Source organism: Grampus griseus (genome assembly GCF_964374135.1).
Source record: "Grampus griseus genome assembly, chromosome: 7".
In the NCBI taxonomy this organism is placed as follows: Eukaryota; Metazoa; Chordata; class Mammalia; order Artiodactyla; family Delphinidae; genus Grampus; species Grampus griseus.
Window position 1 is genome coordinate 102,017,718 of NC_139001.1, and position 144,179 is coordinate 102,161,896.

The window sequence follows — 144,179 nt, forward strand, 5'->3', positions numbered from 1 at the left end:
AAAAGCTCTGTCTCAAAGGTACTAGTAATGTTGGTTTTAAAACAAAAGGTTGGGGGCTTCCCTGGTGGTGCAGTGGTTGAGAGTTCACCTGCCGATGCAGGGGACATGGGTTCGTGCCCTGGTCCGGGAAGATCCCACATGCCGCGGAGCGGCTGGGCCCGTGAGCCATGGCCGCTGAGCCTGCGCATCCGGAGCCTGTGCTCCGCAACAGGAGAGGCCACAGCAGTGAGAGGCCCGCGTACCGCAAAAAAAATAAATAAATAAAATAAAAAATAAAACAAAAGGTTGTCTGGCAAAAAACAAGACAACAAGATGTGTTTATCGAAGGTCTAGTGTGTGTTAGGTTTTGTTATGTGTTCTGGGGTCCTAGAAATCAACAGGACAAACTTCTTGTCCTCATGGAATTTATATTCCAGTTGGGAGGGCAGACCCCTAAGAATCAGGTACACTTCAGATCATAATTATGCTATCAGCTCTTGTGAATTAACACATTGAATTCTCCCAACAACCCGTAGTGAAATATGTGCTACTATAATAACCTCATTTAAAAAGACACCGAGGCCTTGGACCGTAAGAACCTTGTCCAGGGTCCCACCACTGACAGTGAGTCGCAATCTTTACAGCATTTAAAATTGCTCTTACTGTCAAACAGACTTTAGAGCTTCACTAGCTATATGATTTTTGGTACCATAATTTAATTTCTCTTGCTTCTTCCTTTATGTGTAGAATGGAGATAATAAAAGTATCACAGAAGGTTTTTGTGAAAATTAAGTGTGTCGCGTGATAGAAAGCGCTTGCACAGGAGGGTTAATAAATCGTATAAGGAAAGTGGAAAGTGGAGAGAGAATAGCTGAAAACCTGCTTTAGACCAGTGGGCCTCAAAGTGTGGACCCAGGATCAGCAGCTACATCTGGGAGCTCATTAGAAATGCAGACTCTTGGCCCCCAGCTCAGGTCAAACTCTGGGGCTGGGCCCCAGCTCTCTGGGTGACTCTGATGCACGTTGAGGTTTGAGAACTAATGCATGAGACCAGTCTGAGGCGGTGGTGTTTGGGCTGTGATACGGGGGTGCTTCTCCACTAGATCCTAACTTCCTCCCCAACTACAAACTTTTATATTTTTTTCAGTTTTTTTTGAAACTCTATATTTCCTCCCTTCTCTTTTGCTGTTTCTTTACTTTTGCTTGGCTTCATGCTTAACTGAACCCTTCTCTTCACCTTCCACGACCAGATATCTTCCCTGATACCCTTCCACACCCTCAACTGCTCTCTACCTTCAGTTAGCTGGTTCTTGGCTCTCTTCATTCATTCACTCATTCATTCATTCATTCACTCATTCATTCATTCACTCACTCACTCCTTCATTCATTCACTCACTCACTCATTCGTTCATTAAAAATCATCTGGGAGAACACAAGGGCAATAATATCAAAGAACAAATGCTTTTGTAATAACAGCAGAAGAAGATAATCATGGGAGATGCATGGAAACACTAAAGAGAAATAGCGGGATCAGCTGACTAAAGATGATTGAAATGTTCTACCTCTGTTTTCTTTAAAAGCAAAACCTGACAAACCAGAAGGGAATGAACTGCTGTTCAGTCAATGTCGGGCACTTCCTGATTATTCTCTGCCGGTGCCATGGGTTTGTTGTTGTTTTTGTTCTTCTTTTGCCTCCAAGCCTTTGCTCACCCTCTTCCCCCAGCCAGCTCTGCCTCCCTCCTCCTTCACCTCCGTCAGGGAAAGTCCTTCATCTTTTAATGTCCAGGTCAAAGGCTGCCTCCCCCTCTGCTCCTTCCCATCGGAGGTGACTCCTCTCCCCCAGCAAGATCAGACACCTTTGTTTCTACTTCTAATCAGCGGTTGGCACATTTTGCTGCATTCCGGTCATGCAACAGATGGATGAAAGGTCTTCGGGCCAGGACAACATCTCAGCTGCATCTGTACCACCTCAACGTCTTGCCCTCAACAGTCAGGGCTGGGCTTCGCTGCAGATGATCACACGTGGCCTGGGGATGAGAAGGCCGTCATCGTCTCCTGCTGCACCACACACAACGACTCCAGAGGAATCAAGGAGTTGAATTCCCAAATCTATCCATAAACTTGAGAAATAGAAATAAAGGGCAGCAAAGCAACTTAACAATTGCAAAGTAAATTGCAGACATTGGTGGAGACAAGATCAATGAGGCCTAGTATATAAAGCAAATAAATTATTCAACAAAATGTAATAAAATTATAAATGTGAACACAGGAATGACAGAAAAAAGTATGTGACAACAACACAGATGAAAATCTGCTCTATAATTACACTGAAATTGATCAATAGTCATAAGGTCGGTACCCAGATTCCTGTGTAAAGTAACTAAAAGGAGATGAACGGTTTCTACACAAGAATATATAGACAATAAATCACCATGTGGAAAAATCAGGGCTTCTTTTAGCCATTGAAGAAATGCAAATTAAAACAATTAAAATAGATCATTATACACCAATTAAACTTTTTTTCTGATAAAAAAATTTATTTTGTCAAGGCTGTCAGTCTCTCTCTTGTTTCTCCAAAGCCAGGGCCAACACAACAGTCAATCCAATAAATCTCTCTAAGGTAAAGTTTGAAAATATGTAAAAAGAACAATCACACAGTTCCTACAATTCAACTCAGTTATTAGATTTGGGAGAAAATGTATCAAGGAAATAATCTCAAAGGGGCGAAAGAATTTTGCTAATTGTAATTTAAAAATCAGCAAACCGAAAAGGCCTGGCAAGTACTGTGCAGGGCCTGGAAGTCTACCTGGCTTGCAAGCTAACAAGCTACCCTGTCACTGTTTCCTAGATGCTGTCAGAAGACAGGAGACCCCCAGGTCAGAGACAGAGGACTGTATTCCTCTGGGGAAAAGCTGTAGCCAGAGCTCCAGGTTCATGTATGCCGGCTCCCCACGTTTCCCAAGTCCCACGGGGGTTACGGAAAGGGCCTGGGCTGGATCCTGCCCAGGCAGGGGTCTCTGTTACAGGAGAGGAACACTGAGCTTGGGGGGCTCACCACGGCTATAGTAATGGGAGCAAGCTTGCCTTTTGCCCAGGGGGAGAGGCTACTTCATCTTTTAAGGTGGCTGGCTGCACACACAACTCTGAGAGATGGCCTAGATAATGAGGAGCCAGGGCCTTGTAACCTTGGCCTGCCCTACATGAATGTGCAGGGGGGCTCAGGGCTCCCGGATCACCTCTCCCAATAGTGACTCATTCACTCATTCAACATATCCATTCAAATTTATTGTCACCTTCTATATGCCTTGCACTGAAATACTGTTGACACTTGAACCGTGCAGGTCCACTTATACACGGATTCTTTTCTTCTATAAATACCTACTACAGTACCGCGTGATCCGCAGTTGGTTGAATCAGCGGATGCGGAATCACAGATAGGAGGGGCTGACCATAAAGTTATAGGTAGATTTTCCACAGCGCAGCACCCCTAATCCTCGGCATCGCTCGAGGGTCAACTGTAGAGGTTAAGGATACAGCGGTGAATAAACTTCCTGCCTGAGAAGAGCTTATATAGTCGGGGAGGCAGGTATCCAAAAGGAATTCAATAACATGATGGCACTCTGTGAACTGTTGTGAAGACAAAGCGGAGAAGTGGGATAGAGCCGTCTTTAGACAGAGCGATGGACGATAGATACGATGGTCAGGGAAGGCCTGAGATGGTGACACTGGACCAGACACCAGAAGGAAGTGAATAAGCCACACGCCTACCTGAGGGAAGAGCATCCCAGGCACACCCCAAAGCCCAGAGAATGGGATGTGCTTCAAGGAACGGAAGGCCGGGCAGCTGGGGTGTGGTGAGCAGGGGAGAGTGGTCTGAGATGAGAGTAGAAAAGCCCAAAATGACTTGTAATGGAGACAATATAATTTTCTAAAATGACAAACAGACTTTTTGCATGAAACGATTTATACAGAAGAAGTCAATGAAACCCATCAGACCGAAGCCCCAGTCCAGTGAATGGAGGGCCACTTGGTGTCATGGACAAATGGGGTATGGGGGTTGGAAGAGCTAAGCCCCCCGCATCAGTCACCAGGCGACAAACCTCTCGCTGTTTCTCCATCTGCAAATAGGAAAAATGCCTAAAAAGCTTGCGGGTAAGATCAAGTGAAATAAAATGTGTGAATGTATTTTGTAGTTACAAATATTGGAGAGAGTGAAACTGTAATAACTCGATCTGCATCAAATGTCACAAGAGAATGGAATCTAAGCTTTGAATTAGAAGTTAAAAATAGTGGCAATTGGGCTTCCCTGGTGGCACAGTGGTTGAGAGTCCGCCTGCCGATGCAGGGGACACGGGTTCGCGCCCCGGTCCGGGAGGATCCCACATGCCACGGAGCGGCTGGGCCCGTGAGCCATGGCCGCTGAGCCTGCGCGTCTGGAGCCTGTGCTCTGCAACGGGAGAGGCCACAACAGTGAGAGGCCCGCGTACAGCAAAAAAAAAATAGTGGCAATTGTCATCATTTATTGAACACTTAGTCAACTATTAAACCATACTTTTACAATAATCTCCTGACAGGTGTTAATTATCCTTATTTCTAAAATGAGAAAACTGAGTCTCCGAAAGCTTAAGTTGCTCAACGTCTCTCACCTAATACATGGAACAATATAAAAAAGTGTAACTATGAAGAGAGTATATAGCAACACGAAAAATGTTAAGAGAAATCTGGAAAACAAAAAATTGACTTTAGGCATGAAAAGTGTATGTGGATAGAAGCAAAGACGGGAAAAAAAAGCATGTCCTGCATCCGACTGGGGCAAGATGAATGCTTTTACATTTTTGATATTCTTTGCTCTCGTTTGCCCAATAAAATAGGGAGAAAATTCTTGTGAAACTATTTCAGTTGCTAGTCACCATTTCCTTCTAAAGGATGGTCTTTGTCATGTCAATTTTCATCCCAAATCCAGCTTTTTCCACGATCAAGTGCAAACCCTGCTGCTTGGCATTTGCACTCTGCATGTTCATCTCCTGGTGGCTTTGCCCCAGCTACCCACACTCTGGCCAGGTCCCACCCTCCATTCATCTCATCCAACATCTAAATGCCTTCCTGACAGTTCAGTAAGCCTAAGGGCTTCTCCGACCACAGCTCCCCGCATCTCTGTGATCCCTGAACAGCACATCATTTCTGAGATTTTTTTGTCAACCACTTGACACTTACGCCTGCAAGTCCAAGTATTTTTATCTTGACTCCTCTGCCTGTTGCTCTTTATGCCCCAGGAGCGTGTCTGTGTGTGTAAGCAAGACCAGTTCCACACAGGATGCAGAAGGCAAAAGTCCTCGCTCTGTGAGTGGATGATGAAGGGAGAGTAAGGAGGACATTCTTTGTGTCCCTCCTGCAGGGTCCAGATCCCCAAAGATTGCCCCAGATGCCAGGGGTGGGATGCTCAGAGGACCAGGGAAGAAACACTTCCCTCCACTGCAGCCTAGGGAACCTTTCCAGAAAGAGCCTCTTCTGGGCGGCCCGCTCAGCCTGAGGCTGTTCCCAGGGTGTTGGTAAGAAGCCAGTGAATGACCGTCAGTCGAGCTGCCCTGACAAGAGAAGGGGCAGTCTGGGCTCTGTGTTCTTTAGGTTCTAGTCTACTCCCAGGAACAGAAGTATTGCGGCTTTAGGCTGATTTCATTTTGATTGAACTGTTTTTTAAAGTGTAAGAGACTGAAAATGGGGGCTGGGCGGCAGGTTAGGGGAATTTCACTTCTCACTGGTTTCTACCTTTGCCCAGGGGTCAACAAAATATAACCCGATCTCCACCCTGGATGTGAAGACTGGAAGACATACACTAGGGTCAGGAACTTCCGCAGCCGCAAAGGGAGGGCGGGGTGGGAATGCGGGTAGGGATGTGATGGGACGGGTTAGGGATGGCATGGCGAGGAGGTGGCGAACCCTCCCGTGTCAGAGCCTCTGCCAAACTGCCTAGAAGCTGCGTTCTTTCTGCACAGAGCCAGAGAGGGAACTTCTCACGGCAGCAGGAAGCCTCGCCCGGCAGAGGTGTGGCGAGTGAAGCGGCAGGCAGGATGGTGCCGGGTTGAAGAGCTCCCTGTTTGACATACCCAACACCTGAGTCTCCTAGTTCACCTAGGATGGGGATCCAGGAAACCAGAATCTCTCTGTCCGGTGCCTCTGTTTCCGGATGTCAAACTGTGCCCCAGGCTGTTCCCAGGGATCCGCGAAGGTGGCGGCCACGGGATTCCTAGGCGATTGTGAACCTTCTCCGCGGACTCCCGCGTTGGGGTTCTCTCCGCGCGGCGGGGGCGGGGAGACTCGGCGGGACAGTCTGAAGGCCCGGCTCCAGTCGGCGGGCTCTCCGGACCACCCGCCCCCGCGCACCCCGGGTGCAGCTCTGCTCCAGGGGCCGCCGGCTCGTGGTGGGGTCCACTCTCCAAGGCCGCCCTGCGCACGGACACCGCGTGCTCTCAGATTCCCAGCCCTACGACAGCCCGTTGCCCCCGGGAAGGCGAGGAGAGGCGGGAAGGACTGGCGCGCCCGGCGGAGCTGGACTCCTGAGGGGTCCCACTCTTTTTTTTTTTTTTTTTTTCCTCCACTGGAAAAGAGGTCCACGAGGGCTCCAAGCAGAGGCGCCAAAGGAGGGCTGCGGCACAATGAGGGACCATGGTAGGACGACCTGGACCCCTCTCTGCCGTCCCCGGGCACACAGGGCCCCCCTCCGACGCTCGCACCCTCCCTGTCCACGCTGAGCGCCAGGGGCGCGTGCGTCCCCGCCGAGGAGCCAGGATCCCGCACGCCCCGCGCCATGGAAGCAGCTAACCTCTCGGTGGCCTCCACCGGGGTCGCCCTTCGCCTGGGACCCGAAGCCTAGAGCAGCAGCCCAAGCCCCGGCGGGGTCGTCCAGTTGACCCCAGGCGGCACCGCCCTGCCTGGTCGAGAGCTGCCCTTCTCTGTCTTCACGGGGCTGGTGGTGACGCAGCTGGTGCTGCCGTTCGCGGCCACTTTCCTGTGGAACCTCCTGGTCTTCGTCACCATCCTGCGCGTCCGCGCCCTCCACCGTGTGCCGCATAACTTGGTGGCCTCGACGGCCGTGTCGGACGTGCTCGTGGCAGCGCTGGTGCATCACGCCCCTGAGTCTGGCGAGCGAGCTGTCGACCGGGCGACGGTGGCGGCTGGGCCGGAGCTTGTGCCACGTGTGGACCTCCTTCGACGTGCTGCGCTGCACCGCCAGCATCTGGAACGTGGCGGCCATCACCCTGGCCCGATACTGGACCATCACGCGCCACCTGCCGTACACGCCGCGCACCCGCCGCCGAGCCTCGGTGCTCATGATCGCGCTCACCTGGGCCCTCTCCGCGCTCATCGCCCTCGCGCCGCTGCTCTTCGGCTGGGGCGTGGCGAACGACGCTCGGCTCCAGCGCTGCTAAGCGAGCCAGGAAACCTCCTACGCCGTCTTCTCCACCTGTGGCGCCTTTTACCTGCCTCTTGGCGTGGTGCTGTCTGTCTACTGGAAGATATACAAGGCGGCCAAGCTTCGCTTCGGTCGCCGCCGCAGGGCTTTGCTGCCGTAGCCCGCCACCGTGCAGGTGAGGCGCGGGTTGAGCAATGGGGATTTGGGGAAGCGGGTCGCTGCGGGAGGAGGAAGCGTGGCGAAAGGGAGAGCTGGCGGTGGAAGTTTGCACACTTGGCGCACGCGCGAAAAGATTGGCCACCAGCGCAGCCCGAGCGGCCGGGGAGTTTGCCATCTGCTCTCCTGCAGCGCACACCGAGGGGCTCATCACCTGCGCCTGGCGCGCAGGCGAAGGGTTCGCCACCTGCGTGGCTGGTGCGCGCGGGAGAAGGGGAAGGGGGCGACATGGGCAGCGTTGCTCGGTAGCGGTGAGGGCACGTCTGATTTCGCTGCGCCCTCTGTTGCTTTTCCCCAGGAGCTATTGTGTCCGTGCGAGTCTTTAGCCGCCAACTTCCTAGTCCCGGCTAGACCAAGCGCGACTGCAGGGGGCTGGGAATACGTCCTGCAGATGAGCGAATTCCTGTGACCATGCGCCCCTTATTTAATGTCTCCACTGCGCCCTCGTCCACACCCTGCTGTCCAGAGACGATTCCCCAACCCTATCGGCCAGCTCCCTACCAAGGGGGAAGTGAGGATAAAAATGAATCCAAGTGTCACTTTGCTTTCACTGTCCCAACCCCAGTGCTATCTTTTAGTGACTTTGGAACGAGGTAGAACCGTGGGTTGAAATCCCAACTGGGGACGTTGGGGCAGTTGCTTAATCTCTGTGGGTTTTGTTTCCTCAACTTTAAATAAGTGAATTCCTACTGCATAGGGCTGTTGGTTTACTTGAGATGAAGCATGCGAAGCACCTAGCACAGTGCCTGGCAAACGGGGAATGGGGGGCAGAGCTGGCTGGAGCAAGGAGATCCACAGCGCGTTGCCTGGCAATCTACAATGGGCCCGCACATAAGCCTGGAAATGAATGAGGTGGAGGAACCTGCATTTGGCAGAACTTCTCTCCATTGTATTTAGAGTCGGGGCTTTCTGCCTTTCGGCCAGACCCTAACAGATGACAGTTCCCGCCTCACCCTGGAAGCCCCAAACTCTCCTTTTGAGTGAATGGGGGTTTCAGGCTCTCAGTCCTAGAGAGTAACAGGACTTATTGCCCCTTTCCTAATACAATATATGGACCAGGGAAAGGGGGCATGAGGGGGGAAGGAAAGAGACGGGGTAAGTTCTTCTGTTGTTAGTTTTGTTTTACTTTTGAAAGTTAACTCCGATACTTAGGTTATTCAAACGTGTGTACTTTTAAAAGCAGGCGTCTCGCCAACCCGCACGCCCTTCATTAAATGGCAGAGGAGTTTTGTAGGATAAAATAGGAATGTCAAGTGGAAAGTGTTGGTAGGGGAGAGCTTTATTCAGAATTAATGATGTCCTTTGAAAGGTCCCTCGGAAATCCTGGGGTGATCATCGCTTTTCTCTCTGCTGGCTGAGGTAGGGCTGACTTTTACTGGCTACATCAATCCAGTGCGCACCCAGAGAAATCATGGTGAAACGGATGCTAGAAAGGCTTGCCAAGCCTGAGTTGAGTGTTCATTTTTGACGGAACCCATTCAGGCAGGTGATACAAAGCAGATGTGCCTGGTCGGGAGCCTGGCCAATGGGGAGGCCACTGGCAGGGAGAAAGAGCTCTAGCAGGCGGGGCAGCGTGGTGCACTGATTTAGCCACCTGCTGGCGCCACCTGCTGGGGCGAGCCACTTCTGCACCTTGTGCTGCAAGTCTCTGCTCTAGGACACAGCATTGGTCTAAGTCAGGCTAAGAGTCCTGACTCATGTGATGCTGAGATACATCTACAGATGAGATGGGGTTCGAGAACACCTTGCTTCTTTAGGCTCCAGCAAGCTGTCACTCAAACTCCTGGGTAATGTTGCTGAGTCAGCATTTGCAAGCTTGGTGACCACAGGACACCCAGACAGAAATTTAAAATAATGTGCCGGGAGTACTCTCTCCATGCGTTCCCCCACCTGCTTTTGTCTGACCTCCGGGGAAATGAGTCAAGTTGCATTTAGGTCCTGCAAAGTGTCTTTACTGCTTTCTGTGGGTGATGGAAGTACTTAGGAAGGCAGAAGACCTCTGGTCATGAGGCTGTGCACACCCTTCATCTTTTTTCAGGATTCTGTGACTAGGTCCCAACACTAAAATAGTATCAGAAAGGGATCTGCAGCAGTGCCTCAATTTTTTAAAGTAGAGAAGGAAAGAAATGCTGACTGAGTTCCCTCTTTCAGGCACTGTACCACTTTACCTACATCCTCTTATTTAATCCTCAGCGTCCAGACAAATTGGCATTACAGTCTCTGTTCGTCAGGATAAGCTAAGATACGCTGCGTAACATAGAAGCCCCAGACTAACGGTTTATCTCACTCTCACTCAAAGTTCAGTGTGGGTCTGGCGGCCCTCTTCCTGCTCAGCTCTCCTCCAGCTGGTAACTCATGGATCCAGGCCCCTTGTCATCCTTGAGCTATGCTGTCCTGAACACGTGGCTTCCAAGGTTTCTGTGGAAGGGGAAGCAAGACCTGGAGATACAGCAACTTTTACCTGCCTTGCGCTGAAGTGCCCCTTCGGGTCACAGTCCATTGACCAGACACTGTGAAAACTTGGGGAGCCTATGGCTATTTGGTGAACACTAACCGTCTTCGCCACACAGCTCTCATTTTACAGATGGTCAAACTCAAGTGCCATAAAGTGAGTTCATCCACGACCACACGGTTATGGGGTGGAAAAGCTGAAGTTTGTCCCAGATCTAAAAGTCACTGTTCTTTTTCACCCCTTTTCCAGTATGCCATGCTCTCTCCAGGAACTTAACTTCTGGGCATTGTCACAAACATCTCACAAGCATCTAGACCTTCATGGGAGACAGGCAGTCATATCCCAGTCAAGGTGGGTCATGGGGATGTCAACTGAAAACAAAAGCACAACCTAAAAGATGAGAATTATGTTTTATTCAGTGGACTTTCTGAGGACTTAAGCCCGAAGACAACCTCTCAGGTCACTCTGAGGGACGGCTCCAAAGAGGTAAGGAAGCAGCCAGGATATATAGAAAAACCAGGTAGTTGGAACTTCAAAAGATTACTGTTAATTAAAGGAAACCTGATATCTTAAGTTTGTTTTTGTTTTTTTATAAATTTATTTATCCATCTTTGGCCATGTTGGATCCTCGTTGCTGCGCACAGGCCTTCTCCAGTTGCGACGAGTGGGGGCCACCCTTTGCCGCGGTGCATGGGCTTCTCATCGCGGTGGCTTCTCTCGTTGCGGAGTACAGGCTCTAGGCGTGTGGGCTTCAGCAGTTGTGGCACACGGGCTCAGTAGTTGTGGCTCGCGGGCTCTAGAGCACAGGTCCAGCAGCTGTGGCGCACTGGCCTAGCTGCTCCGCGGCATGTGGGATCTTCCCAGACCAGGGCTCGAACCCATGTCCCCTGCCTTGGCAGGCGATTCCTAACCACTGGGCCACCAGGGAAGCCCCAGATATCTTAAGTTAATGCATTTAGCGCTTGTCTATGTATGGGAAGATGCAAGAGTCTGGGCTCATTGAAATCAGCCCTTTGATTTGCACCTTAGCTATCTGGGGCCTGTATCCTGCTTTTCTTTGTCCTGAATCCCCTCAGGGTTCACAGTTCAGTGGCTGATGGCTCGAGGGCCACAAGGTCCTCTGTTTACTGATATGGCAGGCGACATTTTTCATGCACAGCGAGCAGGATCTCAAAACTATGCCCGTGAACACCTTTCCAGGAGAGCTGAACACAGTTGAGCCCAGAGGTACTGCCAGCTTCTCTTGGGAGACGGGATTCATTCCCACCTGCATCCTTTTTTTCAGCCTCATAGACTGAGCGTGACACATAGCGTATATTCTGCCCTCACCATGCACCTCCCATGGGTTATGACTTTCCTTCTGCCCTGTGCCTTTTACTGCTTAGAGGAAGAAAGAAGCAAAGCCAATAGAGGTGATTTGGTTGGCTTTTAAAATGTGACATCAAACATTTTGTTCTTTTTAATTATCTGATATCTGTGCACAAGTTGATACTGGGGCCATTTTTTCATTAGGTACAGTGAGGACACCACCGAGAGCCACCATACTTATAGGGGCCCGTGGAAATAGTTTAATTTTAATTTCTTTTAGAGGAAAAAATGAATATAATTGTTAAGGAATATGTAATCATGAGCCCAGCCTCGATTATATTAGTCTTTATAGTAATATGGTCATAAAATATAATTTTTAATATTTTTTTAATGGAGGAAGGACCCACAGAGGCAAGGATGCCTCGGGCTCGTGAAGGTTATAACGTGGCCCTGGTTGATACCCTTCACTCATTCACTCAATCAATAAACATGTGTTGGGAGACAGGGTGTACAGTGGTTAAGAGCATGGGGTTTAGAAGCAGGGAGGCCTGGATTTCAATTCTTTTTGTGCCACTTATTAGCACTTCAGCTAGGTGAGTTCATCTCCATCTGCATTTCCATCTGTAGGTAAACTGGAAATATTGCCATCTGCCTCTTAAAATTCTTGTGAAGAATAGATGAGATAATAGTGTATATGGAGTAACTAAAATAGTAAACCCTAAATGATAGCTGCTGTACTGTCTTCATTATTATTTTTGAAATTCTTCTTATAAATTGTAAGTAATAAACTATTATTTTATACCTCTTACCATTATAGGTGGGTTTGTTATTTATTTCTTAACAATTAGTACAAAGCTTAGCGTCTTAAGACAACAAAAACGTATGAACTCACAGTTTCCATGGGGCAGGCATTGGGAATGGCTTAGCTGGGCGGTTCTGGCACAAGGTCTCTTGTGGTTGTAACTGTGGCTTGTTTGCATGTCTGTTAGCAGGACGTCTCTACAAGGCTGCTTGAGTGTCATCACAACACGGCTGCTGGCTTCCCCTAGTCTGAGACAGTGAAGCAAGGAGGCAACTGCAGTCAGTGCCTCTTATGATCTGGTCTCAGAAGTTATATTCCATCACTTCCCTTATATTCTATTCCTTAGAAGTGAGTCACTAACCCCAGTCCATACTCAAGGGAGGGGGGATTAGGCTCCACCTTTGGGAAACATGTCAATGAACCCGTGGACATATTTTAAAACCCCTTCAAAAGGACACGCAGATGGTTCAAGGTTACTTGACTGACTTGTAGTGACCTATGCATCAGACAATGTAGTAGCCTTTGAGGTTTCATAGAAGTGGTCTCTGATCTCAGGGGATTAATTTTAGTAAGCCACAATTACAGAATTAATAATAAATTCTTATAGGTGCTTTTCTAGAAGTCTGTCCAGGGGGCAGCGATCCCAAAAGACTGATAGTGTACGTGAAAGCACTTTGGAACCTGTAAAGGTCAAAATAAATTTGTAGTATTGAGCTATAGCATTTACGATGACTTGGATCTGAATTTTAGATAATGTTATATTACAAAATATTTGGCTCTCCAACCCAGTTCTCCACATTAGTAGATTTGTGTTGCAAGCATACAGTATATAAGCCCTAAGTGACCTGAAATCTGTACAGAGCCCTCGACGTTTTTGCCACTTTTCCAATGTTTAGTTGTCATCTGTTCCTCTCCAAAGACCAGCGGCTGGTGGGCTTGTGTACAGAACCACGTGTGGGACCTGGGTTCAGTCAGAGCTCAGATATGGGAAGAGGATGGTGGAAAATCATCACCCTTGTTCTGATTCCAACTACTAAAAGAAATAGGACTGAAACACATTCCCATGCCAGACTGCAAGGTTATTTTAACTTTAGAAAAGTAAATTGCATTAATCAAGTTGTATCAGTGGTAACAATACATCTGGCTTATGGTTTGATTCTTTTAAGATTGGCACTGAGAGTTTCCAGAACTACTTAGGTGGATGAAGGAGCGTTTTCTCTATACTTTTAGAAATATCCCTGGCTTTCCCCTCTCTATAAACTTCTCCCTTGTTCTCTTACATCATTATGCTCATTCTGGCTCTTTACATCTGCTTCCATTTCTCTTTTCTCTGATTGGACTGCTGGGGAAGAGTGGAAAGGGCAGGGGAAACGAAGGGGGATGTAGATGAGCATGGTGCAGGGATCATGTGTTTTCACCAATGACCTTTAAATCCATGTAGTTCTTGGAGAAGATTGAGCTTCTCAGTGGAAGAATGACGTCAAAACTCCTTGGTCATTAACCCTTTGGTAAGTCACAGAATTCGCTGAAGACCGAACAAACCTTTGGACTTGCTGTCCAGAAAGGCATGTAGACACTTGCTTGCCCAGCGTGTCTAGGGCACTCCCTGAAGCCCATCTCTGGAGAGTGATGCTCAGCCTTTCCTCCTACTGGCTCTCCCAAGGGATGGAACCCACAGTGCAGCAGGAACTGGAACTCTCTGAGGCAGGGCCGTGGTGGTCAGGGGAGCCATGGCCCCCTAAGAGGGCAGGTCAGAACACTGAGGCTGGACAATGCGTGTGCAAAAGGCAAAATCTCCCCTCTCTCCATTACACTGTACACCTTCTGTGCAGAGACTCTCTGGCCTGGGAGTCTAGTCACCTCAGGGTAAGAGCTCTTGCCTCAACAGATGACCTTCCATTGGCCTCCACCCATAAAGGGGGGTCACTAGATCAGATGATATAAGAGCAAAAACAAATGTCGTGTAACTTTAATTAACACACTTGATTACAATTCCCCCTTCTCATCATTAACTCCAGTGGTGCCTTAGCCATTCCAGGGTGACTAACAGCCCCGCCAAATCCATGTTTTCCAAATATAAGAATAATAGTAATTGTACTTTATGTTATCATCATACCCAAAATTTTAGCAAAACTGTACTCTATGGTGTATATAATTACCCTCAAGGGAAAATTAATATTTTTCAAGCCCAGCAGTGCTCTGCTTTTATTTTTTTACAAGAAAATGTCCTTAATTTATTTTCTGGCTTCTTTTGCACAAGAGAAGCAGCTGAGAAGATTTCCTGGTCTAGTTTGTCAGACAAGGTAGACAGCTCCTGTTTACTTTGAGGGGCTATTTTGGTTAGTTATCTCTTCAAGATGCCTTTACAAATGCAGCTTGGAGCTTGGTTATCTCAGTACACCTTGGGCAGAGAGAATGGAGCTCTGGATATCCCAACTCCTGACCCTCCGAGCTCTGGTTAGAAATGGGGGATTCCAGTTACAATCCAGATTGCCTTCAACCAAAATCGGAAACGTCTCAGTGCCCTCTGCCCTCTGCCCTCTCTCAGATGTTGCAGGGCTTGATTAGTCACTAGGGTTAGTGTGTCTCCTCACACCAGCCTTGTGAAGAGCCTCACTCTACTGGGTGCCTGACCGTGCGTCACAAGGCAAACAGGCTGGTCCCAGAAGTGATTAGTAACCTTCCTTCTTTCTGCTTTCCTTTTCTAGTTCTTATTAGGTTGTTCATCTGACAACATTAGAGGTTTACATATGTTTGTGGGTACTTTCTGTGGCAGCTGGAATTTTTCTTTTCTTAATTGGGGGGGGGAAGGGACAAGGGGACATGAAGCTGGCATTTCTGAGGTCCTGCCATGTACTACTGGCTCACTGTCATCCTCCAGGAAGCCCACCATAGAGATAAGTTTCTTCATGGTTGGAGATGTGGAAATGGGGGCTCCGATTGGAATCCTGTCTAATCACTAACTTGCTCTGAGCCTTGGTTTCCTCATTCCTTCTTTGCTGGCTGCTGTTATAACTGAGTAAGTTGGTGTGTGGGACCACATGGCAAATACTAAACGACTCTCAGGAACTGTGAAGGTCTGAGATTTTAGCCTGTTTGCAAGCAAACAAGTCGGCCTACCCTAGTTTACTGGACGCTGGCAGAAGGCAGGAGACTCCCGGATCAGAGTCAAAGACCTTTATTACTCACGGTACACAGGCAGCACAAGCTTCATGTGTGCATCCGTTCCCCGTTCCTTCAAAGTTCCATGGGAGTCACATGGAGTGGCCCACTGGATTGGCATCACAAATAGTAGAGAAACTCCCAGATTAGGGAACTCAAGTCTGTATTGGCCAGGGTTGGCCAATAAGTAAACTTGCCCTTTGCTCTTAGGAAACATGAATCTTTTATGATGGGTTGCAAGTAAACCTGCCTTCTTTTCTACTGGGAGACACTATCTCTATCTTCCAAGGCTGTTTGCTCTTCAAACATCCTTGACAAGCTAGTCCAAAACAAGGGCTGTCAGTGTTTTGCTAGCAAAATGTGCAGAAATGCAAGAGACTTAGAGTTTTATCCCCCAAATATCTATTTATTCAGTAAGTGTTTATTGAGATTTTAATATAGGCCATATATTACAAGGTGCTGGGGACATTTCAGTGGACAGGACCCACGTGGTCCCTGCCCTCCTGGAGTGTTGATCGTGACACAATATTCAGAATGACGATTCAGAATCCATGCCCTGATATCAGAGTGCTTACGGGAATAGTGGGACAGAATATTTGAAATTGGGACTTGATGGGGAATTCCAGTATGTAGTCCCTATATCCACAGTAGGTGATTAATAAATCTCTGAGAATATATTGTCTGGCTGATTTGGTCCTTAATTAATTTTAGGTGGAAAAGCCTCAGACTCTATGGAGATGTTTAGGTGAATGCATCTTTTAGGTCATGCCCCCTTCCCCTTCCCTTCCCTTCCCTGGAAGAAAGAAACCACACAGGCCTGGAACCAAACAGACTGGGCAGGCACCTTTGTTCTGCTTTGCCCTGCTCGTGTGGCCTTGGCCATGACATTTGATGTCTCCAAACTTCTGTGTGTTCAGAGCACCTGTCCTTTTACAGCAGGACCAAAAAGTGGCAGGTGCTACTGGCTGTGTGCCTTCAACAGTCCGTATTTTTGCCTTCAGATTAGTGGATTCTAAGCCAGCGTCAGAGGCTTCTTAAACCTGAATGGTCAGTTTTCCCACAGCTGTGCAGAGGAAAGTCAGGGCCAAGAGGCTGAGGAGACACCCAACCAAGAGACGCTCAGGGATGGCCCCAGAGCTGGGTGCCAGAGCCCCTAGACATTTCCTAGGAAGCCGTAGATGTCCATTCTGAAAGCATCCCAAGCGCAAATGTGATCCTAAGATAGGTTCTTAGATAGATCCTAAGATAGATTCTGTGTGAAATGGAGATAATCCCTTGAAGGACTGGTGTGAGGATGAATTAAAGTCATTCGTTACAAGTGTTTAGTCTCTGTTTTACAGCAGCTTTTCTGGAGTTGTTCTTAGTGTCTTTTGGTTTACTATTGGATATTACATTTCAAGTGAAAAAAGCCAACCTTGTCAGTCTCCTAGCAAACCAGGGGGACTGCCTTTTCTTTCTACTGCCTTTTCTGTTTCTCTTCCCCCAGGATCCCTTTGAACTGAACTGACCCCATGTCTTTACTTCTGTAGCATAACAAGGATTTGGAATTGCATTAACCCAGGGAGGAACTTAAGTGCCTGGGAGGTCATTGAGGTCCCCAGAGGAATGGCTGGGAAAGTGCCCATTGATGAGCTGAGTGGGAGAAAGACAAACATCACCTGCCACTTCCTCTTGTGCTCTGATACTATTTTTCCCTCCGGAAAATGGACTGGTGTGATTCACGGGGTGATTTCAGGTGACACATTTTATCCCCCAGGCTTCCTTTGGTGGATGGTGGTGGTCTACTATGAGGGAATTGGTCAGTGTTATCTCTTCTAAAGGGGAGAGGTGACCTGCAGCTCCCATCTGTCTTGGGGGGACCAGAAACCTTGGGACGGCTCATTAAAGAGGGGGTGCCCACTGGCCCCCAGAGGGTGTGTGTTTGCCAAGACAGGCCTTTGTGAGGGGCAGAGGGATGGAGAGGAGGGAAGTGCTGGTTGGTCACCACGAGAGACCTTTTCCTTCTCTCTCTCCAAGTGGCAGCGGGAGGATGCTGGGTTTACACTAACAAAAGAAAGGACTCAACTTTGTCCATATTGCCATGATCTGTTTCAGGCTGACCTAGTGGTTTTCTGAATAAATAGAGATGAGGGTGGGGGGAAGGAGCAGAGACCAAGAATTTGAAGGTAGAGCTGAGGGTGAGGTTTGCCAGGTCAGACCACGTGGTCGCCTTCTTGGCTCCCACTGTCCTGCCCCAGGCGAGAGGAGACAGGGCTCTTCCTTCTGTGGACACTGAAGTGCCCCGTGGTTGGGTGGCTCTCCTGATGCCTGCTTCCAGTTGTGTCTGGGGGGGAAACTAGATGCAATCCTTGCCTGGGAGCCCCTTGCCTCTGAGTTTTCTCCAGCATCATGACTGGCAGCATTCCGGGAAGGAAGAGAACTGCAGGTGCAGACCATGCTGTTGAAATGTCAACTTAGCAGCTGTTTCCTGGGCACCTGTCAGGTGCCAGGTGGTGTTGCCAGGCAGGTGCTGTAAAGGAAGACCCAGGCCTGCCGTTGTTCAGCTTGGACTAGAGGAGTGCCACATATAACACCCATGATCACACACATTGCTACAAAGGAGGGGAACATGGTACCAAATCACGGGGAGACGTGATTGAGTTTAGAGGGGTGCTGACTGAAAAAAAAAAGCACAACGTAGGAGTTGTGACTTAAGTTTTATTTGGGGCAAAATGAGGACTATAGCCCGGGAGACAGCATTTCAGATAGCTCTGAGAAATCGCTCCAAAGAGGCAGGGGGGAAGGTCAGTATATATGTGATTCTGGTGAAGGTGGAGTACATGCAATTGAGCACAAAATCAGCTCTCAATTTAAAGTGAATCCCTTTAGCACAGGAGTGTATAATTTCTTGCAGTACTGATGTTTACAGGCTGCCTCTCCTGGGAACGTTGTGAGGGGCAGGCCTGGGTTTGTTTTCTTTGGGGCCCTAGTCCCAGCCCCGCCTGCCTCCATGAGTATTTTTTTTTTTAACATCTTTATTGGAATATAACTGCTTTACAATGGTGTGTTAGTTTCTGATTTATAACAAAGTGAATCAGCTATACATATACATATGTTCCCATATATCTTCCCTCTTGCGTCTCCCTCCCTCCCTATCCCACCCCTCTAGGAGGTCACAAAGCACTGAGCTGATCTCCCTGTGCTATGCGGCTGCTTCCCACTAGCTATCGATTTTACATTTGGTAGTGTACATATGTCCATGCCACTCTCTCACTTTGTCCCAGCTTACCCTTCCCCCTCCCCATATCCACAAGTCTATTCTCTAGTTGGTCTGTGTCTTTATTCCTGTCTTGCCCTTAGGTTCTTCATGACCTTTTTTATTTTTTTTCTTAGATTCCATATATATGTGTTAGTATATGGTATTTGTTTTTCTCTTTCTGACTTACTTCACTCTGTATGACAGGCTCTAGGTCCATCCACCTCACTACAAATAACTCAATTTCGTTTCTTTTTATGGCTGAGTAATATTCCATTGTATATATGTGCCACATCTTCTTTATCCATTCATCTGTTGATGGAAACTTAGGTTGCTTCCATGTCCTGGCTACTGTAAATAGAGCTGCAATGAATATTTTGGTACATGCCCCCCCCTTTTTTTTTATTTGTGGTACGCGGGCCTCTCACTGTTGTGGCCTCTCCCGTTGCGGAGCACAGGCTCCGGACGCGCAGGCTCAGCAGCCAGGGCTCACAGGTCCAGCCACTCCGCGGCATGTGGGATCTTCCCGGACCGGGGCACGAACCTGCGTCCCCTGCATTGGCAGGTGGACTCTCAACCACTGCACCACCAGGGAAGCCCGACACTTTTTGAATTATGGTTTTCTCAGGGTATATATGCCCAGTAGTGGGATGGCTGGGTCGTATGGTAGTTCTATTTTTAGTTTTTTAAGGAACCTCCATAGTGTTCTCCATAGTGGCTGTATCAATTTACGGTCACCTTATCTTTGATAAAGGAGGCAAGAATATACAGTGGAGAAAAGACAGCCTCTTCAATAAGTGGTGCTGGGAAAATGGGACAGCTACATGTAAAAGTATGAAATTAGAACACTCCCTAACACCATACACAAAAATAAACTCAAAATGGATTAAAGACCTACATGTAAGGCCAGACACTATCAAACTCTTAGAGGAAAACATAGGCAGAACACTCTATGACATAAATCACAGCAAGATCCTTTTTGATCCACCTCCTAGAGAAATGGAAATAAAAACAAACATAAACAAATGGGACCTAATGAAACTTCAAAGCTTCTGCACAGCAAAGGAAACCATAAACAAGACCAAAAGACAACCCTCAGAATGGGAGAAAATATTTGCAAATGGAGCAACTGACAAAGGATTAATCTCCAAAATTTACAAGCAGCTCATGCAGCTCAATATCAAAAAAACAAACAGCCCAATCCAAAAATGGGCAGAAGACCTAAGTAGACATTTCTCCAAAGAAAATATACAGATTCCCAACAAACACATGAAAGGATGCTCAACATCATTAATCATTAGAGAAATGCAAATCAAAACTACAATGAGATATCATCTCACACCAGCCAGAATGGCCATCATCAAAAAATCTACAAACAGTAAATCCTGGAGAGGGTGTGGAGAAGAGGGAAGCCTCCTGCACTGTTGGTGGGAATGTAAATTGATACAGCCACTATGGAGGACAGTATGGAGGTTCCATGAGTATTGAATGGTGAGTGCTGTGCACCCAACGTGCTCCCAGTTCTCGACCATGGGGACTTGGTCGCCCAGCTTAACAGGTCGTGGAATGCCTCGGCCAGCGGGGCGGGGGCTCAAGCCTGGATGTGACACCAAGGCGCCTGCTCTTCACTGTCTCCCCGTCCCCCGCTTTTTAGATCATATTATTTGACATTGTAGGGACCACCACTCTCACTCTCTGAAGAGCCTTCAGAATTTATTTTAATCTATGGTTTCAAGGACTTTTTTGCCTAATATTTACTGATGGAGTATGGGATCAATGCCTCTTGAATGAGGCTGGAGGGGAGGGCTCGGCCAAGGTTGGAGTGGCCTCATGTCGCTGTACCATCCAATGATATGTTTTATTTTTGAATTCCACTTTTCCTTTGTTCCCAGGTGAAGGAGGCCCCTCACGAGGCTGAGATGGTGTTCACGGCACGTTGCCCTGCGGTGGCCTTTCAGAATAACAGAGCCTCGTGGCTGGAGCATAACGTGAAGCGGGCGGCTGTGATGGTGGGCGTTCTCATCAGCGTGTTTGTGCTGTGCTGGATACCCTTCTTCCTGACGGAGCTCATCAGCCCCCTCTGTGCCTGCAGCCTGCCCCCCATCTGGAAAAGCATATTCCTGTGGCTTGGCTACTCCAACTCTTTCTTCAATCCCCTGATTTACACGGCATTGAAAAAGAACTACAACAATGCCTTCAGGAAACTTTTCACCAAGCAGAGATAAACCCAGGGCTTGGAGAGACGTGCAGGTAGGGTTGTGAGGAGGGAACTGGGATTTCTCCCCTTCACTGGAGACCTGGGTGGAAGCCTTCCCCACAGCTGAGTATTAATGACGTTTGGGAACCATACCACTTGGGCCTGGACTATAGGAGCAGCAGTGCCAAAGCAAATGGGTGGCAAGTGTGCAGCAATGTCCTCTTGCCGTGTATGTGGCAGACATTGCTAATTGATCTCGGCACATCTCCCCACTGAGGAGGAACTTGGCCTCAGAATCCTTTGCAGACAGCACATCAGGCAGTTACTGCAAATTGCCTAGAATTCATACAAGAGTCAAAGCTGATTTGCCCTTCCTTTATCTAATTACCATATTCCTCAGCACAGGGCCCCAGTGGCCTGTTTTGTGGCCCACTCAGGAGGCTGTCTTCTTTGTGAAACAGCCCTCCCCTCACCCTTATCCACCCAATTCAACGTATCTTTCCCAAATTCCAAGGCAGTGTATCCCAGTTTGGGTGATAAGGATCATCTGAACTTTTGTTTTCTAAAAAAATTGTCCAGTTCAACCCATATCTACTGAATCAGACTTGTAAAGAGGTCTGGTAATTTATATTTTATTAAATTCTCTAGATGATCTTTTTTTAATCAGTGAGAGACACTGCTGGACGCTTAGGCTGCTCTTTAGAGCAATTAAATTGGCATTTCTGGGGGTTAAGATCCAGGCAGTAGTGCTTTTTTTTTTTTTTTTTGGTACGCGGGCCTCTCACTGTTGTGGACTCTCCCGCTGCAGAGCACAGGCTCCGGACGCGCAGGCTCAGCTGCCATGGCTCACAGGCCCAGCCGCTCCGCGGCATGTGGGATCTTCCCGGACCAGGGCACGAACCCGTGTCCCCTGCATCGGCAGGCGGACTCCCAACCACTGCGCCACCAGGGAAGCCCGGCAGTAGTGCTTTTTAAAGCTCCCTGGGTGATTCCACTGTGCGGCCAGCTTTGGAAACCCCTGGTGAGGCCTCTCCTCTGCTCTGTACAAGGGAGAGCAGCTGTGAGAAATGTTTCCATTACTTCACCATTCTGACTTGTATACGTAATAAAGTACTTTTGAAGCATTCATTTCTGGGTTCAGAATCATTCACATGTGATTGGTCACACACACGGATACATGTTCATATGTACATACACTCACGTGTATGTCACTGAGATGGGGAAAATGTCTGTTGTGAAACTAAAACACAAACACCACCACCACCCTCTCCCCCCAAAACTGCCATAGTGAATCTTGGCCTTCCTGAAAAGATTAAATGTGGCCACATATGGAGGAATCCAAGGGCCTTGATGAGGGGGGTGCCTGGAATAAGTCATCTTGGCCAGAGTCTACCTGACTTTGGAGGTGGCTGGCTGCCCATTGATTAGGTGTTTTAATTTACACGAAACAGTTCACCCCACCATTGACTCACTTGATGTCTGAGGTATGCAGACCATCTTTCAACTTACACTATAGAGTTATCTGTACTTTGGAGCTTATCAGAATATAGGTCCACTGGGCCTTTTCCAAAATCTTTGGGACAGATAGAATCTTTTTCTAAGTTTTAGAAATGCAATATGGTGTGTAATCCATAGATTAATTAATACCCCCAGCTGGTCTGAGCCAGCAGCCTCTAATCAAACACATGGGTACTTCTGCAGTAAAATGCATGAATATTTACACTGTGAGAAAAGAACTAAAAATAACCTCACACTGGGTCAGATCAGATTTTATCATCACATGAGTTAGAAACAACCTTTATTTCCTGAGCTTTCTGTGCTTTGCTATTGAGGACCCGTATAACCTCAAGCCATCTGAAGTCCCAAACTTGCTCAGCCCTGCTGAGAGGAGAGATTCTGCAGGCAGTCTGGGAAGAGTACGTGGTCCAACCATTCCTTTGTTGCTAGAGGACGGGACATCACACGGTGCTTGGCATGGCCCCTAGGACAGCCTTCTTGGAGTCGCATTTTGGAAATATGTTCTTCTCTTTCATTGAAGGTGCTTCAAGAAATAGTCTTATGAAACTTAATCAATGCCTTTCACATAAAGCTGTAGTTGAAGTCATCTGATTACACTCTTTGTGAAGGCATGTTTTCTTATGATAATGGGAACTTTTAATTGACCATGTTTCTGTTTTTATTCTGTTCAGGAGGCAGAACCAAACTTATGGCTTAACTTTGGAATCTATATAGGAAGGGGTAACCTACTTGTGTTTGACGTTCCTAGCCAGTCTATAATCCCAATTCTTATTTAAGTTCTCCCTATTCTAGCGTTTTATGTCTTATTTATACTTTACCATCATATTCTGTGTATTTCCTACAAGCTACCTCAAATCTTCTGTGAACTGAGACGGGGAAGAAAGAAGCAGGAGATGACTGACAACCTGGATGCAGTGGAACAGGTGGGCACATCATTACTGATCAAATGGCGTCCTCAAACATCGTCACTGGTGGGTTTTAAGGGCTATATATAGCTCAAGCTTGGGGCTAGTGAGGATTTTCCCCTCTTGGTTGAAAGACACTAGGTGGTGTTAATGGTCTTCCCCCCATCATCCCTCCCCTCATAAAACACACAATCAGGAATACATTTAACAGTACTCTTTCTTGAGCACCCACCATGTGTAGCTGCTATACTCGGTTTCATATACAAATACTCGTTGAATCCTACATCTCTCCTACAAGGTAGGCACTGTCCTCATTTAATCATGTTCCAAGAGTGTGAGAAGCTTGCCTGTGGTCACACAGCACATGGTAGAACAGTACCTGGACTCAAGTCTGCCTGAATCCAAACATGGGAAAGTGAAGGGAACACAACAGCAATCTGACTGGACTCCACGTTTCAATGTTGGCTTGCATTTCGCAGCACGGGACCCATACCTGGTGTAGTGGCTCCACTTGCCTCTTTCTGGTTGGATTCCAGGCAGGAGTCTTAGAGGAAGAGTCTAGGTATGGTTGGGGGGTGGGAAGGGGAATGCAAGTTTCTGGTTTACTCTCACTATTGCATAGGATGCTTCCTCACTGTGTTCACTTGGCCCGGGCTTTGAGTTAATGCAGGATCATCATGGAAGCGTCCCAGGCAGAAGGAATCATTTCTGTCGAGTTCTTCTTGAAGGGAAGTTGTGTGCCGGCTAACTTGGTGACAATTTCTGTCGGACCTTTCAGAGTTGAACTTTTTCTTCAGTTAGTGAGGCCTTCCCTGACTACTCACTATAATTACAAAATGCTCAGTTTCTGAGACACATCCGTTGGTGACTAACCTTACGGAAGGATGGACTTGTAATTCTTTTCAATACAGAGTATCAGAAATAGAAATCTATAGACAAACTGACAGATTTACAATAAACATTGCAGGAACTCCCTTAAGCCTAATGTCTCTGTTCTGCCTCAGATCTCTCTGCCTGTAGGACATGAGGGAGAGAGGGTTGGGAGGCTGTAAGAGGAATTAATCTCTTCCTTGCTAGAATTTATTTGCTGATTAAGTTATCACTAAAGGGTCTTCATGTCCAAATCCAATTCCATAAAGTTCCAGGCCTGCAGGGTGGGTGTGGCTAACCTGACAGTTTTATTTTGTAAATTTAGTCCTGCATAAAGCGTGCTACTTTTCTCCCCTTTATCACTTTTCTCCCCTTTATCATTTTTCTCCCCTTTATCCATGTTTCTTCAGGCGAGCCTGAAGGAAATCTGGATTCTGCTCACGACTGCTGTCCTCTGTGAGCATCTCTTCCACGTGTGGGTACCAGCCCCAGAAGCCCTCTCTTCTGGCGCCTGACCTTCTCCCTCCACACTGAAGCTGGATGATATAGAGAAGTGTCTTTTAAACTCCAGGTCACAACTTGTCATGAAATCAGTGGGTGATCGTCTCAGACAGCTGTGTTCTCAGTGTCTGTACACAATCACTACAGACTCTGGGTGGCGCAGAGCAACAGGCCTTCACTCCCTGCTAAGGTGTCTGTGAGTTGCTGGGATTTCACTGATCCAGGCTGGGCTCTTCTGGGCTCAGCTTCAAGCTGTGGGTTGGTCTCCGTCTGCTCCATGTGTCTCTGAACCTTCTCGGGCCAGCAGGGCAAGTTCTTTTCCAGAGAGACGTGCAAGGGGACAAGCCCAGCACACAGCACATTCTCAAACCTTTGCTCCTCTCAAGGCTAATAACCCACAGACCAGACCGAGCCCAAAGTCAAGGGTGGGGAAGCACATTCCAGCTGCCAGGGTGCCATGACAAACGCGTCCGCTCTGGGGAGTGAAGAATGGAATCCAATCATTCAATGTTTAGCGTTGTTCAAAAGTTACGTAAGACAGGAAAAACATCAGCGTGTAGTGTGGAAAGGGTAAGCACTGTCTCATAAAACCCCTTCCAGGCATGTTTCACCTGGAGTATCAGTCACTGCTTAGCCGGACTCCCCACTTCTGTCCTTGCCCTGCCCCCCCACCCCTGCAGTCTGTAGTCAGCACAGCCGCCAGAGGGGTCTCTGCTGAAATCTTCTCAAAACCCTCCAGTGGTTTCCCACACAGGACGCCTTCCTGTCCCTCACTCACCTGCTGGGCATATGCTCGTACCTACAGCTTGACAGTTGCTACTCCCTCTGCCTGGAATTCTCTTCACACGGTATCTATCTATGTGATTCATTCCTCCACTAGTAGTGAGGTTTTGTTTATTAATATTTATTTAATGCTAAGAACACAGATATCCTAAAGAAGGGGCCGACAATTAAAGAACAGTCTGGTTTTATTTTTCTAAATAGGATTTTCATAATAAAACCACTAGTGATTCAAACCTCTAAAACACAAAAGCACACAGATCTAGAAAAATGCACAACATATTTTCTCTCTTACTGGAATTAATGTGACAACACCTAAATATTATCTTTAAGAGAGAGCAAGATTAAAATTGTGCAAAGAGACAGTACCCGTAGCTTTTAAACCATGAAACCAGTACCTGGCTTGTAATCAAATGAAAGCATGTAAAACAGTCTGCAGTTTATAGAATTCAAAGAAAATCAGGGTGACTAAAAAGTGAAAGAAAGGCAATAAGGCACAGGAGATACTCTGTAAAGCAGGATGCTCCCATGAGGTCTACTGCAAGCTTGGATGAAACCAGGAGGCTCTGAACGCCGAGAATCACTGATCAGACGGATAAAATGTGGCATCTATGACAGGCAGCAAATTACCTGGCTGTCTGGTAAAATTTCCAGAATATAAACTGAGGTGGTTTTCAGTAAAGAATGAAAAGTCGTATCCCCTGCCTACACATTATAAAACACCAGACACTTTGCTTAGTCAGCACACTGAGGCAAAACGCGATAGTGTACGTGTTACCTGTTGGTACACTTTCCCCTCAGAAGTGTACCTCTAGGAAAACCGGTTCCTTTGCCCGCTTGGGTCTATTCCCAGGGCCTGACCCAGAGCAGAAGCGCAAATATTTGTTGGTTGAATGAATGAGTGAACAGAGATTTATTTTTCTCATGTAATAAGAAATAAGGAGGCAAGTGGTCCCCACATTGGTTCGGAAGCTCGTCGTGCCTTTGGGGAGCCAGGCTCTTCCCAGCCTTTCGCTCAGGGTGCCGGATGTCCTTTGTGACGGTCTGGAAATGGCGAAGGCTGCTCCAACACCCTGCTCTTCCCCAGCCAGCTGCCGGAACAGAAGCTCTTCTCTGCGTCTCGTGCCGATCAGCAGCAGGAAGGTCTCCTCCGTACTGGCCATAACTGGGTTAGACACCCAATTACGTGCATGTCTGTAAACCAATTCTTGGCAAACAGAAACAGACTTCTCATGACTGTTTTAGGACAGCTGTCACGATTCCTCTCCTGGGGCTGGACACACTGCCACGCAGAGCTGGACAAAAGTGGTTCTGCTGGTCAGGAAAGGGATCACCCACATCAGGTTTCCACATAGGACAGGCACAGCTCCCCTTGGACCATGACTCAGAAGTCCCATCTCCATCTTTTAAAGCCCAAAAGCCAGAGGAACACGGGTTGTGCTGTGATCCTCGTGAGACGGAGGCAGCCATACAGCAGCCCTGGTCTGTCCCCAGGTCGAGCCCCGACCGCGTCCCCCTCACTGCCACCCAAACCCACTCACGTAATCAGAGCAGAGCCACTCTCACGGCTTTGTCTCCCTGGAGCTGTTCCTCCAGAAGAGGAGGGCGCCCTCTTTGCTTCGCTATTTCCCCCCAAGACCCAAGAAAAGGAGATTAACTACTTTGGGCTCAAGGACTTTCAATTCCTAAAGAAAGCAGATTTACTGAACAAGAATCTGATGTCCTGTTTCTATTTTTTAGAATAGTAAACACAGTTAAAATTTAAAAACTTTATTTTTTGAATAGATAATACATGTAGATGGTACAAAATTCAAAAGGTACAAAAGGTACAGAGTGAAAAGTCCCCCCCAGCCCTCTTCCCGGAGGCACCCAAGGCGGTCAGGTTCCCGTGGATCCCTTCAGAGGCGCTCTATCTGTACACACGCACGTACGGACATGCACAGCCACAGGCATTTTTCTCCATCCCCTTCCATTTTTTTTTCTTTTTTTTCTTTTTTTTTTAGAAACAAACACTACTAAGCGAAGAGCCTCTTTTTCCCCACTTAACCATGCATCTTAGGGAACATTCCATGGCAGTACATACAGAGTGGCTTAATATCCCATTGTATGGATTTGCCACAATTTATTTAACCATTGCCCTGTGTTGGTGTAGTTTCCAACTTTTTACTATTGCAAATAATGCTGCAGTGAAAATCCCTGTCTATAGGAAAAATCCTTAGAAGTAGCGTGGCTGGCCCGAAAGATCTGTGCATTTGCACTTTTGATAGAAATTGTCTGACTACCCTCCACGGGGTTGTACTGTTCATACTTCTGTATCCAGAATGCTGTATCCCGGGGCTGCTTCCCACTTCTTGGTTGCACGTGGCTCAGTCGTTTCAACCAGACAAGTTACCTTTACGCAGGGTTTACTTTGAGCCAAAACAGACTCATAAGCTGATCACTGACAGTAATGTGCTTCCTTTCTTCCCCCTTCCCCCCATCTACATGGGGAGAAAATACTTCTGTAAAACATAATTCCTTTGAAAGGCCTGAAACCTCTCACACCTTTCTCATCCCAGCCATCGAGGTTAGAGTGTAACAAAGACTCTGGGATCCTCCAAAGCTGCTGAATGAAATTGCCTCCTTGTTCTCAAGCTAAGCATAAAATACATGAAAGGTCCAATCTAAACTTTGCTAATGCGGGGACGCAGAGCTGCAGTTTGGAGAAGCTGTTTTATCCAGCCAGAATTTCCTGCTCATCCACTCCAGCCAGATGCTGAGGAGACGGCGGGGAACGATACAGGCGAGGTGCCTGCGTTTGCTGCTCTTACACACCAGAGGGGAGGGCAGGCAACACACGTCGCAAAAGACTACGTGAGAGTCCAACAGGGACGGGTGCCATTGAGACAGCGCAGGGGAGAGGGCAGTGTGTGGTCAGGGCTGCAGGCTGACGCTGAGGGGTCTGTATGAGCAGCGGGGGGGTCTGGGAAAGCCCTTGCCCACGATCTGGGAGGGAGGGCGGTCCAGGCAGAGGCAGAGCAGGTGTGAGCCCGGCACTTTTGAGGAACTGACGTAAGGCTGACGCGGAGAACCCGTCGTGGTCCCCACGCTGTCAAAGAGGCGGCAGACCAGACACTGAATCTCCCCTAATGTTTTTACATATTTATTGTGAGAACAGGGGAGACCATAACATTATTTTTTAGTAGCATTGTCAGCCTATCACCATGTGCTGTGAGAGGGAATGCTGTGGGCTGGCGGAAAAGGACCAAGAGAGGGCCTGGGGACTCTGAAGACGCATCACACAAGGCCCCTCTCCCGGCCAGCGCTCAGCCACCCGGACAGAAAGCGGGCCCTCACCCTACGGGGGCTCTTCACCGTCCGGCTCTGCGGCAAGTCGTGCTTTCCTTGAGGCCAACACTGGCCACGAGCGACTCATAAAGCACCTCCTTCCTCAGAGTGTGTTCTAAGCCAGGGATCCCCGACCCCCGGGGTGGTACCGGTCCGAGGCCAGTCAGGAACCGGGCCGCACATAGGAGGCGAGCGGCGGCGGGCAGAGCTTCATCTGCTGCCCCCCTGTCGCTCGCATCACCGCCTGAACCACCCTCCCGCCGCCTTCTGTGGAAAAACTGTTTTCCAGGAAACCGGGCCCTGGTGCCAAAAAGGCTGGGGACCGTCCACTAACTGCAGCTCAGGCTCCGCCTAGTAACCGTCAGCACGCGTTGCTAAAAGGCCCACTGCCCCCTCACACTGATCACCTGTCACCTGCAGAGAGGGCAACACAAGGCCATGCTGAGGCGACAGAGATCAGGGTGGCACAGGTGCGCAGGCCACAGCTGACGGCCCACGGTGCCCTCGGGCAGGGCTGCGTTGGTCACTACAGATGCGATCGGGGCTGTCAACCTGACAGCCTGAGGCCTTCCCCGTCCCCTGCGCCCGGTTTCAGGAGGCCCGGAGCTGTGGGGTTCGTCAGCGAGGGGATCCTCAGCCTGGGAAAGGCCTCCTGTCTTCTGGCTCTGCTGCCGGCCCAGTGGACACCGGTAGGACCCGGCTCTCCACAGAACATGGGCAATGAACCCACCCCCAATTAAAACCACACCATGCGGACTCTAAGAGAGCTCAGGCCTGACGAATTTGGGCTGTGCCCTCCCTGTTAAAAAGGGAGACAGGCCCCTGGCTTGTAACCTCAGCGCCTCCCTCGGGGGTGATCAGCTGAGCCCAGTGACCCAGGAGCCTGAATCCACGCCAAGGACAGCGACAAATACGTCCCCAGACGCCTCGCGATCGTCTAGCACGTCCCGCTCACAGCAGCTCTGATTTCCGTTTAAACCCAAGCAGCCCCGTGTACTCCCTGAGGGGCAAGTGGGATGGAGGGGAGCCCCAGCCCACAGGCTCCCCGAGAATCCCAGGGCACCTGCCGTCAGCAAGCTCACTGCTCTGACTGAGCAGGGACAACGGACCGCTCCCTGGGGAAACCCTGTCCCTCCCGGAGCACAGGTTTCCTAAAAGTAACTTATTTTTTAGCTCCAGAAAAGCCTGTGGGCTTAGCAGAACAGCCAGCCGTACTCTGTGGGCACACAGAAGGACACAGTCCTGGGAGGGCCCCCTGAGGGGCTTCTGAAATGAAAAGGGCCTCGGGGCACCTCCTCAGCCTCTGAGGCCTAACCGTAAAGCACATTTTCTGTCCTCATTACTCACAAGGGCAGCATCCGCCCTGTGGCTTATCTGTGGCAAACAGAATTCTCAAGACGGACTTCTGTAGTTTAATTCAAAATGTGCTCAAGGAGCAGAAATTGATTTATTATGTCTTAGGCCTTGTAGATTAAAACATGGGAAAAGATATCTACTGATACCTCCCTACACCAAAACCAAACCGAACGAAACTCCTTAGAAACAGCCCAAAGTAAACGCCCCTACTTTTAGAAGAATTATCGGCTGCTTCGGGTTAGTCATGCCCTTCCTTCCCCTGTCATCTAGAAGAAGGACCACCACAGCCTCCGATATTACCTGTTCCTCTTCCCTACCACCTGTGGATAATACACGAATAATCTAATTGCTCAAAAGTTGTTAGTTAGGGAATGGGTCCACGAGCTTCTCAGCATGATAACCAAGATGTTTCTCTGAACCCGAAATAGTTTCCAGTCAAACTGTCGTCTCCTTCCCCTGCCCTCGGAGCGCCACCTGCTCTTTGGCAGTCACTTGCTTCAACTTCATTGAGTCCTTTCAAAACCCACAAAGGACCAGGGCTCAGGGCAAGTGGAGAAGCGCATGGCCCAGGAACGGTGCCCTTATCACTCGGGCACCGGGAGTAGCCTTCTCACGGGGTGGGCCTCGCTGGGAGGACACAGAAGCCAAGGGCTGTTAGTCCAGCAAGAGACTGTTAAAGTCTGTACGCCATCAGCCCCGCTTAACGTATACATTAGGGAACTAAAAATGAGCACGGTGTCCCTGTGGCTGCACTGAGCGCCCTCCTTGCATGTCTGAGCTTTTATGTTTTATGGCCCAAACCTGCTGACTGGTACGTGTGCAAGGCTCGTGTGGAATGACGTGCAAGCCTCATGCTGGGTTCACTGACCCCAAGCTGCCAGGTTCCCCAGGGCTGGGGCAGGAGAAGTTCTGTGTGGATGGACTGCTACTTCCAGAGGAGAAACCTGAACCCTCCACCTTCCCTTCAAGCCCCTGCAAAGACAGGTCCCAGCCCACCTTTCCAGACTGGTCTCTAAAGCCTCCTGCAAAGACTGGCTGCTCACTCCTCTCCCCACGAGCATGCCTTGTACTCTCCCCACACCCTCTTGTACTTTATCCAAAATGGCCTTCCCACCAATCTCTGCTATTAAATTGCTATTCCCCCTTCAGATCCAGCCCAGACCCAGCCTGCTCCACGAAGCCCTCTGGATCTCCGCACACCTCGCCGCTCTTCCTGCTGGGACGCCCTCTGGCACCTGCTCACGGCCGGTCCCTCTGCCACTTACACGTTGGCCTGGATGGCAGTGGCGGGAGAGCCCATCTCCAGGCCCAGCCCTGACCCGTGCAGAGCGGACGGCACGTGATGTGCTCTTGGCGAGGGGGATGCACCGGACCACCCACAGGGTGGCTGGGACTCACAGGACAACAGGGCGAGGTGAGGTGTCATTCTTACTTACATATCCTCAAGCTGAGGCCCCTGCTTCCGATTTCTGGTGAGATGAACTTGAGCGGAGCGTGAGGGTGAAGCCAGGGCAGGTGCTGAGCTTTCTTTCTAGTTGCTACACCATCAAGCCTGCTGGCTGGCACCCGAGGGGACGGGAACAAAAGGCACCACGGGCAAGTGAAAGGCCCGAGTGAGCAACACTCACCTGGGCTGGTCATTCAGCTAAAAGCCTTGTTTGCTAAGAAAAAAAAAAAAATCCCAGTGGTCCAGCTCTGGGGCCACTCGCTGGGAGCCTGGCTGCTGGGTCTCTGCCACCCTGCTCTCGCCCTCAGTGCCTCCTTCTCAGCAGCTGCTCAATTAACATCACTTTATTCAGAGTCCAGACAAACATGGTACCTTCATATGCACAATGTCACTGGAGAAATAAGGGCTGAATCGACACAGAGAACAAATACTGCCCACATTTCTTCAGCGGAGGATGGGTGTCATCCAAGCCACAGTGGTTGCCTCATCTGATTCCATCGACAACAGTGGAAGCAGATAGGAGAAAGGGAATAGCCAGGGTGTCGAGATCATCACACCTGCATCTTTGCTGCAGCGTTCAGAACCATTTCACCATCTTGTAGTTGATACACGGCATTTAGAAAAAGACATCAATGACGTACGATGTCGCCTGGGAATTTTCAGGAGGGCTTGGCTTTCACCTTGGACAGCAGCACCTCGTTCTTGCGGCCCTCCTGGAGGGGAAGCAGAGAGAGAGAGCAGAGAGGTGGGGACCGCGTCGGCACCCGCATGAGGCTCAGACGGCCTCTGCGTCCTTTCCCATCCCGCAGGGAGCCCTGTGGACCATGGACCAGCCTCCTTGCATGCTGCCACCATCATGGCGGAGCTTCCTGGCCACACGCTGACCTTCAAGGCCCCAACGGCTACAAAGACGACTGGTTTCTGGACTGTGAGAATGAGGATAGGAGAGGATTAGGCACTGTCATTCCAAAAGACTTCAAGAAGTCTCTAAAATCCCAAGGGACAGAAGCAGAAAGCAGATACTTATGTGACCCCTCCAGTGAGGAAGGGGGAAAGTCCTCGGAGACCACGGCCTAAGGAGTTATAAGAGGCAGCCCCAGTCCACACAGCAGGCAGGGCACGTAGAAAAGCTCTTAGCCCGGCAAGAGTGAAGGTTAAGAACACCCTTGGCTTTACGAGAGAAACTCACAGAAGACAGAGGGAAAGAGACGTGTCAAGGGACACCTCCCCCTCAAAGTGAGCTGAAGGAAACCCATCACTGTGTGTGCTGAGGGGTCACTGGGGCCTCCCCCGCGTGGGGAGTCTGGCGTCCAGGGTGCAAGGCCACTGCTGCATCGTTTCATATCCCCTTCTTCCAAAGCTTATCACTGTGTGTCCTCCTTCCCCCCTGTTCGTAGTGGCCTTGACATCTCAGGGTACCTCCATCTGCTAGCACACCATCTCCACACCTTCCCCGGGCCACGTCACGAGGAGCCCTGTTTAGAGGGAGAGGTGAATGCAGAAGGGGGAAGGGCCTGGAGGGGTCGAGCTCGAGGGTGCAGGCCCGGCGTGTGGCTAGGCCTCCAGTTGCCATGCTTGGCTGGAGATCCACTTAGTGTGGAAGAAGAATTTTCTGTCACCCATGGCCCCTCTGCATCCAAGCCCCCTAAAGTCAATGTTTCCATCTCCCTGGGTCCGGCCAGGTGCTCCCGCTTCTCTGGAGGCCCTTTGGTCTTTCTGGCTGCAAGGACCCTGGTTCACCTGTAGGGTTTCTGCGTATCTTCCACTCAGAGCTGGGGAGGCTCTGGGCTGGGTGGGGGTGAAGCTGAATTGTTTTACCAGAAGCAAGATACTCTGACATTTTTTAAGCACGTGTTTTTGGAGGCGTAGAGAGTTAATTTTTCCTGGGGATGGGAAAAAAAAGGTGGTGAAATAAGTAACATGTGTTGTGTTAGAAAAGTTGAGAAGAAAGTTTTCTTATTTAAAAAGAGTTACTGAGATTTGCTTGGGCGAAAAAACCTCCAGCCAAAAAAAAAGGGCGGGGGGAGAGGGAGGGGTAAAGACAGACCAAGACGGGCAGAGTCAGGCTATCATATTGTGACACTACTTTCTCTACTTCTGTGTGTTTTTCAAAATTTCCATAATAAAAAGATAAAACAATAAAACAGTGAATAAATAACTTTTGTTACCCACCTCACCTTCTGAATAGAGAAAAAAAAAAAAAAACCCTAAAAACCAAAACAAACAACTCGTAAGCATCAAAACACTGCTGTGGCAGAGTTCCACCCGGGGTGATTTTGGTCATCATACCACACTGAGATGATGCTGGAAGTTCTCAGTAAAAACATCCTTGGCTGTCACCTGGTACGTGAGCACTGACTACCTTTCATGGAATCTCCTCGGAGCCTTTCGGGACTACAGAATGATACTGTCGGTCTGTTCAAAGCAAATACAGAAAGGGCCCTTTAGGTGTTTCTTTCTATAAGAAAAGGGAAGATGTCTCCTCCCTCCTGCTTCTTTCCTGCTGAAGACGGTATGGGGCTCGCTAGGTGCCAGACATCCTGAGCTCCGGTCACCGGAGATTACGTGCCCAGAGCCAGCGTCATAAAGATGTATGGCTGGCATTCGTCAGAGCCAGGCTAGAATCTGAATCTTGGTTTGGTGACCTTGTGACAGACTGTGCTTTGGGAAACACAATCAGTTGGTGTAATGATGCAATTAAGGTGATTCCAGAGTATGTGTTTTCTCCTGGCGGACTTGTTATTAGTAACAAGTCCAAGAACAAGCAAGCCAATGGGATTTTAGAGACAACCCGACGTTGCCAGTCAAAAAAGGCCTTGGTCTCAGAGGAGGCTGGATCAGGCACGGAGCCCATAGGCGTCAAGGGGCTCAGTTAATATGGAGTCAACTAAACCATAAAGGGACGACGGCGGTGGTCAAAGGCCATGTTCTGGCTAACGCCCTGCTCTGCATGAAGAGCCATTACTGCCCAGGACGGTGCTGGACACCAGGATGCAGTGAGAACTCAGACCTGGGGAGCAGTAACCCAAGCAGGTCGAGGAGAGGCAAATAAAGGAGGCAGACAGAGGGTTCTGGGAGGAGAGTCCATCCTGGGATGAGAGTCTGACTTTTCGAACTGTGTTTCTTCCACAGATGAGATCTCACCTGACACTGCAATACGTAAAAGAACAGAATTCCTCTACCTGGAGGAATGGGGTGGAAACTGGGGAGCAGCAGGCAAGCCTCAACACCTGTGATGGCCCCAAGCTACCTCAGGGGATCTTGAAAAAAAAGATTAAGATTTGGGAATGCTAACCTGTGGTTGTTAATTTTAAATTTTTGCCAAGTAAAATGATAAAAAAAAAAAGGAATGTATACTGTCACTATCATTTTATAAGAGAGAGCAATTTTAACATCAAAAAACAAGGGGACATGCAATTTTTTAAAAAGGTGAGTCCTTTAAGTGAAATACACTTAGCTATCTGAGGAACATATATCATATTCCCCCTGCCCCCTTTTTTCCAACTTGTTTTGGACTGAAGAAAACTGAGGCCAGCACCTGGTCCAGTCTGGGGTCTTCTCGGGCTCTGAGGGACCCACCCTCAGTCTCTGACTGAGAGTAACGGTGCCGAAGAGGCGGGAACGTGGAAACCTCCAGCTTAACGCATCTGAGGGAACCTTCCCTTCGGAGCAGAGATCACCCCAAGCCTTCAGCCTGAGAGCCTGCAGTGCAACAGTGAGCTTTTCTATGTCACTTTTATTTGCTTTGATTCTGACAGCTTATACTGATCCTCCTCAGCTCATTTGCTTTCTGTTCCTGCTGTCAAAAGGGCAGTGCTGGCGTTCACGCAACGTGTGAAATGTAGTTCTCCTCTGGGCCTTTTCTCCTTGTGCGTTATTTGCGAACAAGGAGCTCAGATGGGGCGCAGCGGGTCCCTACTTGTTCCCTGTCAGCTCACTCACTGGTCCTTCAGCTCCAACTGCTGCCGGCCACAGGGGCCCCCGGACCCGGAGAACCTCGCCTGGCCACTCTGCCCGAGGCCAGGTCCTTCTCGTTGGAGAGAGGCCTTCCCCGACCACACCCTCTACATTAGTCCCCGCCAAGGCAATGGCTGGAAGTACTTCTTATTTGTTACTACTTGTTTATGAGGGTCTGTTTCCTAGCTTGCTATCTGTCTCCCCCAACACAATGCAAGCTCCCGGACACAGGGACCCAGTCTGTTTTACGACCTGATGTATCTATCCCAGGGCCGTGGCAGGAGCTGGAAGAAAGAACATTTATTGAAAGGACGAGAGAATCTGAAATGCCTACGGTTGTGGTTCTCAAAAGTTAAGTTACAAAAAAGGGAAGGAGAAGTAGAGAAGAAAAAGACAAGGAAGGGAGAGAGAAGAGCCTCAAAACAGGTAAGGACCAAATTACTGGTATGGACAGATTGTATTTTTTATTCCACTGACCACACCCCAGGATACAACTACCTTTAGCCGCCCCCTGTATTTTCAGCAATCTCTAAATTCACTAAAGCCACATGGATTTACATTAGAAAGGGGGAAAAATTCCGGAAAATAAAGCTGATGAGACAGATCTTGGCAAGCAAAAGGATAGTCTCCTTTCTGGAAATTTTCTTAAAAGGGCACGTTTCCTTCTGGAATGATGGAGAATAATCCTGCCCAAATGCAGGGAGAAAAGACAGGGGCAAACAAAGTTCGCCTGCGTGTGTGGGTGTGACAGGTGCCAGACACAGACTAGATGCTCTCCTCTCTCGTCTGACCCAACAGGGATGAAGTCCCTCCCCACCTGCACAGCTGGCGAGTGGCAGGATTTGAATCCAAGCCTGCCACACTCAAATTCACTCACCTCCCATGTGGCTTCTCAAGGTCCCTCCCCAGTCTAAGATTGGGAGGAGGGGAAACGCTAGACCTGAACCCACAGCAAACACTGTTTCCAGGTGGGCTGATGAGGCCATTTTACTTGTGAGTTTAATGTGGTTACTGAGTGTTAGGAAATTGAAGTGACGTTTCTTAGAATGTCCAGTTAGAGCCTCAAGGTGGGCCACAGAACAACGCAATCGTGACGCACGCTTCACTGTCACATCCACTGCCAACCTGCTATCTCCCATTTCAGACCAGTGGAAAAACAAAGCAATGCTCTGGTTTGCAAAGGCTCATCTGGGGGTGAACACAATCTCGCCCAGCCTTACATGCCAGCCCAGCCCTCCTCTTACCTCCTTGAACTCTTTCACAGTCTTAAAGTACAGCCTCTGTTTTTCTAACAGCTCCAAGTACTGGTCGTTCAACTGGTCTCTTCTCATTTTGTTCTCTTGCTTCTTCTTCTCCATCTGTTGAAACATTTTGGGAAATGGTGATAAAAGGCATGTTCTGACCAAGGGCGGCTGGCAACGTCCAAAAGGCAACTATTACTAACATTTTCATGGATTTCCTTCCTGTAGTTTCCTTCTATGCATCCTTTTTGAGGTTGGTTTATTTATTTGCATAATATTGCACAGAGACACTATAATGTTTCAGCAATTCTCCTATCACTGGGCATTAACTGTTTCCTTTACAGTAAGCCCCCTATATACGAACCTTCAAGTTGTGCACTTTCAAAGATGAGAACGTGCGTTTGCGTGTCCAATCACGTAAGTTAGTTCACGCGTCCGGCGTACACTGTCACGTGTGTGCATCCTCTACAAGTGGTTGTGCTTTTGTGTACTTTACTGTACAGGACTGTATAGAATACAGTATCTTTATTTCAAGCCCAGGATGTCTGGAAGCAAGCGTAAAAGCAGCGGTGATGTAGCTGGTACTGTACTGTACTTTTCAAGGTACTGTACTGTAAGATTAAAAATGTTTTCTTTATTTTTTTGTGTTTGTTTTTTACGTATTATTTGTGTGAAAAGTATTATAAACCTATTACAGTACAGTACTGTAGAACTGATTGTGTTAGTTGGGTACCTAGGCCGACTCTGTTGGACTTAAGAACAAATTGGACTTACGATTGCGCTCTCGGAACGGAATTCGTTCGTAGGGGACTTCCTGTCATGAGTCTTTGTGCGTGTGAATATAAACGATTTCACAAGAAACAGGTAGGCAGTCCCCTCTTTATTCAGCAACTCTTCCATGGACACCCAGTCTATTACTTGCACTCACTGCTCGTCTGTTCCGTGCACACCCTTCACCTGCCAGTTCCGGGGAAACCTGAGCTCTGGGGTACACACGCTCCCCTGCCACCTCTATCTGAGCGGGACCCATCATGACACCTAGATACGGAGGGCTGTGATTTTGTTTCTTTTAAATAAACACAATAAAAGACATCCATCCAAATGAGCATTGTTCTGCAGAGCAGACTTACTCCATTCAAGTGCCAGTCATTATTCAAACCCTACCTGGAACCCTTGTTGAGAACTGCTTTTGGAGTCAACAGAATGAATTCACTTAAAACAAACAGTTCTTGGGTGCCTGCTACAGATCAGGTGCTGTTGTCAGCCACCAGCAGGACAGACACGAGAGGAGAGAGCCCTCCCTGCCCTGGGACCTGACCATCCTTCTGGTGCCCGGCCACCTCGCGGGCGCGACGGGCACAAGGGCTGCCTCCTTCGCTGGCCAGCACTGAGGTGCCTTCGCCATGAAGCCTGGGGGAGGATGGAGAGAATGAAGGGGTCAGGCCCATTTCTCTCCCCAAGAATGCACCCGACAGTCAACAAAGGGGAAGCCGAAGGGGAAAAAACCCCAGTAACTTCCTGTTGTTCTTTACTATGAGCAAAAGCATCTCCCTGAGGACAAGCATGGCAGCTGGAAAGGTCCCCGCATTGAGGTTGGGTTGTTATAGGCCTGTGGTTGGCCAGGCTCTCTGCCCCCCACTTCCCTCGTGCCCCAGATCATCAAGAAGGGACTCCACTCCCTCCTGCAAGAGAGCCTGTCCGCCCTGGGTAAGGATCCACGCACGTGGACAGGTGCTGCCTCATCTTTGCCCTCATTTTTGAGGTTGAATAGTCTTGTCACCAGTGACACATTTTTTCTTTTTTTTGCTCTTGACATGATTTTACTGACGTCCTTAATAGGAAGATGAATATTTTGCTACAGGGAAAGGGGGTATGGTGAGCTTTTGCCCGCAGTTCATCTCTGGTGAGATGGGATTACAGGCAGCTTGAATGAGTGGATTTTTAGGACAGGTCCTACAGGCAATCCTTCCTTTCATGTGTTTACACTCTGGTTGCCCTCATCGGACCACTTTGCCCCAGGATTGTGAGAGGAGATGCCCTAAGTCCCCAGAAGGTTTCACTGCCGTGCCCGAGGACCAGGTGTGTGATACGTTTTAAAAACACGACCAAAAGCAAGAGACATTGGAAGCACTAGTTAGGATTTGTCTGGCTATGGTAGTGGGAGGCTGTGGCTGCGTGCCCGGCTTTCAGACCATCAGCAAGTCTTCTTTCCTACCGACAAAGTGTGCCCGTGCAGAGCCACAGAGCGTGGAAATCCCCACGCTGCGCCCCGTCTGGAAGATTCTCTGCAAAGCTATCTCTGGAGCACCCACACCCCTCTTCAGTTCCTCTCTTTTCTCTTCTGACTTCTGAGGCTCAATATCCTCTCACTTTAGCAGAGTTCAGCAATTACTTGCACTTTTTACAGGGGGTTCCTGGAAACTAAAATGCTCTTAAGCTGCTAAGGAATGAATCCCTAATGGTAGAATGTCAGGAACCAAAGAGCCAGTGAGGATGTGTTTCTGGGCAAGAGAGAAGGCCTGCTGGTGAAAGTTTCCTCATCTGTGAAGTGGGGGGAACCCCACTCACTTAAGAGGGCTTTAGGAGGATTAGCACAGTGCTTGCCACATGGTAGGTGTTCCGTCCACAGAGCTGTTGCTAAGAGCAGCCTCTGAACGACCAGTGCGGGCAGACCGTGGAGCTAGCCTGCCCACTGCAGGGTCAGAGGCCTGGTGGGACCCCTTGCAGAGACACTGAAGATGTGTCTTCAGAATTGAGAGCACGTTCCCAGGACAAACAGAAGAGGCCTGCTTTCCCCAGGGCCTTCTCCATCACCAGTGAAACCCTGGCCGCATTACAGAAAGGAAACCATCTGACCTTCATTCGACTTTGCTTAATTCCTTCTACGATCTGTTCCATCTGACGTAAAAACTGGTCCCGGGAAGCAGGGGAGGCCATGGCTCTGAAAGAAAGACCAACAGAGGTATGACCAGCAAACAGGACTCTCAGAAAAGGGGAGGCACCGAGGGGTCAGCCCTGTACCCGGATAATGCCCCAAGAGGCAAGCAGGCATTTGCAAGGCAGGATGGACCCGTGGGGCCCCCGAGATCCCAGGCAGCCCAAGATTCTAAACTCTGAGGAAGGCATGAACATTAGCCTGGTCTTGTAACTGAATAGTAATCTTTTTTTCCCACTCTCCCTATAGTTTTCTTACTAATACATATTTTCTTAAATAAAATAAAACGTGACTAAAATTAACAATTTTATTTTTAAAATTTTGAACGATGGCAGGTTCTGCTTAAGAAACGAATTTCACTTAGTTTTTAAAAATCTGCAGGTTTAGAGGCACTGCTCGAGACTGAGAGACATTTTCTGAGATTTTCCTAAAACCAGGCTGGGAAACCTGGCCCTGTTTCCAGGAATAGCAGCTAAAGAAGCGATGCCCTAAAACTTGCCCCTTCACCTCCAGTTCTGCAGAGGAAATGACACCAGAAGGATCAGAGCACACGGATACAAGAATGAGAATTCTTCCAAAGGACAGGCTGAGAGAAAGCAGAATTGGCCACAAAAACACTCAAACCTCAGCTTCTCTCAATGATCAGGGGATAAAGATGAAGGAACCATTTTCAGAAATGTCGCAAGGTTGTTAAGTCACTAACTGAATCTGAATATTAAATGGGGCTGTGAGGATTTTTGTTTGTTTTTAGTTAGAAATGAAACTTAAAGTCTACAACTTGTTATCCATTAAGATCTTAGTTGCTGGTCACCTGCCAGGGGACAGCAGAGACCTGTGCTGGAAGGAGAGGAAGCCTGGTGGACGGAGAGCCAGCCTGGGGCTGCCCGGATGGCGGGCAGGCCGATGGCCATGCTTGAGGGCTGGTATGATTTGGCTGCAGATGGGCCTTGCCATCCAACTTTTGGAGAACATATTTACACCTGAACAAAGTAGTTTAGAGTATGCACATGACTTAAAAGCCAAAATCTACCACAGATTTGAAAAGTATTTAAAAAAATCATATAGATTATTTCATTATTTAAATTTTATTTTATCTTATTCTATTTTTTGGCCACGCCACACGGCTTGTGGGATCTTAGTTCCCCGACCAGGGACTGAAGCTGGGCCCTCGGCAGTGAAAGCACAGGGTCCTAACCACTGGACCGCCAGGGAATTCCCTCGTTATCTAAATTTTAAAGCATCTCTATGTGCTCAAAAACAAATGTTATTAATCTCATCCTAGCAGGACAAAAGTAATCTATGAAGAAATCATAGTAGTTAGGCATAGTCAAATTATTTGAAAGTTCACCTTTTCCCTAAGCTATTCCTTGGTGTTTTTTAAAATTCACTGTATCGTTAAGTTTTCGCAAGAACTCAAGCTCTGCGTAAACCAAGGCTCATCCGCATGTAGCAGCAGGGGTGAAAGCGTAAGTAAGAATCCCACCCTGAGCGCTGGGCCTTGCTCGATCGGGCAGAGGCGAGCCAACAGAAGCGCAGGGCACACAAGCCACCGATGGGAGGAGGGCTGAGAGCACTTACTGTGAGAAGTTCTCATGAACTGAGTTCAGCAGGCTAATCTGGGGAGGAAAGAAGAACAAAAACACAAAGCAAAGGCTGACAGACGCCTGTGCTGACCCCAGCCACCGCAAGCTTGCCACGTGTCTCTGGAGGCTGCTTCTGAGATGAACACACCTTGTTCGCACAGATGAAAGTAACATGAAAAAAAAGAGCAACGTGTTCTCACCTCCGGAGTTCCCCCAGAGCGTCTGTCTACCTTCCCACAGCCATGACCACAGGAATGACGGAACCCAACGCCCAGCTGGGAAGCCTAAGCCAATATTAGGGCTCTTAGGGCTGTACCACAGCCCTTTCGATCTCACCAAACACTGCCCTTTATTTTCAGGGCCATCAGCTCAGCAGAGGGTCAGTGGGCGTGGAGGGTGAGAACACCGTGGCCGTTCTACTCCTTCCCACAAAGTCTCTGCCAATGCGGCCAGCTGCCAGGCGGCCCTAAGAGCCTCCACGGGGGTGCGCCCTTCAAGGCCCCTGTGCCCTAGAAACGCCATAGCCTGCACCTAGGACTCTCTACCTGTCCTGGCGACCATCCAGGGCAGGCCTGTGAGTCTGGAGTCTAGAAACCTAGGTCCTCTTTCTGGCTCTGTCACTGACTTGGCTTGTGAGCTCAGGACTGAGCATTTACTATATTTGGACTCAGGGTCACACTCTGTAAAACGGAGATGATATTCTTGTCCTTATGGCTCCACAGGCATGTTGAAAGCTAAAGTATCACAGGTATAAATAGACCTGAGATAAAACGTACAGTTTATCCAAATGCAAACTTCTAACCGCATTAGTATGGCTTGGAATTTAAATAGCCCCACCCCCCTGCATACTCCTCGTTCTTAAAAGAATGCAACAACTTTAAACACTGCTGATGAAGGAAGGTCAGTGGGCTTCCAGGCTTCCTCAGGAGGGGCTGCCCGTCTTCCCTCACCAGGCAGGAAGAACCCAAGGCCAGGGTGTGCAGCAGAGCTACCCCCAGGGCTGACGTAAATCCCCCAAACGCGTTTATCAGATGCCTGTTCTGTGCCCATTACTGTGTACGGCCCGGGATACCGAGAAAACAGAACCCAACCCCTCCTCGAGGAGTGCATCTCGGAGGAGAGAGATCGATCTGGTTTGACTGACAATAGGCAGTAAAGGACAGTACTCACTGATGCCTCCATTTGGGTCCAGGTAAAAGGCACGTCTGTTAATACTGTTCCTAGTAGACTGGTAATTAGTGCAGGTTGCAGGATGATGATAAAATAAAAATAGGTTCTGTCACCCTCAAGGGGAGGGGGAGGCAGGAGCTAATACGTATCACCACATGCGAGGGACTTCACAGGCACTGCCTCGGCCTGTCTCCGTCACTGCAGTTCTCTCCGTTTTACAGGTGAGGAAGACAAAACCGCACTAAAACCCAAACCCCTGTGAGTCCAGGGTGCCTGCTGACGCCACCACACTGTGCTGCCGCTGGGAAGACAGCGCTGCTTTTTCCTGAACACAGCTGCACACCTGCCCCAATCGTCTGCCTTCCATCGAGGGCCCTGACCACCAGGGGATCTGGCCTGAGTCGGAGTAACATGGAGGGGCCGCCCCGGTCACCCCTTCCACTCCCGCTTTCGTTCTCACAGTTCTTTTAGTTCACGCCTGTCTGCCGCGGATGATTAAACCGCCATTGCCCCCTGTCAACCCTGACAGCCCCCCCTCCCCATTTCCTTTAGCTGGCTCTTTCCTTCCCCTAAAACTCACACTAAAGTCTCAGCAGCTGCAGGCCCTCCTCCTTTTGCACCTCTCGAGCTTCCAGGATGTTTCTTTTTATGACGTCGTCGCTCACGAGGCGCCACACAACTGCTGCCCACCCTGCACCGTGGGCACTTTCTGACCCTGTAGTCGGTGCTGGGCACACGGCAGGTGCTCTTCCCACTTCAGCCGAAGGCATCCCGACAGCAGGTTCGCGCAAACTTCCCGGGCGGACAGCACTGGTAGCTGCTCACCTGATTATGTTTCTTCTTTCTACAAAGGCTCTTACCTCTTTTTCCAAATAAACCTTCTTGTCATCCAGGGTGTTATATAAAGTGAAAAATTGCTTGGTTTCTTTGTGCACTGCTGAAACTGCAAATGCAAAGAAATCAGCAGGTGAGTGAGAAAATGTATCAAAACAATCCTGAGTACCCTCTCCCCGCGGAGGCGCTGCAGGACTCGGACCTGCCAGTGCCGTCTGTGCGGAAGCCCCACGGGGCACAAAGGCCGGTGTAGGGCTGCTGCAGGCCGACGGCACGTGCGTGGCAGCCGTGACGGGCCCGCCGACACGAGGAGCCAGCAGAAGCTCCCTGTCGGCGTGCGGGACGCGGGTTTCTCCGAAGTCCTCCAGGTGAGGGGTCCCGGGAGGAAGGCAGAGGGACGAAGCAGCCCCATGCCAGCTCTTCCTGTCTGTGTGGCTCCCTCCCTTCCCACGCTCCTCAGGGGCAGGAGCCACAGCCGGCTCGCTTTTGTAAACCCCGTGCTTAGGGAGAAAGATTTAACTTAAGGCAGAAACTATTTTCTGCTGAGAAACTGCATTGACACCTGCCGCTGATCATCTGGGTCAAACGTGAGGACCGCATAGAACGTCAGGGTGGTGAGGTAAGACGTGAAAGGAAGCGTGCGTCTGGACGCATGTTCTGAGCAGGGACAGTGCTCCGGCTTGAACCAGGAAGGAGGGTTGAGACGCCAACGTCTCAAGGGAAAATCTGGGGTATATTCTGAAAGAAGACTTGGAGTTTTCCAAGTGGGAACTGTAGGGCACTGGCCTCCTGGGCCTGGGACCAGCTCACAGGGGTGAGGGGCACAGGGACTGCAGGGGGGCCAGCTGGCCCAGACGAGGCAGTAGTTAGGATTCTGAAGACTGTCCATCCAGTTAGGGGGAGCTATTAAATGTCAAGGCTTTTAAAGCAAGAGTGTAAAATGATCAAATTTTGTGTGAGAAAGATCCCTCAGGCAGGAGTGCAGACAAGGGGTTAGACTCTGGGCAGTGATGAGAAGGTGGCTACAGCAGAGAAGACAGGGGGGTCTAACTTGGCTTGACAGCGATCCCAGTGGCCGAGGGGAAAGACGGAGGGGGAGGCAAATTCAGTCTTATATGTGTTGAGTTTGAGGTACCCGGGACACAAGCAAGAGTGGGAGCCTAAGGAAGGGGTGATGGTCCAGGATCTGTTTACAGAGGATGTGAGCTGGGCCTTGAAGGATTTTGTCTAACAGAATGAAGAAGGGGTCCCAGGCGCAGGTTAACAGAAGTCAAGGCCTAGGATGTCAAAGTGCATGGTGTAGTCAGAGGCAGCGTGTGCACTGAGGAGGGCAGAGTGGGGACTGCGGGCAGGAATCGGGACCTTCAGGCAGGCCACCTAGACTGGGGAGGGTCCTGGGCAGAATTAGGAGAGAGGCTTTCTTCAGTGGGTCTAGGAAGCGCCTGAGGATTTGTCACTGGAGAGAAGTGATATGACTGGATGGGTGGATGACAGACTCAGAAGGGGCTGCAGACCAGCTAAGGCTCACTGGGCTGAGCTATGATGCCAGAGATAACAGATATGGCAGCAGCGCTGGGAAGAGAAAGGCAACGACAGCTCTGAGTGTCACTCTGAGCCTGGCGAGATGTGCTCATTGATTTAGGCTGAGGGAGACCCAGTCCTGCATCCCTGGGTGAACGTGATGCTGTTAAAGGCAAGGACCACACGAGCAAGAAGGTCTGCAGAGGAGAAGAACAATGAGCGAAGGCTGATCTAGAGATGCCGGGGTCGCGAGGTTCCGTGTGACGCTGGAAAGTGGAGCGCGATGACTGACAGGGATGAGGGTGGGCTAGAGGCATCACTCTAAGAGCTCAATCAACTTAAGCTATCTGTCCAGGGAGAGGGCAGTCAGAGCTCCATGGTGTTTCTCTTGGGCTTCTGGGCTATGTGAAGTGAGTGGGCCTGACGATGAGCTGGGGGCCTTCCCAGGGGTGGCTTTCATGGACGGTGCCACCACGCTGAAGTGGGACAGAACCCCGCGCCTCCTGCCCCCCCACCCCCCACCGCCGCAGAGTCAGCCTCGGGAGCTTGTGTGTGGTCGATGCACCTACTCTGGCGGTAGAGTTCGATAAATCTCTTCTGATACTGTATTAGCTCGGCTCTGCTGGGCACTTCGTCAATCCTGCGATGCAAAATTGCTATTTCTCGGTTTCTTCGAGCCTAGATGCAAAAGGGGAGGGGGAGACAACACTGTTTGGTGAAAGGCCTTACGTGTCCTCTGGGGAGGCAAAACACTGCTGCCACCCACCCTGTGCCCACACCCACCCTGGAAGGCAGGCACCCGACGTGGCTGCGGCCTGAGGTGCGCGTCTCAGACCCTGACTCCCCCGGCAACACAGGGCGAAGGCGTCAAAATAATGGATCGGAGGGAGGATTCTGAACAGGAGGGCATGTGTGGATGGTGCCCCTGGCCAGCCCACCAGGCCCCCAAGGACTCCAGAGCAGCTGATTCCCAGCGTCAGGCAGGGACCAGGAAACAGAAGTGCTTCCCAGATGACAAGGGATGCTGCCCTGCTGCCTCCATGCACATCCCAAATCCCTTAGCGTGTTTGAAAAGCTCCTACAGTTTCCTCCTAAAGCAGCTTTCTGGCACTTCCCCCCTCCTGTGAAACGAACTGGGCTCTTCTAGCCGAACTGCTCCAGGTGCATCTGGGGAGGCAGGGCTGTGCGTGGCGCAGGGGAGACCTCGGGCTCCGAGGTGGGCGGCTTCCCCGAGGGGCAGCGCTGAAGAGGGCCACCCAGCTCCCACCACAGGTTCACGGTCTCAGCGCTGCCCTTCTGCTGTGCCTCTCTGTCCTCCCCCTCTCTGGCCCACTTTATCACAGTGGCAGACGGGGACCTCTAATTCATTAGGACGCAAAAACCCCTCCAGGCGCAAAACCCACTATCAACTGTCGTGATCAAACCAAAATAGTGCCTGCTGCTCTGGCTCTGGCTCCTATACTTTCTCAGGAATCTAAAGATAAAATCATTCACTCTTTTCACTGTATCTTTAACCTCTCCTTTTCTACTGGCTTCTTCTCATCGGCATTTAAATATGTTCAAGTCCCTCATCCTTAGAAAGGCCCTGCCTTAAACCCTGATCATCTTTCAGCTTCCATCTTTCTCCTCCCTTTAACAGCACAACTTCCCGAGAGCAACGTACCCCAGTGCCTCTGACCCCTCCGCTCCCCTCGGTCACCCTTCAACCCACTGCCGCGGGCTGCTCCCAACACCCACTGGCACCGCTCTCGCCAAGGTCACCACAGACCTTCTCTCTGCACCTATGGAAATTCTCAGCTTCCAGCTTTCCTGACTTCTGGCAACACTGACCCTTCTCTCCCCTGAGCTCTCTGTTCAGCTGCCACGAGACCTTGGGCTCCTGTCTTCCCTGGGCCTCCGGCTGCCTGCTTGGTCTCAACCCTCATTGGTGGAATCCTTCTTTCCCTCTTCTCAGCCTGTATTTTCACATCCTAGGTTACCACCTATACAGCGCTGACCCCCAGATCTCCAGCCCAGACTATTCCTACTGGGGTGAGTACCCCAACCTTTAAAAGCCCTAAACAGATCTCATTAACACTTCTATTCACACTCCCATCCCCTTCAGCCCTATCCTTTCTCCTTTAGGCTTTTGCTCAATGAATAACACAAGGATGCACACTATTGCCCAAGTCAGAGATTCCCCCACCAACCTCGACTCCACTTCTCCTCTAACCCATCCCCAGTTCCATGGATAAAGCTGCTCAGCCTCTCACCTGCCGGTTTATTTCTGTCCATTTTCACTGACCCAGCCCTGGCTCAGGCTTCAGCAGGCTTAGGGTTCTACTGCACCTTCCCTCTAGCCAGCATGTATGACTGACCCCCAGGTCTCCAGCCTGTAGTATGCAATTCGCATATAAGCCCCCTTGTACTTTGATGCATATGGACATATCTTGGTTCTCAAAGAGCCAGCCGGCTCCCAGAAGATACAGCATCCCATTTACTATTCCTGGGATCTAATGCAACACTGAATACACAGTAAGCACACAGTCAAAAAGTTTCCAAGTATGCAGCTGTCCTGTCCTGATTTTATTTAATTCTGTGTCTCTTTAAGATTGGTACAGTGTCCTTGTATCAGGACAAATTTGACTCCCTGGAATTTAGCCCAACAACTCAGCAAAACAAGCACGGGCCAGAGAAAGGAAAAAGAGGGTCCCATTGGCCCCTGCAGCCCCTTGGCCGCTCCCCCCCAGAACCTGGCCTTCCTTTCCCAGAGAACAGAGAGAAGGCCAGGGCCAAAGTGCAACACAAGTTAACGCTTGGCTTTTGAATGTGCATGAGCCAGAATCCGGCAATGTAAAAGATTGTATAACGTAATTTTGATCTATGTGAATTTAGAGCCAACTTTAAAACTCCCCATATTTGATGGCCTTCTCACAAACCCCTAAGGTTATCAACTAAGACAGCTAAAGTGGGCACTTAATTTAGGGGAAAGGTACTAGACAAGAACACAATATTTTTAAATCTACCTTATCCTCCCCCCGCCACATTTTTTTAAACAGCTATGAGATATAATTCACAGGCCATACATTTCACCCAAAGTATACAATTCAATGGTTTTTAGTATACTCACAGAGTTGTACGACCATCACCACTACCTAAAATTGCAGAACTTTTTCATCACCCCAAAAGAAACCCGTACCAATCAGCAGTCACTCCCATGTCTCCCCACCCCTTACCCCCACCATTAGGCAGCATTAATGCACTTTCTGTCTCTACAGGTTTGCCTCTTCTGGACATTTTAACAATTTTTTGTAGTTTGCAGAGTACAAGTTTTACAATTCTTTTGTTAAATATATTCCTAAGTATTCTGTTCTACTGTAAATAAAATTTTCTTAATTAAAAAAACAAAAAGGGCTTCCCTGGTGGCGCAGTGGTTGAGAGTCCGCCTGCCGATGCAGGGGACACGGGTTCGTGCCCCGGTCTGGGAAGATCCCACATGCCGCGGAGCGGCTGGGCCCGTGAGTCATGGCCGCTGAGCCTGCGCGTCCGGAGCTTGTGCTCCGCAACGGGAGAGGCCACAACAGTGAGAGGCCCGCGTACCGCAAAAAAAAAAAAAAAAAAAAGTACTGGACAAGAACATTAGACCTCTAACCTTCGCTCCAGCACTTACAAGCTGCTTGTACTTCACAGATGTGAGTCAATTTGTTCACATAGAAGATGAGGCTAATAGCTACTTTCCACCCACCTCAAATCAAACGAGACGATGGTGAAACAACATACCAATGTGAGGTGTTATAACCAACATAATCCGTTGAGTTACACTCCAGATAGGAGAGCGAACAGCAGCTTTCCCGAGCCTCCCCAGCTCTTAGATGCTGAGGCTTTCTACCTCTGCTATAGGCACGCAAGCCTAGTGAGAGGCATTTACTGGCTCTTGTTTTCACTCACCTGTAGTAAACGGATCTTGTAAAGCTTCTCTTTCTCCATATTGTACCGTCTGTCTAGGTCTTCCTGAAATTGGAAAGAAACACAATTATCTGGGAAGAGGAAATTTTCATGTTTTGATGAAATCTTTTGAAGTTGGACAGTTTTTATATATCTCCCTCATCCTGAGGCTCCAAATTCCTTTTTTCAAATGGCCGAGTTCAGGGTCGGGTCCTAAGTCCCGGGAGACCCTTGACACTCTTTCACATCACTTTATGACAACTCTTCCTTCTTCCGGGACCCAGGCTGCATCCAGGGTTCTTAAGTGAAGTATCCCTCAAGTCCACGTGCCCTTTCCTCCCGCACCAAAAAAGATCCATGAGGAGGAGAAGACAACCGTGACTTAAAGAGCCTGTTGTTCTCTGTCTCTGTGTTTGGAGGTGATGATGGCTTGCTTCCTGCATTTCTGTTTAGACCTGCACTATCCAATATGATAGCCAACAGCCACAAGCGGCTATTTAAATTTACGGTAACTAAAACTTAAAAATACTCAGTTTCTCAACTTCCCTAGCCACGTTTCAAGTGTTCAGTAGCCACATGTAGCTAGTGGCTACCACACTGGACAGCAGAGACAGAGAACATTTCCACCACTGCAGAAAGGCCCTTTGGACAGAGTTGAATTAAAAGAGAGAAACTAGCCCCTCGCTGAACCCAATGGGGTAAAAGACAGGGCTGGATGGGTTGCTGAACTGGGGAAAGCTACAGTAGTGTCAGAGGTGCCCCTTCCCCACTGTGTGCGTAAACACACACACACACACACACACACACACACAACCAGCTCCTCCATGGGGCTCAGCTGCAGGCAAACCTCAACAGCCTTCACCATGGGAGGCCAGAGGTTCACTCTCTAGGAGCCTCTGAGGGCACGAAGGGAAGAGAAGCCCTAAAGGAGGAGAATGTTAGAGGCTTTCCTGTTTCTCTCTTCCTTCTCTTCTTCCTTTTCTATTCCTTTCTCCTAGAAGCACCTGTTTAACTCAGAACAGGGGTCCGCAAACTACAGCCCAGCAGCTAAATCCCACAGCCCTTGGGTCAATTTCGCCTCTGTGCCTAGTTTTGTAAATAAAGTTTTACTGGAATGTAGCCATGTCCTTTCACTTATCTATAGACTACCACGACCACGGTGGAGCTGGCCCACAAAGGTGACAATATTTACTACCCAGCCCTTTACAGGCTGCTGACCCTGGAACACAGTCCCCCCGGAGAGAGCTCTCTCCCTATGCACTGCTCGCCCCTTGGAGCCTAGGCTGTGACGGGCATGTGTGGACCACACAGGCCTGTCCCCTTCCCGGCTCAGATGCCAGGGTGGGGACGGCATGCCTTGTGCCAGGTGCCGGCCGTCAGGGCCGTCCCCGGGAGGTCCTGCTCCACACATGGGGCGGATGCACGAGATGGAGCCACGCCCTGAGAGCCCGAAGACAAGGAGGTGGCCGCAGACAGGACGAAAAGACGCGTGAGAAGCTGCCACACCAGCAGAGGACAGCGGCGGTCCTGAGAATGAACAGGTACTTACGTTGTGCGTCATGGCAGGGGTTAGGGCACCGTGCTGCTCTCCCCCGGAGAGGGTCTGCAATAAGGAAAAGTTAAAAAAAAAAGAAAAAAAAGAAAAAAATGCTTCTCAGGAAAGGGATGGGACAGAAAAGCTGAGGGTCCAGATGTGGGGGGGGGGGATGGGCAGACCACGTCTGAACAGGGCACAGCCTGCACACGAGCCCCAGATTTTAAATTGTTCTTACATACCTGTCAGCCACACACTAACAAGCTAAACTCTAACTGTCTTTGAATGTGAGTCAATCCCTCTAACAAAGTGTGACTGCTAAGAAGAGAAACGCCATCCTGAAGGTCTGTGATTTGTGCAAACCCAGAGGCTGCTGAGCGCACGTGAGCCTCCGAGCTCAAAGTCTTAGAAACAACTGGAAAGGCTGGATGTGGGTGGGTGGTCCCAGGACACCACCCACTGCACGGCCACACTCTGCTATCCCCGTGCCAGTCTTCACGGCTGTGGCTGGAGTGGCACAACCCATCATGACAGGGAGGTGGCACCTCTGAGGCCCATCTCCCCGCAGCCCTGGTGGAAAGCATCTGGACTCATGCTGGCTGCTTGGACAAGTCCCCTCCCCTCTCTGAGCCCCAAGTTCCCCATTTCCCCAAGAGAGAGGGTGCAGTCGATGGGGTCCAAAGCCACACCCAGCTCTCACATCTTAAGCACAGGGAGCCTCAGCAAACAAGCCTTGAATAGAGTGTGAGAAGGGACAAACCACAGTGATCCCTACAATCTAACTTGGTGAGAGAAACAGACTTATTTTTCTGTCCTTGTCCACACTAGCTCCTTGGAAGGTCAAGGTGTCTGTTCCGACAGCCAGTGGGCCGTGTTCCTGAGCCCGGGATGCTCCCGGGCTGCCAGAGCTCTGACCTCACATCCCGTGCTGCTCTCTGCTGCCTTCCTGTGTCCCCGGGCAGGAGTGCAGGGTGAAATGAGCAAACTGGCACAGAATTTACAGGCAAATGGGACGAGTGGGAACAGAGCTCAGGGGGCTCCTGCAAACACCCTGTCCCTAACAGAGGGGGCAGCCGGGCTTGTGACCCGTTAATTCTTATCTGGAGTTGCTGCTAGCCACACCTATGGGTGCTTTAACCCATAGAAGGAAGACAAAGGACAGGGACAAATATTGAAGAAAACTATTTGAGAAATGTGTGTTCAGAGGACCAGGCTGAGGGAAGTCTGGTCTTTTTCGGCACCAGACTCTTCGCTGTTGAGTCCTCTAGAAATCCTTTCACGGTGGAAGTCACACAGCCCCAGCAGACTGGAGCAGTTCTCCACAGCCCGTACCTTTTCATCTCTGCCTGGAGCCCTCTCAGCCTTCAGGTTTTCAATTTCCTGCTGCAGCCGGGCCATCTCCTCCTTTAAAAGTAACATGAACATTTGCAAGATTTGGACAGGCTAGTAATCGGAGGCAATTATTTACCTTGATCTAGAGTCTTTTTTTCACTTTTCGTGAGTTTACGTGGAGTCAGAAAGTCCATTAGGCAGTAGCTCCCCAGATCCCTCCCTGATTTTCAGCCTGGGAAGGTTAACTCAGGAGGATACAGGCAGCTGTACCTCAGTCAGAAGGGGCCTTTCTTCCTAAAGGGCAGGCGAGGCTTGCAGTAACCCCTGGGACACGGAATGAACGAGTGGCTTAGAGCCCAGTCCAAGCCTCCTTCTTGGTGCCGACCCTTCCCCACCTTTCCTGGGACCTTGCGGCCCGGAGCCCTGCCTCACCAAGGCACTCCTCCCCTGCCACACGGCCCTGCGCAAGTCAGACCAGCTTCCGGATGGCTCTGGCGCTACCGGACCACGAGGTCTCACGTGGCAGAACACGCAACATACAGACACGCCAGGTTTTCAGGGCGGCCCTGGTCTCCTAAGATGCTATGCCTTTCGCACTTTGTAAGACTTTTCTTTTCAGTACATTTGGAAATTAGAAAACATCGTTTGTTAGACTGTGCTCTCGGTCTGGGGGTCTGGCACACCTGAGTCACTTGCGGGGTCCTCAGAGGGCACCTACCATAGTCCTCTACTCCTCTCACACACTGCCACGTACCCGCCTGGTGAGCCTGTTTTTCCGACCGCACCTGGACAGGACCCTCGGCAGCGCGAGAGAGGGAAAGCAGGAGGTTTTACAAGAATCTTGTTTAACATCTGCCAACACCAAGCCACACTTACTCGACAATGTGCTTTAAACTCCTGTTCCTGACTTTTCAGATTTTCATTCATGGCTACAAGGGCTCTCAAGTTCTGCAGGATGCTGAAAAGAAAAGACCAAAAAATGACTGACTTGAAACAAACTATTATGATTTTATGAATCACGGGGAAAACCGAGACCCCAGATAAAAAGGGATTTCTTTCTTAATTTCCTTGTCTCTCCCAAGAGTGTCTAATGGGCTTCCCACAAATGGTTATGACCACCCTTTAAATGACATTATTATTCATTTATAAGCTGAGTCCATCGGGCCACATCCAAACAAACACTACAGAATTCAGCATTAAAATGTCAGCTGCAGAAACAACAAGGAGTTTTAAGATTACTGTATATTTTTAATGATACTGATTACTTAACAGACTCAGAGCACAGACAGTATCGTAATTTTAATATTTTTCATTTCCCTTCTGAAAGGAAACGAGTTTTAAGGTCATTAAAAGCACTAATTTGAAATTTAAAATGTCAAGTATCTAATAGTACTTTGCTCCACTTCATGAAAAGAGGGTTTCTAATCATAAAGCCAAGTAATCTGTAGGTACTTCTTGGCTAAAAATGTCCACCAAACCCAGAACTGCTCAATCTGTGCCTGAAGCAGGTATTACTTCATGATTTCACTCAAGTGAGTGACACTTGGGAGATTTCACCACCCACACAGTTTGGTGCTAAAACGGTCAAATGTGAGTGATTATATTTAATTTAAATGGTCTAAATACAATTAATTGAAAAATAAAACAAAACACAAAAACCCAGCAGCTGTGTCTTGGTCAAAAAAGACTGTACCTTCACTCCCAAAGGACAGGGCTAAAATGTGTGCTGTTAAAACCTGGTAACCATGGTTGACTCTAAGGGAGGGGGGCAAGGGCGGGAGGAGACTTTTCGGCACACGTCCTTTTGAACCTTGAATGTATTACTTAGTTTTTAAAAACAGAAAAACAAAACACAAAACGAGCTGTTCCTGACCCCAGGGGGAACTGGGGGGCGGGGAAGAGGAGGCTAACTCAGAACCCCCTGGGCAACAGTCACGGCCCAGATCAGCGGTGGAGTAACTGAGCGGCACGGGGCCAGCAGCAATGACCCCCAGCTCCTCAGCCCGGTGCTCAAACCACCAGAGAGCTTCACGGAGAGAATAAGCACATGCTGAACCCTCTTACCTTGGGTCAGCTTTGGCTTCTACCTTCTCAAGGGCGGCCTGTTCCTTGTCCAGTTTCTCACCGTAATTCTTGAGCTGCGGGAGACAAGGAGGCACGTTGTGGGGACAGGAGACGTCCTCTCCTTCCCGGCTCACACCTGCACCCCTTTCCTGACAGCCCACTGGATTTGGCTGTATGTTGAGAAAATAGGTGGACGAGAGGAAGACGATGGGGGTGGAGGGACAGCATGGAAAGGTCAAAACCAGACCCTTCTTGACACATTCTGTTGGTAAATGAGACCTTAAAGGCAATACCTTTAAATCACAGCAGCAAATGGGTGGAAAGCCAAAAGTAATGCTGACAGCAGGTGTCTTTCAGGAGGAAGAGGTAAATAACAACAGTGGCTGTGAGAGACAGACCTGGGTTTCAATTTCAGGATACCACTATCATGGCTGCTTGACAGGGGCAGGGTTAAATCTCCCATCTTGAAAAATTCCACTTTCTCTTTCTGAGTCAGACAGTTGGGGGATTTTAAAAAAGAAATTTTAAAGAAATTCAGATTTTAATTTTTAAGGTGTGCAGATCTATCCCACAATAGAATACTAAGCTGCTATTAAAAAAAGAAAGAATAAACAGCTCTTTTATGATGATCTCTAACATCTACTGTTGGTTGAAGAAAACAACATATAAAACCATGATTCCAATGTGCTTCCAATGTGTGTAAAGGAATGTACACATCGGATGTACACAGGTATAAAAGAACCTACATGTTATTTGTACATGCATGAAAATTTTCTGAAAAGATTCACAAGAGACTGGTTACCCTCTGGAGAGAGTAGCTGTTTGCTTGGGTTACAGGGGGAGCACCCTTCATACTTCTTGAATTTTGAACCATGTGAATGGGTTACCCATTAAAAAAAAACAAGTTAAAGAAGTTCTAAGAGTTCCAGCTGAAAATGGAAGACCAAACACAAGCTGCAGCGAGCTCCTCTTGCCTCAAGTCCAGGCGATTCTGCTGGATCACAGGAGGTGGGTACCTCGGGGACAAGGAAGATGGCAGCAGACAGGAAGGGCCTGTGGAGGACTGCCGTGTGGACCCAGAGGACGCAGGAAGGCCTGGGGTGCAGGGCTGGGGTCTGTATCAGGATGAGCCAGCGGGCTACGCAGTGAAGCCTGGCTCCCTTAACCCAAGGGCTGGCGCATGGGTCCCAGAGGCAGGGCAGCCCCCAGAGAGCTGGCAACACTCGGCAGCAGACACAGTGCCCCAGCCCCGAACAACAGGTACCACTGGCTGATCCCACCAAATAGTGGGACCCAACCTTCCAGAATAGTCACTGCACCAAATGGACACAGAACCCATACAGTTGGTCACAGAAAATTTCAGAATCAACAGTAAGCACACCATGAAGAATTATCAATTCTTTTATATATATCAATTATATATAATATATATAATAATAAAAAATTATATATATATAATAATATATCAATTATATATTCAGATATAACCATAAAAAATGTTTCAATTCAACAAATGAATTCTGATCTGAAGGAATAGTTTATAGATCAAGAAAAACTTCAGACACAGTTAATGCCCTCAGAGAGGCAGGAGAGGATACTGCATATTAAAAACAGAATTAACCTCTCACGTACAAAATCAAAGCTGTGATTGCTGAAATTGCAAGCGCACAGGCTAGAACCTGGGGGCCTCCGCTAACGCAGGGGCCTGCGGCAGCCCCCAACCCCCGGCCACACGTCAGGGCTCCCGTCTGTCCTCTGCCTTCCGTGCTCTGCTTCACTTTGCCTAAGTTTACTGGGAAGGCAGATCTTCCCTGTTTTCCAGTGCTACTAGGTTATCCTGCAAGGCAGGTTTTGCTGAACAGGTAAAACCTGGGCACACTGGCATGAAAGGGCTCAGAGTGCTCATTCTGCCCAGTCCTTGCCTTGAACAGATGAGAAGACTGAGGCCCAAAGGCAAAGCTCATTACTGATTCAGGTTCACAGTGTTCAGGATTCTGACCAAATCTGTCTTCTCTATAAGCTGTTCAGCACTAGGTTTTGGAGAGCCTCCCGTTTTTCTAGATGGGAATTAGTTTGACTGCCCTCCTGGACAGCAAGCTCGCTAAGAGGTCAGTGGTGCCGGACTGTTAGCAGTGGAATCTGAACGGCCCCTCTGCTTTAGTTTCTCCAGCTGCAGAACAGGGATATCAACAGTGTGTTGCCAGGGTTGTTATGAAGATTCAATGACTAATACAAATGATGTGCCCAGAGCACACCCAGCACACTGTAATGTTAGCTGTTACTATTATGTGAGGACAGGAAGACTATCTCCTACTATTGACTTAACTCATACCTTCCACCTTTCTAGCACATGTACAGGGTTCAAAAAATATCTGATTTAGTGTTTAATACCAAAAGTGACTTGATAACCATTCTGGATTTATATCCTAAGACAGTTAAGTGTTTAGGGAAATTGATATGAAGATGTTTTGCCTTTAATCTCTTCCAGATTGTTATAGAAAGATGGATCCATGACTTGGCAAACTTCAAGCCAGGGACTGTGTAGCATGAAAAGTAGGACAGCTGCAGGGGTTCCACCCCAGGAGTTTGCCATCTAATCCAGAAGGAATGGAGTCACAGAACAGTGTAAAGAAAGCTGATGTGTCCAAATGCAACACAGGCACCTTTAGAAAGAATTTTTAAAAAATTCCTCTAATTGTCATCTTGCGTCTGCCCTTTTCAAACATTCTGACAATAACTGAAGCCACCAGTCCAGGTCAGAATTACAAAGCTTTGTCAGGTTTATAGCAAAGCAGTGAACTAAGTGCTGCATACTGCTGGATAAGTGACAATTTTAAATGGGCAAATTTCATGCGAAATTAAAAAAAAAAAAAAAGGGACTGCCTTGGCTTCAGAGATGCCTTTGAAGGCCAGTCCCGCTTCCACATGGTCCAGAAAGCACTAGGTGGGGCCCTCGCAGCGAGGCCCTTGTAAAGTACAGCTGTAGCCCGAGCACGAAAATCACAATGGGGAGAGCTCTTCAGACCTGGGTGAGGATTCACTTTCCGTGGAAAGAGGGACAGAAGTAAAAAGAACTAAATTCCTCGCATGACAGAGCTAGTACCACAAATGTTTGTTTTCCTCGCCTGGCTTCTGAGGCAGTCGCCAGTGGGAGGTAAGTATGCTGTGATGCTGATGGAGGACCGCACAGTCACCATCTGGGTCAGGACACGGACCACAAGGTCAAACAGACCCACAGCCCCTCTTCCATTCCGCCTAGGAGATCACCGGCAATTGTGAACAACGAATTATACCCTCTGTAGTCGTGTCATCTCACAAAAAGAAACCTCCTCTCTCTCACGGAATCCAGTGTTCTGGAGCAGAGGCCCTTTGCCGTGAATGACCCACCGTGTTCTTCAACGTGGCCGCCCTGCCTGTCTGTCAGGCCCACTGTCCTCAGGAAGCTTCCCGGACCCTTGCAGCCCACAGCGACCTCTCCCACCCAGACTCTGATGGTTTAGAACACGGCAGTGTGGATAAACTTATGGCTCGAGTCATGCGCTACCATGTGATTGTCCTTTGTCCCCAGATGGACCTGAGCCCTGAGAAGGGGATGGTGACCCCTCCACACGGACTGATGATGCAGGCATCCCATCAGTGTTGCAGGTCAAACGATTACCAACAAGACCCATGGAGGAAGGAAACCTGCTCACCTCTGTCAGTGTTTTCTTTTTTTCCTCATATCTGGCTTGTAGGTTGGTACGACTTGCCTGCAGCTGTAAACGAAAGATAAAAGACATCTGTTCTCATTTGAGCCTCACAATGGCACAGATTTGGGAGGTATCCACATTTCACAGATGAGAAAATGGAAGCTCAGAAAGATTTAAACTAAACAAATATAGACGTTTTTGACTCAATTAGCACCAACTACATGTCAGGTGATATACTAGGTTTCCTGCGTAAATTCTAACAGTGAATCCTTACTACATTCAATGGACGAAGACATTACCCTTATTTAACATAGGAGGAAATAAAGACTCAGAGGGGTTAAGTTACTTTACTAAAGTTTCGTAGCTGATAACTGATAAGGACTGGGTTCAAATTCAGGTCTGACTTCTTTGTATGGCTACAATCACTTCAGTTAACAAACAGAGAGATGGAAGGAGGAGTAAAAGAAGGAGAAGGAATAAAGCACATGGTCCATGTATCCCGTTCACAGGATACAAACTGCATTGCTGCACTCAAGAATCTAGCATAGAATTTGACTGGATGGCAGACAATGCCAGATAGAAGAAAGGATTCAGGACTTCAACATGCGGAGAAAGAAAATGAACTACCTTTACTGCTCCAAGTTATACAATCGTAAACTTACATCTCAAAAATGTCATTTCCCTTTTCCTTACAAAAAAGGTATATCTTGTGCTGTCTATGAACTTAGATATCTGAAAACATTCCATTCAAAGCTCAAAGCGTTTGTACATTTCTACTTTTGAAAAGGGGATGTGGTAGAAAACCACAGTTAGACTCATCAGACACTTTGGTTGTTACTGGTGTACAAATTAACAATGAGAAATTGTATTTTGTATCTCAACGATTATTTCAAAATAACTCAGCCCATTAAAAAAAATTATTTATTTATTTATTTATTGGCTGTGCCGTGTGGCTTGGGAGATCTTAGTTCCTCGAACCAGGAATTGAACCCGGGCCCCAGCAGTGAGAGCATGGAGTCCTAACCATTGGACCACCAGGGAATTCCCAACTCAGTCCATCTTTGAACCTGTAAGCAACCTATTAAGAATTATGTCACCTTCAAAAATCATTACTCTTGGGCTTCCCTGGTGGCGCGGTGGTTGAGAGTCCGCCTGCCGATGCAGGGGACACGGGTTCGTGCCCCGGTCCGGGAAGATCCCACATGCCGCGGAGCGGCTGGGCCCGTGAGCCATGCCCGCTAAGCCTGCGCGTCCGGAGCCTGGGCTCCACAACAGGAGAGGCCACAACAGTGAGAGGCCCGCGTACCGCAAAAAAAAAAAAAAAAAAAAATCATTACTCTTAAACTGTGCTTCTAGTTACCAGTCTCCACAACTGATGAATTTCCAGCCAGGCCTCTCAGGAAGTCACCTCAAGCAGAGGGCAGGAGAGAGAGAGGAGGGAAGCAGGGGGCTCTGGCTTCTTGCTTTTCAAAGTGTGCCAGCTGTGCAATGAGGACTGTTATTAACCTGTCTGTGTCACTAGTAGATGAGGGCATTTCTGGAGAAAGTTTGTTTTTCTCTTGAAATTCTAATGACTTAACTCTTGAAGCACCAGGAAGAGTTCCTGCTATTTTCGTACCTGCTTCACCCACCTTCCTGCCCCCCTCTCTCCCCTGCACCCACCCACCCATCTGACATTTACCCAAGGCTCTGCTCAGATGAGGTGTGCAGTGGAAGGCAAAGAGCACGGCACAGTCCTTTCCCTCAAGGAGCCGAACCAGTAAACTGGGGATTAAAGTATAAGAAGAGCTGGGCCAAAGATGGGCCCCGGGGAGGCCAAGGAAAGAGTCCGCTTGCTCATGAAGGAAGGAGTCACCGACAAAGACACACGGGCGCTGGATCCTGACAGGGAAGACACCTCTTCTCTTTAACTAATCACAGATCTGCCCAGCTTTTCTCTAACAGGGGCTGTCCCAATAGCTTAGCTAAGTTTTTGTCTTGCTGGAGTCCTCCGTGATTCTCCCATCTCCATCTTCTTCTTCATCATTAACCCCGAGACTTACCCCCCAAACTTCAGCTGCTAGTTAACACTTCTTTCTGGATTCCTCTTTCTTCAACCTCGGGTTTCTTGTCCGCTATCTACTAGCTGCCTTCCTGCTCTCTGCCTCTGGCAGCATATTCCCCTACTGGACCATGTTCTTTATTCCTCCTCCTTCTTTTACTCCTCCTCCCATCTCTCTGTTGGGCTAAGGCTCTCTCCGTGGTTCTCAACACCAAGGCCGCAGGAGAATCCTGGTCACTTTCTACCCTCATGGCCTTGTAGGAGAGGTTCTTGGATTTAAAGAGTTTGGATTTTCTCATATACTATTGGTAGAAGTATCAATTAGTAAAACAATTGGTGAATAATTTGACAGTTTCTAGAAAAACTGAAAATGCATATTTTTTTGATCCAGCAATTCCACTTCTTAAAATCCGTTTTACAGAAATATTTACATATCTGCACAAAGATGACTGTACAAAGACGTGCATGGTAGCATAAGTTTACAACTGGGAAAAAATCCCTGGGGAAGAAACCTCATAAATAGAGGACAGGTGAAATAAACTACAGTACATATATACTGTGTATATATACTACGTTCTTTCATCAGAAAGAATGAGGTAGATCTATAGGTTCCAGTCTTGGTTCCACTGCTAATAAGCTGTGTGACCACAGGCAAAACTGCTTCACTTCTGTGTCTCAGGTTCTTCATTTGTAAAATGAGGGTAATAATAGTACCTCCTTCACAAGGATGTTGTGTGAACTGAATGAGTTAATTTTTTAAATAATTAATTAATTTTTGGCTACGGTGGACCTTTGTTTCTGTGCATGGGCTTTCTCTAGTTGTGGTGAGAGGGGCTACTCTTTGTTGCTGTGCACGGGCTTCTCATTGCGGTGGTTTCTCTTGCTGCGGAGCACAGGCTCTAGGCATGCAGCCTTCAGTAGTTGCGGTGCGCGGGCTCAGTAGTTGTGGCCTTAGGGCTCTAGAGCACAGGCTCAGCAGTTGTGGCGCACGGGCTTAGTTGCTCCGCGGCATGTGGGATCTTCCCGGACCAGGGCTCGAACCTGTGTCCCCCTGCACTGGCAGGTGGATCCTTAACCACTGTGCCACCAGGGAAGTCCCTGAATGAGTTAATTTTGAAAAGCACTTTGTAATTACTCTAAAAGAAAGTCCTTATTAGACATTACTATTACTGACAGAGAGATATCTGTGATAAAATAAGTGAAAAACAAACTCAATTTTTATAACCAGACAACCCCCTCTCCCCAGGTGAATGAGCATATGTAAGAGCTTGCAAAGCCTAGGAAACAGCGGGTTGCTCTAGGGAATGGGACTGGTTGAGAGTACAAGGGGATTCCCATTTTTAACTTCATACAGTTCTATACTATTTTGTTTATTTACAGTGAGCTTGTATTATCCCTATAATTTAAATTTAATGAGCTGAAGCATTTAAATTTATAAAGACAGAAAAAAATGATGTATTTGTCTAGAGTATGTCCCCTCATCACTACCTTCAGACCCCTGAGAGCAGAGATCGTAACTTGTTCTTCTTTCACCACCATGGCCTAGTTCAGCGCCCAGCACAGCGGTGCTCAGCTAACCTTTGTGAATTAATAAATGCTCTTCTTGCCCTGTGATCTTCTAGAACAGAGGTTGGCAAATATTCTCTATAAAGTGCCAGACAGTAAATACTTCAGGCTCTGTAGGTCTCAATTCTGCCACTGGAGCTTGAAAACAGCCACAAAACATATGTAAACAAATGAGTGTGCATGTATTCCAATAAAACTATTTACAGAAACAGGTGGCGGCTGGACTGCCCTAGGGCCTGCGAGTGTCGACCCCTGTTCTAGAATCTCCTTTGACCATTCTGACATGGAGATCTTAACGCCTTCCCCAGTGTCTCTCTTCTTGAAGAATGGTTTTATTTTACTTGAATAAAATTATGAAAAGAAAACACTAACCTCTTCCAGTTGTTTGGTCTTCTGCAGAATCTGCTTGTTCAAGGAAATGACTTTATGATGATGTAGTTGGGAGGTTCCTAATTTTTCTGGACTTTCTTCAGCTGATAGCTCAGACTGCTGTGGGAAACAGATGGAAGACCCAAAGGATTTAATTAGCCCGCCCCAGTGCATTAAGACAGCCCTGTCCCTGCTCAGTCTGGGCAGAACACCACTGGGCAGCCGGTCACAACCAAGCCAGTGGGGCCCCGGGGTCCAGTGCAAACCCAATTCAGAGAAGAAGATTTTGACCCAATGACCAAAAGCCCGATCAAGAGCGTCTACGTTCCTGGCAGAGTGAACAGCATGTGCAGAAGCACAGGGATATATAACTGTGGTTAGGTTGATATCACATAAGCAATAGGTTCTCATCAAAGGGTCTCAAATAGAGGAATAACATGGTCATCTTAGTATCTTCATTAAGACCATTCTGCAGTTATTAAGAATGATGAATTGATTCACTTTCATCAAAGTATTATAAATATATGGTTAAAAAGTTTAACCATTCGGAAGCACTTACAACGAAAAGAAACAGTCTCTCTCTCACCTTCTTCTCCCCATCCATGGGCCCATTTCTCAATTCTATTCCTCTGGTGTTCACGGAGGATAGATTTGAGAGAGGCGAGAGTTGCTGAGAGAGGCCAGGAGGAAGGTCCTGAAATTGTGTAAATGGTGAGGGGATGGAGAAGAAGGGCTGGACAGGACGTAGAGATTGTCAGGACGGTAAGTGAGCAAGGGAGAGATCTCCGGTTGGGGTGATAAGGTGAACGTCTCAACGTTACCAAGAAACCGTGCGAAGAAGGGGGCAGCTTGGTGCAGATACTGAAAACAAACCCTTGCCTCAAGACCCCAGAGAGGGAAGTCCCAGGAACAAGAAACGAGAAGTTTGACCCTATTCCAATAGGCATCTTTAAAACACTTCTTGGGTGATCACAGAATAGACAGCTTCACTGACCAGCCAATGAACACCCATTATAACCACATTGCCTTCTTTACTGGAAGTACCCCAGTTCCAAGCTAATCTCTGATTTTTAAGCCCAAGCACAACGAAACTGTACGAATATCTGATTTTCCCTGCATGTTTTAACAGTGATCACGAGTTTCAAAGTTTTGGAAGATTTACCTCTGGTGGAAAGAGACAGAAAAGCGAGAAGGAGAAGAAACTGGATGGTACAGTCACCACTTATCTTGGTTAAGGATTTCCCTGAATAAGTCAGAGGCACTATTAATAGAGGATAAGTTTTTTGCTGCTTAATGACTCTGGAGGTGGGAGTCAACCAGCAGGATATGGCTGCATAAAATGGCAGGAAACATCATTTTCTATCTTGTGAGCTGCTAGGCCATAAAGGAGAACTAGACATTACAAAACAGCTAGCTTTGAAACCTGGGATCTGTGGAAAATGTCGACTAACACATTCCAGCTTATCTGAATTTCTTCAAATCGGAGTTAACTTTTAAAATGCAATTAACTTTGGGCACATCAAGATATTTACAACCTGTAGTCAAGGGAAGGAGAACTGTTCCCGAAGATTATTTGAGAGCATAAAAAAAGGGGGAAAAGGAAAGAGCACTCCCTCTTGATTTTCAGATCACTTGTCAGAAACATAATTATAATTGACTAATTATATCTCCTCCACTTTGACTATATCATCCTGAACTATGTTATCAATTTGGCCACTTTTGTCTGTTATATATTTAGTAGCTTTCTTCTTATAGTTCATTTCAGATTTGGGTTTTAACATCCAGCTTAGATTCCTTGATACTGATTTCCAAAATGTCACTGGCATATCCTCAGAGCATTCTGCTTTACTAGCAGAATTACATAAACCCTCCATCTCATGATTCATTGATGTCTGAAATGGAATTAATTCCCCAATCATAGGAACTACCCCATGTGGTATGTCTCTATGTTTGATGTCAGGATTATCTTGAGTGCCCTGACCTCCTCTGGCTGTCTCTCTGGCTTTGGATCAGGTCAAGCTGTGGGCAAGCAGGCTCCAGGGGATTCATGTCTCGGTCACCTCCCAGGGAGACTTCCTCCGGTCTGTGGGGGTGAGGGGTGGGCACATACTCATTCAGTGCTGTCCTGCACCTTTGGCAGGAGTTGGATGATGTCTCCAACTCTTAGCATGACTTCCTGCTGAGAAACTGCTTTTATGGCCAAGGTCCCAAAAGAATGAAAACTGCATTTCCCACCCAGCTTCCACACCCTCTTATCAGTGTACCTGTCAACATGCACAGCTTTGTTTAAGACTATGACCTTTGACTTCACTTCCAAGAACCCTTCTTGCAGGAAAACCAGTAGCTAGCTTGCAACCTGGAAAGAGGACTTCCAGGCTAGCTGGCTATTCCTCCCCCCTGCCCCTGCCTCTCTCTCAATTTAAATTTTTAGCCACATGGTCCCTTAAGATCCTTTCAGGGGGGTCTTTGAGGTCAAAATCCTTTTCATAATGATACTAGGATATGATTTTTTTTCACTCATTCTCTCATGATTGTACAGTGAAATTTTCCACCTGTTATATGACATGTGATGGTATCACTGCTCTGATGTTAATATGTAATGCATTTATCATTGTTATTTGTAAATGAATTAATATGTAAGTTTTTAGGACCTCCTCAGTGATTTTTAAGGGTTCTTATAGGGTCCTGAAACTAAAAATTTTGAGAACCATTACTTTAAGGGGCTGGCTCTCTTGGGAATCTACTCACTGACTGGGGCAGCCTCATTAACCCTGACTCCAGCCAATGCAGTGGGCCCACCCACGAACCTGAGAGGGGAAGCGCTTTCTGATTCCACCCTCACTAGACAGCTGCTTCAACCAACCAGAGAGAAAATACTTGTAGTGCTCCGAAAGGATGCTCAAGTCTCCATACAAACTTACTATTACATCTCTGTTATGACAGTGTATGTCCCAAGCAAACATGGGCTTTCAAAATCCTTTCTCTTGCTGCTAGGTGGCAATTCTCACTGCTCTGTGCAGTCCCTTAAACTTGCATCTGCAAAGCATTAATGTACACGTCAGGTTATTAAGTGCCATTTCCACATCTGACATTTCTCCAGTGCAATTAAAATGAATAATATGCACATGAACAGGCCCACAGTACATATAAATTTGTGAATTCCTCCATGTGCCTGAGTCCAGAGATGGCGCTACGCAAACTGCTTTATTTAACGGGAAGTTATTTTTGTAACAGAAAAAAATCATTTATTCCAGAGCTGCACTGAAGAGAGTTCTTAACCTAGTCAACGGGAAGCTGATTGCTCTATATTTCAAACACACTTTTTATTAAGTCATCGAAATTTTTCATTTCTTTCAAATACCCTCCTCAAAGCCAAAAGAACTAGACCAAAGAAGGCAGAAACAGGTCTTTGAAACAGTACGGCTCATCTGACATTGTGTCCACTGACAGTCACAGTGGGAAGAAAACTAAAGATCACCAAGTTGGATCTTAAAGGATGAAACAAAGTTGGACAGATGGAGAAAGGAGAACGGGCTTTACAGAAAATCCTCGACAGAAAAAAATTAAGTCCCTGGGGTGTATTAACTGATTTTTACTTGAAAAGCCCAACATCTCTCAAAGAATGCCAACCATCTATAAATATTGCATTGTGTTTACATTAGAGCAGGGGCTAAAGTGCCAATCTAATTTTGTTCAACAATTTCAGATAAAGAACGTGCTTTCAGAACCACAGGGTGGATTAAGATGACTTCTAGTGCAGATTCAATGTTTTCTAATAATTGACAGATGTTTGCAATTTCTATTCTTAGGGGAACCAGATATAAATGTCACTCGATAATATTAGTCCAGTTCAAAATAGTAAATTCCTAAGAGAAACAAAAAAATGATTACTTTAGCTAAAACTATATACTTTCATAATGAAATAGACCCAAAAGGTTATCTACATATCAACCTTCCTAATACAGGAATCTTTCCTATGTCATCCCTCTCCCATTCCCCCACTAAAATGTGGCTACTAAGCTGTCAATAATAAAAGACCCTTATCTCATGAGGATGCCACAAGTTCTCCAGACTGAATAGATGAACTTCAGTTTCTGGACCTTGACAAATCCTCCCACTGAAAACAAGTAAACAGACAATATAAAATATTTATTTTTTTAATCTTAAAAAAAAATCTATGCACTAGCAAGAATGTAAGAAATCCTAAAAGGCCAAAAAGTTAGTAAAAGTGGGAATCCAAGAGGTAGGTGTACCCATGGAGGCTGGCTTTTTACTTGAGTGTTTGCCAAAACCAGTTGATCTCAGGCTTTGATTTTTATAATTCAACAACTGCTTTGCATAATCCTTGACACAGATGTAGGAGGAAAAGAAAGAATCTGCCATGAGGTTCTGTGACAACAGATTTGCCCTTGTGCAGTTCTATAATCGAAATGTACACACTACCTGGATGGTCCAAAAAACCTACAAGCCAAGACTATGTGTACAATGGGCCTGAGCTGGGGTGTGCCCAAACGCGTGTAAGAGCAAAAGACAATCCCCTCTGGAAGAACAGAGCTTCAACTCTAGGTCTCAAAGAACTTCTACAGATAAATTTCCAAGCAGTATGAACGGACAGTCAAAAATCAAAAGCACACACGAAGTCAAAGCATCATGAGAAAAAGCTGGCAGAAACGAACAGCAGAAATGGACCTGCAAACTCACACACACGTACCCGCTCCTCCCGGAAGCCACAGAGACAAACTGCAATCACTCTTGTGTAACGGTCCAACTTTTCTAACAAAGAGGCATCCACAGCTCTGCCTTCTCTCCTTTTCATAATAAGATGTCAGCTCCTTTCACCATCTTGGCTATCCCCTGGACATACCGTAGCTCATAACCCTTTTCGAGCATTCCCAATGGAATCTGAGCACTGCAGACAGGATGGGATCATTCACTTTCCCTGATCTACACTCTGCTCCCATTAACGAAACCAGATACGTAAATGTGCTTTTCAGTACTCTTGACTCTCACTAACGAAGTCCCATGAATTTCAAAGACCCATATTCACGTAAACTTGCTGGGTCTAATGCACAGCTCTGGGTCCCAAGGTGACCAATACAGTCTATCTGCCCAGAATGCAGCTAAGATTTAGGAGGTGTGAACAAAATCCAAAACCTCCCACTTTTACCCATGAACTAATGTCAGGTCGGACGGCATCCTCATCAAATCCTGAACTGGTATGACTGATTTTTCTAAAATAAAATAGTTCACGCTTACCTTCCTTAAAAAATGAATTTATTTGTTTGGGCTTAACATTTCAGTCTAAGATATTTTTGAATGTGGATTCTATTCTCCAATCTATTAGCCACCTTTTCTACTCTAGCTTTAAATGATGTTTAAATTTGACGAAGCTAATTCCTATGTCTTTATCCAAATTGATAAAGACCCTGAAAGGTATAGGTTATGCTGTGTGACTTGAGACAATCCCACCAGGTCAACAACTCGTTAGCTTGTATCATTCTCTTCGCTGTTAGTTTCTGTGTTACGTAACTCAGAATTTAGGAAATCTTGGAGCAGTCTGGAGACACAAACATATTAGCATATTCTCTCTAGATATACAGGGTTCCTTCATCTCCGAATTCTGATTGTTTTAAATCTCTCTCCCCACCTTCCTTTGTTTCATCAGCTAACCTTTACTGGGGCACAGTGTTAGGCACTGGAAACGTGGAAAAAGACACAGAGCTCACGGTCTAGTCAGGTGACACCCGCTCATCCATAAAGGTGCTATACCCACCACATTCTCCCCAAGCCTTCATCGTGACAAAGCAAGAGAGAGTTCTGAAAGCTCTTCTCGTTCCTCCTTCTTCCTCCCTTCCTTTTCTCCTCCCTTCAACAAATGTTTATGAAAACCCCATTACGTTAGGCACAGGGCATGCACAATGCTCCCAGCCCTGGCTGACAGCACATATTCTAGTCCTGGGAGACAGAGACAAATGAAATAGTGCCTTGTGAGCAGTGCTACGAAGGAGACGACACGAGCAGATCCACACATCAGAGAAAAGCCTTAGGAAGGAGAGGCACCGGCAACTACGGGCGAGCGTTATTATGTGCCAGGCAACAGGAACAGAGATGAAAGATGAAATCTTGGCCCTCCAGAAGTTTACAGATCTGGAATATGACCTGTCTAACACCTGTGACCTTAAGTGAAAAAGTGGAGCCTAGAAAGAAGGGGCTTAAAAATCCTCCCCGACCTCGCCACCCCACCACCCCCCGAATCCCAACCTGGGTTTTTCTATCTGCGAGAGGGCACCTCCTCCCCTGTACTGCCCTCCTTCCCCAACCCTAGGTGCTAATGCTGCTAGAAGAAGAGTTTTTCGGGTGGGGTCAGGTGATGAGATTAGAATCATTCATACCTGAGCTTATTAGAAATCACACCGGTTCCAGCTCAGCTCAGGAAAGATTCTCTAACGAAAAGTCAGGGTCTCCTAGTTCCTAAGCACCCCATGACCTTCTGATGCAGGCAAGGTCCCTGTGCTGGACAGGAAAGTTTCCAAAACCTATTGAGAAAAAGAATTTCCTCCACAAATAAGTCCCCTGATGACCCCAAATGCATCTCACCTTAAAATAAGATCAAGATGTTGACAGTCTTCTGGCTAGGATATTCCACTCTGGAGAGCTGGATGAGAATATTTTAATGTGGCATTTTCCAGTGATATGAAAAGCCACTCACATACCCCAAACAGAAAATCCCACAGTTTTTAGTAGCTTAGGCGTGACTGTGTGTGAGTGCTTGGGCTGCGTCAGTTTTTTACTTATTTCTGTGGTTAGTTCCCAACGTGACCTGGCTTCTTCACCCCACGCAGCCCCACTGGGCAGTCAGACAGTGGGAGAGTCTAAAGAGGCTTGGCCACTGCAAAGCCTGGGAGGCAGACACTAAAGATGGCCAAGGAGGCCATCCCTGCTGCCCCCTGAGGACACTCCACCCTGCCACAGAGACAGGTTTCAAAGTCAGACAGTCCTGTATGCAAACCTGGAACTTATTAGCTACATGGTAGTACACAAGCTACTTAACGCCTCTGATGACCATCCCATCTACAAAACAGATATAATATCACATGCTTACGTACTAAGCAGCAACACTGCCAGGCGCTTGGTGAGGCTCCGAGGTTACAGAGGAGAAGAGTAAAGTGTGGTCCACGCACACATAAACAGGTAGCTTCAATTGCACACAAGCAAGTATCAACATACGGATGGAGGAAGGCAGAGGGTTATAAGCAAGGAGGCAGCATGCTCTTTTGAAAACTAAATGAGATAGTGGTACAAAAAGTACCTGGAAAGGAGATCGATCAAAATGGTGGAGTAGAAGTGGAACTCACCCCTCCCATGAACACATCCAAAACACACCTACAGGCGGAACAGTTCTCACCGAAAACTAACCGGAAAATGGCAGAAAGGCTCCTGTACAACCAAGGCTGTAAGAAAGATCCACACGGAATCGGGCGGGAAGGGAAGAAAAGCAATCGGGTCAGGTCCCCTGGGAAGGGATCAGAGGAAAAGGGAGATCACATGGGCGGAGATCCACCCTGCGGAGTGAGCAGTTCAAGCCGCGTGTTGGGCTCCCCGTTCCCGGGGTCCAGCACCAGGAAGACGAGCCCCTCAAGCTGACTGGAGCACCAGTGGGACGGACAAACAGGAGGGCTGTGGGAAGCCTGGACTCCGCTCGAGAGAAGCATGTCTGCGGTGGCTTGCTCTCGGGGCAGGGTGGAGGGCGGACGGAGGACTGCTCCAGTGGCTGCCTCGTTTCCCACCCTGGCATGTGCCCCAGCCTGAGGCAAGTGAACACCCTAGCCCAGCTTACTTGACATCGTAGCTCCACGGTGGACTGGGGAGAGAGCTCGGCCACTGCTGGCACTCGCTCAGCCAGGGCATCAGAAGCAGCCCTGCGCTCTGACGGCACCTGGACTCCACAGTCCACACCCCGAGAGAGACTGAGAGCCCACATGGGCCCCATCTGCCCTGTGGCATGGCTCCACAACAGGGCGGAGAAGGCAGGGGCTGGGGGCAGGGGCTGGCTGTGAGGGACAAAGAAGACGTGGCCCCGAGGTTGCGTCTGAGCAGGATGGCAGCAGCCACTGTGGTGCTTGCACAGGCGGCATAGGGAGGCAGCCCTGACCTCTGTCTGTGGCTGGGTCACCACAGCCCGTGCCCCATCATGAACCGAGAGCCCACACAGGTCCCATCTCACTCCAGCACTGCTCCCCCATCTGGGGAAAGGGGCCCAGTGCTGAGAAAGGGGAGAGCATACACTTAGAGGGAACAGAGCCGGCTTGGAGCCAAACCTCAGGGCTTCTGCTACAGCAGCTGGGGATCTGCCCCTGCCCCTGCCCCTGCCCCTGATAGGGCAGTAATGGCCACAGAGCAGAGGGGAAGCCTGAGCTCACAGCTGGCTCCAGCTTTAGCCCCTCCATCTACAGCCCCACCTTCTACCAAGGTGAGAGCTGCCAGCACACCCTGAGGAAAGATGTGACTTGCTTTGAGGTCAAATCCAGCTCTCCCACCAAAGGCAGGAGGCAGATGTAGTCTGTACAGGGACACTCCCACATAAGGACACCCTTCAGGACTGTAACAGATAACTACTGTTTCACGTAAGTTCATAGAGGCAGAGAAAGTTAAGCAAAATGAGAAGGCAGAGGAACTGGTCTCAACTGAAAGAGCAAGAGAAACCCCTGAAAAAATAAATAATGAAAGAGAAGTAAACAAATTACCAGATAAAGAATTCAAAGCATTAGTAATAAAAATGCTAACTGAATTAGGGGAAAGGATAGATGAACACAGTGAGAATTTTAACAAGGAAATAGAAAATATAAAAAAGAACCAGTCAGAAGTGAAAAATACAGTAACAAATGAAAAACACTATAAGGAATTAATAGCAGACTAAGTGATACAGAAGGACGCATAAGTGATCTGGAAGATAGAATTATGGAAGTCACCCACTGGGAAGAGCAAAAAGAAAAAAACAAATATGAAAAAATGAGAACAGTTCAAAAGATCTCTGAGATAACACCAGGCATGACCAACATTCACACTGTAGGGGTCCCAGTAGGAGAAGGGAGCCAAAAATATATTTGATGAAATTATGGTTGAAAAATTCCCAAACTTGAAGAAGGAAACAGATATTAAGGTATAGGAAGCACAGAGGGTCCCAACCAAGATGAACTCAATCAGACCCATGCCAAGACATATCATAATTAAAATGGCAAAAGGTAAAAACAAAGAGAGAATTCTAAAGGCAGCAAGAGAAAAACAGAGTCATATACAAGGCTATCAGCTGATTTTTCTGCAGAAACTTTGCAGGATAGAGGGAGTGGCAGGATATACTCAAAATGCTGAGAGGGAAAAACCTGCAACCCAGGATACTCTACCCAGCAAGTTTATCATTTAGAATTGAAGGAGAAATAAAGAACTTCTCAGATAAGCAAAAACTAAGAGAGTTCATCAATGCTAAACCTACCCTAAATGAAATGTTAAAGGGTCTTCTCTAAGTGGAAAAGAAAAGGCTATATAACAAGAAGTAAGAATCTATAGAAAAGGAAAAATCCAAATAGGAAAGGCCTCAATGAGGGCTGAGGATCAACCACTTAAGTAAGCTAGTACAAAGATTAAAGACAAAAAACTGGAAAAGCAACTCTGACTACAATAAATGGTGAAGGGATAGACCTGAAGCTGTAAAATGTGACATCAAAACCACAAATCATGGGGGAGGGGAGTAAAAAAATGCAGATCTTTTAGAATGTGTTTGGACTTAAACGACTATCAGTCTACCACAAGTATCAACAGATACAGTTATAAGCCGAGATACATGAACCCCATGGTAACCACACATCAAAAACCAGCAATAGATACACAAAAACTAGAAGGAAACACAAACATACTACTAAAGAACCACAAGGGAAGAAACAAGAAGAAGAAGAAATGAACAGAGAAGAACTATAAAAACAATAGGAAAATAAGTAATAAAACAGAAATAAGTACATACCTATCAATAATTAATTTAAATATCCATGGACTAAATGTTCCAATCAAAAGACATAGGGTAGATGACTGGATTAAAAAAAAAATGACCCATTTATACACTGTTTACAAGAGACTCACTTCAGAGCTAAAGACATATACAGACTGAAAATGACGGGATGGAGAAAGATATTTTATGCAAATGGAAATGACAAGAAAGTAGGTGTAACAATACTCGTATCAGACAAAATAGACTTTAAAACAAAGTCTATAACAAAAGACAAAGAAGGGCACTATATAATGATCAAGGGGTCAATCCAAGGAGAGGACATTTTACTTGTTACCATATATGCATGCACCCAATACAGGAGCACCTAAAAGTATAAAGCAAACATTAACAGACATAAATGAAGAAACTGACAATAATACAATAATAGTAGGGGACTTTAGCACCCCACTTACATCAATGGACAGATCACCCATAAGGCAACAGTGGTCTTAAATGATACAATCGACCAGCTGGATTTAATAGATATCTACAGGACACTCCATTTCAAAACAGTAGAATACATGTTCTTTTCAAGTACAACAACTTTAAGAGGACAGAAATTATATCAAGCATTTTCTCCCCAACCATAACAGTATGAAACTAGAAATCAATTACAGTGAGAAAAATAGGAAAAGCACAAATACGTGGAGACTAAACAACATGCTACTAAAAAACCAATAATAAAATCAAAGAGAAAATCAGAAAATACCTCAAGACAAATGAAAATGGAAACACAACTTTAAAAAATCTATGGGATGCAGCAAAAGCAGCTCTAAAAGGGAAGTTTATAGTGATACAGGTCTTCTAGAAGAAACCAGAAAAACCTCAAATAAACAACCTAACCTAACATCTAAAGGAATTAGAGAAAGAAGAACAAAGTCTCAAGTCAGCAGAAGGAAGGAAATAGTAAAGATAAGACAGGAAATAGAGACCAAAACAATGGAAAAAAATTCATGAACCTAACGGCTGTCTTTTTTTTTTGAAAAGATAAATAAAATTGATAAAGCCTTAGCCAGGTTCACCAAGAAGAAAAAAGAAAGAGGACCCAAATAAACAAAACAAGAAATGAAAGAGAAGAAATAACAAATGATGCCACAGATATACAAAAATCATAAGAGAATGCTATGAACAGTTCTATGCCAACAAATTGGAAAACTCAGAAGAAACAGACAAGTTTCTAGAAACATATAGCCTGCCAAAACTGAGTCAAGAATAAACAGATAATTTGACAGATTACTAGACGTGAAACAGAATAAAAAAAAAAACTCCCTGCAAAGAAAAGTCCAGGACCAGATGGCTTCACTGGGAAATTCTACCAAACATACAAAGAACTTATACCTATCCTTCCCAAACTATTCTGAAAAACCCCCAAATTCATTCTATGAGGCCATCATTACCTGGATACCAAAACCAGACAAAGACACTACAAAAGAAGAAAATTACATGTCTTTGATAAATGTAGATGCAAAAATCCTCAGTGAAACACTAGGAAACTGAATCCAACAACACATACAAAGAATCATACACCATGCTCAAGTGGGATTTATTCCAGGATTTCAAGGGTGGTCCAATATTTGCAAATCAGTCAATGTTATAGACCACATTAACAAAAGGAAAGATAAAAATCACATGATCATAGATGCAGAGAAAGCATTTGACAAAATTCAACATCCATTCATGATTAAAACTCTCAAAGTGGGTATAAAGGGAATATATCTCAACATAATAAAGGCCATTTACGATAAACCCACAGCTAACATCATACTCAATGGGAAAAAGCTGAAAGCCTTTCCCCTAAAATCAGGAACAAGAGAAGAATGACCGCTCTTACCACTTCTATTTAACATAGTATTGGAAGTCCTAACCACAGCAATCAGACAAGAAACGAAGGAAGAAAGGAAGAAAGAAAGAAAGAAAGAAAGAAAGACATCCAATTGGAAGGGAAGATGTAAAACCGTTACTATTTGCAGATGACATGGCACTATATAAAGAAAATCCTAAAGTCTCCACCAAAAAAACTATTAGAAGTAATAAATGAATTCAGTAAGGTTGAAGGATACAAGATTAATACACAGAAATCTGTTGCATTTCTATATACTTATAATGAACTATCAGAAAGAGAAAGTTAAAAACAAAATCTCATTTAAAATTGTGTCAAAAAAAAATACCTAGGACTAAACTTAACCAAGGAGGTGAAAGAACTATATTCTGAAAATTATAAAACACTGATAAAGGAAATTGAAGATAATTCAAAGATATGGAAAGATATCCTGTGCTCTTGGATTGGAAGAATTAATATTATTAAAATGGCCATACTACCCAAAGCAATCTACAGATTTAATGAAATCCCTGTCAAAATACCCATGACACTTTCCACAGAACTAGAACAAATAATCCTAAAATTTATATGGAACCACAAAAGACTCCAAATTGCCAAAACACTCTTGAGAAAAATGAACAAAGCTGGAGGTATCATGCTCCCTAACTTCAGACTATGCTACAAAGCTACAGAAATCAAAAACAGCATGGTTCTGGCACAAAAACAGACACGTAGATCAATGCAACAGAATAGAAAGCCCAGAAATGAATCCACACACCCATGATCAATTCATCTATGACAAAGAAGGCAAGAATATACAATGGAGAAAAGACAGTCTCTTCAACAAGTGATGCTGGGAAAACTGGACAGCTACATGTAAAAGAATGAGATTAGAACATTTCCCAACACCATATGCAAAAACAAACTCGAAATGAATTAAAGACCTAAATGTAAGACCTGAAACCATGAAACTCCTGGAAGAGAAAATAGGCAGGACACTCTTCGACATAAATTGTAGCCATATTTTTTGGATCTGTCTCCTAAGGCAAAAAAATAAATAAAAGCAAAAATAAACAAATGGGACCTAATTACACTTAAAAGCGTTTGCATAGCAAAGGAAACCACTGACAAAATGAAAAGACAGCTGTTGGAGTGGAAGAAAATATTTGCAAATGATATTACCAATAAGGGGTTAGTATTCAAAATATAGAAACAGCTCATACAACTCAATACCAAAAAAACAAACAACCCAATTAAAAAGTGGGCAGAAGATCTGAACAGACATTTTCCAAAGAAGACGTACAGATGACTAACAGGCAAACGAAAAGATGTTCAACATCGCTAATTATTAGAGAAATGCAAATCAAAACCACAATGAGCTATCACACATCTGTCAGAATGGCTATCATCAAAAAGTCTGCAAATAACACATTTCAATTAGGATGTGGAGAAAAGGGAACCCTTGTACACTACTGATGGGAATGTAAATTGATACAGCCACTATGGAAAACAGTATGGAGGTTCCTCAAAAGCCTGAAAATAGAACTACCATATAATCCAGTAATTCCACTCATAGGTATATATCAAAAAAACCCAAAAATGCTAATTCAAAAAGATACATGCACCCCAATGTTCACAGCAGCATTATTTATACAATAGCCAAGATGTGGAAGCAACCCGAGTGTCCATAAACAGATGAAGATGTGGTGTATACACACACACACACACACACACACACACACACACACATAAAATAAAATTCTGCCATCTGCAAAAACATGGATGGACCTAGAGAGTATTATGCTCAGTGAAATAAGACAGAAAGACAAATACTGTATGTTATCACTTATATATAGAATCTATAAAAAAACAAATGCACAGATATAGAAAACAAACTGGTGGTTACCAGTAGGGAGAGGGGTTGGGGGAGGGACAAGATAGGGGTATGGGATTAAGAGATACAAAATACTATGTATAAGATAAATAAGCAACAAGGATACATTGTAGAGCACAGGGAAATACAGCCATTATTTTGTAATAACTTTAAACAGAGTATAGTCTATAAAATACTGAATCACTATGCTGTACACCCAAAAGTAATGTAATGTTGTAAATCAACTATACTTTAATAAAATTTTCTTTTTTTAAAGTACCTGGCACTGAGAAGGCACTCAGGGTAGATTCTTCTGATTCCCCAAGACAGATCTGTGCCTCTAGATGTACAAAATGTTTTCAGATCCTGTCTCAGGGAGATGTTGACCAAGAATGATTTAGTCGCAGATGAGTCAAAATGGTGTACAGTTGATTAACATGTGGCATTGAGGAGAGTCCCTTCCTGCCTTTCTAGGCACCCTGCACCTTCCCTGGCCCAGCCTTGCCTGGCTCAGCTTCCTTTCCTTCCTTCTGCGATAGTACAGTGGAAGTATTTGGGGGACAGTCAAGCTTTTAGTTTTCTGCAAATCACAGTACTAGATTCTTCTTCCCTGCAAAAATGAATGCTACGATGCAGTGAGCATGTTGGACAGTAACACCACGAAGCACAGTGGTGCCTCACCAAGTACGTTCTGGGAAGAGTGTCATCCTCTGGAAACAAAGGGAGATGGTGCTCCCTGGCCAGAGCTTGCTGACACTCATGAATTATATATCTGGAAGCTTATTCACATTCCTCTTCCCTGCTTTACAGGAACCATATTAAACTGAGTTATGTATCTCAGGGACTTGCTCTGAAAAACATGGATTACGTACCATGTTACACTGTTGTAAGAACCTGTGAACTTTACAAATGAAAGAGAAGCCTGCACATGTTTTTTACTTCATTTTTATTTCTCAGTGCCTGTCGACTTTCCAACCACTCGCACCAGGCAGGCTGTTTGATTCATTCCCTAGTCACAAAATCACTTTCACACTTTCATCCTCTCCAAATTATTGCGTCCCTTTTCTTCACTAAGCAAAAAATCCATCCTGATCTCAGCCTAATTTGGGTTTCTTTCAAGTGCCACCAAAGGCTTTCCTCCTGAGCATTCCTCAATCCCATCTCTACTTTCAAGGGTTTCATTACTGAGGCCAGGAAGGTAGGGGCATGGATTTTTAGATGGATTGCCAGTGCCCTGTTTCAGCCCGATGTATGGCAGTAAGATTAAAGAGAAAAACAAATACGCTGTGGTGGGCAGCTCTAACAGAGCCCCACAGCCTCTGCAAACGCGGTGGGATGCATGTAACTGCATGTACATAATTATGTCACATAAAACTGTAATGTCTGTCTTGTGGGGAGGTGCTTCCTTTGCTGGCTTTGATGAAATAAGTGATGTTGGTGAGGCCCACCTGGCAAGGAATGGAGGGCAGCCTCCAGCTGACTGCCAGAACTGCTGACCTCAGCCAACGGGTGTCAAGGAACTGAATGCTGCCAACAACCATGTGAACTTGGAAGTGGATCCTTCTCCAGTCAAGCCTCAGATGAGACCGCAGGCCAGGTCAGCACCTTCACTGTAATCTTGTAAGAGTCTGAAACAAAGGACCCTGCTACACTGTGCCAACCACCGACCCACAGAAAGTGCAATAATAAACTATGCTATTTTAGGCCACCGCATTTATGTAATATCCCTGTGTAGCAAGACATAACTAAATTCAGAGAAAGAGAAAAGCAGCCCCTGACATTGAGAGCTAATCTGGTACTCTCAGCAAGGCCTTGATGTTGCTGGGAGCTGGCCTGCACTCATACTAGGCTTCGGTGTTAAATATAAATAATTCCAGAGAACAGCAACATCAGACACGCACAAGCATCGACCACTCTGTAATCATGTTTGTTCATGAACATTGTTCTAATCCCCCAAATGATCAAACATCCCCCTATACCAGCTAACATGGGCATACAGCTTCAACCTTGATTCACTGCCCTTGTCTCATAGATTTCTTTAGATACTATTCACCGAATTGCCCCTCCTTAAGGCATACAGCACAGAGCAAAGCTCTACTTTCTTGAAGCTTCCCCCAAATCCCCTAAAACAAGTCTGAATCCCGTAAGTCTTTTCTGATACCTCCTTACTGAGATGCTGCATCATTCCCCATTGGTGTGTGGTCTCCCTCACTACAACCAGCAATAAACCCAACTTGTTCAACTATGGGTATGTTCCTAGTGGTCTTTGGCTGGAGGATACTGACAAGACTATAGCAAACAAATAAAGCAAATAACAAAAACAAAAAAGCAAACATGATTTTACCATGGAACTTGAATAAAAATAGAAGTTTAAACCGATAAAGCAAGAAAATACATAGTTTAAATTAGATCTAAAATACAAAGATATAACAAAGTATCTCCAAATGAGTATAAAGAAATTATTTGATAAATGATATGAAGTGGATAGGAGCAGGAAAACTAGGATGAATGTACACTTAGACTAAATAAAAATGAACTCTACACAGGTTAAAGGATTAAACATAATAAAAAATGAGCTGAAATGTAATGGATTACTTTATCAGATCCATGTGAAAACTATTCTGAAGACTGGAAACATGCAAAATGTTTAGAATTTGATGTGACCAAAAAAAAAAAAAGCAAATTGTACAAATGCAAATAAAGCCTACCAGTAGGTGCATGGCTATAACGTGCCAGGAACTGTTTTAGGCATTTTGTTCACATTTCATTTAATCTTCACAACGCCGTGCCAGGAAAGTTATATGATTCCCATTTTATAGATGAAGATACTAGAGCAAAGAAGTTAAATAAACTGCCCAAGGTCACAGAGCTAGGAAGTTGAGGAGACAGGCGTGAACCAAGATAGGACTCCAATGTTGTGTTTGTAACTACACTGTTCTACCTCTTCTAGACACACATGATGATTGCAACTAGGTGTTACCATGGATATCTGGGGACAAACACTGGATTAAATATGCAAATGTGAGATAACTGTGATACGGGAACAGGATTAAAGGCAATTTAATTTTAAAAATACTTGTCTTTAATGCTATATATTTAATGCAAATAACACAGACAATCAAGCAATGAACTGGTGAACTCCAATTCTCCATGAGAAGTTTTAATTATATACGTCCTTGGAAAAAGACCTGTCCAAAACTACTATCTCACTCTTTTCTGGAAGAACAGAACAGATGCAGAGAAGCAAGAATACAGAATGCAGCCATCGGATCACTGTACAAGGGTGAGGTAGGGAACGCTCAGGGGATAGAGGTCCAGCAGGAATTGCTGAGCTGATGGGGAAGGCAGGTAAGCTTCAAGACTGGCAAGCAAGGACAGGTATACTAAGGAAGGTCTGCCTACTTGCTTCCCCTCTTATCATCTGAGCTCCTATCTGCTTGCAGTGGGCAAGTATGAAGATAAAAATCAGAGTCCCTGTAGGAACAGCAGTGAGTGCCCCATCCATTTGTCTTTTGGTAAAAACTGGATTCAGCAATGCCATGTGGCGACCTAAGGGCAGGTACAGACTCACCCTCTTGCCATCCAGGTGTGTGTGCTGACTGCAAACCAAGATAACTTCTTCTTAGGGCAGTGAATTAATCACTCTTTCCACAACTATGTCTTCAAGTCTTTTGATTTTACTGGTACTTTTAGGACGACCTAAATCTTTTTCCGGTCAAATCTCAGATGACACTTTGACAACTGTCACCTTTTCTAGGTGGTAAATTAAAATACAGGATACTCTGGATTCTATGAAAGTTGGATTAGAAAACCCATGTTAAGAAGCATTGATTTGGAGGGCGGGGAAAACAATAGAACTCCATTCCCCAGACATTCTATGCCATTTTTAAAAAGCTGGTTTATAACATTACATGAATTTATGTGTACAACACTTTATTTCGACTTCTGAAAGTGTGTTCACCAACAAAAGTTGTTTCCATCCATCACCGTACTGTTGACTCCCTTTACCCATTTCGCCCTCCCTCCACCTTCCTCCCCTCTGGTAACCACTACTCTGTACCATTTTACTCAGCCTTACTCAGAAGGCCCCTCACTTGGTGGGAGGTGACCACCCGCTGTGTTTACAGCAGATTATAGCTACCAGGTTACAGGTGACACCTGTTCCCCAACTACATCATCTGTGCAACTGCTTCAGAAGAATATTGCTCAGAGGGTCAGGGCAGAGCTAATTTGTCGTCAAGCCTTTTGAGACAGGGAAAGCAAAGCTGGATGCTTCAACAGACATCAACGTTTTAGTGGGGCAGCCTGAGTAGGGCTGGGGAAGGAAGGACGTGAAACAATGTCCTGTAAATCTGATTTTACTGATACTACGTTTCAGCCAGACCAGAATCAGTTATGTGCAAAATGATTAATCACTGTCTCCCTGAAATATTCAAGGTCCTGCTGCCTATTCTTAGGATGGAAAAATATCTAACGCTGAAATACGACCTTCAGGCTTTTGTTCGTTCTATACCCTTTTAATAAAGCAGAACACAAAATTTTGCCTTGGGCTTGGCTGACTTATGGGGTTTATCTGCTAAGTGGCAAAGTTTCATCCCTCAGCCCCATCACCAAACTGAGCCCAAGTTATAAGGAGCCTGGTAGAGAAGGAAAAATGCGGGTGCTGCACCTAACCCATCCATTTATCAGATGCAATAATTGCTCGGAGAGACAGGTTTTCTCTTTATATTTATAGAAAAATAGGCACTGCAGAAGAAAATGAATTCAGCTAACGGGCAAACACGGATGACTCTGCATGGTGTATGCTTTTGACAAACGTGGCTGATGAATTACAACTTGCCTCCCTCACTGCTGGGAGGGGTTAGGGAAGCAGGAGAAGTCCTTGGGGCATTATCTGAGGCAAAGGCTCCAGCTGGGTCCCCACATACCTTCTCTGCATACTCAGACACAATCTGCTTGATCTCGGCAGAGCAGAGGCCCACGATCTGGCCCACGGAGCTAGCGGTCAGACGGCTCTGCAATCACAGGGAGGGTGTGTTCTCAAGGCCGTGCACTGTCTTTCACACAACTGGAAACCCTGAACACTATTAAAGTAAAATAGATAATATTCCCAGGGGGAAAAAATAATTTGGCTTTTGCTCATGGGTTCGGAAACACGGAAGGGAGAAAACGAGCTTCAGGGCACAGGTTAAGTCACCTCCCTCCTCCTGAGTCACTCAGCAGGCTGTGTTAGATTCTCCTCCAACCCTGGGTATCCTGGAAAATCATTCCAGGGATTTTACTGCTGAGGATCACTAAAAAGAGCCTGAAGGGAACTTGGCAGGCATAGGACTCAGAGGAAAAAAGTACAAATGGGAGAGGAAAAGGGATCTCAGAATTCCTGAACTACCTCTTGACTGCCACAGGCCCTTCCTGCCCTAAAAAGGAATTCTCCTTTCAAAGCACTTGGTTAAAACTTTTAACACAGGTCATGAGCTCTGGGAAGAATGAATATAAATTTAGTACCCTATCATCTACCTAGATGGTGTAGGAGGGAAACAAGGGCTCCTTTGGCATGGGACGCCACACGCAGTTATGGAGAGGCAGGGCTGAACCACAGCTCTCCTGCGGGGGCCCTGTGATGCCATCCCAGCTGGGACATCCTGTCTTCACATGGGTCCTTCAAATCTCCCTCCTAGAGGTTCCCATGGACGGCAACACCGTGCATGTATAAAAGGTTTCCAAAAGAAAGATCCCAAGAAAACGGGAAGCAGGGTGCTGAAACGAGAGGGCCCTGAAGGTGGACACTTGGAAGAGGCCCCCTCGTAGCAGAGCCCAGGTGGTGCCGGGCCTCCACCTCCACACCACGCCCACCCACATGACCATGCCTGCCTCACCTCCTCACGTGCCATGGCAGTCATCTTGGTCATCAGGGACTGAATACGCTGCTAAAAGAAGAACGGGGAGAGGTAGCAGTGAGCAGGTCTGACCACACAAGACTTAAGCAGGGTGTTGCAATAGGTCTTCGCAGTGGAATCCAAGGGCTATTTCAGCCGGTCTCGTTTTACGGTGAGCCTCATGAGAGGTGATGAAAGGAAGCTGAAAAGGGCGCGAAAGGCCAGCAGCCAACAGCAGCTGGCTGTGAGAGGCAGCTGGCCATCCTGGAGAGCTGCGGATGAAAGTGAGATTTCCCCCAAAGACTCAGGCGGAAACCTCAGGGGCTACGTGGACCACTCACCTCTTCAGCAGCCTGAAGCTCGTCTTCCTCGAGGGCGTCGGCCTTCTCTGCAGCTAACAGCCCTGTGGGAAGTGCCATTTTCTTGTCCTCTGCCTGGAAGGGAAGGTGGGAAAACAGCTGAGCGCTGCAGTGGGAGATTCAGTAGAGAAAGGACAACACTGCAAAGGACAGTGAGTCTGTGAAAGAAAACACACAGATCTGGACAAGTCACCCAGTCTCGGGGAAAGAGAGCGAGGTTCAGAGACCGGGGCTTCCACTACAACCACAGCCCAAGCAGCTGGAGCCTCGGGTCTCACCCAACGCCCGCCTCCATTTCTGAACTGTTCGCCGACGCAATTCCTATCAGGTCATACACCTTTGCCAGACTTACCCTTACACTTTGCTTGGGTCTTCCCCTACTTTAGTTCCTGCTAAGAGCAGATCGCTGCCTTAAGATCACTGCCTGTTGTTCAACAGAGACCCATTAGTGGGATATGAAAGTAATTTAGCAGGTATGATTGGCATCTAAATAAATTAAATAAAAATAACAACACAACACATCCAAGTGCACTACAGGTAGTAAAGGGTTATGTACTGCTTTGTGAAACTTTTGTTTTTGGGGTTGTATCTGCAGGTGTGTGTGTGTGTGTGTGTGTGTGTGTGTGTGTGTGTGTGTGTGTACTGAAACATGATGAAAAACAGAGTTCTTACTGCCAAGAGTGGTCAGCAAAGTTTGAAAACCACTGGCCTAAAGAATAAGACTCTAAACTGCTTGCCCTGGTGATCAAGCTCCAGGCTATGGACCCAGCTCAAGCTCTAAACGTACCGCACCACACTCAGGACACCTGGAGTAACGGCTGTTCCCCAAACCTGGGCTGCAAGTCTAGGGTTCTTGGTTTTAGCTCCATCTTTGCCATTCACCAGCTGGCAACCTCAGGCTTACCTTCTCTGGATACTGGGGTCTTCTAGGGTTGAATGAGAGGACTGCTCTCAGATACCCTTCTGAGACCATCCCAGTTCTGAGATGAATTTCTATAACAAGCCTATGACTGACCCTGGGGCATGGCCTGAGCGCCTGCATATATCTACAGGGGATAAGACTTCCAGTTCAAATGTGCCATCTCACATGAGAATGATAAGGCAAGGCCAATGCAAATAATATTTCATGGGCATCTCACGATTTTTCCAATCATAACCAAACTGCCTTATTTCAGAATATAGTCATATACACATTCTTTTCAGACTTAAAATTACATATTACACATACACAGCAAATTCTTATACACTAGACGCCACATGACACTCAAATCCAGAAAAAAAACCTTGCTTTGGAGGAAACGGCTGTTTGGTTGAGTGAAAACACAAATGTGGAAGAAATAATAAGAAAACCAAAAAAGAAGATGTCATAATGAATGCATAAATGACTGTTAATGAGAATCATAATAATGATGATCGTTAACGCTTAGTAGATGTGCACTGTGGGTTGGATGATTCCACATCCTTTATATTTTAATCTTCACAACAACGTTGTGAGGTAGTACAATTTCTGCCCCCATTTCACAGATGCTGTGAACTAAGGCACAACAAAGTATACTGATCAAAGTCACACAGTGAAGGGGAAGAGCTAGGATTTGAAACCAGCCAGTCTGGCTTTAGAACATATGCTCCAAGTCACTGTCAGTGCCCTCCAAGGACTGAGACAATGGCCACAGAAAGCAGAGGGAGGCCGGGGTCAGGGAAGGCTTCCTGGAAGGACTGAGGAATGGGGGATCTGGGCAGAGGAGGGGTGGCAGGAGAACAGCAGGCAGAGTGGTGTCTCATTCAAGAAAATCTGGGGGTCAGGAAGGGAATGAGGGAAGAGGTTTTACTAGAGCTCAAGCTGTGGACTCTCGTTTTTAAGAGGCCGCTGGCCACTTTAGTTAGCATGTTATTATTGAGAAGGCAGTGGGTAAGAGCACAGGCTTTGATGTCACACAGATGTGGGTTCAGATTCTTATTAGGGCACTTTAGGAGCTGTGTGATCTTAGACCAATCACTGAGCCTCTCTGAACCTCAGCTTTCTGCCCTGAAAAACAGAAATAAGTATCTTCCTCACAGAGCTGTTCAGAGGAATCAGTGAAAAAAATACATGTAGAGCCCTGAACAAAGGGCCTGAACACAGGAAAGGTTTGGCACTATAAGATTTATATGCCTGCCCTGCGGCTGACAATTAAGAACCATGAATGAGTACTGATACATATAAAAAAATACATGAATGAAGAGAAATCCTTGATACTCTTTTAGGAACTTATAAAACCCCATCTTGACTTTCCGTTTTTTCCACACCAGGTTGTCTTAGTACAGGGCCAGCCTGTAACGTGCTCTCTCTCACCGCCATCAGCCTGCTGACACCTGTGTAGGGCCTCTCTCATCAGATGAGGAGTGCTAAGGGCTCTGGGAGTGGACTTCATCTCTACAGTTTTAGAGTTATTACAGGCCGTCTGTTTGACCCTGGTGTCATGACTTCCAATCACCCTTCACTTCCAGTCCCATGATGAGGTGTTGCCTCAGCTCCGCAGCCTGCACGGGCAACAGACTGGGGATGCCACGAGGGAGATTCAGGGGCCAAAGGCTGCTGGCACATCCCCGCTGCCCGGGGTTGCCCAAGGACCAGGGCCCTGCTGTCCCACCCCTGCTGGGAGCCTGTCCGCGTGGGACAGAGGCAAAGGGAAGTAGCACTTGCGTCTCTCAAACATTCTCTCCCATTAGCCAAGCTTTTCTTACCTTCTCTGCTTTGCTCTGGCGGCTAAATCCATACCTCCTGCAAGCCACAAAAGAGGGGAGTTCAGTTACTATTAAAAAAATCAATTTGATCACAGGCATTTTAGTTGGATTTTTATATGAAAAGCACCACAAAGAATTTAGGCTATTTGGTGACTGGAGAACATGTTTCAAGTGCCTAAACCAAAAACATATCCCACTGTTTCTGAATAAAGGGCCCGCCGTTCTATTTGCCATATAAATACTATAAATGGGAACTCTCCCTGCAGAGTGCAACGTTCTCTTTAAGTGCGATTATTACTCTTTGAATCAGGAACTGTATCTCAGATCCACGGTTTAAGCTAAAAGCCTTAAAAATATCTGTATGATATGTGCATGTGTTGGCTCAAGCTAAACATGCTCTCTAAATGACTACTTTCATAACCTCATGTCCAGCCCATTTTTTATTCTCAAACACAATCCAAGCATGACGCCGATAATGTTGTGTGCTCACTTCACGCCAAGTTTAAATTCAAAGATGCGCACAAATGCACTTTAGTTTACATTAACTTTTCAGATTCTAATTAATATCTATTTTTTATTTTATTTATTTATTTTTTTGCGTTACGCGGGCCCTCTCACTGTTGTGGCCTCTCCCGTTGCGGAGCACAGGTTCCGGACGCGCAGGCTCAGCGGCCATGGCTCATGGGCCCAGCTGCTCCGCGGCATGTGGGATCTTCCCGGACTGGCGGACTCTCAACCACTGCGCCACAATTGGAAGCCCAATATCTATTTTTTAAAGCAATGCAAAAACCATTCGACCTAGAACAAAAACCGTAATGCAAAACACCCAAACTCACTTACCTTTAAATAGTTTTTAAAGAAATAAAATCACATGCAACCATTTAAGAAAAACAAATTAAGGGCTCCTGCTCTGCCCTCACCCTGCTTGCTGCATCGTGTGCTGGCCTCTGACCTGGTCTCGGGCCTCCACGCCCCCTCTTCCTTCCCCATCCCTTATTCAACCACCTGCTAGCCTGGCCCACATCTGTCACTGGCAGGGATCACCTGCTTTTGTGGGCACTGTCACTAGGGCCTCCCTTCCACGGCCCCGCCTAACAACCGCTGAGCTTCACTCACCGCCAGCAGGTCACCTTCCCCACTCCTGTGCATCGGCCCCTGAGCAGAGCTCTGCACACTGTGTTATTCTCCTGGCTCCTCCTACTTTCCTAATCACTCCTCACACCTCAGCTCCAAAGCCACCTCTTCTTTGAAGTGTTCCCAGACTTTGCTTTGGATGGTTTTAGTCATTTCCAAAAGTCAGTTCCACTTTCAATCTGAAAATCTCCATCTGGGACCAGTGCTTTGCCTGCCATGTGATGAGTGTGAAGGGAAACTCACTTGGGCACAGGATTTCTTAGAACTCTGTGACAAATCACAGGCTTAGTTTACAGTTGAGTCTGGTAGAAAGTCAGGACAATGGGTTTAGCTAGAGTCTTCACTCTGGTACCAGCAAACTGTGTAACATGGGGGAAATTGCTTCACTTCTCTGAGCTTTGTACCACTGATATGGGATTGCAAACATGATCCCAAGCCCTGTTGAAACAGCTTCCATAGGATTTCTATAAATTACCACTGACGGTACGGGAGGGCCGGAAGGAGATACAAACTACAGGCTGGGTAGTTTGGGTTGGAAACTTTTCAGTTGCTCAAACATTCTGCCCTGGCTGATCCATCCCTCTGCCTGTACATGTTCCCCCTACTTCCTGGACAGAAATCATGCCCAACTGCCTGTTTGCCTGTCTGCATCCTTCTCCAAGAAAATGGAGAAATCAAGAAGCCAAAAGTATCACCCGACCTTGCAACAGGTTGTCTTATAACTGGAGAGACCAAAAGTCATTGCCGGTTACACTGTGCGCATCCTCTAGGCACAGATCTACAGGCCCAAAGTGCAGCAGACTGAAGTTATGTGTTGAGTATCCACCCAAATCCTGTACAGGACCTTATGGCAGATTCAGTGAACTGGCTTAGTCAACATCTAGCATCTTACTATACCGTGGAGGCAGGAGAACAAACAACTATTTTCCATACTCTCTTGCACCTGGGGCTCTGAATACTACTTAGGTTCCATCAATGAGATGCATTTGCTGGAGTTCTGAATGTGTACCAGGTAGAGAAGGAGACAGCAAAAGCACAAAGGATTCACTGCACTGGTGCGGATCACAGTAGCAGTAACCTGGTTCTGGGGCCAGAAGCTGTCACGGTGGTTTTCTGATTTTGGCAAAGTGGGTGGTTTCTTTGTCAGTAGCTGCAGTACCAGCTTCCCAACTCCACAGGCTGTTCACTAGCTTCCTGATGACGGAGGCAGAAGCTGCATCCCAGGCAGCCCAGATCTAATGTGACACTTGGGAAGTGACCCTGCTCAGCCTACATCACATCTCTTAACTCCTCCCATCCACCCCTGCAATCAATCCTTTCTGCTGAAACTAGTGGGAAGGTTTTGTGTCCTGAACCGGGAAGCGCTGACCAACAGAGGGTCTCTCTGAAGCTTCCCACTCCTAGAAGGGTCCTTGCACCCTGGGTATTCTTTTGTTTCCCAGGCCTTCAGTCTGTGGAGACCTTCAGGGCAGAAGACATACCCTCAGGCAGACAGGCCTTATCTAAGGCCCAGGAACTTTACAGATTTTCCAAATAAAGCAGTAAACAGCTAAATCTGAGTATTTCAATTCCCAGGTCCCAGCTACTTCTCCTTAAAGACAGAGGCTCTGGGAAGATTTTTCTGACCACCCAAAACTAGGTTAGGTCCACACAGATATGCACTTCTGTGTTGACACCCACGGAGTCCAATAATTATGTGTTATGTGCAATCTGTCTGTTGAGCCCTGGAGGGGAGGAAATTTGCTTTATTCACTTTTTTTTTTTTTTTTTGGCAGTACACGGCCTTCTTATTGTTGTGGCCTCTCCCGTTGCAGAGCACAGGCTTTGGACGCGCAGGCTTAGTGGCCATGGCTGGCTCAGGGGCCCAGCCGCTCCGCGGCATGTGGGATCTTCCCGGACCAGGGCACGAACCCGTGTCCCCTGCATCGGCAGGCGGACTCTCAACCACTGCGCCACCAGGGAAGCCCCATTCACTTTTTTTTTCTTTACATTTTTTAAATTGAGGTGTAATTCATACAACATAAAATTCACCATTTTAAAATGTATACTTCAGTGGGTTTTAGTGTATTCACTATTTTGTGCAACCACCACTACTGTCTAATTCTAGAATAGTTCCATCACCCAAAGAGCTCCACACCTAATATACATAAATAGCAGTTAGTCCAATTTTCCCTATCCCCTTCCCCTGGCAACCACTAATCTACTTTCCGTCTCTGTGGATTTGCCTATTCTGAACATTTCATATAAATGGAGTCATACAACATGTGGCCTTTTGTGCCTGGATTCTTTCAGTTAGCGTGCTTTCAAAGTTCATCAATATTATAGCATGAATCAGTACTTAATGCCTTTTCATGACTCAATAGTATCCCTTTGTATGAAAAAACCACATTTTGTCCATTCAGCAGCTGATGGACATCTGGTTCGTTTCCACTTTTTGGTGACTGTGAATAGTGCTGCTATGAATATTCACTTTTGTATCCCCGGTGTCTAGTGCAGTGCCTGGCACATAGTAAGTACTTGATTAACGTTTGCTGAATGAAGAAGAGTCCTGCTGACTCTTGTAAAGGTTTCCTTCTCCATGTGACAGAGTGGCAACTCTTCCATGACAAAAAAGAGCTGTCCTCAGCTGCCTATCAACGCCTGCCTCATTTGCTCACTGGTCCCACATCTCTGGGAGACTCTTCCGTGCTGTTTGAGTTTCACCAGGAGAACATGATACCCTTTTGCCTATCATCCTCACGAAGAGCAGGGAGATGCTTCAACTTATTTCTACTACAAACACATTTACTTCTCTTTCATCCTTCCTAGAGCATCCTTTCATGCTGTATCCTACAACCTACCTTTCCTCTTGCCCTGTCAGCTGGGCCCTTTCCTCTCGAGCACTAGCCTGATATGCAGTGTCACGTGCTTCAGTGTGCTCCTGGATTTCCCGTTGTTAGCTCTGACCCACCAACCCGGCTGACGTCTACACCGTCAACACCAACAGAGATCCAACCCTCTCACCACCCAGTCACTTCCTCACACTCCAGACCCAGGACTCGGTCTTTATCATCAAGGATGTACATCTTCTAGAACTTTAAATCAGTGTTCACATACCCAAGTTATTCCGGACATACTTAAACATATTCCAATAACTAAAGCATGTAATAAAAAAAATTTAAATTTAACTTAACTGTTAAAATTCTGTTCCTGAGCCATACTAGTCACATTGTAAGTGCTCAACAGTCACACGTGGCTACTGGCTACCATACTGCACAGCACAGTTCTAGAAAACAAACTAACTTTCTCCCCTAGGGCAAAGTAAGACAGATATCAAATCATCTGGGATCCAGAACAAATCAGGGGCATAAAAAAGCCCTAAATACTAAGGACTGTGGATTCTGTTCTTTGTTCAGTCAACGAGCATTTACTAAATACTCTATGAGCATGTCATGGGCCTTCAGAGGGGACACAGGTTGGGAGAGACGTGTCATGTGCACTTAAAATGCATTTCCCCACAGTGACAGTTTCATAGTGTGGTTAGTTGTTTAAGTTTAGCTCTCAAAAGTTGATTGGACCCATAATATAATTGAAATACTATAAAGATACAATTGTGTTTAAGTCTAAAATTGAAACTATGAGTCTTGTTTTCCCAACAACATAACATTTAAACAAATATATCCAACATGTTTTTAACAAGACACACAGTCCGTAAGGTCCTCAGCATAGTTGGCCAGGCTCAAAGTCTAGCCTTATTTGAGCAACTGAAAGTCAAAAAAGGGAGAAGAAACTGGGATGCGGGCCTCAAAGCCAGATGCTCTGTGGGCTTAGGCTGATGACTGACCTCTAACCCCGAAGAAGAAACACTGTTTTCCGACCTTCTTATTGTAGGAGTCAAAATATTTTCCCTCTTGTCAAGAGGCGAGATGAAGAGGAAAACAGAAACACTGACAACAGATGAGGGATTAGGATTCCTAGGTGGGGATGAGCAATTAAGGGGTGCCACAACAGTGAGGGGGAGGCGGGGAGGGGTGGAGTGAGTCCCCGAGGCAGCAGGCGCCCAGCCTTGCCGGATTAGGAAGGAAAGGGAAGAGGGTAAGGTTTCTCATAAAGGAGCTGGAGGGAGGGCTAGAGCTGGGGGTAAGGAGAACATAGGGATGAGGAGAACTGAAAGGAGGGGCTCAGGTGAGGCTCCTCATCTGAATCTAAAGGTCACATTTAAGGGCATCTGAGAACTGAAAACTGCTGCTGCTCAGGATGATGGTGATGAAGATGATGGTGGTGATGGTGATAGTGATGAAGAGGAAGATGATGGTGATGATAATGATGATGATGGTGATGATGATGATTGTGATTATGGTGATGATAGTGATAGTGATGATGATGGTGTTGGTGGTGATGATTATGGTGATGACAGTGATGGTGATGATGGTGTTGGTGGTGATGATGATTATGGTGATGATAGTGATGGTGATGATGATGGTGTTGGTGGTGATGATGATGGTGTTGGTGGTGATGATGATGGTGTTGGTGGTGATAATGATTATGGTGATGATAGTGATGGTGATGATGGTGTTGGTGGTGATGATGATGGTGTTGGTGGTGATGATGATTATGGTGATGATAGTGATGGTGATGATGATGGTGTTGGTAGTGATGATGATGGTGTTGGTGGTGATGATGATGTTGGTGGTGATGATGGTGTTGGTGGTGGTGGTGATGAGAATGATGATGGTGGTGATGATGATGATTGTGATTATGGTGATGATGATGGTGGTGGTGGTGGTGGTGACAGCACCTAACAGTTGACATTTCCTTTTTCTACATGAGACAAACTGTTCAAAGTCCTTCATAAAGACATTGTTATGTAATCCTCATCAAATGGGAAAGATCTCAAGCAGTGGAGAGTATTGACTTAAAACCCTAAGGGAGGAGTAAGAGAGACAGAAAGGAGGTGAGCAGCCTGCCCAAGGAAGGGGAATAAAAGGACACTTCTTGGGGCTATAAGTTTTATCCCATTTGCTCTGTCAGCTGTAATAACCACTCTCTGGTTGTTCAGTCTCAGATCAAACAACCAACGCTGGGCCTGTCTTCCTAAAATCAAGAACCAAACTCTCACCAGAGGCTCAAACAACATTTGTAGATAATAATGATGACATGTTTTTGGAGTCCAGCAAACCTGAGTTCAAGTCCCACTTTGAGGCTTTTACTAGTTCTTAATAGTTAGCAGTTGACCTTGGGCAGGTTATTTTTTAACCTTTCTGAATGCTGTCTTCATCATTCTCAAAATGGGGAATGAGCTGAATAAACCATCAGAATTCTCCACCTTCACAAACTCACCCTCTCCTTACCAGAAAAGCTTAAAAAAAAAAAAAAAAAAAAAAAGGCAAAATAACCCCATCTCCTAAAAAGCAAACAAAAATGGCTTCATCAAACACCCACCCCAGGCTCAGAAATCAGGAGTCAGCATGATCCCACCAATAAGCACTAAGGCTAGTTCTGAGATACATACTGGATATTGGAAAAAATGGAGGTATGAACAATACAAACTACCAAAAACCACACTTCCCTAAGTCTTCTCTGGCTCCGGAACACGTGACACTCCCAGAGGCTGCCTCTCCAGCTCTGGCTCGCCCGGACCAGCGCAGTCTCGTGTGCCCGCCTGCAGCTGAGGGGTAGCTAGAGAGCCCCCCTCACAGTGTCCAAGGCGTGCAACTCGTCCAGCGGCACGGGACCTCACGCCCGAAGGGCCCCGCATTTGGCTGCTGCCGCTGTCATGAAATCCTTAATGATTAATCATTATTCATGATTCTCAGGGGCCTAACGTGCCCTGCATTTTCATTTTACACTGATTGGGCCCTGCAAATTATGTCGCTGGTCTGGAGGTGCCTGACTCAGAAGCAGCTCAATTCGCAGCAACAGCTGGTGAGCTGTGGGGCAGCCCTCACGCTCAGGTCAGGGCCAGAACTAACAACTTCCTTTGAATGAAACGGACTAGCTTTCATTCTCAGGAAGAAAGGATCTGAGCCCGCATTACTCTCTCAAAAACAGACAAATGAACAAACAAACAAAAAGCGGCAACTGCAATTCCATGTGAGAGGTGGCATAAGTAAGGCAATTAAGCCTTAATTTCCTTCTGGCTGTCTCCAGTACCCTAGAGGGAGAAGCCATCAGATGCTCACTTGGAGATGCTAGTGGCAGTGCTGTTACTTCCAGCCCCCCAGTGCGGGCTGGGTTATGAGCAGGGCAGCACACAGCAATCACTCCGAGCAGAGGGGGAGGAAGCACAGGAGACATACTCACATCAAGGAATCAGTGACCCTAAATAGAAAATTCAGGACACAAAGGAAGGTTAATACCCAGAGCCAAGCAAAAGATTCAACGAGGAGAAGCATTTCCGTGTGTGTGTGTGTGTGTGTGTGTGTGTGTGTGTGTGTGTGTGTGTGTGTGTGTGTGTGTTAGAGACGTTTTTAAGAAGTGACAAAACTACTTCTAAATTCTTCATTTTCCTGGTCAGGACAATTCTTCACAGGGAACCAAAACGATTAGACTCTGACACAAAGTAAAACTGCCGTAACTGCCTTCAATTCTTAGTTTACCTGAAGATGTAAACATATGGCAGGGGCATGAAGGGCAGCCCACCTGGGCCTCTGTGAACACCCCACGCTTCCCAGCTCCCCGAGGAGGGCAGAGCCGGGGATGGAGGCTTGCTGAGGAACTTCAAAGATCAGGCCTCTACTACCACCAGAGAAGCTACCCACAGAAACTGAGCTAATTCCACACCAGGGAGAAAAGTCCCCGGTGCTGGCAATCACAGGCTCAAACCCGTAGACTCAGTCAGGTGAAAACCAACCAAGTTCACCCCAGTGAAGCGATTTAAATTAGCTTTTCTTTGCAATGGTTTTATCAAATAGACACTTCAGACTGGGCCGCCTTCGTTACCTGCCATATTCCAAAAGCGTCGTGTGGACCCGTGATTCTTCATCCAGCAGCTCCTCTGCTCCCCGCTGGCGTCTGTACTTCCGACGGGGCTTGTAAGCATCCTGAGAAGTGGATGGGGAGGCCGGGAGTTACTAAGCGTGAGGAGGCTGGTCCAGCCTGCCAGGGGCGGGAGTCCTTTCCCATGGCAGTGAGTATACAGCTCCCCTTCAGGAGGACAGCTGGCACATGGCGACTGCCTTCAAGGGGTCTGCCCCTTTGATTTTTATACTGGAGCAAATATTTCCACCCAATCTATTGCTTGTCAACTTTGTTTAATCTTCTTGGGTTTTTTGTCCAATTTAATATTTCATGCAATCAAACTTATCAATCAACTTACTTCCTAACCCAGGGACTGTAAAAAAAAAAAAAAGCTCTTGTATGTTATTTTTATAGATTATATTTAGCCTTTTAATCTATTCAGAATTTTTTTGGGGGGGTATAGTGAAAGGTAGGTATCTATAGATATATGTTTTTCTCTGAATGGAAAATTAAGAATCCCAACATCATCAGTTTAATAGTCTATCCTTTCCTTGATTTAAAATGACAACTATATACATATATATAAAACATGTACCAATATTACCCTCTTCAATTCCTCTTGCTTTATGAGTCTTTATCCTGTCTCCACTGTTCTTTTTCAAATTTCCTGGCTATTCTTACACATTTTCTCTTCCAAATGAATTCTAGCATCAGCTTGTCAAGTTCATTATGAAAAACTGTTGAGCTTTGACTAGAATCACACCAAATTTATACATTACTTGGGACGAACTGACATCTCTATAATACTGAATCTTGCCTTGAAAAGCAAGATTTATCTCTCTATTCAAATCCTTTTTATTCTTGAATACAATTTTCCAGAAAACAATACAAATTTTCCAGTCACTACATATCCAGACCTTTCTACCACCCAGAGACATAAACTGTGCAACAATCATAGATATACATGTTAACCTAGAATGTTTAAAAAAAAAATTCTCTCATGGCATAGAAATCTCCATTACCAGAAAAGGAAAGCAAATACAAACGCTTCACAGATATATATCTCTTTACAAAAGTGTTTTGAGGTTTATCCTTAAAAAACTTATAAAAACACAAAATGCACTTTAAACTTTCAATGACTTTTTAAAATTATTAGAGTATTATTTAGTTATAAATGTAGAAACACAGACCTCTTTTGTGTAGGACACATTCTGAAACTGCATATATATATATATATATATAAAATTTCCTAAACACAAAGTACACGGCACGTAGTAGGTGCTCAATTAATGTAGGTCTTCACCCACAGATGACCTGGTTTGTCATTCTACCCCAAATGAATGTCCTTCTTGACTGCCAAACTGGCATCAAACAATACCTTAATAATATTTGCTCAGGACTCTGGGTGCAAACAGGCAGCTGTTTGTGCAAGGTATTCCAGTTTGTCCCTGGATCTTTCCTTCTCCACTAAAGGAGTTCACCACACCTAATCTCTACCTGGACATCACCAGGACAAGCACACTATCAGGTTTCTCTAGACAGTGGTATTTTAATGCTAATTAGAATTGTTCCCCTCTTGATAATTCTTGTTAACTTTATTATTATCTCACTTTTTGTTACGGAAAGTTTCAAACATACAGAAAAACATCCTTTCTGTAACATATATAATCTCAACAATTTTGTGGAAAAGGAATGAAACAGGTGCTGGGATGGCCCTGGACGGTTGTTCTTGTAACTCACTGCCGCAAATATTCCTAGGTTGCTGCTGGTGCCTACATGAATAGGAAGCTCTAAGTAACACAAAACAGATTTACGGGGAAATGAAAAACATAATAGACCCATAGGACGTCAGTTACTGTGTACGATTTAATTTCCACGGAGCTCTACCATTACAGCAGCACTATATGACTGAGCTTAACTGCTGCTTTCCTTAGTTACCATTCATAGAGTCAACGACCCCAGACAGGAAACTGGAGTTTAAAGAAGGACTGACTCCAAAACAATAGCATACTGAAACCGACAGCCACAAGGACCTTTTATTCTGCCAAACAATGACAAATGTTGGCCTTCGTGTAATTATCCTTATACTTTAAAGCACGCCACATACATCACACCTTTTACATTTTATAACTACACCATGAGGTAGAAGCAGGGCAGATGCCATTACCTCCCCCTTGCTACTAAAGAAGCAGAGATTAAATAATTCGCCTCTCAGTTACGGTGGGCACCCCCTTCAGGAAATACCCAGCGGGCAGCAAGACAGCCACAGCAGCCACTGCCCTCCAGAGCTCCAGGGGACCGGACCACACCCAACTCAGCAGGAAGCACATCTCAGTCTCCTAGGGCTCACCCGGCAGCCCAAACCCAAACCCTACTCTAACGGACACACCTCCGCCCACCAGCCCCTGAACAAACGCTGCCTTCCACCCAGAGGGGCTCCGCTGATGTTCCCATCAGCAAGTGCAGGGCCCTGACACACCCCAGAAGAAAGTCATTATAACTGAGACAAATCAGGTTGTTTTCTTCATTCTCACATGAATAAAACAACAACCACAACCACAAAAATGAAGCCCTGGGAACTGAGTGAGGGAATGATGAGAGACGGATGGCAATCATGTCTATGGGTAGGAAAGTTAGCTGGGGAGGTAGGGTTTTCTCCAGACTCCCCTAAACTTTGTTCTTCCTCTATTCTCTTTTACGTGAGCTCTGCTGTGCAGGCCTGTCTTCTGTTCTTTTTTATTTTCGGTACGCGGGCCTCTCACTGCTGCGGCCTCTCCCGTTGCGGAGCACAGCCTCTGGACGCGCAGGCTCAGCGGCCATGGCTCACGGGCCCAGCCGCTCTGCGGCATGTGGGATCCTCCCGGACCGGGGCACGAACCCGTGTCCCCTGCATCGGCAGGCGGACTCTCAACCACTGCGCCTCCAGGGAAGCCCCTGTCTTCTGTTGTTTGAGGTCCGGCACAAGTCCCACCTCAGGTCCCCTTGAGTTTGTACCAAACAGTGTAACTTGGTGGGTAAGAATGAGGTCACTGTTTTGTATACATGAGCCAAGATGGCTTCTGTATATCGACTCCTAGCTTTACTTCTTCACAGCAGGCTGAGACCCACAGCTCAAAACCCTCCAGCGCCAACCTCAAACTTTTCACAGACCCAGTTGTTTAAAAGATGGCCCCACTAAGCAGAGTCTAGCGGTTTACAGCCTGCCCACGTTGCATGCTCTGCAAAGCCGCATCTGACATTTGCAAACCACAGATACGATAAGCCCCATGGCTATAAAGACCCCAGGCTGCAGCTGCCCTTCAGATTTCTCTAACCTGCCCCGGCCGAGGCTCCCTCGTTTCCTTGCCTCCCCTTCTGAACGGTGGCCCCGGCGCCTAGGCCTCGGGATGGCCTGCGCACTGACAGCCTCCCCACCCTTCAGGCAAACCTGTCAAAGCATCGCCCAGAGACACTGTGTGTGCTACTGCTAACCCCCCGTCACATCTTTTCCCTTGATGAGTCCCGAAATCCCTTGAATCCCTTACAGCTGCAATGCTCCTGCTCTCACCTCATACCCTAGAATGCGGTCTGGCACACAGTGAGTGCTCAATTACTATTATGGAATGAATATATATGGAGTCAGACAGACAGGGTTTTAACCCGTGCCCCATTACTACCTCTCTGATTTGGGGCAAACTACTTTAACCTCTGAGGTTTTCCATCTGTAAAATAGGTATATGGAGAGAGTCGTAAGGATTAGCCAATCTACTTAACGTTATCTGATACACATTAAGGGCTAAGATATACATACATGCGTATATTTGCTATTATTGATAAAATGTACTAATATATTTTTTTTTACTTATGTTGCCATGTTTACATTTCATGTCCTGGAAAGAAAGGCCCTCCTCACAGCGTTTCCTATGGAAGAACACAGTGGAGTCGTAGTTTTAAATGACCTGGTCTCTTAGGGGACCAATAAGAAGTCTTTTTTTTTTTTCCCTCTGTCCCCTCTGTTCTCATACAAAATTCTAAACATTACCAAGAAATGCTCAACAAATAGTAAGCAAATGTATCTTTGGGGGCTTTGGGTAAAATTTCATGGCTACTCTTTACTCAAGGTTGAGAGGGAGTAAAAGACCTCACTGCACAGGTCAGATACTTCATGAATGTGGAAGGCTGACAGTTCAGAAAGGGAGGAAGTAGACTGTACCACAGCACATTAGGTGAGACAAATGAGCGATTACGATTACGATGCGAGAGTGGAAGGGTAAGGGGAGGCCTGTCCTGGGCAATAGTTTCATTTTCTTATGTCCTTTGAAAATACCACCTCCCATCAAGCAGGCCTTCTACAAAGCGGCCGCCTATTCCGTAAAAAGGAGATATGGAGACGTCAAGAAAAGAACACATCTCAAAGGAGAAGCAGAAGTACTGGGAATAATCCCCAGGATGAAGAAAAATGAGGCCAAGACAAAAAGAGAGAACACTGGAAGGTGGTGAGCTCAGAAGTTAAAAGTTCACACAACAGCCTTTCTGCCAGGCAATCTTGGCAAGAGGTACTAACAGGTTGAGGCATAACCTCTGAACCAACTCCACTTCATGGAATGTAACCCAAGTAAATAATTAAAGATAAAAGAAAAAATTTAGCTATGGGGATGTCCTACATAATAGCCAAAACAAAACAAAACAAAACCAAAAAAAACCCCAAAAGAACAAACTAAGCTAGTTAAGTTAGTACCACACAATGCGTAATGTACAGCCACTGAAAATGCTATGGAGGTATATTTATTGGCATGGAAATATATCCTTGATTATACTGTTGAGCAGAATAACCACACAACAAAACAGAATATATAGTATCACGTCATTTTTTGTGATCTCTAATTTTCTATATTGATATCTATAACTATATATTTCCTACTTGGAATAACAGTGGTTATCCCTGGCTGGTGGTATCGTGGGTGATTTAGTCTTTGTACTTTCTCTCCATTGCCTAATTTTTCATTATTACCACAGTAGTAGTTTGAAAGAAAAATAACCTTTTGTAAAACAAAAAATCATGCATCGAAAAAATAGATGAGCTACATAACCAAGGATGAATGCAAAAAACTGGAACAGTCCTACAAAGATGGCGAAAGACAAGACAAGCTTATATTCTTATAAGCTAAAACTTTTTGAAAAATATTAAAATGTTTAATATTTATTTTTAAAAAGACACATAAGCAAGAGTAAGTAAAGTCTGCTTGTTGAGGCACAGTGATAACTTGTTAATAGATGGAAGAAAAAGACAACAGGACAGTCTCCACGTGGCACCCATTCTCCAGCTGGACAAATGGTCTTCAAACGGGCAAAGGCAGAGTAGATGCCCTCACAAGGGCAGAGCACCCAACCGCTCTGCATGCATTTGAGTCTCTGGGACCCTGATAAATAACACCCCAGGGTCCTGAAATCAGTCAGAAACATTAGGGCCAAATCAGTGTCAGGGATGTGCAGGAAATCAGAGACCAGGTGAAGAGTGAGAAAACTAGAGACACACCAACACCTTGTGTCTGAGGAGCCAGATGTCAAATGAAAACCTGGCTGCCTCTTCTCAGCTCTGCAACTGTGTACGGAATTTATTAACCTTTCTGAGTTTCAACTTCCTGATTTATAAAATGGAAATGTAACGCATAAGTCCTTGAGTGTTGATGAGTACATGAGATAATGCTTGTAAAACGCCTCATTAGATGTCAAGCACATAGAAGGCACTCAGTCAGTACCCGGCAGCTACATGCATATTTTATAAAAGGCTGGCTCTAGAAACCCGGCACTGTATGTAAGAGCGAATTTTAATCCTTAATTTACCATTCAGAGTTTAAATTTGGGATTCTACATTTGTCAGTAAGGGGTAGGTAAGAAACAGTGATGAGACATCTGAAGGGCAGAACTGGAGAGAGGCTGGAAGGAGAAGAAAACATTCTTGAGAAACTAAGACTTGCCAAGAGCCCCACCCTGGTCACCCAGGAAAGACTTTATTCCCTTTACGAGGGGAGGGACTCCCCTTGGAGAGAGTGACAGCAAACAAACCCCAGCAAGCTGTTTCATGTCTTACACTGACTCACAAGAAGAAGACAAGAAGGAGCCCTGGAGTCCCTGACAAGCTCCTGGGACCCTCACTCCAAGGCCGCAAGCAAGCGTGTGCAGCAGTGGTGGGTGGGAAGGACGGAAGTTAATGGCAACAGAGCTCAGCTCAGAAACCTAAGAAGACAGCATCTAGAAATGGGGGAGTATTCTCAGTAGACAGAGAAAGTAGAAAACAAACAAACAAAACCCAAAGGCCAGCTCTGGCCATCCATAAAAATTTTTTTATCATTCCTGTTGCAAATGTATTGACAGTCAACGGAGAAGTAAGTTCGCACATAAAAGAAGGAAATAAACTAAGCAATTTGAACTATTATCAGAGACCTACAATTTTTTTTTCCATTTTCCTTTATCTTTTTATTATTTTCTAATGAGCTGCAAACAGCATTTTATCTAGCATTTTATTGCATCCTGGCTCCATCATCACCAATGTGACCTAGGGCAACCTACATAACCGATCTGTGCCTTAGTTTCCTCACCTGTCAAAAAAAAAAAATACTATTACTTCATAGGGTTGTGGTGAGCACTAGATAAGTTATATATAAATGCTTAGAACAATGTTTGGGCCCTATATATTTGTCACTGTCATTATCTCCCTAAATTCCATTAAGAATTTAAGTCATATTGCCAAGCAGAAGACGATTATCTTTAAAAACTCCATTACAAATGAGAAGAAGAAATAATGTGTCTCTAGAGGCCTGAAATGTTGAATAGGTAAAGAGACATCAGGCCCAGTTTGATCAACAGCTACACTGGCCTTTTATTCTTGGTGATACAGCCAAAAAATGCAATGTTTCTTACTCTCTACCCAGGGCTCCAAGTGAGATTTGCACATGAAGATATTCAATTAAACATTAAATATTTTTTACACTATTGATTCTATGTATAAAATAGATAACTAATGAGAACCTATTGTATAGCACAGGGAACTCTACTCAGTGCTCTGCAGTGACCTAAATGGGAAGGAAATCCAAAAAAAGAGGGGATATATGTATACGTATAGCTGATTCACTCTGCTGTACAGCAGAAACTAACACCACGTTGTAAAGCAACTATACTCCAATGAAATAAAATAAAATAAAACAACATGCTGAAAATATCAAAAAAAAAAGAATTGGATTTTATAAGATTTGATACAGTAATATATGCCTGTAGTTATAATTTTGGAAAAATAAACTTCCTACAGCTTCTTAATTAAAAACAATTAAATAGTTTTTACGTTATTGTTTTTGCATAGGTAATACACAGACTTAGTATAAAATCCAAGTAGTACAGAGTTTATAGGGAAAAGAGAATTTCCCTTCCTCTCCTGCCACTGGCTCCCCAGCTCCCTGTATCAGAGGGAGAAATGAAAGCATTTCTTTTCACTTCTTTTAAATGAAGCATCATTTAAAACAAGGGAAAGCAACAGCACATCCAACCAATTGGTTATTATTTGTCATGAAAATGCGATTAGGAGGAACCTTTAACAGCATACAAGACTCTATATTGGTAAGTGGAAAAAAAAAACTACAAAATTACATTCAAAGTATAATTCTAATTCACTATAAGAATACACATTAAAAACACAGAAGAAATATGTCCAAACATCAAAAGTGGCTGCTTCTGTGTTGTTAGATTAAGGTTGATTTTCTTCCTCTCACCTATCAATCTTTTTAAAGAAAACTTTAAAGATGTTCTAAACTGAACATCTACCTCACAACCAGGAAAAAAAATTACTTGCTGTTCTATCATGTCCTCTTGGTATTATTATTTAATAGTGCCACCAAATCTGAAAACGGCACCTGGCTTCAGAGTATAACTATGTTAAAGGTTTTCCAGTTCTCCCATTTCCAAAATGGCACTGTGGAAAAGATACAAATTACAACCATAAACTGACAAAGGCTCTTCTGTTTTAAATGAGCATTTCACGTCTTTCATCATCAAACTACTGTTATTCTTTTCACAGTAATCACCTGGGGAGACCACACATTTATTCTTAAAAGTAAAAAAAAAAAAAAAAAAAAAATGCAGAATAACTCTAGACATTATTTTCTAAAGAAAGTGAATTTACACCCAGGCATTGCGGCTCCATTCCCATCAGCTCAAGTAGGAAGGCTGAGGGGTGAAGGCTGACAAGGTCCTGCTGGGCTCTGGCCCAGAGTGTTTTGAAAAGGCCCAAAGCTCTCCTCTGGCCCTTGTACTGGGGAAGTGGGCACATGAGTGCAGACCCTGTGGTTAAGATACACTGTGCTTGGGGACAAAGGCCATCCCAGAGTTTCCCACACAAAGCTCAGACGCTACTCTGCCTCTCTGAAGGCGTCATGGTGGTGGTCACCTCAATGCATCAGCTCTAGTTCGTCATCTGCTCTTTGGAGCTATGTGAAGTTTACAGCTGCCGCTGGCACAAATGAGGAAGGGCTTCGGGTCTGGAAAACTGGAAGTAAGGGAAACAGGGCAGTGGTTGTGGCACGTTCTACCCTGAACGCTGGCATCGGGTACCGGGCACGCACGGCAGGCAGGGCCTCCCTCACATGTGCACCTGAGATCAGCTCCTGGGCAACCCGGCAGATAGAAACCTCGGGAGGCAGGGGCTTTTGTGATTTACCTCAAAGGGCTACTTGGAGGCTACGACCCTACGTTCTTCCCTTACAGAAGAACTCGGGCAGGGAACTCACCGAGAGGTCAACAACTGTCTTGATGGCCTTTTCTTTTCTCTTGACGAAGTCATCATCCTGCCAGACAAGAAGACACAGGGATGAAACAAATCTTCCTGCGTAAAGACTGAAACTCAACTGGACTGCTCAGCAGTCCGTCTTATAAACTGACTTCTCATCACAACTTTGCCTGAAGAAGTCTCAATTTTCGAACAAATTGGAATATATCCTGCATGGGAAAAAGCTAGGGCCTCTGCCGATGGCTGCAAAACAGATCCCTATAGCCGGTGAGAAAAAGGGGGGACCACAGAGTGTAGTGGTGAAGACAAGCGTTTTCACTTCAAATCCGTATGAGCTCTGAAACCTCAGCAAGTTACCTAACCGCTAAGCCTTAGCTTTTCCACCTGCAAAACGGGGATGATACCGCCTATCTCAGGGAACAGTCATGAGGATCAAAAAATAGAAGGCATGTGACGTGCCGGGACTGGAATACAGTATCTGACAGTGACCAGCTAGTACTGTTGTTGTGATTACTATTCAGCTGTTACTATAGGTGTGTCCCAAGCAGGTGGGCTCTCAAAAACCTTTATATGACTATACAAAAATACACTCTTGTAATGCTCTTATAATTTAACAAAAGGTCCAGATCCAGTACGAAAATTGAGAGACAAGGACAAAACTGTAGGGCTTGACACTCATGCCCATTTAAACAGGCAATTCTAATGAACCAGGAGGCCCAGTTTCAGGGGTGATCAGGTGGGGGCAGGGAGGCCACGCAGGTGGGTGGGAGGGCAGGGGAGCCTGAGCGTACTCTGCGCCTTCCCAGGGGTCCCTCACTGTGCACTCAGGTTCACAACTGGGCTAGAAAAGAACACTGACCTCAGGGAGACTGTAGGTTTTCTGGAACTGGGAAATGGAGTAGGAACGGATGTAGTCGCCCATCTCTTCTTTTGTTTCTATAGCTCGCTTCACCAGCCACTGGGGAAGAAAGTGAGGAACCGTGAGCCGACGGGGATGAAACACACTGTGGTAAAGGCCAGCTCAGAGACGGCACAGGTCCTGCGCCCGAATCACAGAACGTGAACTGCCCAGGCGGCGAATAACCACCAACACGTACTGCCCGCAGGAAAAGCAGCCGCTGGGTGTCTGGCTGCTGAGATCCAGGGGGACCTGACCTGACAGCCGCGCAGGAGCCTTCGGGCCTCGCTTCATGTGCCCGGGCCTCAGTTTCCCTCTCTGCTAAAGAGGAGGTGAGAGTATCAGTTCCCTTCACGTCACAGAGCAACTGTGGGAGCAAATGAAACACAAGTACTAGACAGCTCTGTAAACACCTGGAGCCCGACGCAAACAGAGCTGTCCCCCAAACCTCCCTGCGCCTAGTGGCAGATCTTACTGGAGCTCTCTCCTTCCCGTGCTGCTTGCACCACAGACCAGAGGGAGGGAAGGGAACCAGTGAGAATGCCTAGTGTAACCCTCGTGTGATAGGTGGGAAAAAATCCCCCCGATATTCAGACTTGAGACCAGGGGTACCGAGTACAAGCCCTAGGCTTCAGGTTAGCTCGGCACCCACAGCAGAGCTCTCGAATCCACCCAACGCTATAAGGTAATTGGCACTGGCCGCGTTTTACAGAATCGGAAGCTCGGAGAGACGACGTGATCCGCCCACCGACCCACAGCCAGCAGCCACACAGCTGCCGGCCACATCAGGACACCGTGCGTCTGGGCTTCACGCCACGTGTCCTGGGTCGACCGGGTCGATACGCACAAGAAGCCGCTCCTCATGCCCGCTGACTTACAACTCGAGGGAACTGAAACACACACGTGCACACACCCACGCCCCACAGGCTGCGGGAGGCCCAGGTGCTCTGCGGGTGAGAATGCAAAGTGCAAAAAGAGCCTTTGCTTCTCCTCCTGACTCTTCATTCATTCCCGTTATTACTAAAGAACTTTATGGAGGAATGCCATTCTCTCTCCAGAGAGAGCTACTACATCTCAGAAGCAGTTTCTGGACAGGAGCTGTGCTTCCCCGGGGTGGGGCCACACGTGGCAAGGTTCAGATACATGCACATGGCACAGGGCTCCTGCGGGGACGGCAGGAACGTGCGCTCAGGGAGGGCGGCCAGCTCAAGTAAAGGACACACTTAGGAAGCAGCTTCCCAGGACAGCAGTGGCTGCAAATAATTCTATGAGGAGTATTCTTTTGTTGCTAGTATCTTCCATTTGTTCCCATCATTCCACTCCACCCCACCTCCAAACAATGACCTCAGGCACTGACTAAAATCCAGAAGGGCAGGGGCAGAAAGTCGGAGGGCATTCGGGGCTACTCCAGCCCCTCACCTGTACCCCAGCACCGGCCCTGGACATCTAAGGAGGCTGAGTCACTGTTCAACTCAATTTCTCTCTGCTTTGCTTTGCATCGGGAGATCCAGTTTCTGGCCTTTCATTGTTGTTGCCTTTTCAGATGTGCCTCTGTTAATTAGATCGACACTGAGTTGTAACTTGGCTGGATCCTGGAGAACATGCTCAGATGAGGAAGGCAAAGCCCGTTGATTCAAAGGATTCAAAGGATTCCTTAGAGACTCGACCGCTGTGTTTTGGAGTTCCCAGCATGAAGGGCTGCTGAGGGAACCTCTAGGACAGCTGAGCTCTGCCATAAGCCCCTAGCATTTGAGAAAAATACCTACCCTCACAGGATTCATGTGCCCCACATGGGAGAAAAAGACGTGACCTGGAACTACCAGTAGCCGGAAGTTAGCTCTTCTTTCCTCCTGGTTGCATTCAGAGAGTGTCACCACAGCTGTGCTAAACAGCGCGAACAAGGGTGGTGGGCCTCTAGTCCCACACAAGACAACCAGTGGTTCCCAGTGGCTGGTCCACGATTGCTCTTTCACTGGTGTCTGGCAAAACAGAAAACTACAGGCATGTGGCGAGTTTTTCATAAGGCTACATGTATTCCATTTGAAGGACTGTCCTTTATTCTGAGAGTGAGAGTTAAATGGCCTTTCTTTTAGGATGGTAAAGAAAGCAAAGTAATTGTTGCCTTTAAAAACGTCCCTTCTTGCCAAAATACAGGTTGCAACCGCAGGTCAACCTCTACGTGCACTTCAAAATTTTACAGATCCACGAAATTAAGATATGGGGTAACTATTGAGAGAGGCTCTCACATCCAGACAGGAAGCCCTCCGACATTCCGCTCACAACACAAACATTAGATACTCAAAATGCCCAAACCAACTGTAGACAATCACTTCCCTTTCATCCCCTTCTCATATATGGACTAGAGTTTGGGTCCTCAAAGTTCTAGCAGAGTTTTGAGTAAGGTCTAGTCACTAGAGATCCAGGCTTCAGGGGAAAGGGCGACAACTTCACAGTATGATGGGGTTGGAGGCTTCTGTAAGCATCTACAGAGACTCCCTACTTCTTACTTTCACAAAATGATTGGGTACCATCCATCCCCTAACAGACAAACAAGTCAAATCCTGAGTTCAAGTCCTAGCCTCAAGTTTACAAATTTCAGTTATAAATGTCAACGTATTTGATTTGCAGTCTAGTGCAGGGGAAGAGTCCCAATAGCAGTTAACAACAACAGAGACAACTATATAACACTTACAGAGCACTCACTGAAAGGTGCCAGCCCTTCAATCAAGTGCTTTACACATAATAACTTACTCAGCTTCCATCCCACCAGGTAGGTACTATTATTATTTCTACTTCTCAGGTAAGAAGTTTAGTCATCTGCCCAAGATCACACAGCTGGAAAGTGGCAGAGCCAAGATGTGAACCCGGGAAGTCTCCAGAGTCCAGGCTCTTCACTGCTACGCTACATAATCTGAACAGAATCACAAAACCCCTCCTGCAGGGGCTGTGCGGCTTTCCTCGGGGTGGCTGCATGGTGGTGGAGGGGAAAGTACAGGCTTAAAGACAAGGAGTTGAGAGGAATCTGCCTCTCCGCTCACTAGTTCTCTGCCCTTAAGCAAACTGATTATCGTTTCCGAGTCTCCCTTTCCTCAGATGTAAGACAGGCATTACAATAGATGCTTCAAAGAACTCTATTAGGATCCGAGGCAAAGTACTGTCCACCCAGCAGGCAACTAAGTTAAGTCCCTTTGCTCCTCTTCTTTCTGTGGTGCCTGGAGGAGGGGCTGAGACACGAGAACTGCACAGAATACAGGGACTTGTACAGCATGGCCACTTAATCACAGGGCCTTGGGGAAAAAGTCGGGGTGGAGATAAGTCTCCTGTTAGAAATTTAGTCCTTTGTTAGGACTGAATGCCTACAAAGTGCCAGACATTCCAAGAGGTGCCGGAGACACGAGAGCAAGCAGGAAAGCCATGGTACCTGCCCTCAGGAAGCTTACAGTCTGATGGGAGAGAGGTACAAATAACCGAACATTGAATGGACACGGTCACAAACTGCAGTGAGGAAGCTTCCTGTGAGGGTAGGGAATATGCCGTATAAGAGGATATAGCAAAGGAACCTGCTCTAGATCTGGCAGTCAGGGGAAGCTTTCTTGAGAAGGCTTGATGGAACTGAGATCTGGAAGATAAAGGTAAGGAGAGAAGGGAAGACCTTCCCACCCTGAAAGGCCCCGTGACAGGAGGAAGCACAGTGTGTATGAGGAAATTTGAAAGAAAGTCAGAGGGGCTAGAATAGAAAGAATAAAGAAAAGCAAAGAATAAATTGAGGCTGGAGAGGTCAAAGGGGACCAGCACATGGGGTGCGATGGGGGGGCTATGGGCTTCCATCTTTACCAGAAGGGCAATGAAAAGCTACTAATGGAAACATTCAAAGACCAGAACAGGTGACGGTGTGAAACTAGGGTAGACTGAGTACTGGCAACGTTCTGAGGAGTGTCATCGTGTTCTGCTGCCACCAAATCCATACCACACCCATCAGATCCAGGATCTAGGCCAGACGGCCCAAGAGCCAGACCCGTTACAGGAATTCCAGTGTTTGGAGGGCAAGAAACCCCACAGATGCTCTTACCTGGACAACAGGAAATATGTGAATAAAATCCATCCCCTGGATCTGGTGGGGCTCCAGCTGGTGTGGACATTTCATTCTTGGCAGGACGGAGACAATTTTTTCTGACAGAGCTCTGCTCAGAGAAAAACAACAAGCCAAGAGTGAGGACACACCAAGTGGCTCTTAAGACATCTCTCAAGTCTGGCTGCGACCCAGAGGGATCTGAGGTTTCGCAATACCAGACCATGACCATTTTTCTCCTGATGGCAAATTGAGAAAAATAAGCACAGCTGAGGCTTGTGTGTGTGTAAGGACACAAAACTACCTTCATCCTTAATTCTAAGGTCGTGCTCGTCCTACTTTTTTTTTTTTTTTTTTTTGCGGTACGCGGGCCTCTCACTGTTGTGGCCTCTCGCGTTGCGGAGCACAGGCTCCGGGTGCGCAGGCTCAGCGGCCATGGCTCATGGGCCCAGCTGCCCCGCGGCATGTGGGATCTTCCCGGACCGGGGCACGAACCCGTGTCCCCTGAATCGGCAGGCGGACGCTCAACCACTGCGCCACCAGCGAAGACCTCGTCCTACTTTTTATATTAAAATATTTTGTTTCTTGAAGTTATGGCGATGTTTTTAACATCCTTACATGGTAAAATAAAAAGTTATTAGTGTTGCATATTCTTTTACATTTCACTTAACTGCCCTACTTTTTCCAAGTCTGGAAACCATTAGGTTAAACATTAAAAAAATTGTTCTAAATATCATTTAAGCAACAAATAATTACCAGACTCTGTGCCAGGTGCCAAGAATATTAAGACAAAACATGAGGCCTCATGCTCAAACAAACAAACAAAAAAATGAAGTTCTCTACTCCAATACAAAATATTTTTGAAATAAAAAATAGCCTTTGGGGGCTTCCCTGGTGGTGCAGTGGTGGAGAGTCTGCCTGCCGATGCAGGGGACACGGGTTCGTGCCCCGGTCCGGGAAGATCCCCCATGCCGTGGAGTGGCTGGGCCCATGAGCCATGGCCGCTGAGCCTGCGCGTCCGGAGCCTGTCTCCGCGACGGGAGAGGCCACAGCAGTGTGAGACCTGCGTACTGCAAAAAAAAAAAAAGTAGCCTTTAATTTTTTTTGATACTCTAAAATTAATCTTAGGTTTGGAGGACCCATACGCCCTCACTCTTCCTTCCAGAGAGAAGGTGCTTTCCACTTCTCACGAGGGACACTTGATCTGTCTCCTACACCTTGCTCAGCCTTCTCTTGAAGTGGCTGGAGGAAGAGAGCAGGAGTCAGGCTCCTTGAGGCCCAGACCATCGCCTGCCTCAGTCAGGAGCTGAGCACCCGCCCCGCTGGACGCACAGCTCAGCCCTGGCCTGGGTGGGGCAGTTTAATGGCAGGAGTGATAGAGGGAGTTGTGTGCAAGTTCACTTCACCACAGATTTAAATCTTCTCTAACCAGCTGCTACTTGATCTCCAACTGTCTGGTTCCTATTTCTTATACCTTAATCGGATCACATTCAAAAGGAGAGAACAGAGGTTATTTAACGGGTCCGCTAACCCCCAAAGCCATGGTACAAAGCCCAGGAAGCCTGAAAAACAAGTCACAAGCGGTGGCCTTGTGAGGCCATGTGGAGAAATGGGAGCTCTGGCTCAGCCTATGGATAGTTTAGGTTACACCCCATCTAAGACACTAAAAAAAAAAAAAAAAATCGTAGCTAGTTACAGCAGCTACTGTGGCCTCATCTCCAAGTGTCAGACTTTTCTCTAATAGATGAAGGCCCTGCTGAACAAGGTCACCAGGTTCTTATTAGATGCTTCAAATGCAGTAAGTTTGGGGTCTATCTATCAAAAGTATTTCTTGTTCAAAGAAATCTTGTATACTTTTGTCTTTCTGCAGTTCCATAATCCTTCTCAGGGGACAGACACCCTTAAGACCGACATCTAACTCAGGCCTGGATGAGTACTTACCTTACCTATGGTCCCTTTAGTATGTCTCATGCCCTCACTCTTGGTAGGAACCAAGGTAGCAATCTAGGGACAGAAGCCAAACAGCTCCCAGAGAATGATCCCATGATCCCTGGAGAACATGCTACAAAACCATGTTTATGTCTACAGTAGCTTTACAAGGTGGGACCAAGGTTAAAACTGCCGAGTGGAAACAGTCCCAGTCCCAGCTCCACTGATATCAAGTCCAATATGTTAAGAGAAAAAATTTGGAGAGGGAACACTGATCCCTGCTGCACACATTCACGGAAGGAAGGACTACCCACCTCCCAGGAGAGAAGTACACGGGAGGACATTTTCACTGCAAACAGAAGGGGTGTGTGTGTAATTTATCCAAAAGGTCCGAGACGGGGAAGGAAAGTGTCATCTGACTCCCAGCAGCCCCTGCAGGCCCTCCTTTCTGAGCAGCCCGTTCCTAGGACACATGCATCTTCTCTGCCACGAGGTACATGTCCTGCCCCAGTTGAGAAGCCTCTGGTCGTCCAACTCTTCCTGGGGCCCAAATGGGACAGTTTAGTAGGAAGGATTGGCAAACCCATTTGGCGACATAGCTAAGGCTCTCTCTCTGATAAGCTTTACTTTTTAATGTGATTTCCATAAGATGCCCATTCCTTGTTCCTTAATTTCTTTTCAACCTGTGAGGGGAAGAGGTGGATGCCTAATTGGCCCTGCTCCCCAGACTCTAAGCTTAGCAAATGAAGATGGTCCCCAGCTCCGGCTTTGCGTCCTTGCTCAGGGCAGGTCTTCACTAGGCATTCACATCTTGGCTCGGCAGGAGGAGAGCACCCTCTAGTGGCTACAGATCTGTGGGTCTGTGTAGGGTTACTGGTTGCCTGCAACCGGTCAGCAGCTTCCAAATCACCATCCAGCCAACCCTCTACCTTCAGACAAGGTTCTCCCTGGCCACTCCTCAGAGACGGCCCACTCTCCCAGTTCATAAGGGCCCTGAGGGAAGGACGCCCAGGGTCATCTCAGGGTTTACAACCCTCTTAAACCCGCTTCCCAAAAACGACTGCCAAGTCTGCAGTGGGGGTGGGGACCGCAGGGAAAGAGGCCGGCTGAGGGGGCAGGAGTCAGGAAGGCTTCTTGCGGAAACCTACCAGCCCCCATTCGGCTTCTCCCTGGAGCTCAGAGGAGATCCTCTGACTTGCTGAAAATCAGGGAACACGACAGTCTCAGAGGTCACCAGATGGGCTTCCTAATCTAAGATTCCTCATCTAACAAGCCCACGTTTCATTACAGGTGACTGGCTTGACTCCTTAGCTTTCTGAGTGTTCAGTGCACTGTTTCCTCCTCCACTGCAAACAGTGTGAAAGAGAGTGAATTAAACCAGGGTCTAAACTCCAAGTTCCATCACCTACCACGGAACTTCTGGCAAGCCACCAGGTCCCACTGGTCCAATGATCCCATCATAAAACAAGGGGTAATCCCCCTGTCCTGCCTGTTCAAGGGTTGCTGTGAAGGTAAAATAATAAAATGCATGTGTAAGTGCTCTGCACACAGGTGGCTAGTAAATATGTGCTATAGAAATGAAGCCAGTTATAAGCCTAAAATCTCATTTATGGATCTCAGAACATAGCACTCTGTGGTAATGGGGTTTTAGGACAGGCTGGGGATAGAGGGTCGAAGCTCATGGAACCCACAAGAAAGAAGGCTCAAGAAGGAGGACAAGGTCCCAACGGAGCCTGGAAGATAACTGTGCCCTGTACACAGGCAAGTGTGCTCCTCAGGGGTGCTGCTGGCCCCCCCTCACAGCAGCTGGGGTGTGCGGAGGCACTGCAAACACACGGCGGTATTAGTCTGATCTGCAAGTAACCAGAAGCTTTGTGGGGGGGGCCCAAACACAGAACATATTCCAAAACCAAACAGAAAAGATTTTTGGATAATTCAGGGCCCTATGGCCATGCCATTTCTCCTGCAGATAAGAAAAGACCCAACTGTCTGATGCACTGCTAGGAGTCTGCTGGGTCTTTACAAGTTAACCCTTGTCAACAGCTTTGCCTTCAATTGTAGTTCATGGCTGTGCACTTAAAAGCTACAAATCAAATACTTACCAGGGAACACAATACGCCCTCAATCCCTTATCCAAACCCTTTAGGAGCAGAGGTGTTTCAGAAGTCAGAATTCTTTAGATGTTTGTACCTTAGTATACCTAAGGGGCATATACTGTGTATTAGGTAAGACCCAGTGAAATCTAGAGCAGCATCCTATAATCAAAGAAATGAATATTTCTGCAGTAAAACATATGAATATTCATATAAATGGGATCAGTAAAGACTATAAATAACCTTAAGTCAGTTCAGGTCATGTGTTGCTTCCAAATAAGTTTTGTATCGGCACTTGAAAGAAGAAAAACCCATTTTCAGTGTTCTTTAGATATCAGAAACACAGATAAGGGATTGAGAATCGTAGCCCAGAAGGAATGCAATGGAAAGATATCCCAGAACATGAGGGGTGCCACAGGTGGAAGAAGCAATCAGCTCAAACTGGAACAGAAAGAGGCTTCAACCAAGAGCGTACTCAAGAAGACAGTGAATGCATGTTAGTCGACAGACTGATTAAGAAGCTGGCTGATCTTCATTACAGGTGAAACTACGTGCTTCTCTGTCATCAAGGAAAAAAAAAGGCAATCAGAAATGCAAGGGAAAAAAGCCGTATAAACATGAAGCAAATTGCAGTGTGCTTGATTCTCAATGACTTGCACAGACCATCTCCACCTGCTCGGGCCAAATACTTCCGAATCACCCTCAGCTCCTCTCTTACGCTCCAAATCCAATGTCATGAAATCCTGTTGGTTCTACCTTCAGAATAGATCCAGAATGCCACCACTGCTAGTCCACTGTTCAGGGCACCATCATCTCCTGGGAGGATTACTATAATACACTAAAGAATCTCCCTGATTCCCCTTAATTCGGTAATCGGACCAGGGTTCCTTCTTAAACACATAACAGATTATGTTCCTCCTCCGCTCAAAACCCTCCAAGGACTTGCCATCTCACACAGAGTAAACCCCAAGTCCTTACTCTGACCCACAAGGCACCGCACCTGATCTGTCCCCATGACCTCTCTGTGCTGACGTCCTCTGCTCCCCACTCCGCCCTCCACTGCAGGCAAGCTTCTGCTTGGGGCCTTCACGGTGGCAGTTCCCTTTGCCTGGAACCCTCGTCCCTCAAGTCTTAGCTCTAATATCACCCTCTCAACGAGGCCTACATTAACTGAAAACAGCTGCCTCCTGCCCTACGTCCCTCCTCATACCCCTTCCCAGCTTTAATTTTTTTCATAGCACATATTATTTCTATATATAATTTAGTTATTGATTAAATTAGTTTTTGGTCTGTCTCCCCCAATAGACTATAAGCTCCATGAGGGCAGGACATTTTTCATTAATGTATCCAGAACAATGCCTGACTGTTCAGTAAATGTAGGAGTTTGATATTTACTGAGTCTATGAATAAATGAAAACAGATCGCTTTTGACTATGATACATTGAATATTCTCCTTTAAACAGCACGATTATGGTCCAAAAGATTACAGTTCCTTCTTTCTGACCCCATCACAATTCTCAGTTCTTATTGTAAATCCTGTTTATAGATTTGCTTTTAGAATTTACCTGTAGATAAAGCACGGACAATTTAACTGCTACTACGTAAGAGACTATAAATATTATATGCTAAACATTATAAAAGTGATGTCATGAGGGTACATGGAGGCTGAAGGATAGAAGGAAAGATAGAGATACTAAAATGTTTACTCAGTTAGGACCTAGGAGAAACCACCTTATGTTAATGGGTCAAGAAACAGAAGCTTAAGTAGATTCAAATTATGCAAGGGATCATAGAAAAACCAGAAAACAATTAAAAGAGTGGAAGATGGAAGACAAAGGGGATGTAGTGAGTGGTACAGGTGAGCCAACTGCCTCCTCTCATTAGACTTGAATGAAACAGACTGTATACATTGTTGGAGATGTATTAGTGACCACTCTGAAGAATCTAAAACCTGGACAGCCAAGGATGACTGTTTCCAGGGAATAAAACTGGGGTGTAAAATGGGAAGGAGGAGAGACATCAGCTGTATGTTTTGCTCCCTTTGGTAGTATTTGAATTTTTTTTTTTTTAATCTTCAAGTATGTAACACCTAAATAAAAACAAACAAAAGAACAAGAATACCATCTACCTCTGGATTGAGCTGGACCGACAGGGAGCAGAGCCACATGCCTGGACTCCATCGTACCCTCCCAGTGGAGGACTTTTCACTGCGGGTCGCTGGACATGATGCCACAGCCCCACACAGGTGTTAGGACACAGAGCCCACTACTCATGGCCGGGCACCGATGACAGTATCTCTGTGTCAAACAGCATGTCCTCCTTAACAAGGAGCCAAGAGACGCCTTTTGGTCTTAGTGTTAAGAATTTTGGTGATTCACAGGGACCTATTTTTCTTCTACTGTATGGAAACTGTATATTGGGTAATTTAGCATGTTTTTTTCTTTTTTTCGCAGTCAAATCTGTGTCCCACCCTTGGAAAAACAGGGCCTTTACGGCCCCTCACAGGTGTGTCCCTTATCCTCAACTCTGCCTTTTGTTTCCTTTTTTTTTCCTGCTTTGCTTCACTTTTCCAGTATTACTGCTCCCCATGCGTGTTTGTAAACTATCTTTAATCCATTTAGGGGAGGATAAGCCTTCAGAAAAATGAGGAAGTCAGTCACAGAATCATACAGATCTGAGATCACAAACCCTCCTTCCTACAGAAAAGAGAACTAAGGTTTGTCCAAGGTCACACGGCTGCCCAGGGCAGGGCTGAGCAGAACTGGGGATCCCAATGGTCTCATGAAATCACCAAGCCCCTGCTGAGCTACGGACGACCAGCCAGGGCACCCTCCCGTGACACCTCCAGCGAGGAGCCCAGGCTGCCTTCTCTCGATGGCAGGCAAAGTGGGGCTCTGCCTTACCCAGAGGCAACGGGGAGGGAAAGAGTCCCCTTCTCCCACCTATTCAACTTCCATCCACATTCACTGCCTTTGGAAAGAGATACGTGAGCAGTCGACAGAAACTGCGATCAAGGAAAAGCATCAGAAATAGCCTATATAACATCAGAATAACATTAGGTGACTCTCACATGTTAGCTGTGTGACCTTGGCTTCTTTCAGCCTATAGGTAAACCGTCTAACACAACTTCTGGCACGGAGCACACGCTCAAGAGTTAGCTCTTTTCTCCCCCTTCAGCCTCTTCCATGGAAAGCCGGGTAACTTACATTTTCTGACCTATTGTCGAGTTCTCCTGAAAGAGCAAATCAACATCCACATCAAAGTTGCAAGTGGTGATGCACCAGGTCATTCCTCCTACCACCTGGAAGACACAAAAAGATACCTATTTTCTCTTCCTAGTTTGGGACGAGGGGAAGAAGTGGAAGGTAGATAAAATATAAATCGTTTTTATATACAAAACTGGGTACCCTCAGAGAGATAATACGTGTCCTGACTCCATCCACTACAATTCACCTCAACAGCACTGCTGAACACTGTAAAGCTTTCTGCAAAGACGGGAACAGTCTGTATCTGCACTGTTTAGTACACTGCTGCTAGCCACGTGCAGTTACTGAGCACTTGACTCATGGCCGGTGGACTGAGAAGCTGACTTCTATTACTAAACGGACCTATGATGCATAGATCCTCTTTGTACTGATGGGACAGACATTCACTCTCAGCTGGGTGAAGTCTTAGTCCAATTATAGACGAGTGCCAGACTGCAGAGAAATGATGTATTTTACGGACCAGATATGTGGGTAACAAGGGTGACATTCTGTGACTCATTACTTAATTTCCATACAGCTCATTTTTTTCTACTACCTAAAGGAGATGAGAAACCTTGCTCTAGTTTTGTCAGGGGATTTCTCGGAGATGCAGATGAGACTAAGGCTACAAATCCATTCTGAAACAAAACATTTTTAGACACAGCCTGATGTTAGAAAAGAACAACAGTGAATCTTATCCCTGGCTATGCTGTAGACTCATGTGAGATGCATAATAAAAAACAGATTCCAGTGCCCAGCCCAGACCTAACAAACCAGAATTTCAATGGCTGAGGCCTAGATATCTGTATCACAAAAGAATCTGTGATGTGCAGCCAGGGCCATGGCCCACTGGAGGACTCAACGCTTTCTTCCACCAGGAAGCTTTCCCGGCCTGCCCCAACTGATCTGAATGCTTCATTTCTGTGCATAGTTCACTGTGGCATTTACCGAATTGTGCCCTTTAGTCTATGCACGATGTTTTACTGGCCTCTCTCCCCTACTCTTTAGAAGTCAGGCTCTTTGGGTAGAAGGCCTTTGTTCTTATCCTTGTGCCCTCAACACCTACTACTATGCCTTGTGCATAAGAACTGTTCAAGGTTCTGCTGAATTAAATGACTTCATCCCATAGTGATTTCTTCCTCCTCTAAATCCCGCGTTTACCACCCACAGAATACCTGGCAATGGTCTGTGAGTGCCCCGACTTGGGATAGCTCCCTATTACCTCAAATTATTTTATCTTACATAAACTTTATCTCCCCACCCAAGCTTTCAGTTCCTTGAAAGAAGGAACTATTTATTTTGCTTATCTGTATAGCTCAAAGCTTCGTGCACAGAAAGGACTTCAAGGTGTAGTTACGGATACATGATTATTTTCTTTTAATAGGAAATTTGAACACTTCCATAATGAATCTGAATCCAGGAGAAATGGCAACAAGGACGTAGAGAAAGTAAAAACACAACCTCTTCCTCCTTTCCACGGTAAACCATGCCGTCCTGACAAAAACTAGCCTAACGCTTAGAAAGACTTTGTCTTACCTTGTCAAAAGGTGACAAGCCTTTAATTCTTGCCCTGAAATACCCAGCTGCCACCAACAGCTCCAGAATCTCAGTCAACTTGACGTTTTGTTCTTCATCTTCTCTTGTTTCTACCTAAAACGAAAGCAAAAGGCTGGTAAAAGCTACCTTGGATAAAGGAACACCAGGTATATTTCCGATGCCACAATCTCATTGCCAAGGAGCAGGTGACATTGGCTGTATCAGGGCATTCATGCCAGAGCGTGGGGACACAGTGCTGCCAGAGTCGCACAGAACAGGGTCCCTGGTCCTAACCTGCTGTTAATCGTCTTAGGTGGGGGGGGGAGGCGAGAAGACGCGCACAGGTGGTATGGACAGTTCATCAGGTGTGAAGGAATCCAGGGAAAGGAAGCTTCCAGCACATTACCACCCTGTTCTCTAACATGTGACTCGTATGGCAGGCTTCTCGACTGGATTATAAACTCCTTTCAGACGGAACAGGTAGTTTGTTTTGTTTAAGTTTATACTCATCTTGGTCCTAGAAGTTACTGACAAGAGGGGCAAGAACAAAGAATTCAAACATGTGTCTCCATCTGCACTTTGATCTCTACAGCAAATATAAGGAAGGCTTTCAACCCAGATATATTACGGGCAGATTACTACCACATAACAGGATTGCCTTAAAAATAAAAAATTCACTTAATACATTTAAATGAGGATTTTATTTAAATGATTTTAATTAATATCCTACCTTTGCTCTCAGGTTGTTTATCTACAAGTTCAATATATCTAAATATTCCAGTACTTTTGCCTCCATTTACTTTCCTGAACTGTACCTTTCCTGACTTCCATTATTGCAGAAAATAAAAAACTACTACCTCTCTACAGAAAACAATGCCAAGGTACCCTGGTTTAAATCCTCATACCCACCTCTGACTACTCCCTTACCCAACAATGCCTGCTAAATCTTCCTTAACTACGCAGCTCACATTGATCCTCCCTTCCCTTTTCTTTGCACATTATGCCAGGACTATGGCAACTGCCTCTCAATCTTCCTTCCCCGTTAATTTGTCTTGCTCATTCCTTCCGAAATCACAGCTTTCTCATCATCCCTCTTCAGCTCGGCCCCCAGCCCTCATCATTAAGGCATCACTCACTGTCTATCAGATAAATTCCAAACGTCTTGGTTTGGCATTCAGATCTTGGGCTGCAACCTATCTTTTCAGCTTCATCCTTTACCTCCTGCCAAAACAATACAGACATGGCTGTGGCCAAGCTAAACAAGCCCTGTTCACTCTCATTCCTTCACGGCTCTCCTGATATTCTCTAACCACCCAGACACCACCTTCAACCCCTAGCTCCTATTCAGTGTCAACCCTACAGCCTAAAGTGGTCACTCCTCTGCATTTCTATTTTATTTATAGTCTGTCATTCATACAATTATCAACCTCTCCTGAGTGAGATGTCTGGTGTTAATGGACACGCCAGTCTCTCCAAATAGACTATTAGCTGGTTCAGGGGAGGACCCATATATTCCATATATTATCCACCTACGTTTACTCCTCTGTTCTGAACAGCATTAGGCCCCAAGAACACACTTGTTAAGTATGGAATGACATGCTCAAACATTACATAAAGTGCAGGACCTAAGCCAGTCTCGTATTAACAAAATGTTTTCATAGTCGTGACACTGATAATGGAAATTCAAGTTTATTTTAAAGGACAAACTGCCAGGAGAAGGCGCACACATGTAGGGCTTCCCTGGTGGCGCGGTGGTTGAGAGTCCGCCTGCCGATGCAGGGGACACGAGTTCGTGCCCCGGTCCGGGAAGATCCCACATGCCGCGGAGCAGCTGGGCCCGTGAGCCATGGCCACTGAGCCTGTGCGTCCGGAGCCTGTGCTCCGCAATGGGAGAGGCCACAGCAGTGAGAGGCCCGTGTACCGCAAAAAAAAAAAAAAAAAAAAAAGAAGGAGCACACAGCTGGACATGGAACTATTCACGTGACTGTTTAATCTCTTGCAGTGTGTGGTGATGGAAGAGACAGCCTTGCAACACTGCTCAGTTTACTTCCCTCTCAAAGGACCCTGGTCTGGCCTATCAAAGATTCTGAAGGTTAGCATTCACTAATTCCTAGGAGACATGCAAAAGTAAATATTAATTATTCACACATTCTCTTCCTTGGCAAAATATCTGTGATGGTTGAGAACCATCTACAAGTCAAGAGACACAAAGAGAAGAGAAAATAAAGAATAGTTATGGTTCATAAAAATAGTATAGAAAAGGAAAATGGATGGTGTAAGTATTTTCTTAAAACTCCCGGGATGTAAAACAGGAACCCTTCATTCGTTCAATCATTTATCATGAAAACGCTTCCAAGAAGACGACAAGACATCTGGGGAAGGGCATCCCTGCCTCAGCCTGCACCTAATGAGCACCCACTGCCCACACCATGGCAGGTGCCTGGCCCATGCTTCCCATCCATTCCACGAATGGAGAAGTGTACTTTTGCAATGCACCCTGCGAAGTAACGTTTTAGCACGAGACAATGAATGGAGAATGTTAATAGGACTCCAAATTCAATTCACAGATTAACACTAAAACAAAATGCAAAAGAGTCACTGGCTAACGTGCAGGGAATGAAAGAATATCCTCTCTTTAAGCCATAAAAAGTCACCAGGCTGGGTAATACATCCCATTGTTAAAACTAAAATTCTGATAAAGATGAATGCTGTGAGCTCTTAAACCAGGCACAGTAAATTATCAGTTATCTGATACTGGAGTTCACATAAGCTGGAAGGCAGGGCCACGTCTAACTATATCTCTATCCTTCACATACATACAATAAAGGGCTTACAAAACTGAATTTAATGAATTAACCGGACTAGTGACAGCTTAATGACATATTCATATGTACTGGTCTTTGAACGAAGTGATAATAATTGGATTATTATATTCACGCTGTTTTCCTCCCAATTGCCAGGAACTTGGAAAAGTGACAAATTAGACCCAGTCTCCTGACAGTGAAGGGTTAAACAAAGGACAAACAGGGGCAAGTTGCTTTTTATTTTAGAAAGACTCTACTGGTAGTACAGTGGGACAATGAAAACGTCAGAAAACTTGCTAGGTTTTCTGGAGATAACAAAATGGATTTGCATTCTGGGAGCACACACTGACAGCTTAAGTCTGTCCTTCCATTAGTACACCTCCAGCTTTTATGCACAGAACAGTGATCCCTCAATTAGTGGTACTAGTGGGATTTAAGAACTAAGGATGCGGGGAGAGGGGAAAAGAAGCAAGATTGGCCACAGGCAGCTAAGTGTGAAGGGACCACGCACCATGTCAAGGAATCAGTCCCTCTGACAAATGCCTGCTTCAGAACCCTAGAAAGGGGACAGAGGTGCAGCGTGGATTCCATTTCTTTCAGGAATCTAGTAAACTAGACTAGCTTTTGAGCAAATCAATTGGAATAGAGGACAGATGCAAACCACCTATGCAAACCACCTATCTAAGTGATATTTGCAGCCAAAAGGAAATGCACTTTTCCTCTCCTTCCAGGTAATGTGTATGTAAATACAGAAACCGTTGATCATCCTGTCCCTCAGGACCAAGTGAGTACTTAATAACAAACACCTCCCTTCTGGAGAAGCAGCGACGGTTTCCGCCCGGCCACTCGCACGGCTTCCAAACTTCCTCCCAACGGCCCGGCGGGGCGTGGGGACAAACGCAGGGCGGCATTCCCTCCCGATACCAAGGCGGCGGGTGCCGGCCGCCAGGACCCCGTGGGCCCGGGGAGGTGGCGGCCGGCGCCACAAGGTCACCGCCCTTTGCACAACCCGAGCCCGGACCGTCCCAGCGCGCGTCTCGTGACTACTGGGCGCAGCGCCCCCTGTCCTCGAGGCGAGCCGAGTGGCGCCGGGGATCGCGGGACACTGCCGGGGGAAGCCGGAGAGGTGGGACCCCAGGCCCCGCGGGGCCTGGTGCTGCGTCGGCGCAGGTATTGGGCTGGGAAGGTTCCCTCCGTCCCGGGAGACCCGGCACCGGCTGAAGTTTGTCCCCGCCCACGCCCACACTTGCTCGGCCCCCAGCGGACAGGGCCGGTGCTCCCGGCGGCGGACACACCTGAGAGAGGGGGCGGGGCGCCCTAATCGCAGCCGGCCCCGTGGGCTTGGCCCTCTTTCGGAAACCCGGACGTGTCAGGGCGGGAGGGGGGTTCCTTACCTCCGGGAGACCCTGGCCTTCCGGCCCCTTGGGCAACCCCATGATCTCGTCGGACTGCCGTGCAGCGGCAGCAAAGCCCGCGGAGCGTCCGGAGGAAGCTGTCCCCAGCCCCGAAGCTGCTACCGGGGTGGAGTGCAAAGCGGTAACTTCCTCCCGCCGCCGCCGCTGCCGCCGCCGCCGCCGCCGCCGGCCGGGAGCTCCCTAGCCCGGCGGAGCATGCGCGTTGGGGCGGGAGCGCTGCGCGACTGCGCCTGCGCGAGGGCCCGTCCGGGAGAGGTCCGGACTCGATCTGGAGCGTGAGCTGCAGTCCAGGCCGGCTGCCGAGTTCCAGGTTCTGCGGAGCTTCGCGCCGGGGCTCTGCATTTTCCTCGAGGTGCTTTATAAAAGGAATTATTCTTCTATCTTGGGGAAATTTTGCATCCTGGGTCCCGTCTCTGCTTCTCACGGGCATCAGATGCCCCAAGTGGGTTCGGTCCTCTCCGCGAGCTGGACTTCGGAAGCCCGCTTGCTTCCGGGTCAAGGCTTGAGCACTGATGAGCTTGGCGATTCAGACCCGGCTCGTTGTGGCTCAGAATCGGGGTGTCCCATGATTAACGCGCACTTGGGCAAACTTCTTGATATACGGACCAGGGAACCGAGTACCCAAAGAAGGATTCTTCAGGTCGCTGCCTCCCCAGTGTCCGAGCCAGTGCAGCGTGTTCCCCGGGAACTCACCCCCACCATCTCCAGTTTCGGGTTCTTCCTGAGGAGAAGGTCATCTCTGAGAACGCGACTCCGGTATTGACGTCATTTTAGCTACATCATTTACCTGAAGCACCCGTTGTCTGTTCCAGAGGATGGCAACTATGTAAAGGAGTGGTGTCCCTAGCCACAAGCCCCTCGCACCCGCTCCATAATGGGCTTCTCCAGCCGTTTTTGTTTAAGCGATGAAGAAAGAGGTGACATGTGAAAACTTTTCTGTAGGGAAGATCCTTCCCTCTGTGAGTATGTAGGGTGGGGCGGGGGGAGGGGGCAGAGCGAGGAGTGTGAGGCTATGAGCCCCTTGAGATCAAAGAGGTTGTGTGTGTTTTCCTCTCTGCATCCCCAGTATCTTAAAAAGTAGGTACTCAGTTAATGTTTGTCCTTGAAGAAATTCTTTGTGCCTTTTGTACTCCTCCTCGAGTTTATCCTGACAGAACAGAGATTACTCTGGAACCAGAGTATACAAATTGTTGGAAGCATCCTAAGAATGACCATTTCCTTCTAAAATGTAGTTGGTAAATATTGCTAACAGTATTTAGCAGTAATTTGAATATGCAAATTAAGGTGCTATGAGAACTCTCTTGACTGTGTTGTGTGATATTTTGCTCTCACCCATTGTGAAGCCAGTGAAACTCAGTGTCTAAGGTGCCCACACTCGTAACTTCCCAGATGTGTTATCTTTGTAATCTTAAAATTGTCCTTCCCTGAGATGGTATAGGATGAGGGGAACTAAAGGTGGATAATTTGTAGCCATTGTTGAATGACCAGACAGGTGTTGATGCCTAGGGAACGGGTAGCACAATCTCACATAGCAGCAAGCCTAAATAGCTGTATTTAAAGTACCTTGGGGAATAGGGCCTGGAGAATAATAGGACTCAGGTAGGCCACACTGGACTTCCCTGTTGTAAATGACTTTGCAATGTTTTAAATAAACATGAGCAGCTATCTTTCCCAGTAAGAAACCATCCTGTCTGTGTAGGGTGACAGTAGCAGAGTCAGGGTGGCAGCATGCCTTTTTTTTTTTTTTAAAGATCCAGCAGGGGGTCTTCCCTGGTGGCGCAGTGCTTAAGAATCCTCCTGCCAATGTAGGGGACACGTATTCGAGCCCTGGTCTGGGAAGATCCCACATGCCACAGAACAACTAAGCCTGTGCACCACAACTACTGAGCCTACGCTCTAGAGCCTGCAAGCCACAACTCCTCAGCCTGCGCACCACAACTACTGAAGTCCATGCACCTAGAGCCTGTGCTCCACAACAAGAGAAGCCACTGCAATGAAAAGCCTACACATTACAACGAAGAGTAGCCCCTGCTCGCCACAACTAGAAAAATCCCGTGCGCAGCAATGAAGACCCAACACAGCCAAAAATAAAATAAAAAATAAATAAGTAAATTTGTATTAAAAAAAAAACAATCCAGCAAAATAGCCATGGCAACAATCAAGAAAGCTTGAGTAGGACCCCAGTGTTCATTGCAGCACTATTTACAATAGCCAGGACATGGAAGCAACCTTAATGTCCAACAGAAGAATGGATAAAGAAGATGTGGTACATATATACAATGGAATATTACTCAGCCATAAAAAGGAATGAAATCGTGCAATTTGCAGAGATGTGGATGGACCTAGAGACTGTCATACAGAGTGAAGTAAGTCAGAAAGAGAAAAATATACCATAATATCACTTATATGTGGAATCTAGAAAAATGATACAGGTGAACTTATTTGTGAAGCAGAAATAGAGACACAGAGGTAAGGAACAGACGTATGGATACCAGGGGAGGTGGGATGAATTGGGAGATTGGAAGTGACATATATACACTACTATGTATAAAGTAGATAACTAATGAGAGCCTACTGTATACCACACAGAACTCTACTCAGTGCTCTGTGGTAACCTAAATGGGAAGGAAATCCAAAAAAGAGCAGATATATGTATACGTATGGCTGATTCACTTTTCTGCACAGCAGAAACTAACACAACATTGTAAAGCAACTATACCCCAATAAAAAATAATAAAAAAAGAAAAAAGAAAAAGAAAGCTTGAGTAGGGACTTCCCTGGTGGTCCAGTGGTTAAGAATCCACCTCCCAATGCAGGGGACGCAGGTTCGATCGCTGGTCAGGGGACTAAGATCCCATATGCCATGGGGCAACTAAGCCCCTGTGCCAAAACTACTGAGCCCACACGCCACTACGGAGCCCACGTGCTCTGGAGCCCATGCACCACAACTAGAGAGAACCCTGCGCACTGCAACAAAGAGCCCGTGCATCGCAACAAAGATCCCACGTGCCACAACTAAGACCCAATACAGCCAAAAATAAATAAATAAATAAATAAAATAAACATGAAAAAAAGAAAGAGCATCTCATCACAAGAAAAACAATTAAAAAAAAAAAAAAGAAAGAAAGTTTTAGTAGCCCAAACCTTCTCTAAGGTTTGCCTTAAAGAAGACCTCAAACAGATAATATCAGAAGAGGAGGTTTGTGAGGGCTCAGATAAATGCATCTCTCCCCTTCTTCTGGCTCAGGGTACCCATACACACATTTTATCTCCCTAGTGGGGTATTTGGGGATTAAGGATCAGTCTGTCCCTCCTCTGCACATCCAGTACGGAGATGTGTGATGGTCTTCTAAGTGCAAGATTCTCGGGAACTCCACAGATGCTTTCCTTTTCCAGATAAAAAGTTGCTACAGTAAAGAGCTTCCTGTTAGGATCACCTTTATCCTGGGTGACAGTTTTACAAAGACTCAGTCATTCTGTCCTCATGTTTCTCCCAGCTCTTTCACTCCAGGGCTCTTACTGTAACCAAGAAGGGGAATTGTGAAGTCTTGAAGCAGGAAGTTAGATGGCAACTGTGGGTGTTTAGAAAAGTAGAGTGACACAATTTAGGGCACATAGCATGTTATTGGCAGTGCTTGGACTAGAGCCCCAAATTTCTGGTTCACAGTGTCCTTTTATCCTTCCATCATCCATCCATCCATCCAACAAATACTCCTGAGTTCCTTTACGTCAGTGGCTCAAACTAGGCTGCACCTTGGAATCACCAAGGGGGTTTTAAAAGGTACCAGTGCCTTGAATTCTAGCCCCAGAGATTCTGGTTTAATTGATCTGGAAAGAAGCATGAATACTGAATTTTTTCCCTTGGAATATATTGTTTATATATAAAACAATACAGGTATATGTACGTGGGCAACACAGTAGTAACTACAGTGACTACATTATTATTGTTTCTTTATCAATTACAGTGGCATACAAAATTTAAGATTCCTAAACAAACTAAGAGTCTTTAAGTTAAATGAGTTCTTCCTGAAAATTCTTAGTTGTATGCTGATCTATTCTCATGCAGTAAAGTTTTACAACACACTACCCTGTATTTAGCATGTCACATTTCTGTAGTAAAAAATAGAGGCACAGATGATACAAGCAAACCTAACCCTCCTCTGCTTCTGGACACAACCCAGCACACACACACACACGGAAACACACACACTTGGATGAGCTCTTCTAGTGCATTTTCCCAAACGTGGTAGTTTTATTAAAGAATTCCAACAATTTCCATAATTTTCACAACCACACTCTATTCACTACATTACAAAGGACTTGACGAGGATCCAGCTACACAGCAATGAATAAATGCTTGAGAACATCTCTTACATTCTGTATCTCCTGCAGAAAATGATATCTAACATTTTCTTGGTAAAATGATTGGGGAGGCAAGTGGATTTTTAAAGCTTTACAGGTGATTTTGATGAGCGGCCAATTTGACAACCACTCTCTCTGTGCCAAAGACTCGTTCCTGGTGCTGGAGATACTGCAGTTAGCAAACCAGACAAGATGATGACAGAAATTAAACATGTAAATTAATAAGATAGTATTGGAGTTTAAGAAAAAAAAATGTCATGAAGAACCTAGGGGTAAGACAGGAATAAAGACACAGACCTACTAGAGAATGGACTTGAGGATACGGGGAGGGGGAAGGATAAGCTGTGACAAAGTGAGAGTGGCATGGACATATATACACTACCAAACGTAAAATAGGTAGCTAGTGGGAAGCAGCCGCATAGCACAGGGAGATCAGTTCGGTGCTTTGTGACCACCTAGACGGGTGGGATAGGGAGGGTGGGAGGGAGGGAGATGCAAGAGGGAAGAGATATGGGAACATATGTATATGTATAACTGATGCACTTTGTTATAAAGCAGAAACTAACATACCATTGTAAAGCAATTATACTCCAATAAAGATGTAACAAAAAAAGATAGTATTGGATACAAATAAGTGTTCTTCACGAAAAAGAAACTGTGTAATGTGATAGGGAATATTTGGAGTCAGAGGCTCTTTTAGATCTGTCATCATGTACATCTTTTCGATGAAGGGGGCAGTATAGGGCTTTCAGGTGCCATTTGAAGGGAGACCCAAATCTTAAGAAGGTGCCATGGGAAGATCTCCTTCCAGGCAGAAGGAGCATCTAGGGTGTTCTGGACAACTTCTCTTTGCCCCTCCAGACCCACTCTTACCCCTCTCGCCTTGCTTGCCGCTATACAAAGCTGGCCAGTAAGGGTCCATCAGCAGGACTTGGGGTACGGGTGCCTAGGATGTGAGGATCTGGAGTGTCTATCCTGGGGTGGCAAGTTCTGGGGTGTGGGACCTGGAAAGTAGGGTATCAATAGTAATTTGGCAAACTGTATCAAGAACTTACAACATATCCTTGGACGTGATACTTCCATTCTTAGGACTTAGGCACAAAGATCTTCATCATGATGTTATTTATGAGAGGAAAACCTGGAAACTATGTAAATAGCCCATGAAAAGGGAATGGGTAAATACATCAGAGTATGTCCTTTTGGTGCAACATCATGTTGCCTGTAAAAAACGTTCACTGCAGCAGGCCAGGAAAGAAAAGGGTAAGAGATGAGGCTATATAAATATTAGCAATGTCTGCCTGTCAAAAACTCATTAAAACATTTAAAAGGCAAACTGGAAAACTATTCATTACCAGTGGCAAGAGTTCTTGCAAATGAGGAAGAAAAGTTTAATGGAAAAATGAGCCAAAGACTTGAATAGGGAATTACTCAAAGGAATTGTCACTGTATATATGAAAAATATTCTCAGCCTCACGTGAGTTATAACCTTTGCACGGAAGACATAATTAATGTTTTGAGGACATTGAACTAATGCCATAACACTCCTTCATCATTAAGGTTTTGCAAGGGTTTTGGAGGGCAATTTGGTAAAGTTAATTTGTTACCAAATATCCATTGAGTGCCTACTGTGTGCCAGGCAGGGAGAAGGGTTCTCAGTGGGGTTGGAAGTTGTGATTCAGCACCCAAGGGGCATATGCAGTTTTCACAGTGACTGAGAGTCATTACCAACAATTTAGCACCCAGCCATTGTGGATGTCAAGTTTCCTGTATTGAATTTGAGTCATAAGAATTGCTTTGGCTGGACAAAGTGAGAGAGTGACATGGACATATATACACTACCAAACGTAAAATAGATAGCTAGTGGGAAGCAGCCTCATAGCACAGGGAGATCAGCTCAGTGCTTTGTGACCACCTAGATGGGTGGGAGGGAGGGAGATGCAAGAGGGAAGAGATGTGGGAACATATGTATATGTATAACTGATTCACTTTGTTATAAAGCAGAAACTAACACACTGTTGTAAAGCAATTATACTCCAATAAAGATGTAAAAAAAAAAAAAGAAAAAATCAAGTAATGTTTTGAAAATTGAAAAAAAAAAAAGAATTGCTTTGGCTGGAGGAATGAGGGAAGATACGAGACTGTGCCAGTTCTGGGTGGGGGTGCTAAGAGCCCTTCTGTTCATTCCAACCGTTATGAGAACGCACCCACGCAGCCACGGCTCCCTCTGCCTGGGTCCCTCCATGAGAAACAGAGAAGGGAGAAGACCTGAGACCCAGCCCCATGAGTGGGGTATCAGTGTGAGCACTGAGATTTGGCGGTTGTTTGCTGACATCGTCATCACAGCGTAGTCTGACTAATGCACCACACAAGGGAGAATTGTCTCTCCAGATGCCAGAAGCACCCCCAAACCTCTGACGGAAAAACACTGGGTACAGTAAGTGAACAAAATGGAGCTGTGAGATGAACGTGCACAGAAAAATAATACATCAAAATAATACAACAAAAATAATACAGACGAATACAAAATAATACGACGAAAAGTAATCACATCAAAGCTACGTGACTGCGGGTGAAATACGTGCCATTCATGGCAGGTTGAAAGGTGGGATGAGAAGGCAGAGAAGGACGAATGGCTTTGAGTGGGAAGTCAGTGAGCTTTTCTCCAGGGATATCCATTTAAGAGCTGGGGTGGAGTAAGAGACACCGCAGGGGAAAGCGTTTGGGGCTGAGGGATGTGCGCGGGCAGAGCAGAGGGTACCTGGGTGAGCCTGAGGGACTGGACTTCAGAGAGGGGGAGGGGGAGGGGGAGGGGCCCCGCCCACGCAGGGCCTTGAGAGCCCCACCCCGCCGCCCAAGGTGTTCGGATTTCACCTAAGCACAAGGACAGCGATCAGAGAGCTTGAAGAAAAAGTATTTCATAAGCACGTTTGTCTTGGCCCTGGAGTCAGTTCAGCCCTCGGTTCACAGAAATGGACTTTGGGTTTCAAATATCCCCCAGTGACAAGATTGCTCATGTAAAACTCCTACTACTGTTCATGTTATGGGGACTCAGTTAACAGCAACAGCCTAAACCCAGCCCTTACACCGTAGGGAAACGGTAGGGGAGGAAACAATTGACTCAGGAAATGTATTTCTAAATAAAGTGCGTTTATGTAACGTTATCCAAGGAACCACAGTTCCATCAAGTTTCTGTGTGAAGCTAAATGAAAAAGGTGCAAAATTACTTTAGAAGAGAGACCAAAAAATGATGTTTTCCTGGATCAGTAGGAGAGACTTCTTAAATAGTCTTAAATAAAGACATTATGCTTTCATTATCTTTCATTATCTTTCATTATCTTGAAATCAAATAAAATGGAAATAATTTACTAGTAAGATTTACAATTATGTTGTAGATTTCTGAAATGTTCTCCTAAGACCCTTCCCGTTTCTTGGCAAAGACAAATGATTGCTGCAGTGTTTCTGGATTATTTGATTGGATTTGTTAAAACAACAAAACTGCTCTATTTACTCTACCTGCAAACAATGACATGGAAGTCGTCAGCTTATAAGATTCACATTTAAATAATCTAAAACTAGAAAAACATCATCCTAAAAATTTTAATTCTAACAGGCCTCTTTTTGAAACCCTTACTTAATAGCAATAAAAGTAAGAGAAAAAGAAATCAGAATTAAATTAGTAGAGAGAGAAAAAATCATCTTGTTGCAGTTCTGGATCCTCAAAATTGGACTCATCACAAGGTGGGATCAACTTGGAAGGTAAGTCACTTCTGTTCTCAGGCTGTGTGGATAGAGGGCTGAATCCAGTGCTGCGGGTAGTGACATTTCTTGTTGAGAGTAGAGGATGTGATGGACCGGCAAAGACCCTCAACAGAGAAAACGCCTGGGGAGTTTCCTCCTCACTTTCCAGCTGCAGGACAGAGGATCCTCTTTTCAAGAACTACACATGTGGACAAGGAGGTGTGCAGGAGATTGTTCATGGCAAGCTTTTTTTTTTTTTTTGCGGTACGCGGGCCTCTCACTGTTGTGGCCTCTCCCGTCGCGGAGCACAGGCTTCAGACGTTCAGGCTCAGCGGCCATGGCTCACGGGCCCAGCTGCTCTGCGGCATGTGGGACCTTCCAGGACCGGGACACGAACCCATGCCCCCTGCATTGGCAGGCGTACTCTCAACCACTGCGCCACCAGGGAAGCCCATGGCAAGCATTTTTTGAGATAGAAAAATACAATGACCTAAATATTCATCAAACGAAGGATGGATATATATAATATATATATATATATATATATATTTATATATATATATATATATAATTTGGGATATCTCCCTGGTTTAATATCCAGGGCTGAAAATGAACTAGAGTTATGTGTTTGAAGATGGATAATTGTGAAACATATAAAGTTGAATTTTTAAGAAAAGCAACATTCATAAGGATTTGCTAAGTTTACACACATTCAAAATAATATTAGTCAATGCTTCTGGATACATAAATATGTAGTAAAAGTGTGAAAGCCTGCCTGGGAATTATGCTCATGACTGTGATTCTCTCGGGGTCGGGGGAGATGGAGCAGAGAAAGGAGTGGGAAGGAGGGTCAGAGATCATCTATTCTATCTGTAATGTTTTATTTCTTGGGGAAAGAAGATCTAAGGCAAATATGATATAATGTCAATATTTGATAAAGGTAGGTAATAAATACATGGGCAATTTTATTATTCTTATTTTCTGCATATTTTAACTATTTGTAGTAAAATATATTAAAGATGAAATAAAGAAAAACTTTAAAGTGAATTAGCGGCAAGAAAGGGGACAGAGGGTGTAGACTCCTCTGTGGAGAAGCTTGGTTATGAATTGAAGGAAAGAAATAAGATGGTTAGGGGTACGTGATTGATGGAGACTTTGTTTCTTTGGCTTTTTTAAGAGACAGCAGAGACTGGAATATCTTTTATTAAATTGCAGGGAGGAAGCCAGATGAGAAAAAAAAAAGTTGAAAATACAGACTTGAACCTTAGTGCCTTAGCTCTTGCAAATCTCCCTAAAAAGTGCATGTTTTTCTCCCCGTTAGATTGTCAGCTCCTCAAGGAAGGACAAGGGCTGTGTGTTTTCTGTTTATCTTAATGCCCAGAGCCTGCCTCGAACAAGTGCACCGTGGATGGATGGATGGATGATGGATGGATGGGTGGATGGATGAAAAGATGTAGGCCAGGTGTGCAATATTAGCATAACGTGTGCATCAGAATGGCCACCAGGTGGCAGATGTGACAGTGATTATCCTTTCGGAGAAAAGAGTTCAGATGGACCACAGTTATAACTGTACTCTTGAGTAAGCTTATGTAAGTGAAATACACCCAATATTTATATGGGAATTTGGGACTGTCTTATCATCTATTGATTTCTCATTTCAAATATCAGTAGGTCAACTTAGTCATTCTTGGAAAAAGAGCTCTTGGTGTAAAAAAATGCAGTTGCATTGATTTGTGGTTAAAAAAGGGACTAGACTAGACACATGTGTCCATCTTCTTTCTGTCCTGGTATCCAGATAGTATGAGAGTAAAAGTATGATTCCACAAGGACAAAAAGAATGGAAGAGGAAACCAAAAAAAGCTATTATAACCAGTTCAGTAAATGGGTTATACTCGATAAGCTGCAAACAGGAAGAAACCTGGTTTTCCTCCCACCCATCTTCTTTAAAGTTGCTCTGTTAGAGTTCCTTTCCCCCCCATCTGGATCAGATCTTGTGCAGATTCTAAGGCTCTTATGGGCACTTTGGGAGGCTAAAATCGTCTCCTTGTCAGGTATTAAAAAGTCCAGTCTAATCTAATCTTCAGTCTTTCATCCACTTCATACCTTCTCCCCCTTCCTAGCTTGAATCTGACCTGGAATTCTGCAAAATGGAAGCAGGGGTTCATGGACTATTCTTTTTTTTTTTTTTTTTTTTTTTTTTTATGCGGTACGCGGGCCTCTCACTGTTGTGGCCTCTTCCGCTGCAGAGCACAGGCTCCGGACGCGCAGGCTCAGTGGCCATGGCTCACAGGCCCAGCCGCTCCACGGCATGTGGGATCTTCCCAGACCCGGGCACGAACCCATGTCCCCTGCATCGGCAGGCGGACTCTCAACCACTGTGCCACCAGGGGAGCCCCATGGACTATTCTTTTATTGCTCTCACCCCACTTCTTCCCACATTCACTAACTGATGCTTCAGCCCCTCCCAGTGTCATGCCCAAGGGGAACCAGAATTAGAAGAGGAAAATTGTATTTGATTGGGCTGTTATGCCTGTCACTGATGCCTCTGTGTGACAGGTGCCCCAAGCTGATCCCTTCTGGTGAGCATGCTGTTGTAGTATTTTTTTGCTAACTGTCTCGTGGGACTTGTGAACTTGCTCTGTTCTCCCCACACTTCACTGGGGGAAACACCATGCTGCTGACATCTCATGCAGTTCCCTCTATTCTCCTTCCATGTGCTCCTGAAGAAAGCTCATTCTGCTAGTACATAACTGTTAGGTGGGGGGTCCTCTCAAGCTCACTCTCACCTTCCTGGTTTTCCACTTAGTTCCTGGAACTCGTGGATCTCCATCCAATCCAACTATGAAAGTTTATAGACTATTCCCACTCTAGTCTCTTCTTTGTTCTACACAGGTAATACCAGGTAGCCTCAGGTGATTAGAAGGCACTAATCTCTCCACCCCCCACCCATCAGACACCCTAAGTCCAGAGAACATGGGTCTAGTTCACCCCCAAAGCACTCTCTTCCCACACTTTGCCCGACTGCCCAGGTTGCAGCATAGAGCAGGCCTACAGGTGTCTGCAGCTCAGCAGAAGCTGGCTGGGGCCCAAGACGTTAGTCTCTATCCATGGCAGAGAATCCCAGAGTCTTGAGTGTGTGTTGAGAAGCTTCCCTTTGCTGGGCCTGAGGGGTAGAGACAAGCATCAGCTTAAAATGTTTCCACTCCCACGTATAATTATTTTAAAAAATCTTGACTCACTTTGAAGAATCTCCAGCCTTTCTTTTTCCCTCCCTCCCTCCTTCCCTCCTTCCTTCCTTCCTTCCTTCCTTCCTCTCTCTCTCTCTCTCTGTCTCTCTCCCTCCCTCCCTCCTTTCCTCTTTCTTGCTTTCTCTTCATATATGCATAGAGGTGGAAGGTAGGCTAAGGGCACAGGACCTGTTTCACGATCTCATAGTGAGTCTTATATGAATGGTCTAGCATCTTTCTTTGGAATATGGGGGTACATTACATTCTAGGTTTTAAACCTCAGCCAAAACCCCAATTTTTTTTAAAAAAACCTCACTTCACAGCCTTGTATGCTGTACTTATACAATTACAATTATAGATATTTACTAATTATAATTAATAATAATTCACATATGAAAGGGAGCCCTTGGAAATTAAAAAAAGATAGCTGATTAAAAATCAATAGAAGAGTTGTAAGATAGAGCAAAGGAAATGTCCAGGAGGTCAGACATCATAATAGAAGACAGTAGGGGAGGCGATTTTCAAAGATATAATAAAAGAGTGTCCAGATTAGAAAGACCCTCCAAATGCCATGCATAACGAATGGAAAAGTGATTCACACCAAAGCACAGTATAATGACATTTCACAACACTAGTGATGAAGAGAAGATGCCAAGATTTTACAGAGAAAAAGACCAGGTCACAGAGAAATGAGAATTAGAATGGCATGATTTTGCAACAGTAGCACTGGAAGCTAGAACAAAATGGAGCGACACATTCAAAATTCTAATGAAAAATTATTTTTAACCTAGAATTCTGTACTCCAGTAAGATTTTAATCAACCAGGGGAATAGAATAAACATAAACATGCAAAATGTACTTGCTAGTCACCTGTGACGTCCATTCTTCCTTGCTTCCTTTGTAGCAGAACCTGTTTGGTGTAAAAATATGCTCAGTTGGGGCTTCCCTGGTGGCGCAGTGGTTGAGAGTCCGCCTGCCGATGCAGGGGACACGGGTTCGTGCCCTGGTCCGGGAAGATCCCACATGCCGGAGCGGCTGTGCCCGTAAGCCATGGCTGCTGAGCCTGTGCATCCGGAGCCTGTGCTCCGCAACGGGAGAGGCCACAACAGTGAGAGGCTCGCGTACCATAAAAAAAAAAAAAAAAAAAAAAAAAAAAAATATGCTCAGTTAAATTTCTAACTAACCTTGAAACCTTCCTCTGCCTGAAGACAATAAGTTTCCTCTTTGATCAAAGCTGATGACTTAATGTGTTTTGTTGGTGTCTGTATTCCCAATGCCCAGTGGAGTAGGTTTTCAATGACAGGTTTTTTAAATGAATAAATGAGCCAAACAGTGAAGAGATATCATCCTCCTCTATCACCTTCCAAGATTTGCCCACCCTCCTTTAAGACGTCAGCATTTAATTCATAGTTTATTTTCCTCACCATCTTTGGCTCACAACCTCCATCATTTCAATGCCCACAATATCCTTCCAACCTCAGACCTCACTGTGCCTTGACTTTTAAAGGGATGAACTAGATTATTCCCCGATTCTGTTCCTTGCATCTGTATTTTCATCTCCCAAAATTTTTTATTGCCTCTCGGCAGAACAATTACAATACCTTCCAGCACTCTTTCATCCCATGACACTGCCATCTGATTTATCATGTGAACAATGCAGCCCCCTGATATAAAAACCCATTTATTAGAAATCGTCTGAGGAGTTTGTTTTCCCTTCACAATCTCGTTCCAACATGTCCTCCTCTCCTAACCTCCCACAGCCACCCTAGATTTCTCACCTCTTCTCAGAACCCGCCTGGAATCATCCTAGTTCTTTGCAATTGTTTATACTGTTCCCTCTGCCTGGAACTGAACTTGCATTCCCTCCAGCCCCCAGTGCTTCATCTCAGCCAATTAAAAATGTACCCATTGTCCTAGGACCTGTTCCAATGCCCCTGTCTCCCATGAAGCATCCCCCAATGATTCAAGCAGAATTAATCCCTGAAGCCTCTATGACTGCAAAACACTTTGCTCTTATGTCTATTACAACATTTATTAGGACAGTTAATAGTATACATGGCTACCTGCCCGTGGACACTCATTGAGGATGCTCCATTTCTGTGATACTCCAAGACGTAGCTGTATGCATTGTATGTGCCTAGCACATAGTACATACCAAAAGTTGTTAGATGAACTGAATTGACGTTCAAGGAGCTATCTCTGACTGTGATTTAAGTCTAGTGGCTTGTGGAAATGGGCAAGAGCAATGCATATCTCCTCCCTTAGGGACACTGCCTCATAATTATTTTAAAAGTTTTCTATTTTATCAGAGCCTAAGAAACTGCTCCTTTTCAAATCTCCACCAAAGTATTATTTTCCTAATTAATTATTGCAGAAGGATAACTATTGCATAAATCAATTCTCAACTTAGTTTGATCGTGACCACTAATGAACTAGATTGGAGATCAGAAGCCCCAAAGAGAATGTTTTCAGATGAATAGTATATTTTATTTGTCAGCAGTCCTCAGCCTCAATTTATGGTGAAATTAACTGAAAGTGGATTGCATATAATTGTCAGCTCATTGTCAGTCTGCCTTTCCAAGGCCGGGAGAAGATAGAATGACGAAAGGTAATTTCGTTTTTCTTCATAATTGCTTCTGGATGATACCAGAGCCTTTGAAAGAGAATGTGAGGCTCTGCATTTTGAAAATTGCAAAGAAAAAGCAAAGCTTGGGTTGAATACCAAAAATTCTGAATATGTCAGCTATAGCAGAATTAACATTTATATATATATATATATATATATATATATATATATACTTTTGCAATCTGTTCCACTAAAATTGTCTACAACAGATAACATGATTTTGGACTTGAGATATGAAAAACATTATCTTATGTGTCATCAGTGATAGGATGGGAATTTGAGTCCAGTTAGCTTTATGGTAATTTTTGAAAAGGGTTAAAGAGCAATCAACTTTCTTTCAAATGATATAAAGAGTTGGTGGAAGTTTTTTAGGTACTTCAAATTATCAGGGAAGAGAATAGTCTACAGCCGATGCAGATGAATGAGCATCCAAAGAACAAATGCAGTGGCTTCCCTGGTGGCACAGTGGTTGAGAATCTGCCTGCTAATGTAGGGGACACGGGTTCAAGCCCTGGTCTGGGAGGATCCCACATGCCACGGAGCAACTAGGCCCGTGAGCCACAACTACTGAGCCTGCGCATCTGGAGCCTGTGCTCCGCAACAAGAGAGGCCGCGATAGCGAGAGGCCCGCGCACCGCGATGAAGAGTGGCCCCCACTTGCCACACTAGAGAAAGCCCTCGCACAGAAACGAAGACCCAACACAGCAAAAATAAATTAATTAATTAATAAACTCCTACCCCCAACATCTAAAAAAAAAGAACAAATGCAGAAGATGAGCAGATAATGTTGAAGAAAGAATTAGACCTTGATGCAAGACAAAAATAAAATAGCAACTTCAGTTTTCTGTCATTTATTTATATTTATTCTAAAAATGAATTAAGATAAAGGAGGCTCTTGCTTGTTGTAATGAATCAATCACTAATTAGTAAGGAGTGCCAAAGCACTGTGCTGTCAGACTTCAGATCACCATTTCCCGCAGTGTGTTTCATCGAGTAATACCTTGACTTGTTCAACTTGTTCACCCCACGAAAGGGCTCCATGGGTCAAATAAGTTTAGAAATGTGGTGTATTGTGTCCCACCCCACCCCGCCTTAGAAAGTCACACCTGGAGGAATCTTGCCATAGAAGAACTGTGTGCTTTGTGTATTTCACAAATGTATTTGACTACAGATACCAATTGATGCCTCATGGAACACTGGTGTTCCCATGGAAGCCTGCCTGGGCAATGGTGCACTCTGAGGACCGTGCCGGCTGGTGATGCAAGAGGGTCTTGATCCGTACATTTAGGTGGAATCCACCCTAAACGCTCTATCTGGGAGAGGCGTGCATGCACGATCCTGTATGTATGTCAGAGACTTACGCAGCGGGACTGTTGTCTTGTAAAGAATGGGCAGGAAAAGTGGAAGAGAAGTTATATTAAATGAGGGGGGTCTCTATGAAATGAGGGGATTCCCCCTAAATGCAAACTGAACAATAAAGTATTGCTATAAAGAGATCCTCAGTTGTCAACTCAGCCAGTAGAAAAAGTACCTGAATTGGACATCCACTGTTTTCTAAGTAATCTATGATGTGCCTCTCCTTGCAAGCCCCTCGATAGGTCCCAGAGCTGAGTGCAACACCTTAACACGGGCTGCAAGTAGCGGCCGGCTCTGGCCCAAGCCAGTCTGCTCATGCTTGCCTCACACACTCCCTCTTGTGGCTCTAGCCTCCCTGGCGCCCTTTCCCATCTTCCAGAGGTCAAGCTGTTCTCCCCTCAGCACCTCCCGCAGGTTCACCTCTGTGAACCCCTCTTTTCTACTTCTGACTTCCTTGGGAAAGCCATCCTGGACCCCACCCCCCAGATCAGATCAGGTGCCCTTGTAGGACACTAGTTTTTCTTGGTAGCACTTATTGCAAATGATTAACTCTATATAGGGACATTTGTTAACATTGTATTGGGGTATAACATACACCCAACGAACCGGCCAATCTTGAAGAATTTTTACATATGTCTAAATCCAAGGAGCCACCACCCAGGTTAAGCACAAAACATTTCTAACATCCCAGAAGGCTGTGCTCTCCTCTCCCATAAATGATTCTCTTTTTTAGCTTTTATCACCGTAGGCTAGTTTTCCTATTCTTGAACTTCTTACAGATGCTCCCCATTGTGGCTGTAAGAGGCACCCAGATGGGCATGTGTAATAGTATTTTATTTTACTAGCATTTTGTAGCATTTCACTGTATGTATGTCCCACCGTTTATTTATTCTGAATATTTTTGACCCTCTTCCCCTCTTTACTGTAAACTTCATGAAGCTGCAGAGTGTGTGCCTGTGATGTGACTGGAATGTCCTTAGGCTTAGGACTGTGCTTGGCGAAGAGAGGGAACCCAGACATTTTGTCGAAAAACGGAGTGTTTTTGTTGTTATCGCTGTTTTGTTAATCCTTTTAAAAAGCTAACACAATTCTCTCATTTTATGGATGGAAGCTTTAAAACCTGAAACATAAAGAAGTGAAGCTAAAGTTAAAACAAATTCTCAAATCCAACCATATACAGTTATGCAGCTGCACACCAGGAAATGTCTCAGATGGCCAGCAAACCACCAGAAGTAGGAAGAGGCAAGGAGAGATTCCCCTACAGGTTCCAAAGGGAGCATGGCCCTGCTGACACCTTGACTTGGACTCCTAGCCTCCAGAGCTGTGAGACAATGAACTTCTGTTACTTTAAGCCACCTCACTTTTCATACTTTGTTATGGCAGCCCTAGGAAACCAATACAGAGCGTAGGAAGAAGGAAAACCACAGGTCTCCCCCCTACCCTACTGGCTGATGACACCTTTGTGGCGCCCTTGAGAACGCATCTCTCAGATCTCCCACTGCAGTGAGTGCAGTTTGCTAGTGGCTCTGGTCCATCATTGCGCTGACCTCAGGGCCACGCTTTCCTGCTCCAGGGACTGAGCCCAGGAGGGGTACTTGGGACTCTTCTAGGCAGCTTTGACTCGAGGACTTCTTCCTTCATCTCCCTAACCTCCTCTGTAAGCTGGGAAAGGGGGTGGGGTGTCTGCGATGGGGCCTCTGGCCACCTCAACCTTAGTGATGCAGGTAACCTACCAGAGAAGCTGGAGCATTTCGCCAAAGAGCTGTGTACGTGTATGACCGAGAATTCGGAGAAGCTGGAGGCGATCTGTGGGGCTGAAGATCTGTGGGGTTGCAGGCGCTGCCCTGCAGCAGGGTGAGCCAGCAGATCAGTGACAGCATGTGGGGGCTGCAGTGGTGCCTCGTTCAGAGTATAACGGAGGCTGCTTGCCTTTTCTTCTTTCCAGACTTCACACTTACCCCTCTTCTCACCCTACCCCAGAAGCACACAGGGAAGGGGATTCTGCTAAGTGTAGTTCCTATCTAGCTAAAGTGCCCCAGTACAAACCACCACTGTTCGTACTCTGCGTTGTGCCTGGAGAGCTCTTTCAGTGTCTTGGTTGGGGCATACACACCTGACTACTGGCGTCCCGGTAAAAGACAGGAGATAGGTGGGGGCTTGAGCTGTGAGCCACACTAATCCCTTCGTTTGGGGCACAGAGCCTCATCCATGACCTCTCTCTGCTAGGGGTTCCAGGGTTTCATTGTCTCCAGAGATTAATTCTCTGGTTTCTTGTGGGAATCAGGGAATCAGTGACCCAGCTATAAATGACAGAAGAAATTAGGGACAATTGCTCTGGTAGAGGCTTCAAACAACCTTCCTGTATCAGCCTGGAGCCTAACTCCTGCTCTCCAAGCTGCCAGGTGCCTCAGCCCTGTGGTTTTCAGGGTTCCCGGGGGTAAATCACTCCCCACCATTAACCCAAGTGGGCTCGGAGAGGGTCTCTCTTCCTCTCTTTTATGAAGCCAGATACTAGCTCTCTGTCTGTTTTCCCACTCCCGAAATGTCATCACATTTCTCATCTGTAGTCATCAAATTTCATCCACTGTGGTCTCTCTTGCGTTCATTGTTTTTGCAGGTTAAGGTTTAAGCTGTTTTTTTTTTCTTCCCATTTTAGTTGTGTCTCAGGAGAAAGTAAGTGGTCATCAATATGTGGATCCAACCTACCAATTTTGACACAACGTTTTTCCATTTACTCTTTTCTTTTTTTTTTGCGTTACGCGGGCCTCTCACTGCTGTGGCCTCTCCCGTTGCGGAGCACAGGCTCCGGACGCGCAGGCTCAGCGGCCATAGCTCACGGGCCCAGCCGCTCCATGGCATGTGGGATCTTCCTGGACCGGGGCACGAACCCACATCCCCTGCACCTGCAGGCGGACTCTCAACCACTGCGCCACCAGGGAAGCCCTCCATTCACTCTTTAACCCCCAGCCCCCTGGCCTTGTTTCCCACCATCCAAGGAACTCCTGGTGGGAGTCTCCACTGTCCTAATTGCTAGGTCCCTAGACTCTGCAATCTTCATCTGGATTAAATTGTCTTACTTGGCCTTGCGCATACCTGTTTTTTTTACTCCTGCCTGGTGGACATTTTCTCCTGTAATGAGTCTCTTGAAAACTCCCCTATCGCTCCCCCAGTCTCCTTTGCTCGCTTCTTTTCCTTTGCTCTCTCCTTACATGAGCTTCCTTAGAGCTTCATCTTTGGACCTCTTTCCCTGCACTCGCATCATGTTTCAATGATCGTGTGTATGTGATGATTCTCAAATCTATATCTTCATTTGTCTTAGGTGAGGACTCCTTGTTGCAAGAGACAGAAACCTGATTCAAACTTGCCTAAGAATAAAAGGGGAATTTATTAGCTCATTCATATAACTGGAGACTCAACCAAGATGCTCAAAGCTGTACACACATGGGGACTTGTCTCTCTCTGCGTCTCTTAGCTCTGCTTTCCTCTGTGTTGACCTCGGTCTCCCACAGTCCTCTCTACATGGTGACAGTTTGGCCACTGGATGCTCCATCATTTCATGGTTTACTTGTCTCAAGATCCCAGAGAAAGAGGGTGTCTCTTTCCCCACAGCTGGACCGTGGCCCTTGTGAATCATGGGGCTTTGCCAGACCTGCCTATGTGTCCTTCTCTGGGCCTGGTGCAGGGGCTGAATGGGATGGCTGTGGCCTAGGAAAGAAGTGGGTCCCTGAAGAAAGGGAGGGCTGGGGAAGGAGTAGAGAGGGGAAATGAGATACTGCATTCGTTTCGACAATTTGAATGAGGAGATCTGGCTTCAGGAATCAGGGCTGTCATTCTGGATCTTCAGGGTTTTGGTCCCTTGTATTTACAGTGAGGAGGTTGTACTTCTAAGGCCTTCTAGTTGCCATCATCTTTATTTTTATTCTACGAATAATTGACATAAAGCAGAACCTTTTGGCAATGCCTCTGAGTGCCATCTGAGGGGCAGCAGAGCATGGCAGCTCAGAGCACGAGCTCTGGACTTGGATTGCCTGGGTTCTTCATGTGTCCATCATCTCGGCAACGGCTTCGTGGGTGTGTGACCTGTGCAGTCTCGCAGGACACCACGTGCAGGGAGCCTCAGCCTTGGTTTAACACTCTGCTGTCATTCTCTTGGAAATCTTGATAGTTTCATCTTTGACCTTATGTTTTGTAAGTGAAGTTGCACCAGACATTGGAGCCTGCCTGTGGGTAGAGGAGATGAGAGCGTGTGGGTGTCCGCTGTTCCCTGCCAGCTCATCCCCTTAGAGAGTTCACAGTGCCTCATAAGCACATAGCTCTGGTGGACCCACCTACGTGGGAGTTCAGTGAGACTCCCAGTGTGACAAGGTAAGTGTGTGGTCTATGACTGACTTTCCCTTTGAACCAGAACTTGCTTTGAACGTGGAAAGAAGGCAGTGATGGTCTAAGAAACACAAATGACAGGGAGCCCTACCACATCCTTTCTTATATTATTCCTCTGTATTAGCCAAACACTTACACTGCAAATAATGTCATAGAAGGAAAAAGGATTATAATTCCTTTTCCCTTCAGTCCTTCCTCACTCATCAGCAAGCCAAAGGTAGAGAGTGCTAGCAGAACATGCACGTATCAAGTGGAATCAAAACAGCTGAGTTAGTTCTGTGCCACCTTGCCACTGTTCTGGTAAGAGCAAAATACATACTACAGGTATAAACTGCAAAATAACGAATTGTGTAATTTTGGTTCTTTTTCATATGAGTTAAATATTTGCATTTAAAACCGGCATCGCACCATATAAAAACGAATGGTAAAGTTCATACTAATAACTTAAAATTAAATTTTTCTTTGCTTAGAATGGCATTAAATAGCAAATACAAAAATCATAAGTTGAGAGAGAGAGATGGGGAAGAATGGGTAAAGCTTTATATTTTAGTACCTTGAATGGCACTTTTTCCCTGCTTTTGAAACCAGAAACCCCCTATTTTCATTTTGCACTGGACCCTGCGAGTTATGTAGCTCATCCTGCATCAACAAATTGCTTTACTTCCCCAGTGTCTCAGTTTCCTTATTTGTAAAATGGGCACAAAAACAGTGTCTCCATCATTGGATTGTTGCAAGAATGAATAGTGGTGGGCACTCAGCAATCAATGAATGTGCGCTCTTATTATTAAGATGAGTTAGTATAGAGTCAATCTGTAGGTGATTTGGTGATCAACTTAAACTTCCCTCGGTAATGACTTTATGTAACCTAATTAGTTAACCAGCTAATTCCCGCTCTTTTCCATTACCTGCATCGCCGTAGTCTGAATATTTCACTGTAATTTGTTAGTGGGTTCACTTACTTTACCACTTAGATGATGCTATTTAAATTAGTCAGTAGAATACTTTAGTCAGTAGTGGGGCAAGTAAAGTCTAGAAAAATATTTCAGGAAGAGAACACTGTGGATCAAACTTTTTCAATTCCAAATAAAAGCTGAGGGAAGGATTAAGCTATTGTTTCTGTGAAAAAAACAGAAAAGGATATTTTCCACTTCCCAACAACAGGTGGCGATGTCGCTAAGCAAATGGAGGATGTTCCTTGTTAGAGAAATTCTGCGATCAAGTGTGAGGAAGCACAGCTACAAACAACATATGGAAAACAATGCATATTTTAATTAGGTGTTAATAACTGAATATTGAATTCTTGTCTTCCTCCTAATTCACAACAGTGTTATGACAGCTAATTAATAAGTGATTGTAGAGGAAATGATTAATTATTTACAGTAATAATTAGAATAGCTTACATGCTTGTAATCATAAAATGGTTTTCAGAAGTAGATGGAGGCAAAGCAAGTTATTGTTCTGCTGTTGGAAGGACATGGCGGTGCCTCTTTTGGAATGATTTCTATTATCATTCCACAGTGTCTGGGTTTAATAAACAGGTACCATTATGCGTTTGTTCCATCAAGGTTCATTCCAGCCATGGAATATAAAATCATGCATGTGTATTTTTTTACAGGATCCCCTGTCATCCTTATTTGAAATTATGTACATAAGGGTAAACGTGAAAGCTTCCTCGTGTAGGTGAACTCTTTGGAAAGATACCAACCACAGAACAAACTAAAAATAAAATCCTGGACCTGAAGAATAAAACCTCCCCCTAGAGTCTCTGTTTCTTCATATGTAAAAACAAAACTAAAAAGCAAGTGTATAAGCCCAAACTTCTCCTTCTCCACTTCTCATTCCATATTTCAGATCTCTTTGAACTGCCTCATGTCTTCAGGATATAATGAAATCCCTTGCTCCGGAAGGAAGCCACAAAAGATAGATTTCAAGACCTTTTCCTTTGCTCTCTGCTAGTAGCAGAGCTAATGCAGTTTACTTATTAGATGAGTCACCATGGATACTGGTACAGTCAAGCCAAGCCTACCCGAGTGAGGGGAATTGGAGAATTGAGGCAATTATCCTCATAACTTAAATAAACAAAGTCCCCCCATTTTTGTTTCTGTTACCTGAAATTTTCAGGTGAATGTCTAATTTTAGCTTTGAATTATTAAAGGTGGTTCTTGCCTCAACTCTTACTAAATTTGTGAGCAGAACTCTGGACTCCTTTGCCGTGAAGCACCTTAAGAAAGTTTACCCAAGGCAAATGGATTCCTGTGCTCTCGGTTTTAACATCCTGAGCATTTCTACCTGGCATTTGGGTAAACAATGGGGATAACTCAGGTCTAGGATGAAACATTTCTGAAGGGTAGACAACATTCAGATCTGGAAATGGTTGCTTGGAGAGACCAGATATTTTTAATCAGACAAAAGACATTCCTGATACCACGTCCTTCCTGCAAATATGGTCCTCAACATGTCCTGCATGGACCACATGTTTCTCCACTGGCCCCAGTCCAAGCCACAACCTGCACTGACACTTCCAGTTGGGATTTTATGGATGGTCTTGCCTGCCTCTCTGAATCTCATTTTTCTCCTCAGGTCATGTCCCAGCTTTACCAGTGTGAATTCCCTCATCTGAGTACCCTTAACTTAATGTCAATGAACATTTTTTTTTTCGGTACGCGGGCCTCTCGCTGTTGTGGCCTCTCCCGTTGCGGGGCACAGGCTCTGGACGCGCAGGCTCAGCGGCCATGGCTCACGGGCCCAGCCGCTCCGCGGCACGTGGGATCTTCCCAGACCGGGACACGAACCCGTGTCCCCTGCAACGGCAGGCGGACTCTCAACCACTGCGCCACCAGGGAAGCCCGCCAATGAACATTTTAGAGGAGCTTTGTAAGTATGAGGCATGACTGTTATTTCCAAGTAATGAGTTATCGTATTATTGTTATTTAATATTCATGTTCAATGTTTTAATTATTTATCACCTTGACTTTAAGTCACCATTGTTAGGGTTCAAAGAGAGCCCTGGTGATGATAATTGTTATGGTGTGAGCCCCACATGACTATGCTCGGCACTTTTTTTTCCATACTGTGCACTTTTGAAGGCTGACTCAACTTTCTGATTTCACACTGCCTGCCATACGTATTGTTCTGTGACTCAGCATTGAGGGCTCCTATGGCGACCTCATCTCTGATTCCTTCCCACCATGCAGCAGCTGTGTGGCACATTCGGAAGTTGAGTATCTGTCTGATTGGACAGTATTTTGTGGTGGAAGGGGCTATATGACAGAGATGGACATCAGCAGCTGACTGACCTGGGCTTGAAGCCCATTCCTTCACTTCCATGATGTATCCCTTCCGAATATGTCTTACCTCCTCTGAACTTCAACTTGAAACAGGGAAAATAATACAGGTCTCGCAGAGTAGTGATGGGAAATAACTTATGTAAAGCGTCTGGCATGAGGTGAGTGTTTAATAATGGCGGCCATCATTAGAACTGCTGTTCAAGCAACAGGAGCCCAGGTACTTTTATTCTATTGCTGTATGGCTTCATCTCCTTTCCCCACCTTTAAACAGGACTTTATCCATCAATACTTACTTTCTGAAAACATAATGGGAACCCAACACTGTAGGGAACACAAATAATATGTGTTTGCAGTGATTCTGCCTTTAATGAATTGCTTGCTTGTTAAGAAAAGGCATGAAAGAGAGTAATAATAATAATGTTAATAATAATAGTACCTAATACTGATTGAGGATTTTACGCTGTCATGCTTTGTGCTAAGTGCTGTACAAATTGGATCTCATTTCATCACCACAATAACTCATTAAACAAACAGTATTATTTGTCATCCCTGTTTTACGAAAGAGGAAAGTGGGGCTCAGAGAGGTTAGGAGACTCGCCCAAGGTCAAGATCTTAAACTTGGGCCATCTAACTCTAGGACTTGAGCCTTCAATCATTCTGCTTACTTGTTCATATGGACAGTATTAAGTGGTACTAAGAGTGGTCTATTTTCAGAGAATGGAGAGGCCAGCATAGGGTGAATTCACCTGGAAGGTGTTTTGGGGGAGAGTTATCTGAGTTCCACAAGTCTATCTTTACGAGGGAATAGTTAATAGCAAAATGTAACAGTCACAAGAAGGTGAATTAAAAGTTGCCCATGAAACCACATGTCCATCCTTTTTCTGTTTGGGTTTATACCAGTGCCTGAATCTTCCCAAGTAATTCGCTGCTGGTCGAGGTGTCCCCTGCATCCTGTGATCTTACTTCTCTTACATCAATCATTTGGACCCCACTGTTTCCAGAATTAAGGGGTGTTGTGCCAGAAGGGATGCCAGGAGTCCCACTGTGAGCTCCAGAGAGAGGGTGTGAGTTACCCAAGTTGATACCCAGGAAGCTCAGACAGCAATCAGGCCTCCTGACTGCCACACGGGTTCTCTTTCCACTTTGCCACCTTGGGCCCTGCCTTTTAATGCATCAGAGATGGGAGTATGGATTTTACAAAAATTCTTCCAGCTCTTGTGGAAGAGCTGGATGTACAGCCCTATTTGATACCCATTTCCTCCCAGATCCTTTTCTTCTCTTAATCAGAGCAGTAAGTACTGATATTTACCAAAAGACATTATTGGTCAGTCTGCATCTCCCTCACCAAAATGCCACTCCATTGTCTTGCTTAGAACCAAACACAATATGCAAGGGCCCCCTTCTTCCTGCTGAGACGTCATGCTGCCCCTCCAACTGGAAGCCGAGAGTGTTCACGCTCAAAATCCTGAGGGTTTGCTGAGATTTTCAAGTTGGCCATACACCCTCTTCCTGTCACCCAATATATTATGTGTTTGGCTGGAGACTCTTTTGTTTGGAAATAATGTCTTTATTTCAAACAAAAATTCAGAGCCTGGTTGGACAGATGCATAAACAGGTATCCGATTCGGAGTGACTTCTTCGAAGAGGCCGCCTCTCGCCGGCTGTCAGTCGGTCCCTGCTGAGTTGTTTGATGCATTCACCGCATTTTATATTACTAAATGTGGCTTATGTATCTGCCAATAAATCTGAAATACAGGTCACAGAATATGCAGCTCAAGGAAATCCATAAAAGTAGTAGAGAGAGGCTTCGCTAACTGCATCAGATGGCCAAAAGCTGAGGTCATTTCCTCTTGCTAAAAATCTAGAGCTTCATAAATTATTTTTATCACCTCCAGAGCCAAGCAAACAGTTTTGCACAGATGCCAAAGGGGTTTCATTGCTTTTGTTTCTCTTTAAGCTGAAAACATCTCTCGTCTTCTCCAAAATGATTGCGCTTTTTTTTTTTTTTTGACATTATTTACATCCTAGCAGATCGCATGTAAATCTAGCAACAGAAATGCAATTGCCTCTGGTCGGGGTCTTCAGTGACAGTGCCACAAACACCTGCGCTCAGAAGATGGTCGTGACCTAGGTTTAATTACTCCCTGTGATGGGGAGTTGACATCGTTTCCTTTAAAACATGCATAAGGAGATGTTAGGTATGCAGAGACAGTAAAAATGAGCAGTGAACGTTCGGGGAAGAACTTTATAGAAAACACTACTGAATTAACTTACAGTACATTTGTTAAACATGAGCACTTCTAATAATGACATTTCATTTAACAATGCCCTTTGTCTTTTCAGTTCATCAGTTACCTATTTCAGTAATGAACTGCAGTCATACCATTCTGATTTTCTCCTAATGTAAAGGCTCAGCTCACTTCACTGCCAGTGAAGCATGATGCTATTATTCAGTTCCTGGCTTAGGAAA

The 144,179-nt window shown here is 46.2% G+C and overlaps 1 protein-coding gene and 1 pseudogene across 2 annotated transcripts; one reads left to right on the forward strand and one right to left on the reverse strand.

Annotated features, from left to right (window-relative positions):
- Nucleotides 1–6,784: 6,784 nt before the first annotated feature.
- LOC309824823 (5-hydroxytryptamine receptor 5B-like) lies at nucleotides 6,785–20,790 on the forward strand (annotated as a pseudogene). Its single transcript has 2 exons — nucleotides 6,785–7,565; nucleotides 20,458–20,790. The product of its transcript is annotated as a 5-hydroxytryptamine receptor 5B-like (transcript).
- A 10,029-nt stretch (nucleotides 20,791–30,819) lies between these two features.
- Nucleotides 30,820–118,890, reverse strand: CCDC93 (CCC complex scaffolding subunit CCDC93). The gene is made up of 24 exons (XM_082658006.1): nucleotides 118,713–118,890; nucleotides 114,515–114,628; nucleotides 112,940–113,034; nucleotides 105,712–105,823; nucleotides 101,604–101,702; nucleotides 100,746–100,802; nucleotides 91,972–92,072; nucleotides 83,917–83,953; nucleotides 81,175–81,267; nucleotides 80,834–80,884; nucleotides 79,886–79,972; nucleotides 61,230–61,346; nucleotides 57,254–57,316; nucleotides 53,562–53,635; nucleotides 52,374–52,455; nucleotides 51,498–51,569; nucleotides 50,181–50,234; nucleotides 48,635–48,697; nucleotides 45,277–45,385; nucleotides 43,213–43,295; nucleotides 41,178–41,215; nucleotides 39,521–39,605; nucleotides 36,668–36,781; nucleotides 30,820–32,179 (listed from the first exon to the last, which is right to left on the reverse strand). Exons 1-24 carry the CDS (start codon nucleotides 118,752–118,754, stop codon nucleotides 32,126–32,128), a joined length of 1,896 nt encoding a protein of 631 aa, XP_082514132.1. The 5' UTR covers nucleotides 118,755–118,890; the 3' UTR covers nucleotides 30,820–32,125.
- Between the last annotated feature and the right edge of the window lie 25,289 nt (nucleotides 118,891–144,179).

Bases quoted from the DNA above. Each gene is read 5' to 3' on its own strand.
- CCDC93 (XM_082658006.1), bottom strand. From the start codon at position 118,754: ATGGGGTTGCCCAAGGGGCCGGAAGGCCAGGGTCTCCCGGAG. The intron at 92,073-100,745 runs GTGAGTTCCCTG...TCCACTTCTCAG, and splicing joins AGACAGTTGTTGACCTCTCG to GATGCTTACAAGCCCCGTCG. The intron at 48,698-50,180 runs GTAAGTACCTGT...TTCCAATTTCAG, and splicing joins CCCCTGCCATGACGCACAAC to GAAGACCTAGACAGACGGTA.